The sequence below is a fragment of the Oncorhynchus keta genome, chromosome 12 (genome assembly GCF_023373465.1).
Source record: "Oncorhynchus keta strain PuntledgeMale-10-30-2019 chromosome 12, Oket_V2, whole genome shotgun sequence".
In the NCBI taxonomy this organism is placed as follows: domain Eukaryota; kingdom Metazoa; phylum Chordata; class Actinopteri; order Salmoniformes; family Salmonidae; genus Oncorhynchus; species Oncorhynchus keta.
The window spans coordinates 30,427,589-30,571,767 of NC_068432.1; the positions used below are offsets into that span (position 1 = coordinate 30,427,589).

At 42.5% G+C, this 144,179-nt stretch overlaps 3 protein-coding genes across 5 annotated transcripts; 1 reads left to right on the top strand and 2 right to left on the bottom strand.

Annotated features, from left to right (window-relative positions):
• Positions 1-22,085: 22,085 nt before the first annotated feature.
• LOC118391290 (nectin-3-like protein) lies at positions 22,086-112,286 on the top strand. Of its 2 annotated transcripts, XM_035782537.2 has the most exons (8): positions 22,086-22,299; positions 69,750-70,097; positions 70,976-71,275; positions 71,523-71,640; positions 71,777-71,928; positions 95,624-95,768; positions 103,490-103,592; positions 110,656-112,286. In XM_035782537.2, the coding sequence occupies exons 1-8, from the start codon at positions 22,218-22,220 to the stop codon at positions 110,821-110,823; spliced, it is 1,416 nt and encodes a 471-aa protein (XP_035638430.1). In that variant the 5' UTR covers positions 22,086-22,217; the 3' UTR covers positions 110,824-112,286. The 2 variants fall into 2 exon arrangements, with proteins under 2 accessions (XP_035638430.1, XP_035638429.1); XM_035782536.2 differs by lacking the exons at positions 95,624-95,768; positions 103,490-103,592; positions 110,656-112,286 and adding an exon at positions 75,434-78,025 and having other exon boundaries at positions 22,096-22,299.
• Positions 112,287-123,609: 11,323 nt separating this feature from the next.
• LOC118391292 (ras-related protein Rab-4B-like) lies at positions 123,610-134,733 on the bottom strand. 2 transcript variants are annotated; one of them, XM_035782539.2, is made up of 8 exons: positions 132,837-134,733; positions 132,433-132,513; positions 132,053-132,167; positions 131,530-131,592; positions 131,245-131,399; positions 128,466-128,561; positions 125,151-125,317; positions 123,610-124,946 (listed from the first exon to the last, which is right to left on the bottom strand). In XM_035782539.2, exons 1-7 carry the CDS (start codon positions 132,850-132,852, stop codon positions 125,199-125,201), a joined length of 645 nt encoding a protein of 214 aa, XP_035638432.1. In that variant the 5' UTR covers positions 132,853-134,733; the 3' UTR covers positions 123,610-124,946; positions 125,151-125,198. The 2 variants fall into 2 exon arrangements, with proteins under 2 accessions (XP_035638432.1, XP_035638431.1); XM_035782538.2 differs by having other exon boundaries at positions 123,610-124,982.
• A 7-nt stretch (positions 134,734-134,740) lies between these two features.
• On the bottom strand, positions 134,741-143,091 carry LOC118391293 (reticulon-1-A). Its single transcript, XM_035782540.2, has 7 exons — positions 142,930-143,091; positions 136,728-136,938; positions 136,391-136,529; positions 135,628-135,697; positions 135,375-135,421; positions 135,199-135,257; positions 134,741-134,957 (listed from the first exon to the last, which is right to left on the bottom strand). Exons 1-7 carry the CDS (start codon positions 142,940-142,942, stop codon positions 134,855-134,857), a joined length of 642 nt encoding a protein of 213 aa, XP_035638433.1. The 5' UTR covers positions 142,943-143,091; the 3' UTR covers positions 134,741-134,854.
• Between the last annotated feature and the right edge of the window lie 1,088 nt (positions 143,092-144,179).

The following is a 144,179-nucleotide window of genomic DNA, read 5'->3' on the forward strand; positions in this document are numbered from 1 at the left end:
CAACGGTAAAAAAAAAAAACATGCCCTGTTAAGAACTCTTTTTATTTTTTAAAATATTTTTTTATATATATTGACTTTCAAATACAAAAGTCACTTGTCACGAACCGGCTCAAAGCCCGTAACAAAGGGAGACAACGTGGAGATAAGGAGTAGCAAAATATATATTTATTAACTAAAGCAACTAAGTATAATATACAATGGTGTGTGTAATCAGTAATCAGTAGTGTAAGTGAGTGTTTTGCAAGCATGAATGTGATAATGCAGGGTGATGAAAGGTGCCAAAGCAAACAAACAAACAAACAAACAAACAAAAGGCCACCAAGAACAACAACACAATCTACAAAAGGTGTCTGCATGGATGGGGAAGTGGTGTATTTATCCTGGGAGACACCGGGCCCAGGTGTTTCCCATGTAGCTGACGACCCTCCCAACTCCGCCCACCAGCATCCTAATAAGGAAATAACAGAGAGAATACGGCAGACAGAGTGGGAGGGTCGTCACATCCCCCCCCCCCCATAAAACCGGGGACCAACAAGGACCCCGCAACAAAATTACCAGCCTCTAAGTTCCAAATTGACACAGCTTCTGCGCCACAAATTGATGAGGGTTTACGTGTTCACACTTACAATTTGCCCCAGTTAACCTCCTCCCCAGACCTCAGCGACCTTCGCACAGGAAGCAACATTTAAGAGGAAAGAAGAAAACAAGACCAGGAGGGAGCAGACAGGACAGAGAGAACATGACAATACGAAACAATGGTCAGTCACGTAAACATTAGGAACAGGGCGCACGAGAGAGCGCATCAGCAATCACGTTTTCAGTCCCCCGGATGTGCCTCACATCGAGATGGAATGATTGTAAAAATAAACACCATCGCATTATCCTCTGGTTTGGACACATCATGGACCTCAAAAAAGTGAGGGGTTATGGTCGGTTTCTGTTATTTCTTAGAAAACAATCACTCAAGGTACAAGTGACTGCAAAGCAAATACAGTACATACACAGATCTCTGTATCTTTGCAGTACATCATGATACAATCACCACTGGCTTTACTGAGTTTCCGAAGCCGAAGGCAAAATAATATTTGAAGATGTGTTTGAATGTTGGGTCTCTCAGGCCGTATATGAGGGGACTCAGACACCTGGGGAAGATTATGAGGCCTACAAACAGAACATACTGAATATGCATCACTACCACAGGGTCCATGTGCCAGTGAATGATGGTGTTAATAGTGTTAAAGAGGGTGGAGGAGAGACACAGGCCCAGCTGAATCAGGTGTAGGAGCACTGTTTTGTGGGCCTTACTGGCTGAAGTCTTGTCAGAGGAAACAGACCTAGCTGTGACCAGGATGGCGATGTACGTGTAAATAATGATGACACCTACTGTCACAAAATTCAACATGGTGAAAGCTATGTTTAACTCTATATACATCTGTTGTGTGTATAGATTGTACCTGCTACAGAAAATCTGCATAGTAAAAGGTGTAGACTCAATTGTAACAAACACAAAGACTTCAATGACAGAGTTTAAGGAGCCCAAGACCCAGGTCACAGCGATGGCCACATGTGTCCTCCTGCAGGTGGTAATCTGAGCGTGTCTCAGTGGGAAGCAGATGGCCACATACCTCTCCAGTGACATCACAGCCAGGTTGAAAGGGGAGATTATTGCAATGATTCCCGCAGAACAAGACATAACCATACAAACATAGCTAATCATCTTCAGTCTGGTCACAGCAAGCATATACATCACGATACTCATAGTAAGGTGGAGAGAATCAGCGAAAAGCAAATGGCCAAATAGAATATAGCGAGTGGTTTCCTGAAAGACAGGCTTACTCATCAAGGTGAACAGCATAACACCATTTACATAGAGGAAGAGAAGACATGGTGTCATGTACAGGACAGCCTTCACAGGTACCCCATACAGCCTCTGAAAGGTAGCTCCTGTTGTATTATACATGGTCTCAGAATGATGTCATATCTGTAAAGAAATAACACAGGTTAAGTGTAATATAAGTCCATAAATGCATTATCTAAATTTGCAAACATAAATGTAGCCATACTCTTGATAGGAAACAAAACAGATCAAATTTAAAGATATACTCAAGATGTAATCAACGCACATCATATTGTAAATTTATTATTTTAGGATAAGTCTATATTGAGAGAAGAAATCCTAACAATGAGTCAGAGGGTCCCTGTGTTGGTGTTTCTCTGTGTTGGTGTTTCTCTGTGTTTCTCTGAGTTTCTTGGAGTGAGTGGAGTGAATGGTGGATTTGCCTGTCCTTGTCTTCATATAAAGACACAAACACAACATTACACCATCACGTGTCCATCTAGTTACCAATCACAAGACTACAAGGTGATCTGGTCTCTTGGCAACTGCACGTGAGGGTTACAGCACATTGTTCATTGTCAATATTGGATGTGCCCATAAATGTTGTGTGTTTTCCTCCTCCTTTTTTTATCATTCCCTCATGCCGCAACAATTGGAAGAGCCTCCTCCAATTCATGTATCATTATCATGTACTTTTCATTTCGCCCAGCTTGACAAACTGGTAGCCTCCAAGTGAGATACCACTACAGCTCACATCCCTCTCTCTTTGAATGACCATAGTCTGTTCTAAGTGTTACCACTTACAGTATATGTTTCTCAAACTAGACACTCTAATGTACTTGTCCTCTTGCTCAGTTGTGCACCGGGGCCTCCCACTACTCCTTCTATTCTGGTTAGGGACCAGTTTGCGCTGTTCTGTGAAGGGAGTAGTATACAGAGTTGTAGGGGATCTTCAGTTTCTTGGCAATTTCTCGCATGGAATAGCCGTAATTTCTCAGAACAAGAATAGACTGACGAGTTTCAGAAGAAAGTACTTTGTTCCTGGCCATTTTGAGCCTGTAATCGAGCCCAAAATGCTGATGGTCCAGATACTCAACTAGTCTAAAGAAGGCCAGTTGTATTGTTTCTTTAATCAGCATAACAGTTTTCAGCTGTGCTAACATAATTGCAAAAGTGTTTTCTAATGATCTATTAGCCTTTTAAAATGATAAACTTGGATTAGCTATAACAACGTGCCATTGGAACACAGTAGTGATGGTTGCTGATAATGGGCCTCTGTATGCCTATGTAGATATTCCATTAAAAATCAGCTGTTTCCAGCTACAATAGTCATTTACAACATTAACAATGTCTACACTATATTTCTGATCAAATTGATGTTATTTTAATGGACTAAAAATTATTTTCTTTCAAAAACAAGGACATTTCTAAGTGACCCCAAACTTTTGAACAGTAGTGTACATACAGAATTATACAAATTGCTTTGAGAACCGGTTGTGCCTACTTACAACTCCTGCTGTAACACCCCTACCGCTCTGTGTAATGTCAACAACATGGCTTTAGGATTGTTTACAATTCTTTCCATTTGGTTGACAGTAAATTACATTTAAGGTCAGGTGGAAGACAGGATATGCTAGACAACTGTACCTTTCCCAGTGGGTTAAATTATAGCCTTTGGCCTTTGACCACTGATCCCTGACAAGCAAGCATGTTGAAAGATGACAAGAAACCCTTGTTCCTCCACAGAAATACAGGCGTGATGATACAACAATAGTACCACACTTCATTACACTTCCATTTACCAACCCAGGCCATTGATTATTAATGCAAGACTATTTGATTTCAGAAAACAAATGCTTTACCATTTTCTTTAACCTTTGACTCTTGTTTTCTCACATAAAGGCAATTAGGATATGTCATTACTGAAGTCATTACAGAAAGTTCATCAATAATTCACAACAGAAAATAAGATTGCAGCACATCCCAGGGACCACATTACTCCTAAGGGAAAGACAGAGCCCACAAACAACAGAAAGCAGACAAACAAGTCAGGGACATTGCACTACCCAAATTAACTCATGCTGATATCACTAACATTGACTCAACTTTAGCCAAAAGTATACACTTCGTGTACTGGACAGATAGATATACAGTGCATTCAGAAAGTATTCAGACCCCTTGGCCTTTTTACCACATTTTGTTACGTTACACCCTTATTCTAAAACAGATTAAATTACTTTTTTCCCTCATCAATCTACATACAACCCATAATGACAAAGCGAAAACAGTTTTATATATATTTTTTCTCCAAATGTATTAAAAATAATAAACAGAAATACCTTATTTACATAAGTATTCAGACACTTTGCTCTGAGACTAGAAATTGAGCTCAGGCCCATCTTGTTTCCATTGATCATCCTTGAGATGTTTCTACAACTTGATTGGAGTCCACCTTTGCTAAATTCAATTGATTGGAAGGCACAGACCTGTCTATATAAGGTCCCACAGTTGGGAAAAAAACAAGCTATGAGGTCGAAGGAATTGTTCATAGAGCTCCGAGACAGGATTGTGTTTGTCACGCCCTGGTCAAAGTATTTTGTGTTTTTCTTCATGTATTTGGTCAGGCCAGGGTGTGACATGGGTTTTGTATGTGGTGTGTAGCTTAGTGGGGTGTTCTAGGAAAGTCTATGGCTGTCTGAAGTGGTTCTCAATCAGAGGCAGGTGTTTATCGTTGTCTCTGATTGGGAACCATATTTAGGCAGCCATATTCTTTGGTTGTATTGTGGGTGATTGTCCTGAGTGTCTTGATGTCCTTGTTCGATGTTAGTTGACACATGTATAGGCTGTTTTCGGTTTTCGTTTCGTTTATTGTTTGTGTTTAGTCGTGTTTACGTTTGTTTAAATAAACATGGATCGCATTCGACACGCTGCAGTTTGGTCCGACTCTCCTTCACCATATGAAAACCGTGACAGTGTTGAGGCACAGACCAGGGGAAGGGTACCAAAAAGTCTCTGCAGCATTGAAGGTCCACAAGTACACAGTGGCCCCCATCATTTTTAAATGGAAGAAGTTTGACTCTTCCTAGAGCTGGCCGCCCAGCAAAACTGAGCAATCGGGGAAGAAGGGCCTTGGTCAGAGAGGATGGTAAGAACTCTGACAGAGCTCAAGATTTCTTCTATGGATATTGGAGAACCTTCCAGAAGGACAACGATCTCTGCAGCACTCCACCAATCAGGCTTTTATGGTAGAGTGGCCAGACGGAAGCCACTTGGAGTTTGCCAAAAGTCACCTAAAGACTCTCAGACCATGAAAAACAAGATTCTCTGGTCTGATGAAACCAAGATTGAACTCTTTGGCCTGAATGCCAAGCGTCACGTCTGGAGGAAACCTGGCACCATCCCTGCTGTGAAGCATAGTGGTGGCAGCATCATGCTTTGGGGATGTTTATCAGCGGCAGAGACTGGCATCGAGGGAAAGATAAGCGGAGCAACGTACAGAGAGATCCTTGATGAAAACCTGCTCAGGAGTGCTCAGGGCCTCAGACTGGGGTGAAGGTTCACCATCCAACAGGACAACGACCCTAAGCACACAGCCAAGACAATGCAGGAGTGGCTTCGGGACAAGTCTCTGAATGTCCTTGAGTGGCCCAGCCAGTGCCCAGACTTGAACCTGATTGAACATCTCTGGAGAGACCTGAAAATAGCTGTGCAGCAACGCTCCCCATCCAGCCTGACAGAGCTTGAGAGGATCTACAGAGAAGAATGGGATAAACTCTCCAAATACAGTTGTGCCGAGCTTGTAGCATCATACCCAGAAGACTTGAGGCTGTAATTGCTTCCAAAGGTGCATCAACAAAGTACTGAGTAAAGGCTCTGAACACTTTTGTAAATGTGATATTTCATTTTTTTTCTTTGCAATTATGGGGTATTGTGTGTAAATTGATGGGGGGGGGGGCTATTTAATCAATTTTCGAATAAGGCTGTAAGTTAACAAAATGTGGGAAAAGTCAAGGGGTCTGGATACTTTCCGAATGGACTGTTTACTCGGGCTCCCGAGTGGCGCAGTGGTCAAAGGCACTGCATTTCACTACCGACCCTAGTTCGATTCCAGGCTGTGATTTTGTACTAATGTAAGTAGTAATGAGTGATAAATTGGTGAACACTATATTTCCTATTAAAATCATTATATAATTCTCCCTTAATGACTACTGTGTAACTTCTGAGCCTTTGGGTATCTACTACATAAAACCTGCACATAACTACACAATTCCTACATGTTCATTATTGCATTTCTATGTAATGCCTACACATTATTGCTGAACAGTATGCCTACTCAATGCTTATTGAATTACTACTGACATTTGTGCATTTAGTGTTGTGTCACTACTGAATTGCTCCTGATCCTTAATTTCATACATAAACCATTTTGAATTACTGTTGAAAACTGACACATTTAGTAAATTTTGCCTATTCAAAATCACAATTGACATCTTCTTGTTTCACTACTGTGTCCCTACTACACTAGTGCACATGTTATTTCCTCAAGATTCTTAATTGTAGTTACATAATCAAACAATACATAATAAGCTTATACTTGTGTTAATCCCTTTGAGTTCATATTTGTATTTATTTTACCTTTATTTAACTAGGCAAGTCAGTTAAGAACAAATTCTTATGTTCAATGACGGCCTTGGAACAGTGGGTTAACTTAGCCTGTTCAGGGGCAGAACGACAGATTTGTACTTTGTCAGTTCGGGGGTTTGAACTTAACTTGAAACCTTCCGGTTACTAGTTACTAGTCCAGTTACTAGTCCTTCCGGTTACTAGTCCAACGCTCTAACCATATCTTAGTTAAGTCGAAGCTGAATGATCTTCAGATCCACTTTTTTGTTGCAGCCATTTTCTCCACCACGTAACCTTTTAGAAAATAAAGACAAACACAAGAGACAGCCAATTATAAGCCATTCTCAATCATCTGCTAACATAGGTCACATAAAACAACACAGAAAAACATTAGATAAACAAAGTTAACCTATTATTTCATTTTTTATAATTTTTTGTGTTTTAACCCCTTTTTCTCCCCATTTTCTTGATATCCGATTGCGATCCAATTACGATCTTGTCTAATTGCTGCAACTCACCAACAGGCTCGAGAGAAAGGCAAAGGTCGCCAAACCGCACTTCTTAACACCCGCCCGCTTAATCAGGAAGCCAGCTGCACCAGCGTGTCGGAGGAAACAACGCGATGATTAAAGTCACACTGCAGGCGCCCAGCCCACCACAAGGAGTTGCTAGAGCAGGATGAGTCAAGTAAAACCCCCAAGTACAGCGCCAAACCCTCCCCTAACCCGGATGACGCTGGGCCAATTGTGCGCCGCCCTATAGGACTCCCGGTCAAGCCCGGTTATGACACCGCCTGGGATCGAACGTAGGTCTGTAATGAAGCCTCAAGCTGCGATGCAGTGCCTTAGAACGCTGCGCCGCTAGGAAGCACCAAACAATGTTAATCTTACCAACAATTGCCTCCATTCTTCTTATGTCGAGGGCCTCCTTTGCAACCGGTCAAAAGAATGGGTAAGTATACCAATATGAATATATTGTACATTTGCACACAAACACAAAACGAAGGAGCTTTTCATGGACTTCAGGAAACAGCAGAGAGCGTACACCCCTATCCACATCGATGGGACCTCAGTGGAGACTACTGCAATGCTCTACCTTCCGGCTACCCGGATAAAGCACTAAATAAACTTCAGTTAGTGCTAAATACGGCTGCTAGAATCCTGACTAGAACCAAAAAATTTGATCATATTACTCCAGTGCTAGCCTCCCTACACTGGCTTCCTGTCAAGGCAAGGGCTGATTTCAAGGTTTTACTGCTAACCTACAAAGCATTACATGGGCTTGCTCCTACCTATCGCTCTGATTTGGTCCTGCCCTACATACCTAAACGTACGCTATAGTCACAAGATGCAGGCCTCCTAATTGTCCCTAGAATTTCTAAGCAAACAGCTTGAGGCAGGGCTTTCTCCTATAGAGCTCCATTTTTATGGAATGGTCTGCCTACCCATGTGAGAGACGCAAACTCGGTCTCAACCTTTAAGTCTTTAATGAAGACTCATCTCTTCAGTGGGTCATATGATTGAGTGTAGTCTGGCCCAGGAGTGTGAAGGTGAACGGAAAGGCTCTGGAGCAACGAACCGCCCTTGCTGTCTCTGCCTGGCCGGTTCCCCTCTTTTCACTGGGTTTCTCTGCCTCTAACCCTGAGTCACTGGCTTACTAGGGCTCTTTCATACCGTCCCTAGGAGGGGTGCGTCACTTGAGTGGGTTGAGTCACTGATGTGATCTTCCTGTCTGGGTTGGCGACCCCCCTTGGGTTGTGGCGTGGCGGAGATCTTTGTGGGCTATACTCGGGCTTGTCTCAGGATGGTAAGTTGGTGGTTGAAGATATCCTTCTAGTGGTGTGGGGGCTGTGCTTTGGCAAAGTGGGTGGGGTTATATCCTTCCTGTTTGGCCCTGTCCGCGGGTGTCATCGGATGGGACCACAATGTCTCCTGACCCCTCCTGTCTCAGCCTCCAGTATTTGCGGGGGCGGGGTCTAGGGTCAGTTTGTTATATCTGGAGTACTTCTCCTGTCCTATCCGGTGTGCTGTGTGAATTTATGTATGCTCTCTCTAATTCTCTCTTTCTTTCTCTCTCTCGGAGGACCTGAGCCCTAGGACCATGCCTCAGGACTACCGGGCATGATGACTCCTTGCTGTCCCCAGTCCACCTGGCCATGCTGCTGCTGCAGTTTCTACTGTTCTGCCTGTGATTATTATTATTTGACCATGCTGGTCATTTATGAACATTTGAACATCTTGGCCATGTTCTCTTATAATCTCCACCCGGCACAGCCAGAAGAGGACTGGCCACCCCACATAGCCTGGTTCCTCTCTAGGTTTCTTCCTAGGTTTTGGCCTTTCTAGTGAGTTTTTCCTAGCCACCGTGCTTCTACACCTGCATTGCTTGCTGTTTAGGGTTTTAGGCTGGGTTTCTGTACAGCACTTTGAGATATCAGCTGATGTACGAAGGGCTATATAAATATATTTGATTTGATTTGATTTACTCAACTCTGCACCTTAGAGGCTGCTGCCCAATATACAGTTGAAGTCGGGAGTTTACATACACCTTTGCCAAATACATTTAAACTCAGTTTTTCACAATTCCTGACATTTAATACTCATACAAATTCCCTGTCTTAGGTTAGTTAGGATCCCAACTTCATTTTAAGAATGTGAAATGGCAGAATAATCATAGAGAGAATTATTTATTTCAGCTATTATTTCTTTCATCACATTCCCAGTGGGTCAGAAGTTTACATAAGGTCAATTAGTATTTGGTAACATTGCCTTTAAATTGTTTGACTTGGGTCAGACGTTTCGGGTAGCCTTCCATAAGCATCCCACAATAAGTTGGGTGAATTTTGGCCCATTCCTCCTGACAGAGCTGCTGTAACTGAGTCAGGTTTGTAGGCCTCCTTGCTCACACATGCTTTTTCAGTTTTGCCCACAAATCTTCTATAGGATTGAGGTCAGGGCTTTGTGATGGCCACTCCAATACCCTGACTTTGTTGTCCTTAAGCCATTTTGCCACAAGTATGCTTGGGGTCATTGTCCGTTTGGAAAACCCATTTGCTTTAATTTCCTGACTGATGTCTTGAGATGTTGCTTCAATATATCCACATAATTTTCCGTCCTCATGCTGCCATCTATTTTGTGAAGTGCACCAGTCCCTCCTGCAGCAAAGCACCCCCACAACATGATGCTGCCGCCCCCGTGCTTCACAGTTGGGGGAGGCTTGTTCTTTGGCTTGCAAGCCTCCCCCTTTTTCCTCCAAACATAACGATGGTCATTATGAACAAACAGTTCTATTTTTGTTTCATCAGACCAGAGGACATTTCTCCAACAAGTATGATCTTTGTCCCCATGTGCAGTTGCAAATCATAGTCTGGCTTTTTTATGGCGGTTTTGGAGCAGTGACTTCTTCCTTGCTGAGCAGCCTTTCAGATTATGTCGATATAGGATTTGTTTTACTGTGGATATAGATACTTTTGTACCTGTTTCCTAAAGCATCTTCACAAGGTCCTTTGCTGTTCTGGGATTGATTTGCTCTTTTCCTATCAAAGTACGTTCATCTCTAGGAGACAGAACGTGTCTCCTTCCTGAGCCGTATGATGGCTGCGTGGTCCCATAGTGTTTATACTATTATATTATATTATAATTTTCCAAGCTGTTTAAAGGCACAGTCAATTTAGTGTATGTAAACTTTTGACCCACTGGAATTGTGATACAGTGAATTATAAGTGAAATAATCTGTCTGCAAACAATTGTTAGAAAAATGACTTGTGTCATGCACAAAGTAGATGTCCAAACTGACTTGCCAAAACTATAGTTTGTTAATGAACAAGAAATTTGTGGAGTGGTTGAAAAATGAGTTTGAATGACTCCAACCTAAGTGTTTGTAAACTTCTGACTTCAACTGTACATAGGCATGGAATCACTGGTCACTAATAATGGAACACTAGTCACTTTTATAATGTTTACATACTGCTTTACTCATTTCATATGTATATACTGTATTCTATTCTACTGTATTTTAGTCAATGCCACTCTGACATTTTTCGTCCTAAAATGTATATATTTCTTAACTCCATTCTTTTACTTTCGATTTGTGTGTATTGTTGTTGTCACGATCGTCGTAATGAGCGGACCAAGGCACAGCATGAGTATAGTTCCACATATTTTTAATCTCATGAAACAAACAAAACAATAAAGAAACATGACTAAACATAAGCAATATCCCACAATACACAGGTGGGGAAATGGCTACCTAAATATGATCCCCAATCAGAGGCAACGATAAACAGTTGACTCTAATTGGGAACCATATTAGCACCAACACAGAAATAGACATACTAGAACACCCCCTAGTCACACCCTGACCTACTTCACCATAGAGAACCAAGGGCTGGAACCAAGGGCTCTCTATGGGCAAGGCTGAAACCAAATGGGGAGGGTAGAGGGGGGGTGATTAGTGGCGGTGGCGGCTCCGGTGCAGGTCGTAGCCCCCACCCAGACCCCGGATCCGGCCATGGCACCGGGCTGAATGCTGTGCCTGGACTGAGCATCGGCAAAAATGAGGGCTCCGGCCATGGAGCTGGGTTGGACACCATGCCTGGACTGGGCACCCGGCACAGAGGAAGGCTCCTGCCCTGAAGCGGGACTGGACACCGTGCCTGGACTGGGCATCGGTGCAGAGGAAGGCTCCTGCCCTGGAGCGGGACTGGATGCCGTGTCTGGACTGGGCACCGGTGCAGAGGAGGGCTCCTGCCATGGAGCGGAACTGGATGCCGTGCTTAGACTGGACACTGGCGCAGAGGAAGGCTCCTGCCCTGGAGCGGGACTGGACACCGTGCCTGGACTGGGAATCGGTGCAGAGGAAGGCTCCTGCCCTGGAGCGGGACTGGATGCCGTGCTTAGACTGGACACTGGCGCAGAGGAAGGCTCCTGCCCTGGAGCGGGACTGGACACCGTGCCTGGACTGGGAATCGGTGCAGAGGAAGGCTCCTGCCCTGGAGCGGGACTGGACGCCTTGCCTGGAAGCTCCGGACCGTTGACCGTTGCTGGAGGTTCTGGACCGTTGAACGTAGCTGGAGGTTCCGGACCGTTGACCGTTGCTGGAGGTTCTGGACCGTTGAACGTAGCTGGAGGTTCCGGACCATTGACCGTTGCTGGAAGCTCTGGACTGTGAACCGCTGCAGGAAGCTCTGGACTGTGAATGCGCACTGGAGGCCTAGTGTGTGGAGCCGGTACAGGTGGCACCGGACTGGTGACACGCACTTCAGGGCGAGTGCGGGGAGCTGGCACAGGACGTACCGGACTGGGGAGACGCACTGGCCATATTTGGCCAGCTAATGTTAAATTTTACTTTATGTGTTGGTTATGTAGGCTTATTCTAACCCATAGCTTTCTACTACATATTGTAACAACTCTGGGTTCATAAGCGTGGATATCGACTCCGCTCGAGCATGTTTTTGGGGCACAGTTGACGGCACGCTGGACTTCGGGCTAGAAGGTCAAGGTCAAGACCTGTTCCCTGCCTGTTTCATTACAATATAATAACACCATTAAATTATATTTTTTTACATAAAAAACCAAGGTTTATCATATAATTCCACTCATTCCAATAAATGTTATACCTCTTGATCTTCAAGAATAGGACTTGGAAATATGGAAGTATAGATTAGCCAAATTGTTTTACCTGAGCATAACCCCAAAACGAAGGACTTATTAGCCAGCCCTACTCTGTTGTTTATGATTTTGTTGTCATGGAGGACTGATTGGGTGTCACACCCTGACCATAGTTTGCTTTGTATGTTTCTATGTTTTGGTTGGTCAGGGTGTGATCTGAGTGGGCATTCTATGTTGGATGTCTTGTTTGTCTATTTCTATGTCTGACCTGATATGGTTCTCAATCAGAGGCAGGTGTTAGTCATTGTCTCTGATTGGGAACCATATTTAGGTAGCCTGGGTTTCACTATGTGTTTGTGGGTGATTGTTCCTGTCTCTGTGTTTTGCACCAGATAGGGCTGTTTTGTAGTGTTCGTGTTTATCTTTTTGTTATTAAACATGAATCAAAGAAACCACGCTGCATTTTGGTCCGCCTCTACTTCACCTAAAGAAAACCGTTACATTGGGCTCATTGATTCGAGGTGAAAAATAAATGCTGCGCCCATGGAATGGCATGCTTTGAGCAATACTGAAAAGTGCTATTTACATGTGAAAGATGAATGTCATATGCTGCATTTGCTATAGGCCTTTTTTTACCGTTTTGTTGGTGACACTTTGATATCTTGATAATATTCAGCTGTTTAAGTAAGCCTGGGTATATCAGTATCAGTATGTTTTATCATAGAAAGAGATACATTCTATTATGGTTTTCTTGGTAGCCTATTGGTTTTTTCGTTCCTGTTAATGGAACTATGCGTATTGAAAACTTGTTTATGGTTAGCTGGAATTGCTTAATAGATTACGTGGGTCGAATTTGCAATGGGAATGGGGGCCTGCTCGGTCCTCCTTTTCCTGTAGTCCACAATCATCTCCTGTCTTGATCACGTTGAGGGAGAGGTTGTTGTCCTGGCACCACACGGCCAGGTCTCTCGTCGTTGTCGGTGATCAGGCCTACCACTGTTGTGTCATCAGCAAGCTTAATGATGGTGTTGGAGTCCTGGCTGGCCGTGCAGTCATCAGTGAACACAGAGAACAAGAGGGGAGGTTACCTTAGCATGCGCCCCTGACGGGCCCCTGTGTTGAGGATCAGTGTGGCGGATGTGTTGTTACCTACCCTTACCACCTGTGGGCGGCCTGTCAGAAAGTCCAGGATCCAGTTGCAGAGGGAGGTGTTTAGTCCCAAGGTCCTTTGTTTTTTGATGAGCTTTGAGGGCACTATGGTGTTGAACGCTGAGCTCTAGTCAATGAATAGCATTCTAACATAGATGTTCCTTTTGTCCAGGTGGGAAAGGGCAGTGTGGTGTGCAATAGAGATTGCATCATCTGTGGATCTGTTAGGGATGTACGCAAATTGGAGTGGGTCTAGGGTTTCTGGGATAATGGTGTTGATATGAGCCATGACCAGCCTTACAATGCACTTCATGGCTACAGACGTGAGTGCTACGGTTTGGTAGTCATTTAGGCAGGTTACCTTAGTGTTCTTTGGCACAGGGACTATGGTGGTCTGCTTAAAACATGTTGGTATTACCGACTTGGACAGGGAGAGGTTGAAAATGTCAGTGAAGACACTTGCCAGTTGGTCAGCGCATGCCCGCAGTACAGGTCCTAGTAATCTGTTTGGCCCTGCGGCCTTGTGAATATTGACCTGTTTAAAGGTCTTACTCATATCGGCTGCAGATGAATGGTTCCGATTACCAAGAGCTGTTTTCTTGGATCTCTGTGCAGTAGTAGGCCCAGCTTTACAGAAAAGCACCCGCAGAAACCAAGCCGTGCCTGTCCCACTTCAACTCCTTGGCAACCTCGTCAATAGCGTCGATGGTGTCTCTTTGCGTTTGCAGGACTGCATCTGTGAGGACATGGCTGCTGGAGGGTTGTGCAGTGGTGGGGCTGCTCAGCTGCAGCACCACCAACCCTGTGACTAAAAACAATAGAAAATGTAAATTGTTTGTGTAAATAACTGCTTATGCACAACTTGAATAGATTTGGTTTACTCTTTTCAAACGAGAGAATACAAATTACATACCTGGATCATCCGGTGCGTCTTGCTTGTCAGTGTCCCCCTCCACCTCAGTCACTACTCCACTCCAGAGGGATTCCCCTATAATGCGGCAAGTCGCTCATCAAGTAGTCAACCTGTAGGTTCATGCTCTACAACATCCGCAGAGTACGACCCTGCCTCACACAGGAAGCGGCGCAGGTCCTAATCCAGGCACTTGTCATCTCCCGTCTGGATTACTGCAACTCGCTGTTGGCTGGGCTCCCTGCCTGTGCCATTAAACCCCTACAACTCATCCAGAACGCCGCAGCCCGTCTGGTGTTCAACCTTCCCAAGTTCTCTCACGTCACCCCGCTCCTCCGCTCTCTCCACTGGCTTCCAGTTGAAGCTCGCATCCGCTACAAGACCATGGTGCTTGCCTACGGAGCTGTGAGGGGAACGGCACCTCAGTACCTCCAGGCTCTGATCAGGCCCTACACCCAAACAAGGGCACTGCGTTCATCCACCTCTGGCCTGCTCGCCTCCCTACCACTGAGGAAGTACAGTTCCCGCTCAGCCCAGTCAAAACTGTTCGCTGCTCTGGCTCCCCAATGGTGGAACACACTCCCTCACGACGCCAGGACAGCGGAGTCAATCACCACCTTCCGGAGACACCTGAAACCCCACCTCTTTAAGGAATACCTAGGATAGGATAAAGTAATCCTTCTCACCCCACCCCCCTTAAAAGATTTAGATGCACTATTGTAAAGTGGCTGTTCCACTGGATGTCATAAGGTGAATGCACCAATTTGTAAGTCGCTCTGGATAAGAGCGTCTGCTAAATGACTTAAATGTAAATGTAAATCAAGGGGGTTGAGCTCCGGTGTCCCCTTTCCCCCACATGTGGCACAAACACTTTGTCTGTGTAAGGCTATGCGCCTTTTGGCCTCCACTTTTATGTAGGACCATTTTTTTTTCTGAGAGGGTCCGACCGTCTGAGCCAGTAGCATTCACAGCGTCCACCACATGCTGCCACTCTAACGCCTTTTTGGCATTTGTAACGCCCACACTGTGTCCACCAAACAATATATTTTTTCTTGCTCCAACCTCCCCTACAAGAACTTCCATTTCACAGAAGGTGAAAAAAAATGTTTTTGCCTTTCTGTCGGGATTTGCTGTCATTGTCGTCATGCAGTCAGTGTCGATGAAAATTAATTAGGGGTGTTTCACTAACTATTTGTAGGCAACTATGGGCGTTAAAAGGGTGGGACAAGATGCTCGCTCACTCACGCCAAATTTCGAGTTGATTGTGATTTATAAAGGGAAACAGGGAACTGTGTTATAAATCAGAATAATTTTGTGCATAAGCACTTTATCCTCCGCACAGTTTATAAGTGAGGCCCCGGGTGTCTGTGACAGCACAGAGCAGCCTCCAGGTGGCGCAGTCGCATGTCGAGAAGATCAGACAGCTCTCTGGAGGCAGAGAAGAACCTAAAGGACAGCCAAAGGATCACGCTACCTGCTGCCATGGGGGAGAAAGTAGACATCCCATAGGCATATCTGCGAATGGATTCACTTTAGATTTTTACATCCATTCTCACACCTTTGAGGCATTTACACTGTTGTCCACATCATGCTGTTTATAATGGGACTCTGTACTGGGCAATATGGATTGATGCTGCCTGTATGGAAGCCTAGTGTGAAACAGACCTCTAATGGTGATCTGGTTATAGAGTGGATTTGATTTCCTTGGTATGACAATGATCAAAAGGTTGTTACTCAAATTCCTTGGAATCAAATCGTAGCACCTATACTGCTATTGTGAATATTGCTGTCATGAGCTTGTGTGCATTTAAGCAGAAAGTCCAATTTTAGATTACAGCTTCAACGCTGTCTTTTTTACATCCTGTATTACAATGCATGTACATACTTTTTACAAGGGGGTTGATACGTGCTGAAAATACAAGTATTGGTTATGACTCTAAAGGAGGCAAAAAAGTGCATGTGACATGTTTTATTGCAGTCTGAACTTGTTTGTTTATCTGTATCAGTTATGTTGTCACTTTAAATGTATACTGAACAAAAATATAAAAACAACAATTTCAAAGATTTTACTGAGTTACATTTCATACAAGGAAATCAGACAATTTAAATAAATAAATTAGACCCTGATCTATGGATTTCACATGACTGGGAATACAGATATGCATCTGTTGGTCACAGAAAACTAATAAAAAAAGGTATGGGAGTGGATCAGAAAACCTGTCAGTATCTGGTGTAACCACCATTTGCCTCATACAGCGCGACACATCTCCTTTGCATAGAGTTGATCAGGCTGCTGATTGTGGCCCCCACTCCTCTTCAATGACTGTCCGAAGTTGCTGGATATTGGCGGGAACTGGAACAGGCTGTTTTACACCTTTATCCAGTGCGTCCCAAACATGCTCAATGGGTGACATGTCTGGTGAGTATGCAGGCCATGGAAGAACTGGGACATTTTCAGCTTCCAAGAATTGTGTGACAGATCCTTGCGACATGCTGAATGAGGTCATGGTGGCGGATGAATGGCATGACAATGGGCTTCAGGATCTCGTCACAGAATCTCTGTGCATTCAAATTGCCATTGATAAAATGCAATTGTGTTCATTGTCTGTGGCTTATACCTGCCCACACCATAACCCCACCGCCACCATGGGGCATTCTGTTTACAATGTTGACATCAGCAAACGGCTCGCCCACATGATGCCATACACATTGTTTGCCATTTGCCCGTTACAGTTCAAACCGGGATTTATCCATGAAGAGCACACTTCTCCAGCGTGCTAGTTGCCATCGAAGGTGAGCATTTGCCCACCGAAGCCTGTTACAACCTCAAACTGCGTTCAGGTCAAGACACTGGTGAAGTCTAAGAGCACGCAGATGAGCTTCCCTGAGACGGTTGACTGCCAAATTCTCTATAACAACATCTCTGGTGGACATTCCTGCAGTTAAAACTTGATATATCTGTGGCATTGTGTTGTGTGACAAAACTGCACATTTTAGAGTGGCCTTTTATTGTCCCCAGCACAAGGTGCACCTGTGTGTAATGATAATGCTGTTTAACCCCCTAGAGTCGATTGACGCAACGGTGCGTCAATCTAAGCAAAAAAATCCCCATCAAATCTGTCAGTTCAAGCTAAAGATCAGTTTTTTTTTTGGATTGGATGCGACTCAATCCCCCGCAGCTGCCGATATCACACTTCCGCATCTGCGATGAAAGTGGCAGAGCTAGAGCGGTGTTTGTCAGACAATGAGAACATGAAAAAGTCTGTAGAGTCCGAACGGTTTGATCTACTCTAGTTTATTTCTTTCTTGAACTGCATTGTTGGTTAAGGGCTTGTAAGTAAGCATTTCACGGTAAGGACTACTACACCTGTTGTATTCGGCGCATGTGTCAAATACATTTTTATTTGATCTACAAACTCTCACGAACACGAGGGTGTTCCCCGTTTTGCTCTACAACCCCCAAAAGTGTCACGTGAGTTGTCTGAAGGTAACTGGTACTGGTTTTAAAAAATGAATGGAAGGATGAAGGTAGTTTTGTAAACACATTTTTGCACAACATTTGAGAGAAATAAGCTTCTTATATGTATGGAACATTTCTGGGATCTTTCATTTCAGCTCAGGAAACATGGGACCAACACTTACATGTTGCGTTTATATTTTTGTTCAGTGTAAATAAAAAAGGATTTCTGATTGAATGATTTTTGATTATATTTGTTACTAGTACGTAACATGCCAATAGAATAGCATAGGATTTGGTCTGGAGTGAAACTTGGTCTGGTATCAATTTCTTATGCAATCAGGGCATTGAGATAAAATGGGTGAATATTTCCTTTAAGTCAACAAATGATGTCTTAAGTCCATGATTTATTGACTTAAGTCCATGTTAAGTCTTTTCTCAAGTTTGAATCGGGCACCCAATAAAGAGCAGTATGCAAGATGTGTTACCAGTGTCATAGTTACCAGTGTGAATTCTCTATTATGGCCTGCAGATGTCGATGTAGGTTCAAATATGGTCCTAGCTGTGCAGCTCTCGACTATGAATCTACTCATGCATGATGAGGTGTAATCTTGGGAGGAATAAAGCAGAAATCCAGTTGAAGGCTAGGCCCTAGTGAAGGAATGCGCAACTTTATGGTGGTTTTATTAACATGTGCTCACCTTAAATAGTGGTCTTTCCCTCACTCAGTCAGAATGTATCTCTTTCAAATGGTGCCTATCTTTCCTATTCTTTGAAGCATACAACTTGATGCTCTGGGATGTGAGCTCATCTTGATATTAGAGTGCTGGTGAGGTTTGAAAAGCTCTGACAATTTGAATCGGGGGTAAACTAAATCCATGGTCTTTTCCCTGACTGTAATTGTGTAAGGCTTTAGCCACAATTAAAGTCCTAATTTAACACCTGATGTACATAACAAATGGCACGTCTCAATAGGTGGTCCAGATATGACATGACATAGCATACATGGGGGGGAGGCCAATGACATTACATCAGGCCAACTGGCATACATGGAGGAAGTCTTTAAATTCTCTTTGGTTTAGCCTTCATGGAAAAAGCAGAATTAAATGGTCTAGAACTCCAAAAGTAACCCGGTCCGAACAGAGTACTGTACAGAATATCCTTGTCCCTGGGAAAACATGTAGTCCATTGAAAGACCCTTAGCTATACAGACAGACTACAGACAAACATGCATGCATCCATCCATCCATCCACTGACCCTGGCCTGGGAAACTGGACGCTTGAGTGTAGTTCCCTCAATTTACATCATGACTTATTGTGCTCCATAGTCCCAGACCTGGCCACAACCCAGACAGACACTTGTGTATGAGACAGGACAGGAAAGAGAGAGAGATTCATGTGGGTAAACACAGAGGGGAGGAGGAGACCCACAGAATAAGAGGATAAAGAAGACAGAAAGAGGGGGACTTGTACTTATTTGATCTTCACTATGCCAGCAGCATTCACCAGCCCCACTCCAATCCCCCCTGGCCCTCACTGAAGAGCACTTGAGACTTACATAACATTCCTCAGAGAGACAAAGTACTCTGTGAAAGAGAACAATGTGAACACGAAGAGATGTTTGTTGTCCATGCCATAGGACAACAGCACAACACATTTTTAAACAGACTCCTCATATCCTACATCAAACATGTTGTCATCATGGTTATCGTTCAAAGTGAAAGTTCTGTTACACAGCTCCTTTTCCTCCTCTGTTGCCCTTGGCTTCAATTAACTGCTTCATTTAATTAATTATGTATTATAACAGATGTATTGTGTTTCCACATGAGAATTTGTCGAAAAAATGTGCCCTCTTGTCTGACAATGGAAGTGCTAATAGTTTTACTTCTCTACCTTTCTTTAAATAATTATGCTGCCTCTCTCAAAACAAACCATTAATTTCCTTGCTAAAGATATGCAGATGTATTTTAATGTGGAGCAGAGTGCAAAGCATTCATCTAAGATTAACAGGACAGGACCTTAACTGTGCAGGTTCTGTTGCCATTTGTGAGTGTGTATGTGTACAAGCGTGTGTGTGTATGCTGTATGACCTATTCAGGCTGTCCAGTGTAAAGTCTGTTGGGTGCGTGTGTTTGTGGTAATTAGGGGAAACACTTGTGAAATGGGAAGATCAGTAGGAGAGGACTGCAGTAACTGACAATATCCAATCTGGTTCCAGATTATTCAAAGGCCATAGATGTCTATGTCTCTATAATGATATAGAGGGTTACAGGCAAATAGAAATATGACACCCTACTGATTTTCAGTCACACATAAACAAGTTCTATAGACTTATAAATGGAGTTTATGTGGTAGATCATCTGAGATTGACAGTTACTGGCAAGGCCATCTTCTCTTTGGATATTGTCAGTTGGCGAAGAACTAAACACACTGCACTGTAAACACACAATAATGAAATACATTCTATTTGAGATATAGTGTACATGACTGCATTATGAAATCCTAATATCACATCATCACTGTGTGAATAAAGATATTGCATCATTGGGAAAAGTTATGTAGGAAAAAGTGAAGACACCTGAGGGATGATAGAGTAAAAAAGGAGTTTGAGACAGCTAAGAGACTATTTATGCTTGATCCGAAAATGTGGTCGGAGGTGCCGTAAGATGGTGTGACGCAATTGCGAAGTCTCCGGAGGCACACAGAGGCCAAACTGAGCTCTGTACCATATTGCCGTGCGCCTCTCAAATGTTCTGACAACGTGGAAGGCTACGTATACCTCTGCATTTACATGCTTGGTTGATAGGTAGGTGAGAGCAGAAGGTAAATCACCATAAATGCTGCATGGCCAATGCAGACGTTGAAATGACCATGCAGCACCTTTAAAAGATAAATAGATTGAAATACAATACAGTGTCGAGTTTCAGGTCTCAGTTGATCTAAACATTGGCAGATGACAAGGGCTTGTCCAGAGCTGAGTGAATGCCCCTGCTCTCAGGCACATCGATGCGAGGACTCCCAGGGCTCTGCTGCTGGGGCCACCGACAAACAGGACGCTCATGTTATGACAGCCACTCACTGCCCCGTGGTGAGGGGTTGTGGGAGAGTTTTGGAAAACTTTGAAGTCATTTTATTTTGATGAGGTCATGAGTGTGGTGTAACCAATGATGTATATATAAATCACTGGGTGTAACCATAGATCATACAATGATCATAAAATGAAACAAATTAAGCATGTACAGTATTTGTTCCACCCCCTCCACCATCAAAACTGTCCAAGACTCCCTAACAATAGGACTCTGTACCATCTGTAAGCCTGCCTCTGTGCAAGGTGTAATGAGTCTGGGTCTGGCTGACTGGTAATAGCCAAGTAGCCTGTTGCTAGATCATTGCTTGTTGTGAATGATCACATGCTCTCTTTTCTCATATACTAGGATATCAGTGTCTGAGCTCTTTGTAGCCCCAATATTAATGTAATTTCATCACCAATCTGACGAGGTATCTCTGAGATTCTAATACACAGACATTGTGATTTCTTTAAAAAGTCTCTATCAATGGTGTGCTCAGAAAAGTATTCATAGCATTCACAATGGCTAGGGCACTCCAATATATATTTTTCCCCCATCTCATCAGCCAGACGGAAAGACGTGCAGAACACATCCCAACACACACACCCTGGGTTGCCTCACACTGTGCCAGGGTGTGGATGAATAGGGTGGCATGAGAGTAATTGTGTCCCTGGTGGCTCTTGAGAAGACATAATATGAGACTCAAATTAAAGCACTGACCTGGTTAGCTTCCAGCCAACAGGAGGGGCACCCCCCATAATTGCTGTTTGCAAGGATTAGCTAGTTAATTTGTGAACGCCCCAATTAGACTTGGGATGGGGTGGTGGGGGTGCTCTAGTTGTTGAACAGCAGCAGGGGGTCGGATACACAGATTGGGTTTTTGGAGATAGGATATGGTGGGGGATTACCCGTGGGGTACATGGGGTTAAGGTTGATACTGGTTCTGTATTAACTTGCCTTTCAAAGAGAGGTGAAACATGCATAGAAGAGGAATTAATTCGTACATGGGGTGCAGCGATAGGCCTAAAGCAATGGATGATTGTGGACACAAACACACTGACACATGCACTATGCTCATTGTGCTGCATTCTCCATGCTGTACACAGCAATGTGTCTGAATAAAACCTCCACTTTGTGAGAATATGTGTCAAGGCCAGAGTGTTACTCAACACATGTCAATCATATTGATCTTAAGAAAAGCTTCATTCATTCTTCAGTGAATTTATTATAATCATGTGTTGTTTTTCACTTATCACGGGGAAATTAAACCCGGTTAAAACACATCACGCATGCTTTATTTCATACTCAGTAGCCTAAATATGTCATGTAGCAACACAATTTAAATCAATATTTGCAATAAGGATGACGTAATCTAACAACGTCTTTTTGGGGTGGTGTATTGGAAGATTGCCTCTCATTTGACTGTATCGCTGAAATCAGGTGAGCTCCCCTTATCGCTGCTCTAGTGGTACAGTCCAATCGCAGTTAGGAGTTGTTGCTGAGGAGGTTTCATGGTCCGGCGGACAGACAAACGTGTTCGGTGAAAGACGGATCTACTTTCAAAATGTTCCTGCCTTGCCTCAGGAATTACCCGCTTCATAAGAGACAGCATGCTGTATTTATTTTTCTTCTGTACAGCTTGACAGGTATGCTATCCATTATGCCCGCTCGCTCGGTAACATTAGCTAATGTAAAATATTTGGAGAAGTTCTGAGTGCAGCCAACGAGAGCGAGCCAGAAAGCCGAGTGTTTCGCGCGACTCTGACTGCTTGTATGGGGCTCCTCTACAGTCTGAACAACATTTGTTTTAGTAGTTCATTTTAGATGTGGACTGTATTGTTTCTATAAGAAAGGTTGACTTTACCATTAAGGACTGTGCAAGGGCAAGGCAGGCCTCCTTTTGTCGAGAAGTTTAGTGTTGGAATGGTGCCGCTACCGATGATTGTGTGATCCGCGGCTGCCATGGAAACATGATTCATGTAGAGGCATTATTCACAGGAAACCACTGAGGAGCAACAGTGAGGTGCTCTTTAGTGGTGAGACAACTTTGAAGAGCAACACGGTCGCACAGCAACTGCACTCACCTTTACTAACTCAACTGAAGACGTCTGATCCAAACAACCAATACTTGGTTGTTGTATTTAGTTGAAGTTCTGATTCACAATTTTATTTACATCGCCTCAAACCAGGCCTCTTTTGGAGAGTGGGGACTGTGGGCGCTACAGCAAGGAGACCCCTGGCTGCTCCTAAAATAAATTCCATAATAGGACATTTATGGTAGGAGACACTCACCTGTGGTGTTATGTGCTTTTAGCAACACAGGTGTTTCTACTGAACAAAAATATAAACGCAACGATTTCAGTCATTTTACTTAGTTACATTTTATATAAGGAAATCAGTCGATTGAAATAAATAAATTAGGGCCTAATCTATGGATTTCACATGACTGGGCAGGGGTGTAGGCATAGGCCCACCCACTGGGGAGCCAGGCGCAGCCAATCAGAATTAGTTTTTCCCCATAGAAGGGCGTTATTACAGACATAAATACTCCTTAGTTTCATTTGCTGTCCGGGTGGCTGGTCTCAATTCAATTCTCTGGCAACAGCTCTGGTGGACATTCCTGCGGTCAGCATGCCTTTTGCATGCTCCCTCAACTTGAGACATCTGTGGCATTGTGTTGTGTGACAAAATGGCACATTTTAGAGTGTTTTTTTTTTTAGTGACCCCCAACACAAGGATAATGCTGTTGAATCAGCTTCTTGATATGTAAACTAATTTGTGCACAACATTTGACAGAAATAAGCTTTTTGTTCATATGGAACATTTCTGGGATCTTTTATTTCAGCTCATGAAACATGGGACCAACACTTTACATGTTGCATTTATATTTTTGTTCAGTATACATAGCTACAGTAGCGTTGCTTTCAATTGTGTTGCGTTGCGCAAAAACAGTCTGTTGGAATCCAGAAGTTGAATACAATTCCATTCCAACTTCTGTGCCGGTGGGTGGAACTGTTGGTCAGTATTCCTCTCTGCTTACTTCATGGCAAAATAAAAGTCCCCCACAAGTTTTTCCTTTTTTGTCCACATATGGTGCACGTGCAGGACTTTTTATTTTTACATGCGATAAGCGGAGAGGAAGTGCGTCTACAACAGACCCACGTTTGGGAAGTCTGTATTATTAAACAATCTTTTAGATATTTTGTCTGAATTGCCCATCCTGCTTAATGACCAACCATCCTGTTGAAATGGAATTGTGTTTAAAGGTAGATTCCACTAAATCCCATTGCCACGAGCAGCACAGGTGATATTGAGATGAGCTAGATGCAACACTTAGCGCTCAGACAGTCGAAAATAGTATCTGCGTGGAAGCCACAGGCTTCAACGCTCTTAGTTGTTGTGTAAATTGACCCACTATGATGTTGTTTACTTTCTGCATATACGTCATCTCGCTGAGTCTACCTTTAACTTCTGGTTTCCACTGAATGTTTTTGTGCAACCAAATACAATTGAAAGCAATGCTAGTGTATGTAAGTACACCCGCATTGATAAAAGCACCTACCGTGGTGTCTATGTCCTAGAAATAGGAACGAGGGAATATCATTGTTCATTTTGGCATTATTTTTTATATTTAGTCTTGACAAAAAATGTCATTGTCTTTGTAACATTTTTGCCATTTTAATTATGATTTAGTCGAGTTATTGTCAAAATGACAGTGGGCCATTTTACTTAAGTAAATGCCATTTAATTTGAGTCATATCACATTTTTATTGCCTCATTAAACTATAGTAAAGATAAATCACAGATTTTCATGTGCACAAACATACATAGCCATGTTCTACCAACACATTTTTCTACATAACTTCCTATCACATGATTCTCTTCCCAACAGTCAAATTGGCAGAAGAACACATTACTCTGCAGCAGGTTAAAAATCACACCCCATGACAGGGCTCCAGAGAAAAATGTTCCCCTGGTGGCACTTGTACCACGTTTTCAGTTTGTGGCACCAGCCTATGATTTGGGCGCACCAATTTTTTTCTGTGGCAATGTAAGTGCTTGATTTGGACTGAAATAGTATGTGGACACCCCTTCAAATTAGTGGTTTCAGCCACACCCGTTGCTTACAGGTGTATTAAATCGAGCACACAGCCATGCAATCTCCATAAACAAACATTGGCTGTAGAATGGTTCGTTCTGAAGAGCTCAGTGACTTTCAACGTGGCAACATCAATAGATGCCACCTTTCCAACAAGTCAGTTTAAATTTCTGCCCTGCTGGAGTTGCCTGGGTCAACTGTAATTGCTGTTATTGTGAAGTGGAAATGTCCAGGAGCAACAACGGCTCAGCCACAAAATGGTAGGCCACACAAGCTCAAAGAACATGACCGCCGAGTGCTGAAGCGCGTAGTGTGTAATGTCTCTACAAGAACTGTTAGTCGGGAGCTTCATGAAATGGATTTCCATGGCCGAGCAGCCGCACACAAGCCTAAGATCAACATGCGTAATGCCAAGTGTCAGCAGGAGTGGTGTAATGCCCGCCATTGGACTGGAGCAGTGAAACGTGTGCTCTGGAGTAGAGGTCGACCGAGTATGATTTTTCAAATCCGATACCGATTATTGGAGGACCAAAAAAAAGCCGATACCAATTAATCGGCCAATTTTTATTTTATTTATTTGTAATAATGACAATTACAACTACTGAATGAACACTTATTTTAACTTAATATAATACACCAATAAAATAAATTTAGCCTCAAATAAATAATGAAACATATTCAATTTGGTTTAAATAATGCAAAAACAAAGTGTTGGAGAAGGAAGTAAAAGTGCAATATGTGCCATGTAAGAAAGCTAACGTTTCAGTTCCTTGCTCAGAACATGAGAACATATGAAAGCTGGTGGTTCCTTTTAACATGAGTCTTCAATATTCCCTGGTAAGAAGTTTTAGGTTGTAGTTATTATAGGAATTATAGGACTATTTCTCTCTATACGATTTGTATTTCATATACCTTTGACTATTGGATGTTCTTATAGGCACTTTAGTATTGCCAGTCTAACAGTATAGCTTCCATCCCTCTTCTCGCTGCTACCTGGGCTTGAACCAGGAACACATCGACAACAGCCACCCTCGAAGCAGCATTACCCATGCAGAGCAAGGGGAACAACTACTCCAAGTCTCAGAGCGAGTGACTTTTGAAACGCTATTAGCGCGCACCCCGCTAATTAGCTAGCCATTTAACATCGGTTATACCAGCATAATCTCGGGAGTTGATTAGGCTTGAAGTCATAAACAGCTGCTGGCAAATGCACGAAAGTACTGTTTGAATGAACGCTTACGAGCCTGCTGCTGCCTACTACCGCTCTGTCAGACTGCTCTATCAAATCACAGAGCCTTAGTTTCCGGATTCGACCATATCATCTCAAAAACAAAACGTTTATTCTTTCAGTGAAATACGTAACCGTTACGTGTTTTATCTTAACGGGTGGCATCCCTAAGTCTAAATATTCCTGTTACATTGCACAACCTTCAATGTTATGTCATAATTACGTAACATTCTGACAAATTAGTTCGCAATGAGCTAGGCGGACTAAACTGTTGCATTTACCCTGACTCTTGCGTGCAATGAACGCAAGAGAAGTGACCCAATTTCACCTGGTTAATATTGCCTGCTAACCTGGATTTCTTTTAGCTAAATATGCAGGTTTATAAATATATACTTCTGTGTATTGATTTTAAGAAAGGTGTTGGTGTTTATGGTTAGGTACACGTTGGAGCAACGAGTCCTTTTTTGCGAATGCGCACTGCATCGATTATATGCAGCGCAGGACACGCCAGATAAACTAGTAATATCATCAACCATGTGTAGTTATAACTAGTGATTATTATTGATTGATTGTTTTTTTACGAGATAAGTTTAATGCTAGTTAGCAATTTACCTTGGCTTCTTACTGCATTCACGAAACAGGCAGGCTCCTCGTGAGGCAGGTGGTTAGTGTTGGACTAGTTAACCGTAAGGTTGCAAGATCGAATCCCTGAGCTGACAAGGTAAAAAGCTGTCTTTCTGCCCCTGAACAAGGCAGTTAACCCACCGTTCCTAGGCCATCATTGAAAATAAGAATGTGTTCTTAACTGAATTGCCTAGTTAAATAAAGGTGAAATTATTTTTAAAAAGAAAGGGGGAAAAAAGAGCATGTACACTGATTTGTTTAAAGCAAAACTACCAAACCTATCGCTGATGGTGAACCTTAGCTATCGAAATAAAATATCTTCAGCAGATAGCCTATAGCCAGAATAGAGTTGTCTCTGGTAGCTTACTTTTATTCCAGTAAAATACAATTTTCAACAGCGCATAGTTCACAATAACCAATTAAATTGCAAGTTTGTCACTCAGCTAATAAAGCCTAATATCGCGCAAGCCATTTTAGCATTTGAATGTGCCATGCAGATGTGCAAGATCAGGAAGAGGCCGCCTAGCTCGTGTTGGTCAGCATGCGAACCTGGGTACAGTGCGCAGTTTGACTAGGCTACTGACATTCCCTCCGGTTGTTCGGCATGGAAAATGACTTCTAGATCAATGATTGTCAACAACATTACATGCAGTTTGACACTGAAGGAAAGGACGCATCATTTGTCACAAAATATGAGGAATTTTCGGGAAGGTAGAAAGAAAGTAATATATTATGTTAGTGAATTGGTGATTCATACCGTTTGATTCGATTTTCTGACTGATGCATGTTACATCTTGGATCAGTTTGGGGTCCAAAGCTTCCAAAGCTACTATATATATTTCCCGCAATTTGATTTTGAAATGTTATACACCCAGAAGCCTTTTTACTCTATCCCAGAGCAGCAGGCTCCAGCGAAACAGGCCCGGGCTGGGCAGACCCTTTCATTACAGCAATCATGAGGATAATGCACTTTGACCAAATCAAAGTTTGAGCTGCCAAAAAATAGGATGTTTTCTAACTTGTTAGTGAGGTGACCATGTAATAAATGTTTAGCTCACACTGACCAACAAAAAATGTAACTTGCACAGCCAAGTCAAAAATGCAACTAAATGGCCACATTCTGGATGTGGCCCTGCCCCTTGACATACTGTGGCTATATTGTACTCAAAGTTCTGTCATCCAATAACAGCATTGCAACATTACAAAGAGAAAGCCTTTACAATTCTACTAATCGTATGCATGCTTTTGATTGGACTAAACAAATAACACTGAAAAGCTATCAATCTCTCCAAAAACTCTTGTCCAGTCCATTTACTAGTCAGATTTTAGTCACAGAGATGATTTAGTTTCATCTCGTTTATCGTCAACCAAAATGAAAAAACATTTTAATTTAGGAAAAAAAAATATTCTGGGTCTAAATTTTGCTCAGTTATCGTCTCGTCAATTGACACTGGAAAAATAGCTGTTTGACAAATATTTTTGTTGACTGGGGATTATCTGATGTATGTAGTAGGAAGTGGTAGAATCTGCAGACCGGTCCAGAAGCATGGTCACCTTTTGCTGGTTACAGTCAATTGTGGGTAATACAGTGCTTGAAATTGAGTTTGTTTGTGGACATCTGTCTCCATTTACTAGACTGACGACGATCAAACAATAGTCTAAAGGTGGTCTCGCTAGCCATGACAGAAGATGAAATAAACGCATGGCAATTTGGTCCAATTGGTGTGCCATATGCAGTACCTGTCGCTAGCATTGAAACGTTTGCTGTCAGGCAAGTGAGCATTAGTTGATTGATTTGGGGTAGGTGTGTCTGTGCAGTTTAATCTGTTTCTCCTGTCCTGAAATGATTGAGATGCACTTTTTGTTGTCAGTTCTTTATTTTAGTTAATATTATTATGCTGTACAGCAGGTACTATAAAGATGGCTGTCGACTTCCCAGGAATTGGTGAATCCATAAAAGTCTCTTTAGGGAGATCAACGATGCTCCAATATAGACATGATGGTCGGTAGGCTAGTTCTGTGGTCATTTATCTCACGGCTCTTACATTAGAAATGGTGGGCCATGTTGTTATTGTTGCCTGGTTTAGCAGGGATTTTCATGAGACTCAAGCTGTTTCTGTTGTCTGTCTGGTTAAAAGTCAATTATTTATGTAGTGATGATTTAAAAAAAATAATGCAGTCGATCCTGTTTAGAGATCAATATGGTCTCTCTTTCTCGCTCTACACACACACACACACACACACAGAGAGAGAGGCGTCTCCAGCCAGTGTGAGACCTTGGGTCCGGTAAGGTGGAACAAAGCCCCCCAGGTGGCCCATGCATGGCCATTAGCTGCTGTGTTCAGACTGACTGATGGCAACAGGGGAAGAGGAGAAACAGTTAAAATACCACAGGGGAGCGGGGGATTACTGCCGGCATTCCTCTCACATCACTGGTGACTGCTGTGTCTCTGTTCCCTCTGTTCTACACTCTTAGAAAAAAGGAGCTATCTAGAATCCCCCCGCTGCCCCATAGGACAACCATTTGAAGAACCCCTTTTGGTTCCATGTAGGACCCTTTTTGGTTCCATGTAGGACCCTTTCCTCAGAAGGTTCTGCATGAAGCCAAAAGGGTTCCATGTGGAACCAAAAAGGGTTATTTCTAAGAGTGTAGGAGGATCCTCTCCTTCTCATTTCCTCCTCTACCCTTTATTCTGTAGTCAGCTTCTATCTATGTCTTGGTTCCTTCCTCTTCTGTCAGTATGTCTTCCTGCTTGTGGCCTTCGATCGATGCAAGCACTGATGTGACTTGGGAATTGAAAGTAGCTCAATGCTTTTACTGAATCCACACCCACCTTCTCAATGCATCACTGTTGTCTCTGCAAAATATTTGTACACTGCTCAAAAAAATAAAGGGAACACTTAAACAACACAATGTAACTCCAAGTCAATCACACTTCTGTGAAATCAAACTGGCCACTTAGGAAGCAACACTGATTGACAATACATTTCACATGCTGTTGTGCAAATGTAATAGACAACAGGTGGAAATGATAGGCAATGAGCAAGACACCCCCAATAAAGGAGTGGTTCTGCAGGTGATAACCACAGACCACTTCTCAGTTCCTATGCTTCCTGGCTGATGTTTTGGTCACTTTTGAATGCTGGCGGTGCTTTCACTCTAGTGGTAGCATGAGACGGAGTCTACAACCCACTAAAGTGGCTCAGGTAGTGCAGCTCATCCAGGATGGCACATCAATGCGAGCTGTGGCAAGAAGGTTTGCTGTGTCTGTCAGCGTAGTGTCCAGAGCATGGAGGCGCTACAAGGAGACAGGCCAGTACATCAGGAGATGTGGAGGAGGCCGTAGGAGGGCAACAACCCAGCAGCAGGACCGCTACCTCCACCTTTGTGCAAGGAGGAGCACTGCCAGAGCCTGGCAAAATTACCTCCAGCAGGCCACAAATGTGCATGTGTCTGCTCAAACGGATAGAAACAGACTCCATGAGGGTGGTATGAGGGCCTGACGTCCACAGGTGGGGGTTGTGCTTACAGCCCAACACCGTGCAGGACGTTTGGCATTTTCCAGAGAACACCAAGATTAGCAAATTCGCCACTGGTGCCCTGTGCTCTTCACAGATGAAAGCAGGTTCACACTGAGCACATGTGACAGACGTGACAGTCTGGAGGCGCCGTGGAGAACGTTCTGCTGCCTGCAACATCCTCCAGCATGACCGGTTTGGCGGTGGGTCAGTCATGGTGTGCGGTGGCATTTATTTGGGGGGCCGCACAGCCCTCCATGTGCTCGCCAGAGGTAGCCTGACTGCCATTAGGTACCGAGATGAGATCCTCAGACCCCTTGTGAGACCATATGCTGGTGCGGTTAGGCCCTGGGTTCCTCCTAATGCAAGACAATGCTAGACCTCATGTGGCTGGAGTGTGTCAGCAGTTCCTGCAAGAGGAAGGCATTGATGCTATGGACTGGCCCGCCCATTCCCCAGACCTGAATCCAATTGAGCACATCTGGGACATCATGTCTCGCTCCATCCACCAACGCCACGCTGCACCACAGACTGTCCAGGAGTTGGCGGATGCTTTAGTCCAGGTCTGGGAGGAGATCCCTCAGGAGACCATCCGCCACCTCATCAGGAGCATGCCCAGGCATTGTAGGGAGGTCATACAGGCACATGGAGGCCACACACACTTCTGAGCCTCATTTTGACTTGTTTTAAGGACATTACATCAAAGTTGGATCAGCCTGTAGTGTGGTTTTCCACTTTAATTTTGAGTGTGACTCCAAATCCAGACCTCCATGGGTTGATAAATTTGATTTCCATTGATAATTTTTGCGTGATTATTTTTTTTGTCAGCACGTTCAACTATGCAAAGAAAAAAGTATTTAATAAGAATATTTCATTCATTCAGATCTAGGATGTGTTATTTTAGTGTTCCCTTTATTTTTTTGAGCAGTGTATATTTGACAGCATTGGCATAATAAGACGGACACAATGTTAGATATAATTATATTGTTTGACCTGTAAGGTTGTGACTGTTATGGAATTTTGGGTAATGATTAATTGTCATGCAAATGGCCACAGTTATTGACATAATTGTAATTTTTGTTAAAATGTTTTGAGCTTGTAATGCGTCTTTGAAATGAGCTACAACATATGCCTACCTAATGAATACAAAACAGCTTTAGTGACACCCCTGTCTCAAAACTAATGTTTTTTGACCACCTGGAACTTTTGGAAAGGAAGCTTTTCCACCCAATCGTGCCATTTTGCTCTTAAAATGATTATGTATTAAGACGATTTTGCAGATTACTAATTTTAGTCAACGGTTATTTTACATAATTGTCGGTTACATGATTATACGATTATTGTGCCAGCCCTATTGACCTGTAATAATGCTATGAAAGCATTGTGTTGATGTTAGGCTGTGGAGGGCAGGCCAGGGGCTACAAAGGAGAAAGAAGGGATTCTGAATAAATCATGTTCTCTTCACATCAAATCAAACTTGTATTCGGCGCATGAGACAAATAAACAGGTGTAGGTAGACTTTACCGGGAAATGTTTACTTACAAGCCCTAACGAACAATGCAGTTTAAGCTACCCTGCCCAGTGGTTAGAGCGTTGTGCTACTAACCGAAAGGTTGCAAGTTTGAATCCCCCAGGTGACAAGATACAAATCTGTCGATCTGACCCTGAATTTTTCAAATTAATTCAAATTCAAATTAAATTTATTTATATAGCCCTTCGTACATCAGCTGATATCTCAAAGTGCTGTACAGAAACCCAGCCTAAAACCCCAAACAGCAAGCAATGCAGGTGTAGAAGCACGGTGGCTAGGAAAAACTCCCTGGAAAGGCCAAAACCTAGGAAGAAACCTAGAGAGGAACCAGGCTATGTGGGGTGGCCAGTCCTCTTCTGGCTGTGCCGGGTGGAGATTATAAGAGAACATGGCCAAGATGTTCAAATGTTCATAAATGACCAGCATGGTCGAATAATAACAAGGCAGAACAGTTGAAACTGGAGCAGCAGCATGGCCAGGTGGACTGGGGACAGCAAGGAGTCATCATGTCAGGTAGGCCTGAACAAGGCAGTTAACCCACTGTTCCTAGGCCGTCGTTGTAAATAAGAATTTGTTCGTAACTGACTTGCAAACTAATTTGCCAGAATTTTACGTACGTAATTATGACATAACATTGAAGGTTGTGCAATGTAACAGGAATATTTAGACTGATGGATGCCACCAGTTAGATAAAATATGGAATGGTTCCGTATTTCACTGAAAGAATAAACGTCTTGTTTTCGAGATGATAGTTTCCGGATTCAACCATATTAATGACCTAAGGCTCACATTTCTGTGTGTTATTATGTTATAATTAATGATGGAGCAGTCTGACTGAGCGATGGTAGGCACCAGCAGGCTCATAAGCATTCATTCAAACAGCACTTCTGTGCGTTTTGCCAGCAGCTCTGCTGTTTCTGACTTCAAGCCTATCAACTCCCGAGATTAGGCTGGTGTAACCGATGTGAAATGGCTAGCTAGTTAGCGAGGTGCGCGCTAATAGCGTTTCATACGTCACTCGCTCTGAGACTTGGAGTGGTTGTTCCCCTTGCTCTGCATGGGTAACGCTGCTTCGAGGGTGGCTGTTGTAGACGTGTTCCTGGTTCGAACCCAGACAAACAAGCAAGATTTCTGGCTCTCACAGACCTGTAACTTCTTCTGTAAGAGGCTCCTCTGTCCTCCACTCATTACCTGTATTAATGGCAACTGTTTTGAACTTGTTATCAGTATACAGGACACCTGTCCACAACCTCAAACAGTCACACTCCAAACTCCACTATGGCCAAGACCAAAGAGCTGTCAAAGGACACCAGAAACAAAATTGTAGACCTGCACCAGGCTGGGAAGACTGAATCTGCAATTGGTAAGCAGCTTGGTTTGAAGAAATCAACTGTGCGAGCAATTATTAGGAAATGGAAGACATACAAGACCACTGATAATCTCCCTCGATCTGGGGCTCCACGCAAGATCTCACCCCGTGGGGTCAAAATGATCACAAGAACGGTGAGCAAAAATCCCAGAACCACACGGGGGGACCTAATGAATGACCTGCAGAGCTGGGACCAAAGTAACAAAGCCTACCATCAGTAACACACTACGCCGCCAGGGACTCAAATCCTGCAGAGCCAGACGTGTCCCCCTGCTTAAGCCAGTACATGTCCAGGCCTGTCTGAGGTTTGCTAGAGAGCATTTGGATGATCCAGAAGAAGATTGGGAGAATGTTATATGGTCAGATCAAACCAAAACCAAACCAAAAACTCAACTCGTCGTGTTTGGAGGACAAAGAATGCTGAATTGCATCCAAAGAACCCCATACCTACTGTGAAGCATAGGGGTGGAAACGTCATGCTTCAGGGCTGTTTTTCTGCAAAGGGACAGGACGACTGATCCGTGTAAAGGAAAGAATGAATGGGGCCATGTATCGTGAGCTTTTGAGTGAAAACCTCCTTCCATCAGCAAGGGCATTGAAGATGAAACGTGGCTGGGTCTTTCAGCATGACAATGATCCCCAACACACCACCCGGGCAACGAAGGAGTGGCTTCGTAAGAAGCATTTCAAGGTCCTGGAGTGGCCTAGCCAGTCTCCAGATCTCAACCCCATAGGAAATCTTTGGAGGGAGTTGAAAGTCCATGTTGCCCAGCAACAGCCCCAAAACATCACTGCTCTAGAGATGATCTGCATGGAGGAATGGGCCAAAATACCAGCAACAGTGTGTGAAAACCTTGTGAAGACTTACAGAAAACATTTGACCTCTTGTCATTGCCAACAAAGGGTATATAACAAAGTATTGAGATAAACTTTTGTTATTGACCAAATACTTATTTTCCACCATAATTTGCAAATAAATTAATTAAAACTCCTACAATGTGATTTTCTGTATTTTTTTTCTTCTCATTTTGTCTGTCATAGTTGAAGTGTACCTATGATGAAAATTACAGGCCTCATCTTTTTAAGTGGGAGAACTTGCACAATTGGTGGCTGACTAAATACCTTTTTGCCCCACTGCATTGCACTTTTACTTTCTTCTCCAACACTTTTTGTTTTTGCATTAAACCAAATTGAACATGTTTCATTATTTATTTGAGGCTAAATTGATTTTATTGATGTGTTATGTTAAGTTAAAATTAGTGTTCATTCAGTATTGTTGTAATTGTCATTATTACAAATAATTTAAAAAAATCGTCCGATTTAATCGTTATCGGCTTTTTTTGTCCTCCAATAATCGGTATCGGCGTTAAATTCATAATCGGTCGACCTCTACTTGACAGTACTCTAATGGTTGGATCATGGGATCGGGGTGGTCCTCATGAAGAGGGTGGGATTGTATCAATCCAAAACCCAGAGCCTCACTTTGATCAGGTAAAGGCCCCCACACACCCACTCTCCCACTGCTCTACTCCTGCTGCCTCTCTACATCAAAGCCATCAAACATGGGACTGTGGTCGACTCTGACTGAAAGAGAGAGCGGGAAACGCAGAGGCAGGGCTGCCTGTGTTGAACTCATTATGCTCCACTTCTTACCTGTGTTAAACCTATCCAACTCCCACTGTGCTGCTGCTGCCTCCGCTGTGGCTCAAATGGGACGATACCACATTCCTTCATTCAATAATGAGAAACTGGCCAGACATTCTGAGAGATTTGAGATTTGCGTCAGGCCTGACTTGTGCATTTTGTTAGAATCTGCTGCTTTTGTGTTATCCATTTGACACTATGTGTAGGCCTACTGTATGTGTCTGTGATTTCCTGCCTCATGTCAGATGTGTGTTCAGAAACCGCTCTTCTCTGGGTTTTATGTAAAGCACGTACACAAACACACAGGGACACCTGGCTAACACATTGGTATTCTCTGGTGATCCCCAGGTCTTCGCTCAATGCCACTACAATGTCGTGTCAAGATTGACTAAAGTGTAAACTCAGCAAGCCTGCTTCTCCTCATCCTCCTCTTCAGCCTCACTCACTCGCCTCTGCTTTTTACTCTGCGCTGTTGCATCTGACCCGACCTTCACCCTGACAGAGAGGAGGAGAGGGGCAATGGGAGGGAGGGAAGCAGCTTAAGCATGCTCGTTCTTTCTCTGGGGAGGGCCGACCTTCACGACAGTTAAACACACACACTCAACCTGGCTCAGTATAATAATATTGTGTGTGTGTGTGTGTGTGTGTGTGTGTGTGGTAAGCATTTTTAGCTGGAATCAGAAGTTCCATTGTAGAAACATTGCAGGATTGAGGTAATTTCAGTATATTGATTTGTTTACATGTCCTAATAATAATTTGAAAGATAGCTGACCTTATGCCGATTTTAAGATAAGCAGAGTAAGGTGTTTACATGACTGTTGCATAATCTGCCTACTGTTATAATCAGTTTAATATAGAATTATTAGCGTGCATGTAAACATACTCATTAAATATGAATGCACAAAGCCATCGATCGGGCGATGCCTTTTAATTCCTATGTGAAGATTTAGTCTGCAGTGTGGAAGTTCAGCTTTACAGCGTGATTGAAATTTAAAGGTAAAGTTGTACTCATGCTAAACGCTGCATATGTCTGCTCATTCAGAAATACCCTTTAAACTTATATTGCGGTATCTGTAACACTTTAGTTTTACAGATTGAGTAGAGCCCTATATAGCGCATTTGAAGCCAAGGAATTTGGTTAAGATGTTGTCTTATGGAGACAACATGCACAGTTTGAGTTACTCCAGGAAGTGATGTTGCAGGCTACCTGAGTGCTGCCCCCTCTCATTGAGTATCACAAGTTGAATTCCGCCTTTGAAACTGCAGGCTGCCATTAGCAACTAAATTATCCTGATAACTTATTCTGTGTGCGATTTGTAAAATAATCAGTTCAAGGTCATACATCCGGTGTAATAGAAGCAATTATTGGTACCATGATTGTCTTCTATTAATTGTGTTTTTTACATGATGGGGGACCTGTTTTCTGAAAGCAATGCCTGCAGTACTACCGCGGTCGGCCTTGAACGTCTGTGGCTTCAATGAGAGGGGGCAGTCGTTCTTCCAGTGTGTGTGTGTGTGCGCACATGCTTGTGCATTAGGGAGGGGGTGTGGGAGTTCACTGGGCAGGCTGTCTAAAGCAGTGACCCAGCACAAGCTTTGTAGGATCTGTCTTTTGTTAGCTCTTTAGAGGATTAGATTGATGCTAGGTTTAAATGCTTGTGTTTTGTGGCTGAATGAAGAGAATATGATGGGTCATGTTGATGTCTGTTTTTGTTTGAGTGATGAGACCCTGACCTCCCAGCCGGACATAGCCTATGTTTTTCTAATGTGTCCCCTCCCTCTCTTGAAAGGAGTTTATTATCAGACTACAGAGTACTACCAGATGCAGTTTTTAACTCGAAAGACTGAAACTGAGAAATGTACCCCTCCCACTCTGTATTTGACCTTGTACAGGGGCATTATACAGTACCTTCAGAAAGTATTGATACCGCTTGACTTTTTCCACATTTTGTTGTTACAGCCTGAATTTAAAATGGATTCAATTGAGATGTCACTGTCCTACATACAATACCCCATAATGTGAAACTGTAATTGTTTTTAGTCATTTTTACATGTTTTATTAAAATTAAAACAAAAAATGTTGAATGCTGAGCTGTAGTCAATGAATAGCATTCTCATGTAGGTGTTCCTTTTGTCCACGCGGGAAAGGGCAGTGTGGAGAGGAATATAGATTGCATCATCTGTTGAGGCAGTATGCAAATTGGAGTGGGTCCAGAGTTTCTGGGAAAATGGTGTTGAGCTGAGCCATGACCAGCCTTTCAAAGCACTTTATGGCTACAGACGTGAGTGCTAGGGGTCTTTAGTCATTTAGGCAGGTTTACCTTAGTGTTCTTGGGCAGAGGTATTATGGTCGTCTGCTTGAAACATGTTATTATTACAGACAACAGAAGCGTACCATCAGTAACACACTACGCCGCCAGGGACTCAAATCCTGCAGTGCCAGACGTGTCCCCCTGCTTAAGCCAGTACATGTCCAGGTCCGTCTGAAGTTTGCTAGAGAGCATTTGGATGATCCAGAAGAAGATTGGGAGAATGTCATATGGTCAGATGAAACCAAAATATAACTTTTTGGTAAAAACTCAACTCGTCGTGTTTGGAGGACAAAGAATGCTGAGTTGCATCCAAAGAACACCATACCTACTGTGAAGCATGAGGGTGGAAACATCATGCTTTGGGGCTGTTTTTCTGAAAAGGGACCAGGACGACTGATCCGTGTAAAGGAAAGAATGAATGGGGCCATGTATCGTGAGATTTTGAGTGAAAACCTCCTTCCATCAGCAAGGGCATTGAAGATTAAACGTGGCTGGGTCTTTCAGCATGCCAATGATCCCAAACACACCACCTGGGCAACGAAGGAGTGGCTTCGTAAGAAGCATTTCAAGGTCCTGGAGTGGCCTAGCCAGTCTCCAGATCTCAACCCCATAGAAAATCTTTGGAGGGAGTTGAAAGTCTGTGTTACATTCTCAAAACATCACTGCTCTAGAGGAGATCTGCATGGAGGAATGGGCCAAAATACCAGCAACAGTGTGTGAAAACCTTGTGAAAACGTTTGACCTCTGTCATTGGCAACAAAGGGTATATAACAAAGTATTGAGAAACGTTTGTTATTGACCAAATACTTATTTTCCACCATAATTTGCAAATAAATTCATAAAAAATCCTACAGTGTGATTTTCTGGATATTTTTTTCTTCTCATTTTGTCTGTCATGATTGAAGTGTACCTATGATGAAAATTACAGGCCTCATCTTTTTAAGTGGAGAACTTGCACAATTGGTGGCTGACTAAATACTTTTTTGCCCCACTGTATGTACTGTTTGTTTATGCATTTCTGTGATTATTTAGTTTAGTTAGTAAATAAATTATTTAAGACAATTGGTGTAAAGACTGGGTTCGTGCAGAAAACCAACAATTTACGACGTTTGAAATGAGACTAACGTAAGGTAAAGAATAATTCATTAATTAGAAGACTAATTGATCAGATATTAAAATATCTGAAGAGTTATATTAGGAAAATTAACTTTGTAATCTGAAGATTTTCCTTGGTGCCCCAACTTCTTAATGAATTACATTTACATGATTAGTTTAATCACGTAATAATAAGTACAGAGAATTGTTATTTTATCAAATCAATCTCAATTTAATGATGCCAAAGACACAACATCTGTGTTGTAATATTATTATTTTTTTTATCTCAGAGCCATTTACTTTGCTAGTTATAGCCTACCTGCAAATTCATGCGGGGTAGTAACGTCATGAGTTGGGATTATGGTTAATTGTTTAGCTACCTAGGTCAGAGTGAGCGGTTCTCTCATTTGTGTCTGGATGTAGCTAGCCAAAGTTAGCCAGTTAGCTTGGGCGCTTGACTGCTGTTAGGACAGAGAGCTCCTTAAAGAGATGGGTGGGGATAAAGCCTAAGATGATGTGAACGATGCTGAATGGGTGTAGACAAAGAGCTCCTCGGTATGTGTGCCAAAACATTAAAGGGACATCTTCTCAAAAATTAGGTTACAAGTTTGTCAACTTTCAAAGCGGAATTACGTTCCCATTGTTCCTCAGCTGTAGTTTATGATATACCATTTTCTAACTAGTGAGTCTCTATTTTATCCAATGTAAAAATAAATTATAATTGTGCTACATAAGACCGAATCAAGCCGGTTGGTCACATATACACTGGAGTTGCTTTCAAAGACGACATTGAATGTTCCTGAGTGGCCTAGAAAATGTCTATCTAGCAATGATCAACAACGAACTTGACAGAGCTTGAAGAATTTAAAAAATAATAATGTCCAAATATTGTACAATCCAGGTGTGCAAAGCTCTTAGTGACTTACCCAGAACGACTTACAGCTGTAGTCACTGCCAAAGGTGCTTCTACACATCATTGACTTGGGTGGGAATACTTGTGTAAATGAGATGGATATTTCTGTATTTAGTTTTCAATAAATTTGCAAAAACATATTAAAAAATAGTTTTCACTTTGTTATTATGGGGTGTTGTGTGTGTACATGGATGAGGAAAAAAATTGTTTTAATCCATTTTGAATTTAGTCTGTAACACAACAAAATATGGAATAAGTCAAGGGGTATGAATTCTTTCTGAAGACTCCTTTATATGCTCTCATTTCAGCTCTTATACTATTTTGTAGTTATGGAAAGTGATATTTGCCGATGTGCTTTAAGATGAAGGGAGAGACTGCAGGAGCGGTAAAGATACTCTGATGATCGGCTATGAAAAGCCAACTGACATTTACTCCTGAGGTGCTGACCTGTTGCACCCTCGACAACTACTGTGATTAATATTATTTGACCCTGCTGGTCATCTATGAACATTTGAACATCTTGGCCATGTTCTGTTATAATCACCACCCGGCACAGCCAGAAGAGGACTGGCCACCCCACATAGCCTGGTTTCTCTCTAGGCTTCTTCCTAGATTTTGGTCTTTCTAGGGAGTTTTTCCCTTCGGCTGGGTTTCTGTACAGGACTTTGAGATATCAGCTGATGTAAGAAGGGCTTTATAAATACATTTGATTGAGAGAAAAAGCAGCATTTTAAGTGGGCCTAGACTATTCTCATTGTTGATCACATCAACCCGCAAAGGCATTTTAATAGGAAAAGCAGCCTTGGAAAATGACATCTTTAACCTCTGCCAGAAAATGTGCAGCCAGTTGAGGAAATCTAGGACTGGGAGATGTTTTAATGCAAATGTAATTATACCATAAAAACCAGTCCTGTGCGAAAGAGCTCACTCCTCTACTGACTCTTCTTCTGTCCCATCTCTAACCCGTTCCCCTCCTTCTCTCTTCCTCCCTCCTTTTTTTGTACATGACCTGCAATGCTGATGGCAGATAGCAGCACTTGTCATCTGTTATTCATCATTTGTGGTTGGTTAGGTCTGATGATGCAGAGCTGGAGGTAGTGACTTCTTCACCCTGGTCTCCAGCCACAGTCCTGCTAAAGAGGAGAGTTTACACTGACTGCTCTCTCCTCTTTATTCAACTCCTAGTCAGCACAACAGGCCAGGAGGGTGGATAAACCTGACATCTACCTTCCTCTTCTTTTCCTTTTAGTCCACCCACCTACTCTGTCGTTTCCTGAGATCTTATTTCATCTATCTCACTGTAGACTTACATTAAATTATACTTTTTGTTGTTGAATTATTTATATTTCTGGAAACAGGAAAGGCATCTCTAAGGGTTAAAATTTACCACCAGTGTTTTCAGGTAGAGCTGAAGTTGACTGTATGAGACACGACTGTACTTTTCGTGGGTTTGTGGGCAGACTTGTGAATGACGTCTCCACATAATTATCTAGCTGGTGCATCACTCTGGCTTGAGGTAGGTTACTTTTTCAGATCCCCTTGTCTATGAGCTGTCTATGTGTGGGCATGGATTTACACTGCTAAGGGAATGTGGGGATGGCAGGGAATTGGTAACCAGACGGTTGTGGAGTCCCTCTGGGGGATGTTGTAGGCCTATCCATTCTGCTCCAGAGCTGAATCACTTAACCTCAGCTAGTGAGACTGTTTTAAAGTTACTCTTACTGTAACCCCCACCCACACGCAGTGCAGAAAAGAGTGGCGCAATGAGAAAGGGCACTTCTCATTGTGTCCAAAGGGATGGGTGGGTTCATGCACAGCATGTGTGCCTGTGGAGCTGTGTTTCCTCTTCCTCCCTGCACTATGAGCCTGTGAAGGTGTGTTTCATTATTATAAGCCAGCCTATTTCTCTGTGCAACTAGAAGGCTAGAACACATGTTGGATGACTAGTGTATTGCTGATGGGCTGAGCACAGTGTGCTGATGTGTGTAGCCTAGCTTGTGCAGAGTGGTGAACACACCGTTCCATAACAGCAGCCCTTCAATTATGAATGCACAGCACTTGGTAACATTTGTTACCCTTATACAAAGTGTTTTTAATGCCATTATGACCCAGTGTAATCTCCCACTGCTCGGCTATTGTTTCCTGTTGGGGAACTCTGATTGGGATTGCATGGGGCTTCTTTCTCTGTGATGTCATATTCTGCCCAGTGCTAGTGGAGGTTGTTCCCGCCCAGTGTGGTTTCTCTGCACTCAGTCAGTGACTGAGTCTCTGACAGGGACCAACCACCAGGCCACTGTGCGGTGGGTCTGTGGCGTTTCACTGTCAGCCCTCACCCTGTCTTTGTTTCTGCCCATTGCCCTGGAAGGCTTTAATGAAATCTTGGCACCGGAGGACCAGCCTAAACCCTACTGTTTATCTGTGTACACAGCATGTTTGTGTTTTACCACTTAGCCTGAACAGAGTTATAGATGGGTAGTCTGTCTCAAGTTAGTTGGTGTCTTTGCTAGAGGATTTTCAACCTCTACTTTGAGGTGGTTGAGCGAGGACATTCCAGGCTGTGTGAGCACCTTAGCCTACATTGAGGGCTTATTGCAGATCATGGGGTACGTTCTATGAGCTCCATATACACTTTAACACAAGGCCTGTTGGTTGCCAGAGAGGGAAGGCTTCTGGAGATACTCTGTATACTCACAACGACCAGAGTAAACAACACTTTATAACAATTCAGTCTAGGCTGCAAGGACAGGGAGGGTCATACTGTGTTTGAGCCCTCTGTTTTCAAACTACTCAAACAATAACTTTGTTCAGAGACAAAACTGAAACTTAGAATGAGGAGGGAAATGTTTATTGGGTGGTATGTCTCAGGACTAACCACAGTTCAAAACAACTTGTTTTCACCAAACCGAGATGCACATCAGAGACGGTTAAAGCCGAGATGCACATCAGAGACGGTTAAAGCCGAGATGCTCATCAGAGACGGTTAAAGCCGAGATGCACATCAGAGACGGTTAAAGCCGAGATGCACATCAGAGACGGTTAAAGCCGAGATGCACATCAGAGACGGTTAAAGCCGAGATGCACATCAGAGACGGTTAAAGCCGAGATGCACATCAGAGACGGTTAAAGCCGAGATGCACATCAGAGACGGTTAAAGCCGAGATGCACATCAGAGACGGTTAAAGCCGAGATGCACATCAGAGACGGTTAAAGCCGAGATGCACATCAGAGACGGTTAAAGCCGAGATGCACATCAGAGACCGTTAGGCTATTATTACTATTTCAATTATTTTGCTTTGCCGACATTGACTCACTCTTGTCTTGTCACTTTGTGGCATTGCCAACAAAGCTTGTTTTAGTTAGGATTTGCTGTTAAGTAAAGGAGCCAGAAGAGCCAGAATGAGAGAGGGAGGGTTGTGGAAGTGGAAAGCTCTGTGACTCTCAGAATGCTGCCTGGTGTTGTGCCACATCTCTTCAAACTACATTTAGCTTTGGGACAGGATTCACTCTCTCCCTCTGCTCTCTCTCTCTCTCTTTCTTTCTTTCTTACACACACACACACACACACACACACACACACACACACACACACACACACACACACACACACACACACACACACACACACACACACACACACACACACACTTGTAATTACTGTGGCTCTCCTGGCGACAGGCGTCTGTCCGCTGCTCTATAAACAAGCTCGAACCACAGCCAATCAGACCAGCTCATTCACCCCCAGACCCACCAATCAACCACTCTCAAGGCCTGAGGGTCATAGAATTATTATTTTTTCTTAGGGGGTAGATCAGCTTTAATATAGCACATTGTAGCTTCCATCAATGTAATTGTCACTTCCAATCCCCCATATATTTTTTTGCAAATATATACACTACCGTTCAAAAGTTTGGGGTCACTTAGAACTGTCCTTACTTTTTAAAGAAAATCAAAAAACAATTGTCCACTAAAATAACATCAAGTTAATCAGAAATACAGTGTAGACTTTAATGTTGTAAATGACTATTGTAGCTGGAAATGGCAGATTATTTTAACATATTTTTTTAATCCATTAAAAATCAGCTGTTTCCAGCTACAATCGTCATTTACAACATTAAGAATATCTACACTGTATTTCTGATCAATTTGATGTTATTTTAATGGACAAAAAAATGTTTATTTTTTAGTGACCCCAAACTTTTGAACGGTAGTGTACGTACGTATAAATACATATACATACATGTGTATATATACATATATTTTTTAAATTATATTTTCCTTTATTACTTTCTAACCCTACCACCCCTCCCCTAATTGGATTAAACTAGTGAACAACAATGCTTAGGCCTTTACTTCCAGCTTATACATACTATATACATTTTATGGGCAAAGTCTGTTTTGCAATAGTTGTTTGTTTTTGCTCCTGTTCTTCCTCAACCTCTCACATCTATTCCTGATGTCCATCCAGAATGTTTTCTATTTGCCATATCTTTCATACTGTGCTCTTTCGCAAAAGTTCTTAACTTTTATATACATACAAAACTTTGGAAAACTATTTTCCCTCTTGCCTTGCTGTTGTAGAAACAAAACTTAAGAACGGGAAGCATAAAAAAATAGCACACAGAACAGATCCACTGCTTCTTAGACTTGCTTTCAATGAGAATGAAAGATATATAACTTACATTTCTATGTGAATTTGATCAGGTCGCCTAAAAGTTACATATTGCAGGTTTAGAAAGCTACTCCTTTGGTGCCGAATGACCAATCTGCACGAAAACTTGATATGTGGTGTCTATAGACAAAGGTCTCCCTACTCAATATATTCCAAACTAGTGCCTAAAACAACATGGTAGCTATTGACCAAGACAAATTCATGTGGGTGTGGTCTGACACACAAACCCTTTGCCTGGGAGTGCGTCACCGTCAAGTCCCTGTTTTCATCCCCTACGGATAGACAGAGCCTCAGCATCCCTCTTCTTTCTCTATCTTTAAACCAGAGCTATTCAATTCTGGTCCAGGAGGGCCGAAACACTGGTTTTTATTTCCAACTGGTAGTTAATTGCACTCACCTGGTGTCCCAGGTCTGAATTAGTCCCTTATTAGAAGGAGAGGATAAAAGCCAAAAGTGTTTCGGCCCTCCAGAACCAACATTGAACAGCCATGCTTTAAACTCTTTACTGAGCAAGCATATGTCTCTTATCTGATGATTTGGCGCTCGATTTTTCCACAGATAAGTTCAATGTTCGTGTCTGACAGAGAGTTTATGGGAACTGGGAATGGTGTTTTGAAGGGGATTTTCCCTCCATGCTAGACAGTTGTGTGTCCTTGGAGTCCATTGTCTTATAGGAGCTTAGCATTGTGTGTTTTTAGGCAAGCAGGCCATGTTGGCTTGGTGCGGTCCTGACATTTCCTCCGTGAGAGGACTGTGTGAATTTTTCACTGCTTCACACGCTGGGTGTGTCCCCTACCTCCTTAGCATGGGACTGTTTATGTAGGACTGTGTACTATCCACAACTGCTTTCCTGGCTTTCCTAGTGCTCCAACCCAGTAGTAGTACATGTCTGTCTCTAGCTATCCTGCTGATCCTCTATCAACACGGAGCCGTCCTCCTGTCTGCCCTGTGGTTTAGCAACCTTGTATTCTCTCTCACTCCAATGTCTGATGTGGAAGAGACAGGGAATGTGATAAATACAGTGCCTTGCGAAGGTATTCGGCCCCCTTGAACTTTGCGACCTTTTGCCACATTTCAGGCCTCAAACATAAAGATATAAAACTGTATTTTTTTGTGAAGAATCAACAACAAGTGGGACACAATCATGAAGTGGAACAACATTTATTGGATATTTCAAACTTTTTTAACAAATCAAAAACAGAAAAATTGGGCGTGCAAAATTATTCAGCCCCTTTACTTTCAGTGCAGCAAACTCTCTCCAGAAGTTCAGTGAGGATCTCTGAATGATCCAATGTTGACCTAAATGACTAATGACGATAAATACAATCCACCTGTGTGTAATCAAGTCTCCGTATAAATGCACCTGCACTGTGATAGTCTCAGAGGTCCGTTAAAAGCGCAGAGAGCATCATGAAGAACAAGGAACACACCAGGCAGGTCCGAGATACTGTTGTGAAGTTTAAAGCCGGATTTGGATACAAAAATATTTCCCAAGCTTTAAACATCCCAAGGAGCACTGTGCAAGCGATAATATTGAAATGGAAGGAGTATCAGACCACTGCAAATCTACCAAGACCTGGCCGTCTCTCTAAACTTTCAGCTCATACAAGGAGAAGACTGATCAGAGGCCCATGATCACTCTGGATGAACTGCAGAGATCTACAGCTGAGGTGGGAGACTCTGTCCATAGGACAACAATCAGTCGTATATTGCACAAATCTGGCCTTTATGGAAGAGTGGCAAGAAGAAAGCCATTTCTTAAAGATATCCATAAAAAGTGTCATTTAAAGTTTGCCACAAGCCACCTGGGAGACACACCAAACATGTGGAAGAAGGTGCTCTGGTCAGATGAAACCAAAATTGAACTTTTTGGCAACAATGCAAAACGTTATGTTTGGCGTAAAAGCAACACAGCTCATCACCCTGAACACACCATCCCCACTGTCAAACATGGTGGTGGCAGCATCATGGTTTGGGCCTGCTTTTCTTCAGCAGGGACAGGGAAGATGGTTAAAATTGATGGGAAGATGGATGGAGCCAAATACAGGACCATTCTGGAAGAAAACCTGATGGAGTCTGCAAAAGACCTGAGACTGGGACGGAGATTTGTCTTCCAACAAGACAATGATCCAAAACATAAAGCAAAATCTACAATGGAATGTTTCAAAAATAAACATATCCATGTGTTAGAATGGCCAAGTCAAAGTCCAGACCTGAATCCAATTGAGAATCTGTGGAAAGAACTGAAAACTGCTGTTCACAAATGCTCTCCATCCAACCTCACTGAGCTCGAGCTGTTTTGCAAGGAGGAATGGGAAAAAATGTCAGTCTCTCGATGTGCAAAACTGATAGAGACATACCCCAAGCGACTTACAGCTGTAATTGCAGCAAAAGGTGGCGCTACAAAGGGGGCTGAAAAATTTTGCACGCCCAATTTTTCAGTTTTTGATTTGTTAAAAAAGTTTGAAATATCCAATAAATGTTGTTCCACTTCATGATTGTGTCCCACTTGTTGTTGATTCTTCACAAAAAAATACAGTTTTATATCTTTATGTTTGAAGCCTGAAATGTGGCAAAAGGTCGCAAAGTTCAAGGGGGCCGAATACTTTCGCAAGGCACTGTATTAGGCCTATACTGAGTGACAGGAAACAACCTATTAGCAACAGCCTGCTCTTCAAGGTCCATTCAGGCTCTACCACATGTTGTTCATTCAATACAGAATAAGGGTCTGTGAATGCCATGGCGATATGCTAATGTGAATGTTGGGGGAGTGAATTGAAAGGGAGGAAAGAGATACATAGTCTTCTTTATAGGTGTTATAGGCGCGCTTCGATCTGTGGTTTATTGTGATGATAACTCCATGAGTCGTTCTCCCGACGCCACTCTTCCTCCGTGTGACCAACCTTTTATATAAACACTATGGAATGGTTTTCCCAGTGTTACCTCAACGTTATTACGGCATAAGAAAGACATTATGACTACATTAGCAGAGTGCTGGTTACCACAGCCTGAGCGCTGAGTTATCATGGCCATGGCAAAACCTCAGCATTAGCAGGTCTGGTTTCTCCATCACCCAGCAGAGACCGACATACTCCCCTGTCTGGTACCGGAGGCCTGTGGGGAATGACCCCTCAACCAGACACAGTTAACCACCTCTGGAGAGTTAAGGATTCTGCATTAGAGGTCGACCGACTATGATTTTTCAACACCGATACCGATTATTGGAGGACCAAAAAAAGCCGATACCGATTAATCGGACAATTATTTTTTTATTTGTAATAATGACAATTACAACAATACTGAATTAACACTTATTGTAACCTAATGTAAAACATAAATAAAATCAATTTAGCCTCAAATAAATAATGAAACATGTTCAATTTGGTTTAAATAATGCAAAAACAATGTGTTGGAGAAGAAAGTAATATGAGCCATGTAAAAATGTGTGCCATGTACAAAAGCTAACGTTTAAGTTCTTTGCTCAGAACATGAGAACATATGAAAGTTGGTGGTTCCTTTTAACATGAGACTTCAATATTCCAAGGTATGAGGTTTTAGGTTGTAGTTAATATAGTATTTATAGGACTATTTCCCTCTCTACCATTTGTATTTCATATCCCTTTGACTATTGGATGTTCTTATGGGCACTATAGTATTGCCAGTGTAACAGTATAGCTTCCGTCCACCTCCTCGCCCCTACCTTGGCTCGAACCAGGAACACATCGACAACCGCCACACTCGAAGCATCGTTACCCATCGCTCCACAAAAGTCACGGCCCTTGCAGCGCAAGGGGAATAACTACTCCAAATCTAAAAGCAAGTGACGTTTGAAACCGTATTAGCGCACACCCAGCTAACTAGCTATCCATTTCACATTGGTTACAGCAGCCATTAGGCTGATAGGCTTGAAGTCATAAACAGCGCAGTGCTTGCGAAGAGCTGCTGGCAAAATGCACGAAAGTGCTGTTTGAATGAATGATTACGGGCCTGCTGCTGCTCAGTCAGACTGCTCTATCAAATCAGACTTAATTATAACATAATAACACAAAGAAATATGAGCCTTTGGTCATTAATATGATCGAATCCGTAAACTATCATTTCGAAAACGAAACGTTTATTTCAGTGAAATACGGAACCGTTCGTTATTTTATCTAACGGGTGGCATCCCTAAGTCTAAATATTCTTGTTACATTGCACAACCTTCAATGTATGTCAGAATTATGTAAAATTCTGGCAAATTAGTTCGCAATGAGCCAGGTAGCCCAAACTGTTGCATATACCCTGATTCTGCGTGCAATGAACACAAGAGAAATGACACAATTTCACCTGGTTAATATTGCCTGCTAAACTGGATTATTAGTTCTAACTAGTGATTATGATTGTTTTTTTATAAGATAAGTTTAATGCTAGCTAGCAATTTACCTTTGCTTCTACTGCATTCGTGTAACAGGCAGGCTACTCGTGGAGTGCAATTGTTAGTGTTGGACTAGTTAACTGTGCGGTTGCGAGATTGAAACCCCTGAGCTGACAAAGTGAAAATCTGTCGTTCTACCCCTGAACAAGGCAGTTAACCCACAGTTCCTTGGCAGTCATTGAAAATAAGAATGTGTTCTTAACTGACTTGCCTAGTTAAATAAAAGGTATAAAAAAAGTACTTAACCTCTTGCTCCTACCTGACACGCAGGCGTCCCATCTAGACATCTGGAAATGCAAATGCACTACGCTAAATGCTAATAGTACTAGTTAAAACTCAAACGTTCATTAAAATACACATGCAGCGTATTGAATTAAAGCTACACTCGTTGTGAATCCAGTCAACAAGTCAGATTTTTAAAATGCTTTTCGGCGAAAGCATGAGAAGCTATTATCTGATAGCATGTAACACCCCAAAAGACCCGCAGGGGACGTAAACAAAATAATTAGCATAGTCGGCGCTACACAAACCGCACAAATAAAATATAAAACATTCATTACCTTTGACCATCTTCTTTGTTGGCACTCCTAGATGTCCCATAATCACTATTGGGTCTTTTTTTTTCGATTAAATCGGTCCATATATAGCCTAGATATCGATCTATGAAGACTGTGTGATAAACGAAAAAAATAGCGTCTTTATAACGTAACGTCTTTTTTTTTAATTAAAAAAGTTGCCGATAAACTTTCACAAAACACTTCGAAATACTTTTGTAATGCAACTTTAGGTATTAGTAAATGTTAATAAGCGATCAAATTGATCACGAGGCGATGTATATTCTATAGGGGTACGTCTGGAAATAATGTCCGGGTAAATCTCAACCAAAATATCCGGTCCGAGACCTGAAGAAATGGGCTGTCTCTTCTTTGTTTGACCAAGAAACAAAGCCTAGGCAAATGACAAGACTGTTGACATTGTGTGGAAGCTGTAGGAATTGCAATCTCGGCTCCAGGTAATTTGCTTTCCCATAGACAATACATGCAAGTGGCGCATTGATATATTTTCAAATTTTCAGTGATCAGATTTTCCTGCACTTTTCGATGAAACGCACGTTCTGTTATAGTCACAGCCGTGATTTAACCAGTTTTATAAACGTCTGAGTGTTTTCTATCCACACATATGTTGCGCGATTTTTAACAGAATGTTCGAAAAAGTAGAGGGTCGACTTAAGAGGTATATAAAATAAAAAAAACGCTGCCCAAAAATACAGATTTCCGATTGTTATGAAAACTTGAAATCGACCCTAATTATTCGGCCATTCCGATTAAGCGGTCGACCTCTAGTCTGCATACTAGGTCCGGTTTGCTCCTGGTATAACTCAGCTAGGTTAAGTCCACATCTGTGCCTCGCATACTCCCTTAAAAGACTTTTGCTTGATAAAGGGCAAAAGAAATGTCAATAGGACTGTTTGTCCCTCTTGAGATGCCTTAGCCAGTATACACTTCCTCAAAATAGTCAGACTTAATCTAAGATAACTCATTAATTTACGTTTTTCCAATGAGGTGTCAGTCACAGAATTTTACATCTAATAAAGATGCTTGGTACAGTATTTCTCAAGTGAAATTTGCACAACCCCTACTGTTGACCAATCATTGACAAAGGATGTAGACTTCGGCTACCGAACTTAAATTGCCTCAAGAAAAAAATGGTGTGTACGAACAGTCAAAAGAAAAAAACTTGCAGGAGACAAAAACAAAAACTTTACAAAATGTTGTCATAATATATGCACAAACAATTTTGAACTGTATCGGATGGAAAGCATGCAGACGCCTTTAGAGATCGCTGGGCCATTTTTATTTTTATTTTTGAAACTTATTTTAAGACCCATGTGCTTTCCAGTGCTAAGAATTCAGGCAGCTGAGAGGTGTCTCTGTGAAAAGGGGGATTTGTGAAACCTGATGCCTTTGGAGCTGCTACTGTGCACAAAGTAATGATCTGACCTTGTGTGTTATTGTATGTAAAAGTACACGCGGACACAAAACACATTAATGACTAAACCGTGTGTGTGTGTGTGTGTGTGTGTGTGTGTGTGTGTGTGTGTGTGTGTGTAAATCCCCAGTCTTTTCACTCTGCCTAGAACACCTGCTCTCTGCACTAACTGAAGTGGCTCTCCAACCATGTCACACCACACAAAATAGTAGTTATTTTTAGGTTTTTAAACAACTAATTGACCAGCATCCATTCAATTATTTAAATTCCATTTCATAAATTGTTTTCAGTGGGTTCAATGAGAAATTTCTCTAGAGATAAATCAGATCAATCCCAAACTGTGCGATGTAGTAGGGAATTGGAGTTTCCAATGTCCAATATTCTACATAGTTTAGTGCAAAAAACATGGTACTTCACTAAAATGACCATAATCCATTGTGCCCTACTTGTCCAGTCTGTGCAGACATGAAGACTGAGAGAAGAGACAGAAGAACGCACGATCGAGCGCGATAGAGAGCAGCAGTTTCGTGTGTTATCTCAACCTGGAAATACATAGTTGGTATTCAGCAGTCGTAAAAGTATTTACTTTTAAGAACTACTAAAATAGTGATTTTGTCAGACAGCATAGGCAGTAACTCTATAGAGCTGATGCCTATAGAGCTGCAAATAGGCCTTAAACAAATGTAATATTCACAACTTAAATATTTTATTAAAGTAATGTGAATAAATGTTGGATAACAAGTGATAAGCAGTAATGGGTAGTCACTACCATCGTGGGACTTTTATTAATTGTTTTATTCTGTGTTACAGCATTCAACCCATATAGTGCATTTAATGTATAAAATAAAAAAAATCAATCAAACTGAGATTGTTTTTCATAATTGAACTGAAACCAAACCGACCTCAAAAAGCACTAATCGCTCAGCACTAACACAAAGACAGCCACTCTACTCAATCGCCCAATTTATCCACGATGGAGAGGGAGTTGAGTTAAATTATAACACTTATTAACATATTATCCATTTTATACCTGTACTAATGATTATGTCCTTATGTTCATCAATAATCAAATAATATTTACAGTTGAAGTTGGAAATTTACATACACCTTAGCCAAATACATTTTAAACTAATTTTTTCACAATTCCTGACATTTAATCCTAGTAAGTAGTCCCTGTCTCAGGTCAGTTAGGATCACCACTTTATTATAAGACTGAAATGTCAGAATAATAGTAGAGAATTATTTAAACTTATTTCTTTCATCACATTCCCAGTGGGTCAGAAGTTTACATACACTCAATTACTATTTGGTAGCATTGCCTTTATTAACCTTTGACCCAGGTTAAACAATTTTTCCGGGTAGCCTTCCAATAGATTCCCACAATAAGTTGGGTAAATTTAGACCCATTCCTCCTAACAGAGCTGCTGTAACTGAGTCAGGTTTGTAGGCCACCTTCCTCGTACACGGTTTTTCAGTTCTGCCCACATATTTTCTATAGGATTGAGGTTAGGGCTTTGCGATGGCCACTCCAATACCTTGACATTTTTGTCCTTAAGCCATTTTGCCACAACTTTGGAAGTACGGTTGGGGTCATTGTCCATTTTGGAAGACAATTTGCGACCAAGCTTTAACTTCCTGACTGATGTCTTGAGATGTTGCTTCAATATATCCACAAACTTTCCCTGCCTCATGTTGCCATCTATTTTGTGAAGTGCACCAGTCCCTCCTGCAGCAAAGCACCCCCACAACATGATGCTGCCACCCCCGTGCATCACAGTTGGGATTGTGTTCTTCGGCTTGCAAGCCTCCCCCTTTTTCCTCCAAACATAACGATGGTCATTATGGCCAAACAGTTCTATATTTGTTTCATCAGAACAGAGGACATTTCTCCAAAAAGTATGATCTTTGTCCACATGTGCAGTTGCGAATCATAGTCTGGCTATTTTTATGATGGTTTTGGAGCAGTGGCTTCTTCCTTGCTGAGCGGCCTTTCAGGTTATGTGGATATAGATAATTTTGTACCTGTTTCCTCCAGTATCTTCACGCGGTTGCTCTGGAATTGATTTAGACTTTTTGCACCAAAGTACATTTGGAAATTGCTCCCAAGGATGAACCAGACCTGTGGAGGTCTACCATTTTTTTCTGAGGTCTTGGCTGATTTCTTTTGATTTTCCCATGATGTCAAGCAAAGAGGCACTGAGTTTGAAGGTAGGCCTTGAAATACATCCACAGGTACACCTCCAATTTACTCAAATTGTGTTAATTAGCCAATCAGAAGCTTCTAAAGCTATGACATTTTCTGGAATTTTCTACGCTGTTTAAAGGCACAGTCAACTTGGTGTATGTTGAGTTCTGACCCACTGGAATTGTGATACAGTGAAATCATCTGTAAACATTTGTTGGAAAAATTACTTGTGTCATGCACAAAGTAGATGTCCTAACAGACTTTCCAAAACTATAGTTTGTTAACAAGACATTTGGGGAGTGATTGAAAAACTAGTTTTAATGACTCAACTGTATTTGTCACATGCTTTGTAAACAACAGATGTAGACTAAGAGTGAAATGCTTACTTTCGGGCCCATCCAAACAATGCAGAGAGAAAGAAAATAGAGAAATATTTGATATTACAGTATTCTCAAAATGTGCCTGTATTCTCCTCCAAGAGACCTCTCGTGATGTCTGAGTTCACCCAAGGTTTGTTGTAGTAACTCTGAGTCTCACCTCCTGTCTGCTGAGTGCTGAGACACACATCGGATAGCACAACCTCGAAGGACACCTAACAGTTGATGGCCCTAATATATATATATATATATATATATATATATATATATATATATATATATATATATTTTTTTTTAATGTTTTAAGTGGGCGATAGGCTTTGGTCTGAAGCCGAAAATAAAGGAAATTCACATGAGCACCACAATGCCTACTCCACCCATGATCTACCAAGGTTTTTCAGTACACAGCTTTGACCAACTACATTAGCCTTGTGTTCTATTCAATAGCCAACTAGGGCTGTCGTGCAAATAGGGCTGTGGTGGTCATGACATTTTGTCAGCCGGTTATTGTCATGCAAAAAGCTGTCAGTCTCACAACCGTAGCTAATATAAACACGTTTTCCAGGCCTCCAAGCTGCTGATGCAAGCCTTTGGAACATATACATTTAAAGAAGTTTAATACATCAATTTAACTTACACCATCACAATAAATCAAGTGATCATATTTTCACCTATCAGATTATTCTCAATTTAATCTTGTCTTTACTAATATGTCAAATATGTTTCGGTTTAGAATGGCCCATTATCAAACGGGCAAGGGGGAAAAATACAAATCTGTATGCACTCAAATAGCGAATGGAGGCCATACGCTTTCCCGCCAGTCAGTTTTGTAGGCTAGTTTGGTTTAAAGTGGAGAATGTGTTTGATATGAACAGCTGAAAAATAAATACAAGAACACTTTTTTTCACTCCAAGCATCAGCCACCGTTTGAGGAGTATGCTCTCGCTGCCCGACAGGTATATTCTGCCCAAACTCTGTATGCCATGGGCTCTCAAACCTTGTTCATGCAGCTACCCAGTGCTTCATTTGGGAAATCTGTTTGGGAACATCAAAAGTAACATGTTTTCACAATTAAATATTTCACTAAACTGTTGACAGCCAGTCTGTGCGCTGAAGAAAGGAATAAATGAGTGAGGAGGAGATGGAACTGCATGGTGGTGAGATATTCTGTATAACTGAAGGTAATGTCACAATTAATTATGAAATTATTTTTTTCAAATCCTTATTACTAAACTATTCAAAATCAAATACTAATTGTAGGCTAACTGTAAGCCACCCTGCGCAATCAATGAACTAATAGCATTGCCTACAACTATTCGTTCTTTCCCAAACTCATGGATAGAAATGTTGGAGCGTAGCATAAGGAAACCAGTCCATCCAGTATGCATAATAATACAGTCCACACTAAAAGGCGATTACTCACATTTGTTTTGTACCAAAGACATCTTAAATCAGTCTAGTTTAGTTTTTTTTCTGCCATGCATAATATGCGGTAGGCTATGTATTGTATAACGGCACAGTCATCATTTTTATTCCGCTTTTTCTTTCGAGCTTGGGCTCAAAAGTCTATGCATCCGGTCTAATACAGTGGGGCAAAAAAGTATTTAGTCAGCCACCAGTTGTGCAAGTTCTCCCACTTAAAAAGATGAGAGAGGCCTGAAATTTTCATCATAGGTACACATCAACTATGACTGACAAAATTTGAAAAAAAATCCAGAAAATCACATTGTAGGATTTTTAATGAATTTATTTGAAAATTATGGTGGAAAATAAGTATTTGGTCAATAACAAAAGTTTATTTCAATACTTTGTTTAATACCCTTTGTTGGCAATGACAGAGGTCAAACGTTTTCTGTAAGTCTTCACAAGGTTTTCACACACTTGCTGGTATTTTGGCCCATTCCTCCATGCAGATCTCCTCTAGAGCAGTGACGTTTTGGGGCTGTTGCTGGGCAACACGGACTTTCAACTCCCTCCAAAGATTTTCTATGGGGATGAGATCTGGAGACTAACTAGGCCACTCCAGGACCTTGAAATGCTTCTTACGAAGCCACTCCTTCGTTGCCCGGGCGGTGTGTTTGGGATCACTGTCATGCTGAAAGACCCAGCCACGTTTCATCTTCATTGCCCTTGCTGATGGAAGGAGGTTTTCACTCAAAATCTCACGATACATGGCCCCATTCATTCTTTCCTTTACACGGATCAGTCGTCCTGGTCCCTTTTCAGAAAAACAGCCCTAAAGCATGATGTTTCCACGCCCATGCTTCACAGTAGGTATGGGGTTCTTTGGATGCAACTCAGCATTCTTTGTCCTCCAAACACGACGAGTTGAGTTCTTACCAAAAAGTTATATTTTGGTTTCATCTGACCATATGACATTCTCCCAATCTTCTTCTGGATCATCCAAATGCTCTCTAGCAAACTTCAGACGGGCCTGGACATGTACTGGCTTAAGCAGGGGGATACGTCTGGCACTGCAGTATTTGAGTCCCTGGTGGCGTAGTGTGTTACTGATGGTAGGCTTTGTTACTTTGGTCCCAGCTCTCTACAGGTCATTCACTAGGTCCCCCCGTGTGGTTCTGGGATTTTTGCTCACCATTCTTGTGATAATTTTGACCCCACGGGGTGAGATCTTGCGTGGAGCCCCAGATCGAGGGAGATTATCAGTGGTCTTGTATGTCTTCCATTTCCTAATAATTGCTCTCACAGTTGATTTCTTCAAACCAAGCTGCTTACCTATTGCAGATTCAGTCTTCCCAGCCTGGTGCAGGTCTACAATTTTGATTCTGGTGTCCTTTTCCAGCTCTTTGGTCTTGGCCATAGTGGAGTTTGGAGTGTGACTGTTTGAGGTTGTGGACAGGTGTCTTTTATACTGATAACAAGTTCAAACAGGTGCCATTAATACAGGTATCGAGTGGAGGACAGAGGAGCCTCTTAAAGAAGAAGTTACATGTCTGTGAGAACCAGAAATCTTGCATGTTTGTAGGTGACCAAATACTTATTTTCCACCATAATTTGTAAATAAATTCATTAAAAATCCTACAATGTGATTTAAAAAAATAAAAAAAATCTAATTTTGTCTGTCATAGTTGAAGTGTACCTATGATGAAAATTACAGGCCTCTCATATTTTTGTGTGGGAGAACTTGCACAATTGGTGGCTGACTAAATACTTTTTTGCCCCACTGTATTCATTTTTTGAATGAATCATCACCATGGAAAGCACTGTCTGGTGATTATACAGTCACGACAACAGCCCAATGTGCAACTCAATATTAGGAAGGTATTCCTAATGTTTGTTATACTCAATGTAGAACTGTAACTACTGCAAGTACTGTAATTGTAGTTTTTTTGAGTAGCCTGCCCTACAATTCGCGGGCAGTCCGTCATATTTAGTTTGGGGGAAAAGTCGATATAAAACATTGTTGAATTCAAACGTTCTGCTGACAGGTACACAACAGTTTTCCATTGTTTCCTCATTCAGAAACTGACAGTCCTTTTCCACACAGAGCGTAAATTACTGCTAAAGATTTAAACATTCTGCCAACACCGTAAATAGACCAGTAGTTTATGTAGGCCACAGTATTGCTGTGTGATAAGAGTGCCACATCATTCCCTAAGGCAGGACATATAAACCCAATCTATTGATGAACAGAATATTGAACAATAATTTGTATTTTTCATTCCATGGCCTAATGCCAAGAGTTCTAAATTATACTGCAAATAAAAGGGTGTTATTGTCACATGAGTATGTATGGGGTGGCCAAGTATATAAATCTCAATGTTTTGTATGCGCACCAACTTCAGAAATGGTGCATGCAGAAATGTAGTGTGAAATGTATGCAACGGTTATACATGAGACAACAGGTGGTGTGCTTTCTTAACTGCAAGGGTTGCTGGCGTGAACGCTGGTCTGCTGGCTTTTGCCCTCTACTTGCCCAAAACAGTTTAACTATAAACGTTTGTTTAGAATTTACCATGGATCGTCAAAAGTAGTTGTTTGTCGTTTTCAGAAGGTGAATAGCTCAATTGATTGTGACAGTCTTACATTGTAAAATAATGCTAAATTCCCATTGAAAGCAAAGGAAAATGGTTTAAAGTCATTGACTTTTGAAGGTTGTATAACTCACCCATAGAGACTAAACAAAAATATCCCCATGTACACTAGAGCCATGTCTTTTTCTTGTGCCTTTTACAGCTTGTTTCTAGCCTAAAGCAGAGTTATGCATCCTATACATTTATATAATCTGGGTATGGGGGGGCGCGCGCGCATTAGCCCACTCCCCCACCACCTAGCGGCGCGCCACTGGAATGGCCGTGCACTGCAGTTGTTGTCTACAAATGTCAAACACGGACTAGTCCAGCATCCAGATCCGAGCTGTAAATACAATCAAGACGGTGGCGGAGTTGTTAGTTTGGCACTGTTGATCAGCATTGATTTGGATTCAAATGTAAAGACAGGAGAAGGAGCGTGCTGGAATCTATTCTGGATGTTAAAAAATTGTGTGTTTCTGATGCTAGCAAGCATGAATTTGCACACCGCAGTGCACACGGCACTGTTTACGTACATTTGTTTTCTCAGCTACAGTTTTGAGTTGTGTCCTGACTGACAGTGATATGGCTAGACCTTACCGTAATTTGGACTATGGAGTAGCTAGTAGCTAGAGGTATGTGGCAGGGTCTACAGTCAATCACGAACTACAAGAAGAAAACCAGCCCAGTCACGGACCAGGATGTCTTGCTCCGAGGCAGACTAAATAACTTTTTGCCCGCTTTGAGGACAATACAGTGCCACTGACACGGCCTGCAACGAAAACATGCGGACTCTCCTTCACTGCAGCCGAGATGAGTAAAACATTTAAACGTGTTAACCCTCGCAAGGTTTCAGGCCCAGACGGCATCCCCAGCCGCGCCCTCAGAGCATGCGCAGACCAGCTGGCCGGTGTGTTTACGGACATATTCAATCAATCCCTATACCAGTCTGCTGTTCCCACATGCTTCAAGAGGGCCACCATTGTTCCTGTTCCCAAGAAAGCTAAGGTAACTGAGCTAAACGACTACCGCCCCGTAGCACTCACTTCCGTCATCATGAAGTGCTTTGAGAGACTAGTCAAGAACCATATCACCTCCACCCTACCTGACACCCTAGACCCACTCCAATTTGCTTACCGCCCAAATAGGTCCACAGACAATGCAATCTCAACCACACTGCACACTGCCCTAACCCATCTGGACAAGAGGAATACCTATGTGAGAATGCTGTTCATCGACTACAGCTCGGCATTCAACACCATAGTACCCTCCAAGCTCGTCATCAAGCTCGAGACCCTGGGTCTCGACCCCGCCCTGTGCAACTGGGTACTGGACTTCCTGACGGGCCGCCCCCAGGTGGTGAGGGTAGGCAACAACATCTCCACCCCGCTGATCCTCAACACTGGGGCCCCACAAGGGAGTGTTCTGAGCCCTCTCCTGTACTCCCTGTTCACCCACGACTGCGTGGCCACGCACGCCTCCAACTCAATCATCAAGTTTGTGGACGACACAACAGTGGTAGACTTGATTACCAACAACGACGAGACGGCCTACAGGGAGGACGGTGAGGGCCCTCGGAGTGTGGTGTCAGGAAAATAACCTCACACTCAACGTCAACAAAACTAAGGAGATTGTGGACTTCAGGAAACAGCAGAGGGAACACCCCCCCTATCCACATCGATGGAACAGTAGTGGAGAGGGTAGTAAGTTTTAAGTTCCTCGGCATACACATCACAGACAAACTGAATTGGTCCACTCACACAGACAGCATCATGAAGAAGGCGCAGCAGCGCTTCTTCAGCCTCAGGAGGCTGAAGAAATTCGGCTTGTCACCAAAAGCACTCACAAACTTCTACAGATGCACAATCGAGAGCATCCTGGTGGGCTGTATCACCGCCTGGTACGGCAACTGCTCCACCCACAACTGTAAGGCTCTCCAGAGGGTAGTGAGGTCTGCACAACGCATCACCGGGGGCAAACTACCTGCCCTCCAGGACACCTACACCACCTGATGTTACAGGAAGGCCATAAAGATCATCAAGGACAACAACCACCCGAGCCACTGCCTGTTCACCCCGCTATCATCCAGAAGGCCATCAGACTGTTAACCTGTTAGTCCACGAGGGGCATTATTTCATTTTTGGATAAAAAGATGTGCCCATTTTAAGCGCAATATTTTGTCACGAAAAGATGCTCGACTATGCTTGGAATTTATAGTTTTGGAAAGAAGACACTCTTACGTTTCCAGAACTGCACAGATTTTCACTGTGAGTGCCTTATAACAAAAGCTTCAGGCAAAACCAAGATGTTTGAGCGACCAGGAAATGAACAGGATTTCTGAAGGTACGTTTTCCATGATCGCCTTATATGGCTGTGAATGCGACAGGAATGACGGACACTTTCTAGCGTTTCCCCAAGGTGTCTGCAGCATTGTGACGTATTTGTAGGCACATCATTGGAAGATTGACCATAAGAGACTACAATTGCCAAGTGTCCCGCACGGTGTCTGCGTGGAAATTGGTGCGCAAAAGTCAGCTACCAGTATTTTTCCAAAAGTCAGCTACCAGAGAACAAAGAAGGCTTCTAGGACTGCCATTTCAATGAAGAGATATATGACAAAACACCTTGAGGATTGATTCAAACAACGTTTTCCATGTTTCAGTCGATATTATGGAGTTAATTCTGAAAAAAGTTCGACGTGTAGGTGACTGAATTTTCGGTTAGTTTCGGTAGCCAAATGCATAGTAACAAAACGGAACGATGTGTCCTACACAAGAATCTTTCAGGAAAAACTGGACATCTGTTATGTAACTGAGAGTCTCCTCATTGAAACATCTGAAATTCTTCAAAGGTAAATTATTTTATTTGATCCCTTTGCTGGTTTTTGTGAATATGTTGCGTGCTAAATGCTAACGCTAAATGCTAAGCTAGCTATCCCCACTCTTACACAAATTATTGATTTTCTCTGGTTCTAAAGCATATTTTGAAAATCTGAGACGACAGGATTGTTAAGAAAAGGATAAGCTTGAGAGCAGGCATATTTATTTCATTTCATTTGCGATTTTTAGAAATCGCTAACGTTGCGTTATGGTAATGAGCTTGAGGCTGTAGTAACGCGACCGCATGCGGGATGGGGTGGACTATGAGGTTAAACAGCCACCACTAACATTGAGTGGCTGCTGCCAACACACTGACACTGACTCAACTCCAGCCACTTTAATAATGGGAATTGATGGGAAATGATATCAAATATATCACTAGCCACTTTAAACAATGCTACCTAATATAATGTTACATACCCTACATTATTCATCTCAGATGCATACGTATATACTGTACTCTATATCATATCATCTACTGCATCTTTATGTAATACATGTATCACTAGCCACTTTAACTATTCCACTTTGTTTACATACTCGTCTCATATGTATATACTGTACTCGATACCATCTACTGTATCTTGCCTATGCTGCTCTGTACCATCACTCATTCATATATCTTTATGTACATATTCTTTATCCCCTTACACTGTGTATAAGACAGTAGTTTTGGAATTGTTAGTTAGATTACTTGTTGGTTATTACTGCATTGTCGGAACTAGAAGCACAAGCATTTCGCTACACTCGCATTAACATCTGCTAACCATGTGTATGTGACAAATAACATTTTATTTTAGTTTTGCAAAAACCCATTTCATTGTAAGCATGACAATTTGCCCAAAGTTTGGTGTTGGTTTTGAACTGGTGTGGGTAGCAAGCTATGTTTTGTGGAAAAATTTAGGATTGGCATTTGGATATGAGCTAGCTATCTGTAGCCAGCTTCTGTGTTGATGTCTGCAGTTGTTGTCTGGCTTTAGTTAGCTATTTGTGATTTGTGTATCAAACCTTCCATAAACAAGTATAGTTAGCTACCTTTGCCTGTTCGTTAGTTAAGCTAGCTATCTTTCAGCTGACTGGTGTTAGCTAGCTAGCTACAGAGGCTGGTTGCTGGACTTTGTGAATAATACATGCATATCCCCTTCAAGCTTGTGATGTTGGGTGAGTCCCCTATCCTATGCAAAAAAAATAATAACTGAGTTTCAGTGTACTAACATGCAATGCAACGCAATCTATTTGACGCAGGCATTTATTTTACAACATGTATTGTCATTGACTAGAACAAAATATAATTGTATGAGCTATGCATCTGTGTACCAGCATTTTTGTACCCCTCTACTACTAACTAACTAGCTAGATGGGGCAGTTCAGTCCCAGAGGCAGTCTGTTCAGCATGCCTTCTTGACTTGATTCAATGTGTCATCATGCATTTGTGCATGCACACTGGTAACTGGCATAGCTCAAATCAAATTGTAATAGTCACATGCTCCAAATACAACAGGTGTAGACCGTACAATGAAATGCTTACTTACGAGCCCCTAACTAAAAATGCAGTTTTAAAAAATGCCAATAAGAATAAAGTAACATGTAATTAAGAGCAGCAGTAAAATAACAATAGCGAGACTATATACAAGGGGGTACCGGTACAGAGTCAATGTTCGTGGGCACCAGTTAGTTGAGGTAGTATGTACATGTAGGTAGAGTTATAAAAGTCACTATGCATAGACGATAACAATCGGGGGGTGCACAATGCAAATAGTCTGGATAGCTATTTGATTAGATGATCAGCAGTCTTATGGTTTGGGGGTAGAAGCTGTTTAGAAGCATCTTGGACCTAGACTTGGCGCTCCGGTACCGCTTGCCGTGCGGTAGCAGAGACAACAGGCTATGACTAGGGTGGCTAGAGTCTTTGACAATTTTTAGGGCCTTCGTCTGACACTGCCTGGTATATAGGTCCTGGATGGCAGGAAGCTTGGCCCCAGTGATATACTGGGCCGTACGCACTACCCTCTGTAGTGCCTTGTGGGTCGGTCGGATGCCGAGCAGTTGCCATACCAGACAGTGATGCAACCAGTCAGGATGCTCTCGATGGTGCAGCTGTAGAACCTTGAGAGTCTGAGGACCCTGAGAGGGAATAGGTTTTGTCGTGCCCTCTTCATGACAGTCCTGGTGTGCTTGGACCATGTTAGTTTTTTGGTGATGTGGACACTTGAAGCATGTGAACTTGAAGCTCTCAACCTGCTCTACTGCAACCCTGTCAATGAGAATGGGGGCGTGCTCTGTCTTCTTTTTCCTGTAGTCCACAATCATCTCCTTTGTCTTTATCACAGGAAGAGGTTGTTATCCTGGCACTACACGACCAGGTTTCCCAATAGGCTGTCTCGTTGTTGTCAGTGATCAGGCCTACCACTTATGTCATCTAAATGTAATGATGGTGTTGGAGATGTGCAGTCATGAGTGAACAGGGAGTACAGGAGGGGACTGAGCACGCATCCCTGAGGGGCCCCTGTGTTGAGGATCAGCATGGCGGATGTGTTGTCATCTACCCTTACCACCTGGGGGCGGCCCGTCAGGAAGTCCAGGATCCAGTTGCATAGGGAGGTGTTTAGTCCCAGGGTCCTTAACTTATTGATTAGCTTTGACTGCACTATGGTGTTGAACGCTGAGCTGTGGTCAATGAATAGCATTCTCACATAGGTGTTCCTTTTGTCCAGGTGGGAAAGGGCAGTGTGGAGAACAATAGCGATTGCATCAACAGTGGATCTGTTGGGGCAGTATGCAAGTTGGAGTGCGTCTAGGGTTTCTGGGATAATGGTGTTGATGTGAGCCTTGACCAGCCTTTCAAAGCACTTCATGGCTACAGATGTGAGTGCTATGGGTTGGTAGTCATTTAGGCAGATTACCTTAGTGTTCTTGGGCAGAGGAACTATGGTGGTCTGCTTAAAACATGTTGTTATTTCATACTCGGACAGGGAGAGGATGAAAATGTCAGTGAAGACACTTGCCAGTTGGTCAGCGCATGCTTGTAGTACACGTCCTGGTAATCCGTCTGGCCCTTCAGCCTTGTGAATGCTGACGTGTTTAAAGGTCTTCCTCACATCAGCTGCGGAGAGCGTGATCACACAGTCTCCTGGAACAGCTGGTGCCCCCATGCATGTTTTGTGTTATTTGCCTCGAAGCGAGCATAGAGGTAGTTTAGCTCGTCCGGTAGGCTTGTGTCACTGGGAAGCTTGCGGCTGTGGTTCCCTTTGTAGTCTAATGGTTTGCAAGCCCTGCCACATTCGACGAACGTCAGAGCCGGTATAGTACGATTCGATCTTAGTCTGATATTGACGCCTGTTTGATGGTTCGTCGGAGGGCATAGCAGGATTTCTTGTAAGCTTCTGGGTTAGAGTCTCGCTCCTTGAAAGCGGCAGTTCTAACCTTTAGCTCCGTGCGGATGCTGCCTGTAATCAATGGCTTCTGGTTGGGGTATGTACGCACGGTCACTGTGGGGCAACGTCATTGATGCACTTATTGATTAAGCCAATGACTGATGTGGTGTACTCCTCAATGCCTTCGGAGGAATTCCGAAACGTATTCCAGTCTCTGCTAGCAAAACAGTCCTGTAACTTAGCATCTTCATCTTACTGGTGCTTCCTGCTTACATTTGAGCTTGTAAGCAGGGATCAGGAGGTTGGAATTATGGTGAGATTTGCCAAATGGAGGGCTAGGGAGGCTGTGTGTGGAGTAAAGGCGGTCCATCATTTTTTCCCCTCTGGTTGCACATTTAACATGTTGATAAAAATTTGGTTAAACGGATATAAGTTTCCCTGCATTAAAGATCCCGGCTACTAGGAGCGCCGCCTCTGGCTGAGCGTTTTCTTGTTTGCTTATGGCAGAATACAGCTCATTCAATGCTGTCTTAGTGCCAGCCTCTGACTGTGGGGGTATGTAAACAGCTACGAAAAATACAGATAAACTCTTTAGGTAGGTAGTGTGGTCTACAGCTTATCATGAGATTCTCTACCTCAGGCGAGCAATAGCTCGAGACTTCCTTAGATATCGTGCACCAGCTGTTATTTACAAAAATACATATATATGACTGAAGTCCCAAATTCCCATTAGTTACTGTGAGACTTTGCACGCTCACAGATACGAAGCCTCAGAAATAAAGATCCGATCACAGAATAGGAGCCACTCCCTTAATAAAAATTGTTACATCTACAAACTTGGTCAATCCTAAAATTAAGTCCAATGGTCACTTTTTGGACTCTAAAGTCTAATTTTTATCCAATATCTAGAATTTGGACTGTCGCTGCAGAAATAACTCTGAATACTCCAATGCTAAAGACTCTGTCAAAAATCCGGTATGTGGTTCTCTGTAACGTTTGGACGGCTCATGATGAGGCGGGATGTGTGTTGTGTATCAACATTCAAGTTGATTTGTGAGTTTTCATCGATATTAGCATTGAACTTCAACCAATCCCATACTATAGTTGCGCCATCCGGCGCTGACTGAGGGAGAATGATCACCTGAGTCTCCTCTGGGAACAATGTCTCCTTGCTGCCAGGACAGCCAGACTCGCTGTGTGTGTGTGACAGAGGCGCTACAGTAGGTTCTTCTCTGTAATGAGGATGTACAGTTGAAGTCAGAAGTTTACATAAACTTAGGATGGAGTCATTAAAACTCATTTTGCAACCACTCCACAAATGTCTTGTTCACAAACTATAGTTTTGGCAAGTCGGTTAGGACATCTACTTTGTGCATGACACAAGTCATTTTTCCAACAATTGTTTACAGACAGATTATTTCACTTATTATTCACTGTATCACAATTCCAGTGGGTCAGAAGTTTACATACACTAAGTTGACTGTGCCTTTAAACGGCTTGGAAAATTCCAGTAAATGATGTCATGACTTTAGAAGCTTCTGCTAGGCTAATTGATATAATTTGAGTCAATTGGAGGTGTACCTGTGGATGTATTTCAAGGCCTACCTTCAAACTAAGTGGGAAAATCAAAATAAATCAGTCAAGACCTCAGAAAAAAAATCGGAGACCTCCACAAGTCTGGTATATCCTTGGGAGCAATTTCCAACCGCCTGAAGGTACAATGTTCATCTGTACAAACAATAGTATGCAAGTATAAACACCATGGGACCACGCAGCCGTCATACCACTCAGGAAGGAGACGTTTTCTGTCTCCTAGATATGAACGTACTTTGGTACAAAAAGTTCAAATCAATCCCAGAACAACAGCAAAGGACATTGTGAAGATGCTGGAGGAAAAGGATACAAATGTATCTATATCCATAGTCCCATATCGACATAACCTGAAAGGCCGCTCAGCAAGGAAGAAGCCACTGCTTCAAAACTGTCATAAAAAAGCCAGACTACGGTTTGCAACTGCACATGGGGACAAAGATCATACTTTTTGGAGAAATGTCCTCTGGTCTGATGAAACAATTTTTTTGACCATAATGACCATCGTTATGTTTGGAGGAAAAAGGGGGAGGCTTGCAAGCCGAAGAACACCATCCCAACCGTGAAGCACGGGGGTGGCAGCATCATGTTGTGGGGGTGCTTTGCTGCAGGAGGGACTGGTGCAAAACAGGAGGGACTTCACAAAATAGATGGCATCGTGAGGAAGGATAAATATGTGGATATATTGAAGCAACATCTCAAGACATCAGTCAGGAAGTTAAAGCTTGGTCGCAAATGGGTCTTCCAAATGGACAATGGCCCCAAGCATACTTCCAAAGTTGTGGCAAAATGGCTTAAGGACAACAATGTCAAGGTATTGGAGTGGCCATCACAATGCCCTGTCCTCAATCCCATAGAGTCTATGGCATAGACAATTTGTGAGCAGAACTGAAGAAGTGTGTGCAAGCAAGTAGGCCTGCAAACCTGACTCAGTTTACCAGCTCTGTCAGGAGGAATGCAACTTATTGTGGAAGGCTACCCAAAACGTTTGACCCAAATTAAACAATTTAATGGCAATGCTACCAAATAGTAATTGAGTGTATGTAAACATATGACCCACTGGGAATGTGATGAAAGCAATCAAAGCTGAAATAAATCATTCTCTCTTCTATTATTCTGACATTTCACAATCTTAAAATAGTGGTGATCCTAAATGATCTAAGACAGGGAATTCTTACTATAATTAAATGTCATGAACTGAGTTTAAATGTATTTGGCTTAGGTGTATGTAAACTTCCGACTTCAACTGTATGCTTGTTGCTGGTCTTAAAGGCTGATTCATTTTGATACAATAGAAGGAGTAGCTTTCACAAACGGTTATGTTAAGCATTTCTTTGCCTTCCTCTTTCCCCTGATGGTTAGGTGATTACATTAGAGGGCCTATTTCACTATGATCTGTCTTTTCTTTCTGTATACCTCTCTCTGCTTTTGAGGGGAGCCTAAAAATAACAACAGATCTCTAGGGCTCAAGCAGTTCTCTAGTGGTCTGGTTATTAACATCTACCAATATATGGCTATTTAAATCCCCTGCTTCCCATTTAGAAAAATCTCCATCTTAAAGTTCCAGTTGTGAGCGCCCATACAGCCACTCTTCTCCTGGACAATATGCTCATCAGAAACCACATCCTGTAGATTGGTCTCAGTGGATGAAACTCTGTATCTGTATCTGCTGGGTTGCACTGTGATCTTTCAAGCATCACCTGTTTGGAGTGAGTGAATGCCCTTTTGTGGAATGCAGTCGCTATGTGTAACTAGCTAAATACCTCCATCACTGTCAGCTCACTAACTAGCCTTATTGAGCCACCCAGAAGTGACACAGCTGCCACTGATATTTGACATGCCTAACAAGAGTCAACAGCTGTCCAACAGTAAACGTAATGCTGTGGTTCCACCCTGTAGACCTAGGAGCCAAGGTTGCAAAGTCAACTGTGGTCAATGCAGGGCACTTCAGCAATGGGAAAATTCACATACCTAGTCGTTGCGTTACGTGCTATTCAAACATCCGAGAATTCAGGGAAGGATTACAAAGAGTGTTTCCCATCCTTTATTTGCTTGAGATCCCACCCCTATAAAATGGCACAACTCCACTGTTAATCTCTAGGGCGCGGCAGGGCGGTCAGCAAATATATTTTCCAATAAAACCCTATAGGGCTGTCCCCGAACATACGTATAACTAAAGAGGGAGCCAGAGATCAATATAGACTAACCAGAAGAAAAAACCTCTTCTGGTCGGTCAGAACCTTTTTCCTTTTGGAGTTCCAAGTTATCCTACCATTTCTGCTGATGTGGGTGCCACAACCTAACTTAATGAAAATCGGTGGTCAGCTAGCTAGAAGAGTGTCTTTAGTTGCAAAACGTAAAGTTATATTTGTTCATTTAAATGTTGAGCTTGAGGTGATTTAATCCTCTAACCGCTAGAGTGTCTGACGTTAGGGAATGTCTGATGTTGGGGGGGAAATTAGCTACAATGCTTGTTTGGTTAAGGGCAGCAGGTAGCCTAGTGGTTAGAGCAAATGGACCAGTAACCAAAAGGTTGCTGGATTGAATCCCTGAGTTGACAAGGTAAACATCTGTCATTCTGCCCCTGAGCAAGGCAGTTCCCCGGGCGCTGAAGACGTGGATGTCGATTAAGGCACCCCCCCCCCCCCCCTTTTCATTAAGTTAGGTTTTGAGATTTTTCAAAAAAGTAACAAATGTACATTTTGTGAGACGCTGTGTATTGTAAAAATTTGACTGCGCGACAGACCACACGTAATTTAATATCCAACATTTTACTTCTGATATATAGCTAACGGATTTCAGGCACGTAATTATTTATTTTTTTACCGGAAGGTTAGCCAACGAGTCAACTTCGCATATGAGGTTGTTGTCTCTTTGTTTTTACAAAATGAAATGGATATACCTTGTAATTGAACAAAATAGTAAGGTGGCCAATAACTGTTTAATATGGGATGTTTTTTTTTTGCTAAACCACTTATCAAAAATAAATGTCAAACATGCTAATTGCTAAACCGGTAGCTAACATTTTTACGACACCAATAATCACAAAACATTGATGGCTTGATCACAAGAACACTTGAAGGTAATATGTTTTTTAAACTCTTTTGAATATGCTGATAATACGTGGTGCTACACTATATGAGAGATAATGGGAATTAACAGTAAATGTGCTACTGTTGTGCCAACCCTGCCGCGTCCGCACTTGATTAAGTCCACTCAGACAGGCGCGAATCAGAGGTCTTGTGTGCCACATTTAAAAAATGATTTGCCACTGCTCTACTAAAATAATATTGATTGACCAAACAATCGACAAGTCGACTAAATGGGGTCAGCCCTCAAACCCTGTCTTTTAACGAATGGTCCTCTTGTTGATTTCCTCTCCTCTCTCCCTCTGGCATTCTAATGTCATTTTCACCCTCTCTGTGCTCAGGTCTCAGGCTTCCAGGTTGGGGGGACACTCAGGAAAATACTTCTGTTGGGTTGGCTGAGAGATTGGGCTGGGGTTGTTGTTGGCTCGGCAACAACAGGCAGAATGTTTTGAGTCAGTTGCCAAGCAATGCAGAGGGTTTTGATTTACGATGACGTCTTCCCACTGGCAGCTTGTTGCAATTAGTGATGTGGTGTGGTGAGTGCAGCATGGTGGTATTATTATGATGTTCGTGTTTATTTATCTTTCTGGGACTCGTTCCTTCCACAGTTTTTTTTCTCTCTTGGACAGCAGAATCTCTTAGTGATAGATTTGTTTCCTCATCTGTTTCATATGACCCTTTACTTACTTTAGACTGTTCCTTCTCCCACTAGCACTTTCATCATATTGCCATATCTTCTCCCTGTCTTCCTTTCTCTTTCTCCCACCTTTCTCTCTACCTCGCCCTTTCCCGTAACTCTCTCCCTCTGTCTGTGTCTGTGGAGTACTGCAGTTTCTGTCTCTGTCTGCCTGTCTCCATATCTCTCTCTCTTTCTCTTTCTCTTTCTCTTTCTCTCTTTCTCTCTCTGCCTGTGTCTCTGGAGTACTGCTGATCTTAATGCTGTGAGTGTGGACAGGCCATGTTAATAACTAGAGGGGATGATGGAGCTTTAGAGGCTAGTTCTGATTGGATACAGGGACAGAGCGAGTGATTTGTTTCACAAAGGGCTGCTTTTAATTCCTGGATTCAGGTCAGGAGTAGGGCAGGCAGGCTGCTATTGTACAAGAATAAACTGATCTTTGGAACAACATACACAAACGCTGGCCTGTGTATTATGTTGATGGAAAACCAAATGTTGGTTGCTGTGGATTCATGATCAGATCAGCACAGATGTCTGTGAATGCTTAGTTTGATGGAACTGACTAAGCTTGTGTTTTGGTTTGGGAATGTCTTAGCGGAGCTGACGTCAGTGCTCTTTCAAGTAAATGTTGTTCACAAAACCATCTCGCTCTCCCGACCACACACACACACACACACACACACACACACACACACACACACACACACACACACACACACACACACACACACACACACACACACACACACACACACACACACACACACACACACACTATTACACCCAACATGATAAATGTTTATTGATAGTGCCTCGAGAGGAGACTATGATTATGTTCAGATGACACACGCATGAAACGAAGAGATCAAGTTGGTGAGGTCACCCTTGAACACTGGTTTATGTCATGGGCTTAAATATGGTTTGAGGACTTTATAAAAGAGAGTCCAGCTGTAATGAATGGTGCTCGAGTTTCATCCATGATTATATGACTAGGTGTATGCGTGTGTGTGTGTGTGTGTGTGTGTGTGTGTGTGTGTGTGTGTGTGTGTGTGTGTGTGTGTGTGTGGTACTCCTGTGTGTTTGTAATACCGCACCTGCTGCTGTTGTTGTAGTATTGGCAGGTTGTCCCCACATGTCCTCCTTACCTATTCACAAACTTTAACACACACATATTCACAAGCTGTGCATGTGTTTCAGTTTTATTGTTATTATGGTAAATGATGTGATTCTGAGAGACCGATGGAGGTCCTTTATTGCCATCATCAGTGGGCATATTGAATGTACAGCCATACACATTACACACCCACTTACAGGCTTATGTTTCACTGCCCAAGTACAACTGTTAGGATTATACTTAATAACTTAACATATTCCCCACTGCTTTTCTCTCAATGTTACTGCTAACAGTAGTTCTTTAGAAATAATTGGAATGAACTGATCTTTGATGGTGAAACTATTCATTCTTTGTTTCTCTCCCTGGCTCCAGGTGTGGGGGGCAGTCAGGTGTTGGTGCCCCAGAAGGTGAGTGCTGTATTGGGGAAGAACGTGACGTTGGGCTGTAGTGTGGAGGTGGAGGCCAACCTGAGTTTTACCCAGAGTTCCTGGGAGCGTCGGCTGCCCACAGGCTCGGTGACGGTGGCGGTGTACAATCCCGTGTTCGGTATCTCCATCCCCCCGGACTACGTTCGCCGCCTGTCCTTCCGCTCACCCTCCTCCCATGACGCCACCATCGTACTGGAGGACGTGGGCTTCACAGACATTGGAGTGTACACCTGCAAGGTGGCCACCTTCCCCCTGGGCAACACACAGGCCTCCACCACTGTCAGTGTGCTTGGTAAGAATGTGCATGTGTTTGCTTGTGTGTGTGTGTCTGTGTGCAACACACCTTTTGTAAATGTATCTGTGTGTTTGTCTGGCTAATAGTGTGCTTGTAAGATTCTGAAATGTAATTCTGTATCTTAGTAAAGTGCCTCTTGTAAATTTAATGAATAATGCATACCAATATTCTGGGGGAGAGACATCCTACTCACATCACTGAGCCGGAGGGAAAGTGGTAAGACAAAGTGGAAGAGGAAAAAAGAGAAGGGGGAGAGTGAGGAAGGAAAGTGGTGAGAACGAGAGATTGGAATAAGGGTTGGTCGATGAAGTGGCGTTGCAGTAAGAAGAGTCATGGAGATTTGCTGTGGGGTAAACAGTATGACAGTTGGGTACAGTTGTGAGAATGAGTGGAGGGGTGGAGGAATGGGAACGAGGGAGCAAGGGAGGGGTGTAGAAGAACAGGGTGCTATAATTAGAGCTAGAGAAATGCGGTGGGCCATAAGGCGTGCGGTGTGTGTATGTGTGTTGCACAGTTGAAACATCCCTCTATTTTAAGGGATCTCCTGGGAGGGGCTGGGGTTGGATAGATGGATAGATCTATCATTCCAGGCAAAGCCATGGCTTTATATATACACACACACACACACTTTTGGAAAGGTTACAGGAAGTCCCTGAGCTGCTACTGCATAGTAGGAAAGGGGGGAATCTAGGGAGATGGAGAGAGTGGCAGAGGTGGACAGAAATTAACAAGAGCTTGGTGAATGACTGAAAGAGGGTGTGTGTTTGGAAGCTCTCCCAGACTCAGGAACTCAACTCTACTTCCCTAGAGGCTACTGGAACTCTGACTAAACAGTACAGCTCTTTCTCTCCATTTCTCTCTCTCCTCTCTCTCAGTGGAGCCCAAGGTGTATGTGTCGGCTGGCTCGGTGGCTCTGATCGATGAGGGCAATGAGACGGTGGTGGCTACCTGCATCGCTGAGCGGGCCCTCCCCCCTGCCGAAGTCTCCTGGGAGACGGACCTGTTTGGCCATTCAGAGGTGACGATGCAGGACGAGGCCAACGGCACCACCAGCACCCAAGTGCACTACCTGTGGCAGCCCACCCGCCACGTCCAGGGTCAAGCCCTCACCTGTGTGGTGCGCCATCCTGCCCTGCACACGGACTTTAGGATCCCCTACCAGCTCAATGTGGAGTGTGAGTCTCTCTCTGTCTGTGTGTGTGCGTGCGTGATTGAACACGAGTCCCACAAGAATGCCTTTTTTGTTCACAATCATTCACAGATTAGTCATGTCTATCATGATGGAATTTAGACAGATTTGATTGATTTAACTGATTCACATGTCATTTCACACCATTTTTCTCTTTTTGTGGGGAGGGGGGGGTGGGTTTATGCTTTTCCTGTTGCTATATATGTTAATCCTCCTGTGTCTTGTCTCTGCAGATGCCCCAGACATTGTGGTGGTAGGTTATGATGGTGACTGGCACGTGGGCCGCGAGAGCGTCCTGCTGACCTGCAAAGCCAAGGCAAACCCACCAGCCCACCACTTCAGATGGATCAGGTTTGTGAGCGTGTGTGATCACATTTTTAAGTGAGCACAAATTTGTTCACACTGCAGATTGAACATTGAACCAGTGTTTGTGTATAATTGTGTCCGTCTTTCATTTTGTGTTCTTGTATGTGTGTGTGCATCCCAGACTGGACGGGGACATGCCAGAGGGGGTGGAGATACTGAACAGCACGTTGCTGTTTCTGAGGCCCCTCCAAAGAAATGACTCTGGAGTCTACAGGTGTGAGGTTGCCAATGCCATCAACCTACGCAGCAGGGACCTGCGGATACGCATACAAGGTGAGAGGGGAAACGCTGCTGAATATGCACACAGCTTGCTATTGCACACATTCTCCCTGTTTCTCTTGGGGAGAACTTGAAGCTTTCAGTGTAGAGATAATACCATGGAGATGAGTCTTGATTTATCTCTATGGACAATACTATCTCTGTGTCTCTATGGCTCTCACTACTAAACACTTCACTTATAACTTTTTTATGGTTTTGAAACAATGGTATACTTTTCTGAGGATGAATCACATTTAAACACACACAGAAACACACATGGTCCATCCAGCATTTCGTCATTCTAAACCCTAATCCATCTAAGCTTGAGGGTGTGTCAGTGTTTGAATTGAAGCGAGCTGCCACGCTGTATTAGTGCAGATTATTTCTGGTCCTCAGATGTAAGAGTCTTAATTGGAGCCTGATTAGTCTTGATTAGGTCTCCAGATGTTCAACAGGAGAGGAGAGCTCCCTAGTTCTCTGGCCAAACCCATCTGTCTGTCTGCTCATCCCTAATCATCATCTCAGACCACTAACTCACTCCAGGCTTTGTAGCCTGTCCCCTGTTGTTCCCCTGGCCTGGCATGTGTCTGTCTCTTCTGTGCAATATGAGCACCATGTCCCTGAGGTTTTGTTAACCCCCTCACCTCCCTCGGCTCATAAACCTTTCTTCTCTTCCTGAATTAAGCTTTCAGTATGACTACTGTACATCTCTCTCTCCATCCCTCTTGTTTGTTACTATTTTGCTCTCTCTCTCTTTTCCTCTCTGTGTGTGTGTGTGTGTGTGTGTGTGTGTGTGTGTGTGTGTGTGTGTGTGTGTGTGTGTGTGTGTGTGTGTGTGTGTGTGTGTGTGTGTGTGTGTGTGTGTGTGTGTGTGTGACGCAGTGAAAGGCAGAGGCGTGCAGCCTTGACTGAGATGTCCCAGATTCATAAAATATTCACCAGCTCTTTTCAACTCTTATTTATTAAACATATATATATATTTTTGCTTTTCCCTTTGAGGGGAGCTCTGTGGTTTTGTGCGTGGTGTGTGTTCTCTGTGTGCGCGCTTCTGGGTACTGTGTTTCACTCTTGTGTGTGTGCTCGCCCACACGTTCGTGCAGTTTCTCCGCATGGCGTCGGGACGACGTCATTCTGTTGGATCTGAGAGTCTGATATCTCTACAGATATCGGACCTGGAACCAGGACTAGTGTTATTTTATGTTGCTGTTTTAAGAACTTCACAACATCACTGAACACTTTTAGGGGAAACCTTTCACACATGTGCAGTCCTAATCCAATCACAACCACAGCTAGGGTTGCAAAGGGAGGGTATATATCACTGGAACATTTCTAAGTTTAACAGGAAACTACCAGAATGTTGGTATCTTTCATGGATTTGATGTCATCTCTCACAAGACATCTAGTGGCCCTTTTGGGTACTTCAGGTTATCACAGGCATCTAATTATCTCTGGCCTTCTGCATGGCCTTATCACATGTAAAATTATATTAAATCATTGAATAAGATTATTTCAAAATACAAAAATGAATGACAAAGCTGTAAAACATTATGCTAAATAAAAAACATCAATTTAGTGAATACATTTGATGTTTAATATGAGGGTTTCAGCATTATGTATTAGTTTTACTATGTAAGGATGTATTAGTTTTAATATGTAAGTATGTATTTGGGGGCAGTTGTGAAAAAGTAAATAGTTCAAAGTAATGCCATTGTTGATCAGATGCTTTTTTTCATTAAGCTATTTTCTCTTGAACCATATGGTTTAAGAGAAAATATCTACTTTATCTACTCATGGACAATATGGACACAGATATAATAAATGAATACTATACATGTTTAATTAATAAAGTTATTCCAAGTATAAATCACCAAAGTTATGATAGTGCCATATATTGTCTGTTAATTGCCAAAATTACTGAAGATTCCGGTAACTTTGGTAAATTACCGGTAGCTTTGCAACCCTGACCACAGCAGTTAAATACAGACTCAACAAGTCCGGACAGAAATACCAGCATGTCTCTTCTGCTGATGTAAGGTGCTTGATCATGGTTCATCTGGCCTAAAGAACATAATAGGGAGCATGTGAAGATCTGGATCAAGTCAACACAGGGAGTGTCCAAATCACTTTTTCAAACTGACTGAACTGTAAAGGAATAATATTATTATTATTATTATTATTATTATTATTATTATTATTATTATATTATTATTTGCCATTTTGCCCATTTCTTTTCCCTGAACCACTCCCTGACATTTTAGTAGTCCTTCCCATCTCTCCAAGTCCCCTAACGTCTTGGTAGTCCTTCCCATCTCTCCAAGTCCCCTAACGTCTTGGTAGTCCTTCCCATCTCTCCAAGTCCCCTAACGTCTTGGTAGTCCTTCCCATCTCTCCAAGTCCCCTAACGTCTTGGTAGTCCTTCCCATCTCTCCAAGTCCCCTAACGTCTTGGTAGTCCTTCCCATCTCTCCAAGTCCCCTAACGTCTTGGTAGTCCTTCCCATCTCTCCAAGTCCCCTAACATTAGTGCTGATTCTATTCTAGACATCCCTTCCCTCCTACATATCAGTGCCTTACGACATTCTCAATGACAAAGACATGTTCCTCTTTATTTGAAATGCTCAGCATAAGCTCTCCATAAAGTCTTTATAAGCACCCATAACAGGCACATAATAATCATAAAAGTGTTCATCAGTTCATTCGACTTGATTTTAATGGCGGTAGCTACAGAATGTCGTGATTGATTGTCCCTCTAAAGCTGATCTGTGCAATACGGAATAAATCTTCTCTTCCTTCTTGCAAAGATTTACATGGCAAGGAAAATAGTGTTGAGTGTCCATGACTTACAGTTGACAGTGTGTATGTCATGCAGTGCCTAAAGTTGTCAGCGTAAGTTATATGTGGGCATTATGAACAGCTTATACTACTTCAAATAAGGTGTTACTGACAAAAGCTAGTCAGCATTAAGTTCAATTCATGATTGTTTTAAGAATTTGTTTGTGCTTTGTAGAGGTCTTAGTTCTTAATCACCCATCTCTGGTTCCTAAACTAGTAACATCTACATCCCTCTGCCTTACCTTGCCTTTCCATTCTTTTGTGATTAGTGTAATGCTCACTCTCACAGTCTCTGGTTTTCTACCGATCAGGCTACCGCCCATTTGGATGCTCTAAACTGCATGATTTTTTTAGTCTTTATTGCCAATTTGTATACATTTACCTCAATCCCGAAACATCAAAACTTAATTTACCACATCTATACGTTTTAAAGGTTACTTCTAACCTCAAGTGGTCTGTCAAGAGATCTAACAACAACAACATACTTTGTTCAGATAACATGTCAATGCAAACCTGAGGCTGTTATGAGCACGTTGTTTTAGATGTAGAACTGTTTTGTAGTTTTCTCATGTCTACCTATCCCCTTTCAGTAATATGCTGATGTAGTTGGCATTGACATTCTCTACTTTTCTGTCTGTCCATCCCTCCCTCCCTGACTCTACTTCCCTCCTCCCTGCCTCCCTCCATTAGATCCTCCCACCACCTCCATGCCCTCCACCACCCCTGCGCCTGTCCTAACTGGCTCTGCCTCCTCCTCCACCTCTGTGGGAGACAAGCAACGGGTCCTCTTCACCTCCCCCACCCTGGCAGCCCTGCCCCCTGCCAACCAACTGGGCACCATCGTGGGCGGAGCTGTGGGCGGAGCCTTGTTCCTCCTGCTGCTGCTAGTGCTGGGCGGGGTCTGTTACCTCCGACAACGACAGACCTTCCGCGGGGACTACTACACCAAGCAGTACCTAGGGCCTTCAGACATGCAGAAGGCTCCTCCACAGCACGAGCTCCACCCCTCCAAGCCTGCCAATAACGTTTTTGTAGACAAGGACCGCGAGGAGTGGGGCGACCGCGAACGCAACCACGAGCGGGACCGTGAGCGCCTCCATCTGCATCCAACATCAACAACCATCATGAACAGCCACAACCACAGAGAGCCAGAGCGCCAGTCCAATGGCCGCACGAAAGCGACGAGACATGGAGAACACCATGACCACGACCACCTGCGTAGCTACCCCAGCCCCCACCAGATTAGCCATGCCAGATACACTGCCCCACCACACCCGCTGAGCAACGGTTCCCCTTACTTGTCGGATGACTGCTATGACAGTGGGGCCGAGGGGGACTATGTCTCTCATATGGATGGCTCCGTGATCTCACGCAGGGAGTGGTACGTCTGACCCCACCACCACCACCAGGCACGCTACCCTGCCAACAGACTCTGCCACCAGAGAGAAGAGCGACAACGCTGCAGAAATCACAGGAGGATTTCATACATTATTCAACAAAAGAGAATACTCACACGTTCTGCCTCTCTCTCTCAAGCTGTCATACATTTTGGCATCATCCTTAGTTCCCTCTTTTTTTCAACATGGTTTGTCATTTCTCAGTTATTTTCCCTTGATTTTGATCGTCATCATGGAAGGTGTGTGGATTGCCTAGCCACACTGTGGACATGCCTTCATTCTGCACTAGAGGGCAAATCTGTGTTTACTAGCTAATGTGGGGAGGGGAGGCTTTCCCCAAAGAAAGATTAAGTAGGAAGGGGAGAGAGAAATCAAAAAGGGGAGAGTATTTCTGGCACATACAATATTATTTGGTACAGTACGTGGATAGCATGGCTACAAATCACACATACCCATCGTGTGCTGTCCCACGTGCGTGTGTTAGTTATGAGTACCAGTTCCAACTTTGTCAGTAGATGCTGTCATTGCAACAGGATGTCATAGGCTAGAACTAAGTCTGCAATGTTATGTATCAGTGTGGTGGTCTGTCTCACTGTCTCAGATAGCGGTACCATAATGATAACTAATGAGTTAGAACTGAGCTTTAGTTAACCTTTCTCATTTTTTCATGCAGTGATTTTCAGCCCTATATAGAATATTTTAAAAAATATGACAGATGAGGGGATGGCTGTATATTGTAAGAGGAGTTGCATGCATTCTGTGAGCACCCTCTCCTCTTTAATTATTTGTGCTTTAGTATGCATTAATTTATAATCTGAAATGCCCTTAGTAATAGAATACGATTAGTAGACTGCAGGGTCCCGTGTAGCTCAGTTGGTAGAGCATGGTGCTTACAATGCCAGTGTTGTGGGTTCTATTCCCACTGGGGACCCGTATGAAAGTATATGCACTCACTACTATAAGTCACTCTGTATAAGATCGTCTGCAAAATGACAAAAAAATGTCAAATGTAGACTTTATATTTATGGCTGTCTAGGAAACAGTGAATGGGGCATAATTGTTGCTTCAGTTTTGTTATTTCCTCTGTAATACAGTGAAGTAAATGGAGATTATTCATGGTTCTCTGTTGTCTAGTGAAATTTCCTCTGTTACTCACTGCTCTGGGTTCAGTTATGTGACCGGTGCCTTATCCCAGAAGAGTAGTAAAGTAATTAAAAAAACAATGATAATGTTATTTTTACAGACAAGTGCAAGGTCTGTTTGGTCCTCTGAGAGATTTGTTTGTTGCCTTTGTTTTCTACTTTTTTTCACTGTTTTGATTGAGGGATTCTTGTTGTGCCATATCCTCTTCTGTTTTCTGTCTCTAAGCCATGGAGTTTGACAATAGCATTATTTTTGCTCACATAATGAATGACATTTGCAACATCTTCAAGTTGCAAAACACCTGAACAAAGCTGATGTAAGCTAAAAGGGCGATAATGTAATTATTGCACAGTTCCTATATGTCCGTTTTCGGTTAGGGCAGCATCGTTAAGTGTGCTTGGTATATAAGAAAATAACAGTGGGGATTTCCAGATTCCAGAATGTTTTGTTTAGTTCAAAAAGTCTGTTTGTACAAAGTGAGAGAACGGAGAGTGAAGCGCACTAGTGCACCTCGCCAGGGTCGATCTCCAACCGTATTTCACATTCTCCTTGCAAGCACCTTCATGTTATTCATGTTTGTTTTGTATACAAGAGAAGAGCTAATGTAAGAAAAGGAAGAAAAAAAATAATGCAAGAAAAAATTGAAAATAATCACATGCTGTATCATCTACGACAACAAGCATTATTTTGTAAATCTTTTTTGAGATATTTTTGTTTTCAATAAAGCACCTTTTTTTCTGTGTCTCATTTCCTGATTGATCTGATCTCCTAGACTGAAGCTGCCCGCATCACAAGCTCCCTCAGGCTGCTACTTTACTCTCAAACTGATCATTCTCTCTGTGCTCTTCAAAGTGACGTCATCTCTAGCTCAGTCACTCATTGTACAGCCTGAGCTCCTGTGAATCACTGGCCGCTTTCGCCATTTCAGCCGACTTTAAAGGCTTGTAGAGACTGACGGATCTACAAATCACCTTTCATTATAGATGACTACTCAATATTATTTTTAGATCAGTCAGTCACAGTACAGCTGTGATCCAGCATGTTGTTGATGCTTTCGAACACAGTCATTGTGCACACACACTCCATATCGTGTCACTGTCGCTAGCCAGCGTTTCAATATGAGATTTTAATTGATTTTTTTTGTTGCTCTATTTGACTGCTGCCCATCTCTTTCTCTCCTCCCCTGTCTTCCTCAGCCTCTCTCCACCTGCTTTTTGTAGAAGTTAGCAGAGATCAAGAAGCCCTCTCTTGTCTTGTCTCTCTCCCCTCTCTGGTTCTCGTTGACCTCTCTCATCTGACTTTGTGACAGAACATAAATTGCCCCCTGCTCCCATCTATAGCTTGTCTCCTTTGTGAATTCCCCCTGTGCATCTCTCCCAGTGTCTCACAGCTGGTGAAATCAAACAGTGTTTATGTCTGCCCCCGAGTCTCCCCTCTCTGAACCATTGACTGTCCCCATGGCAACAGTCTTATCTGGAGCTGGTGACAGAGGCAGGCTCCCTCAGGGCTCCACCGCTTATACCTGCACACCGAGAGAAAAAGAGTGGAAGGGAGTGAGGGGAGAGCAAGGTTAAAGGGGCTGTTGAAGCACATTAGAGAATTGGCCATCAGACATGAAATTGCCAATTATGATAAACTGTCTGTTGTATAGGAGGGTGGAGAAATCGCGTCATTGTGACCTTGGAATTGTGTACAGTGCCTTCAGAAAGTATTCATACCACTTGACTTATTCCACATTTTGTTGTGTTACGGCCTGAATTCTAAATGGAAGAAATGAAATGCATTCTCACCAACCTACACACAATACCCCATAATGACAAAGTGAAAACTTGTGCAAATGTATTGAAAATGAAACAAAGAAATACCTCATTAACATAAGGATTCAAATCCTTGAGTCAATAGATGTTAGAATCATCATTGGCAGCGATTACATCTGTGAGTCTTTCTGGGTAAGTCTCTAAGGGACAGATCGAAATGTACAGGGTTGATCCAACTCAAGGTGTCCTAAAAGAAAAAATGCACCCCCACTCCTCAAAGTTGCAAATATTTTCACATGACCCTCTTGTACTGTTAAATACATTGAACACCGTCCCCCCTCATATAATTAACTAAACATGTTTACGACCACAAATGACAACTGTAGGGACCCTGTGTTTGTAAACGTGGATATCAACTTTGCCACTTCAGCATGCTTTTGTGACACAGTCGATGCTACGCAGGACTATGGGCCTGAAGGTTCTCTGACCACAGAAGAACTCACTTTCCCTGCCTGTAAACATTGCACTACAAACAGAGCTGTTGCAGATAATGATCAGCTAGGGGGAAATCAGGTTTTCAACATTTTGATGCATATTTATAATTACATAACATTTATGCAACAAATTTTCCACCAATGTCTTTCTGTGCCAGTGCACCACACAACCAATAAACAAAGCATACCGACTTCGGGCACTTCAAATTCATAGTTTGCGTTTTCATATTCTAAAATCTTCATAAAACAAAGTTTTCTTTAGGAAAATTTGGCACTGGAAAACACAAATTTCAATTTACCTGACATTCGAGAAATGTAATGGACATCCATATGCATTCAGATCCAACCAGATCAATAAACGAGGGATGTTTGCCAAATGAGCCACATTTACGTGTCCTTAAAAATATTTTGTAAACAAAAAACAAAAACACTTTTCATAGTTTTGATGTGTAGCATATGCAAAACTTTATAGCCTATTTTTTCTTTTTTTGGGGGGGGGGGGTTGTATTTGTATATATTATGGATCCCCATTAGCTACTCTTTCTGGGATCCAGCTAAATTAAGGCAGTTTATACAATTTTAAAACATTTTACAGATTTCACAACACACTGTGTGCTCTCAGACCCCTACTCCACCACTACCACATATCTACTTTACTAAATCCATAGTGCGTATGTTATCGTGTGTGTGTGTATGCATGGGTCTGTGCCAATGTTTGTGTTGCTTCACAGTCCCCGCTGTTCCATAAGGTGTTTTTTAAATCGATCGAATTTTACTGCTTGCGTCAGTTACTTGATGTGGAATAGAGTTCCATGTAGTCATGGCTCTATGTAGTACTGTGTGCCTCCCATAGTCTGTTCTGGACTTGGGGACTGTGAAGAGACCTCTTGTGGCATGTCTTGTCAAAGCAAATCAAATGTTATTTGTCACATACACATGGTTAGCATATGTTAATGCGAGTGTAGCAAAATGCTTGTGCTTCTAGTTCTGACAATACAATGATAACCAACAAGTAATCTAACTAACAATTCCAAAACGACTGTCTTACACACACAAGTGTAAGGGGATAAAGATATATGAATGAGTAATGGTACAGAGCGGCATAGGCAAGATACAGTAGATGGTATCGAGTACAGTATATACATATGAGATGAGTATGGAAACAAAGTGGCTAGTGATGCATGTATTAAATAAAGATGCAGTAGATGATATAGAGTACAGTATATACGTATACATATGAGATGAATAATGTAGGGTATGGAAACATTATATTAGGTAGCATTGTTTAAAGTGGCTAGTGATATATTTTACATAATTTCCCATCAATTCCCATTATTAAAGTGGCTGGAGTTGAGTCAGTGTATTGGCAGCAGCCACTCAATGTTAGTGGTGGCTGTTTAACAGTCTGATGGCCTTGAGATAGAAGCTGTTTTTCAGTCTCTCAGTCCCAGCTTTGATGCACCTGTACTGATCTCGCCTTCTGGATGATAGCGGGGTGAACAGGCAGTGGCTCGGGTGGTTGTTGTCCTTGATGATCTTTATGGCCTTCCTGTGACATCGGGTGGTGTAGGTGTCCTGGAGGGCAGGTAGTTTGCCCCCGGTGATGCGTTGTGCAGACCTCACTACCCTCTGGAGAGCCTTGCGGTTGTGGGCGGAGCAGTTGCCGTACCAGGCGGTGATACAGCCTGCCAGGATTCTCTCGATTGTGCATCTGTAGAAGTTTGTGAGTGCTTTTGGTGACAAGCCGAATTTCTTCAGCCTCCTGAGGTTGAAGAGGCGCTGCTGCACCTTCTTCACGATGCTGTCCGTGTGGGTGGACCAATTCAGTTTGTCTGTGATGTGTATGCCAAGGAACTTAAAACTTGCTACCCTCTCCACTACTGTTCCATCGATGTGGATAGGGGGGTGTTCCCTCTGCTGTTTCCTGAAGTCCACAATCATCTCCTTAGTTTTGTTGACGTTGAGTGTGAGGTTATTTTCCTGACACCACACTCCGAGGGCCCTCACCGTCCTCCCTGTAGGCCGTCTCGTCGTTGTTGGTAATCAAGCCTACCACTGTTGTGTCGTCTGCAAACTTGATGTTTGAGTTGGAGGCGTGCGTGGCCACGCAGTCGTGGGTGAACAGGGAGTACAGGAGAGGGCTCAGAACGCACCCTTGTGGGGCCCCAGTGTTGAGGATTAGCGGGGTGGAAATTTTGTTGCCTACCCTCACCACCTGGGGGCGGCCCGTCAGGAAGTCCAGTACCCAGTTGCACAGGGCGGGGTCGAGACCCAGGGTCTCGAGCTTGATGACGAGCTTGGAGGGTACTATGGTGTTAAATGCCGAGCTGTAGTCGATGAACAGCATTCTCACATAGGTATTCCTCTTGTCCAGGTGGGTTAGGGCAGTGTGCAGTGTGGTTGAGATTGCATCGTCTGTGGACCTATTTGGGCGGTAAGCAAATTGGAGTGGGTCTAGGGTGTCAGGTAGGGTGGAGGTGATATGGGCCTTGACTAGTCTCTCAAAGCACTTCATGATGATGGAAGTGAGTGCTACGGGGCGGTAGTCGTTTAGCTCAGTTACCTTAGCTTTCTTGGGAACAGGAACAATGGTGGCCCTCTTGAAGCATGTGGGAACAGCAGACTGGGATAGGGATTGATTGAATATGGATTGAGGGGTATGCATGGGTGTCCGAGCTGTGTGGCAGTAGTTTAGACAGACAGCTCGGTGAATTCAACATGTCAATGAATTCATAAGTAAAAGTAGTGATGAAGTCAATCTCTCCTCCACTTTCAGCCAGGACAGATTGACATGCATATTATTAATATTAGCTCTCTGTGTACATCCAAGGGCCAGCCGTGCTGCCCTGTTCTGAGCCAATTGCAATTTTCCTAAGTCACTTTTTGTGGCACCTGACCACATGACTGAACAGTAGTCAAGGTGTGACAAAACTTGGGCCTGTAGGACCTGCCTTGTTGATAGTGTTGTTAAGACAGACTTCTCATCTTAGCTACTACTGCATCAATATGTTTTGACCATGACAGTTTACAATCTAGTGTTACTCCAAGCAGTTTAGTCATCTCAACTTGCTCAATTTCCACATGATTTATTACAAGATTTAGTTGAGGTTTGGGTAGTGTTTTGTTCCAAATAACATGCTTTTAGTTTTAGAAATATTTAGGGCTAACTTATTCCTTGCCACCCACTCTGAAACTAAATGCAGCTCTTTGTTGAGTGTTGCAGTTATTTCAGTCGCTGTAGTAGGTGACGTGTATAGTGTTGAGTCATCCGCATACATAGAAACTCAGGCTTTACTCAAAGTCAGTGGCATGTAGATAGTAAAAAAAAATTAAGCAAGGAGCCTGAACAGCAACCTGGGGAATTCCTGATTCTAACAGGATTATATTTGAGAGGCTTCCATTAAATAACACCCTCTGTGTTCTGTTAGACAAGTAACTCTTTATCCACATTATAGAAGGGGGTGTAAAGCCATAACACATAAGTTCTTCCAGCAGCAGACTATGATCAATAATTTCAAAAGCTGCAATGAAGTCTAACAAGACAGCCCCCACAATCATTTTATCATCAATATCTCTCAGCCAATCATCAGTCATTTGTGTAAGTGCTGTGCTTGTTGAGTGTCCTTCCCTAGAAGCATGCTGAAATTGTCAATTTGTTGTTGTCAATTTGTTTACGGTAAAATAGCATTGTATCTGGTCAAACACAATGTTTTCCAGAAGTTGACTAAGGGTTGGTAACAGGCTGATTGGTTGGCTATTTGAGCCAGTAAAGGGGGCTTTACTATTCTTGGGTAACTGAATGACATTAGCTTCCCTCCAGGCTTGCGGGCACACGCTCCCTAGTAGGCTTAAATTGAAGATATGGCAAATTGGAGTGGCAATATCGTCTGCTATTATCCTCAGTCATTTTTCATCTAGATTGTCAGACCCTGGTGGCTTGTCGCTGTTGATAGACAATAATTTTTTTTTCACCTCTTCCACACTGACTTTACGGAATTCAAAGTACAATTCTTGTCTTTCATATTTTGGTCCGATATACTTGGATGTGTAGTGTCAGCGTTTGCAGCTGGCATGTCATCCCTAAGTTTGCGTATCTTGCCAATGAAAAAGTAATTAAAGTAGTTTGCAATATCAGTGGGTTTTGTGATGAATGAGACATCTGATTCAATAAATGAAGGAGCAGAGTTTTTTTTCCCAAAATTTCATTTAAGGTGCCCCAAGGTTTTTTACGATCATTATTTATATAATTTATCTTTGTTTCATAGTGTAGTTTCTTTTTCTTTAGTTTAGTCACATGATTTCTTAATTTGCAGTATGTTTACCAATCATTTGGGCTGCCAGACTTAATTGCCATAACTTTTGCCTCATCCCTTTCAACCATACATTTTTTAAATTCCTCATCAATCCAAGGGGTTTTAACAGTTTTTACAGTCATTTTCTTAATGGGTGCGTGCTTATTAGTAACTGAGTAAGTAGTTTCATAAATGCATCAAGTGCATCGTCTGGTTGCTCCTCATTATACACCACAGACCAGCAAATATTCTTTACATCAACATATGAACCACTACAAAACATCTTGTATGACCTCTTAAACACTGTATTAGGCCCAGCCTTTGGAAATGTTGTTTTCCTAGATATGGCTATTACTAAAACTGAAAAATTGGGCGTGCAAAATTATTCAGCCCCCTTAAGTTAATACTTATGTCTCTATCAGTTTTGCACATCGAGAGACTGACATTTTTTCCCATTCCTCCTTGCAAAACAGCTCGAGCTCAGTGAGGTTGGATGGAGAGCATTTGTGAACAGCAGTTTTCAGTTCTTTCCACAGATTCTCAATTGGATTCTGGTCTGGACTTTGACTTGGCCATTCTAACATCTGGATATGTTTATTTTTGAAACATTCCATTGTAGATTTTGCTTTATGTTTTGGATCATTGTCTTGTTGGAAGAAAAATCTCCGTCCCAGTCTCAGGTCTTTTGCAGACTCCATCAGGTTTTCTTCCAGAATGGTCCTGTATTTGGCTCCATCCATCTTTCCATCAATTTTAACCATCTTCCCTGTCCCTGCAGAAGAAAAGCAGGCCCAAACCATGATGCTGCCACCACCAGGTCCTGTATTTGGCTCCATCCATCTTCCCATTAGTTTGACAGTGGGGATGGTGTGTTCAGGGTGATGAGCTGTGTTGCTTTTACGCCAAACATAACGTTTTTCATTGTTGCCAAAAAGTTCAATTTTGGTTTCATCTGACCAGAGCACCTTCTTCCACATGTTTGGTGTGTCTCCCAGGTGGCTTGTGGCAAACTTTAAACAACACTTTTTATGGATATCTTTAAGAAATTGCTTTCTTCTTGCCACTCTTCCATAAAGGCCTGATTTGTGCAATATACAACTGATTGTTGTCCTATGGACAGAGTCTCCCACCTCAGCTGTAGATCTCTGCAGTTCATCCAGAGTGATCATGGGCCTCTTGGCTGCATCTCTGATCAGTCTTCTCCTTGTATGAGCTGAAAGTTTAGAGGGACGGCCAGGTCTTGGTAGATTTGCAGTGGTCTGATACTCCTTCCATTTCAATATTATCGCTTGCACAGTGCTCCTTGGGATGTTTAAAGCTTGGGAAATATTTTTGTATCCAAATCCGGCTTTAAACTTCTTCACAACAGTATCTCGGACCTGCCTGGTGTGTTCCTTGTTCTTCATGATGCTCTCTGCGCTTTTAACGGACCTCTGAGACTATCACACTGCAGGTGCATTTATACGGAGACTTGATTACACACAGGTGGATTGTATTTATCATCATTAGTCATTTAGGTCAACATTGGATCATTCAGAGATCCTCACTGAACTTCTGGAGAGAGTTTGCTGCACTGAAAGTAAAGGGGCTGAATAATTTTGCATGCCCAATTTTTCAGTTTTTGATTTGTTAAAAAAGTTTGAAATATCCAATAAATGTTGTTCCACTTCATGATTGTGTCCCACTTGTTGTTGATTCTTCACAAAAAAATACAGTTTTATATCTTTCTGTTTGAAGCCTGAAATGTGGCAAAAGGTCGCAAAGTTCAAGGGGGGCGAATACTTTCGCAAGGCACTGTATATTGTAATCACTACTATGGATTTGGATACTGCTTTAAAGCAAATTTCTGCAGCGTTAGTAAAAATGTGATCAATACATGTTGATGATTTAATTCCTGTGCTGTTTGTAACTACCATGATAGGTTGACTGACAACCTGATCCAGGTTGCAGGCACTGGTTACAGTTTGACATTTTTTCCTGAGTGGGCAGCTTGATGATAGCCAGTCAATATTTAAATCAACAACAAAATACAGTTTAATTCAGAAATGTACATGCACCTTAGCCAAATACATTTAAACTCAGTTTTTCACAATTCCTGACATTAAATCCAAGTAAAGATTTCCTGTCTAAGGTCAGTTAGGATCACCACTTTGTTTTTAAGAATGTGAAATTTCAGAATAATAGTAGAGAATTATTTCAACTTTTATTTCTTTCATCACATTCCCAGTGGGTCAAAAGTTTACATCACTCAATTAGTATTTGGTAACATTGCCCTTAAATCGTTTAACCTGGGTCAAACGTTTTGGGCAGCCTTCCAATAGCTTCCCACAATAAGTTTGGTGAATTTTGGCCCATTCCTCCTGACAGAGCTGCTGTAACTGAGTAAGGTTTGTAGGCCTCCTTGCTCGTATACGCTTTTTGAGTTCTGCCCACAAAATTTCAGGAATTTGTGATGCCACTCCAACACCTTGACTTTGTTGTCTTAAGCCATTTTGCCACAACTTTGGAAGTATGCTTGGGGTCATTGTCCATTTGGAAGACCCATTTGCGACCAAGCTTTAACTGATGTCTTGAGATGTTGCTTCAATATATCCACATAATTTTCCTGCCTCATGATGCCATGTATTTTGTAAAGTGCTGCAGTCCCTCCTGCAGTAAAGCACCCCTACAACATGATGCCCCCCGTACCTCCAAACATAACGATGGTCATTATGGCCAAACAGTTCTATTTTTGTTTCATCAGACCAGAGGACATTTCTCCAAAAAGTATGATCTTTGTCCTCATGTGCAGTTGCAAACCGTAGTCTGACTTTTTTATGATGGTTTTGGAGCAGTGGCTTCTTCCTTGCTGGTCGACCTTTCAGATTATGTCGATATAGGACTCGTTGCACTGTGGATATAGATACTTTTGAACCTGTTTCCTCCAGCATCTTCACTAGGTCATTTGCTGTTGTTCTGGGATTGATTTGCACTTTTCGCACCAAAGTACGTTCATCTCTCGGAAACAATGCGTCTCCTTGCTGAGCGGTATGGCGGCTGCGTGGTCCCATGGTGTTTATACTTGCGTACTATTGTTTGTACAGATGAACGTGGTACCTTTAGGCGTTTGGAAATTGCTTCCAAGGATGAACCAGACTTGTGGAGGTCTACAATTTTTTTTCTGAGGTCTTGGCTGATTTCTTTTGATTTTACAATTTTCCCACTGAGTTTGAAGGTAGGCCTTGAAATACATCCACAGGGACACCTCCAATTGACTCAAATGATGTCAATTAGCCTATCATAAGCTTCTAAAGCCATGAAATCATTTTCTGGAATTTTCCAAGCTGTTTAAAGGCACAGTCAACTTAGTTTATGTAAACTTCTGATCGACTGGAATTATGATACAGTGAATTATAAGTGAAATAAACAATTGTCTGTAAACAATTGTTGGAAAAATTACTTGTGTCATGCACAAAGTAGATGTCCTAACCGACTTGCCAAAACTATAGTTTGTTAACAAGAAATTTGTGAAGTGGTTGAAAAACGAGTTTTAATGAATCCAACCTAAGTGTAAACTGTATACTTCTCTGTTGATATCACATACATTATCAAGCAATTCACACATATTATCCAGATACTGACTGTTAGCACTTTGTTGTCTATAGCAGCTTCCCACAAGAATGGGCTTTATGTGAGGCAGATGAACCTGTAGCCATATTACTTCAACAGTATTAAACATTAGATCGTCTCTAAGCTTTATAGGAATGTGATTCTGAATATAGACCGCAAAACCGCCTCCGTTGGAATTTCTGTCTTTTTGGTAGATGTTATAACCATGTATTGCTACCACTGTATCAGCGAAGTTATTATCTCAGTGAGTTTCAGAATATGAATGTCATCTGTTACAAGCAAGTTATTGACTTCATGGATTTTGTTTCTTAGGCTACATATAGTGGGGCAAAAAAGTATTTACTCAGCCACCAATTGTGCAAGTTCTCCCACTTAAAAGAGAGAGGCCTGTAATTTTCATCATAGGTACACTTCAACTATGACAGACAAAATGAGGAAAAAAATCCAGAAAATCACATTGTAGGATTTTTAATGAATTTATTTGAAAATTATGGTGGAAAATAAGTATTTGGTCAATAACAAAAGTTTATCTCAATACTTTGTTATATACCCTTTGTTGGCAATGACAGAGGTCAAACGTTTTCTGTAAGTCTTCACAAGGTTTTCACACACTGTTGCTGGTATTTTGGCCCATTCCTCCATGCAGATCTCCTCTAGTGCAGTGATGTTTTGGGGCTGTTGCTGGGCAACTCCCTCTGTCTAGGCCACTCCAGGACCTTGAAATGCTTCTTACGAAGCCACTCCTTTGTTGCCCGGGCGGTGTGTTTGGGATCATTGTCATGCTGAAAGACCCAGCCACATTTAATCTTCAATGCCTTTGCTGAAGGAAGGAGGTTTTCACTCAAAATCTCACGATACATGGCCCCATTCATTCTTTCCTTTACACGGATCAGTCGTCCTGGTCCCTTTGCAGAAAAACAGCCCCAAAGCATGATGTTTCCACCCCCATGCTTCACAGTAGGTATGGTGTTCTTTGGGTGCAACTCAGCATTCTTTGTCCTCCAAACACGACGAGTTAAGTTTTTACCAAAAAGTTATATTTTGGTTTGATCTGACCATATGCCATTCTCCCAATCTTCTTCTGGATCATCCAAATGCTCTCTAGCAAACTTCAGACGGGCCTGGACATGTACTGGCTTAAGCAGGGGGACACGTCTGGCTCTGTAGGATTTGAGTCCCTGGCGGCGTAGTGTGTTACTGATGGTAGGCTTTGTTACTTTGGTCCCAGCTCTCTGCAGGTCATTCACTAGGTCCCCCCGTGTGCTCACCGTTCTTGTGATCATTTTGACCCCACGGGGTGAGATCTTGCGTGGAGCCCCAGATCGAGGGAGATTATCAGTGGTCTTGTATGTCTTCCATTTCCTAATAATTGCTGTAGGATCAACAGATGTATTCGGTGCAAGTAGGGGTACATAAATTAAATTACTTACATTGTGTTTGCCAATGCCCCTAGGATCATGTAGATTTGATGCAGCATTGTGACGACTCATTGTCACAATGGTAGGGATTAACTGAGCTGGTCTCGGATCCTTTACCAGTCATTGTTTCAACACAGCCTTGAAATGCAAGGACAGTGTCCAGGAGCCAAGATGATTTGGATGGACTATCTTCTGTTTCCAATAGGTGTCAAAGTTATCAATACAAGTGCCTACAGCAGAGCTACAGTAGTCTGTAGCTACTGTAAGGGTTTAGGCTCCTTTCCTAAAACAATACTTGTCCACCTCACAGTTCAGCTGTCAAATATTTGAACACTGAATGTATCAGGGCATTGCATGCACGGTTTAGGTGCAAGACTTAGATGTCAACTGTATGTTATTCATATTTTAATAAATATATACAGCACCAGTCAAAAGTTTGGCCACACCAACTCATTCAATTGTTTTTCTTTATTTTATTTTTTTCTTACTGAAAATACAGCTGTCCCGGTTGATATATTATCGAATAGATATTTGAAAAACACCTTGAGGGTTCATTATAAACGTTTGCCATGTTTCTGTCGATATTATGGAGCTAATTTGGAATATTTTTCGGCGTTGTCGTGACCGCAATTTCCAGTCGATTTCTCAGCCAAACGTGAAGAACTTACAGACCTATTTCGGCTACAAAAATAATCTTTATGGAAAAAAGGAACATTTGCTATCTAACTGGGAGTGTCGTGAGTGAAAACATCCGAAGCTCATCAAAGGTAAATTATTTAATTTGATTGCTTTTCTGATATTCGTGACCAGGTTGCCTGCTGCTAGCTAGGCATAACGCTATGCTAGGCTATCGATAAACTTGAACAAATGCTTGTCTTGCTTTGGCTGTAAAGCATAATTTCAAAATCTGAGATGACAGGGTGATTAACAAAAGGCTAAGCTGTGTTTCAATATATTTCACTTGTGATTTCATGAATAAGGATATTTTCTAGTAATATTTTTGACCGTTGCGTTATGCTAATTAGTGTCAGTTGATGACAATTCTCCCGGATCCGGGAGCGCTAGTTCCAAGAAACAAATCCCAATATATTTTAGATTTTAGATTCTTCAAAGTAGCCACCCTTTGCCTTGATGACAGCATTGCACACTCTTGTCACTCTCTCAACCAGCTTCACCTGGAATACTTTTCTAACAGTCTTGAAGGAGTTGTTGGCTGCGTTTCCTTCACTCTGCAGTCCAACTCATCCCAAACCATCTCAATTGGGTTGAGGTCGGGTGATTGTGGGGGCCAGGTCATCTGATGCAGCACTAAATCACTCTCCTTCTTGGTCAAATAGCCCTTACAGAGTCTGGAGTTGTGTTGGGTCATTGTCCCGTGGAAAAACAAATGATAGCCCCAATAAGCGCAAACCAGATGGGATGGCGTATCGCTGCAGAATGCTGTGGTAGCCATGCTGGTTAAGTGTGCCTTAAATTCTAAATAAATCACTGACAGCAAAGCACCCCCACACCATCACACCTCCTCCTCCATGCTTTACGGTGGGAACCACACATGCGGAGTTCATCCCCTCACAAAGACAAGGCGGTTGGAAACAGAAATCTCAAATTTGGTCTCATCAGACCAAAGGACAGATTCCCACCGGTCTAATGTCCATTGGTCGTGTTTCTTGGCCCAGCAAGTCTCTTCTTCTTATTGGTGTCCTTTAGTAGTGGTTTCTTTGTAGCAATTCGACCATGAAGGCCTGATTCACGCAGTCTCCCCTGAACAGTTGATGTTGAGATGTGTCTGTTACTTGAACTCTATGAAACATTTATTTGGGGTACAGTCTGAGGTGCAGTTAACTTTGTTGAACTTATCCTCTTCATTAGAGGTAACTCTGGGTTTTCCTTTCCTGTGGCGGTCCTCATGACAGCCAGTTTCACAATAGCACTTGATGGTTTTTGCGACTGCACTTGAAGAAACTTTTAAAGTTCTTGACGTTTTCCGGAATGACTGACCTTCATGTATTAAAGTAATGATAGACTGTGATTTCTCTTTGCTTATTTTGAGCTGTTCTGGCCATAATATGAACTTGGTATTTTACTAAATAGGGCTGTCTTCTGTATACCACCCCTACCTTGTCACAACACAACTAATTGGCTCAAACGCATTTAAAAAGGGAAGAAATTCCAAGGCACACCTGTTAATTGAAATCCAGCTGACTACCTCATGAAGCTGTCTGAGAGAATACTAAGAGTGTGCAAATCTGTCATAAAGGCAAAGGGTGGCTACTTTGAAGAATCTCAAATATAAAATATATTTAGATTTGTTTAACACTTTTTTGGTTACTACATGATTCCATATGTGTTATTTCATAGTTGTGATGTCATCACTATTATTGTACAATGTAGAAAATAGTAAAAACAAAGAACAACCCTGAAATGAGTAGGTGTGTCCAAACTTTTGACTGGTACTGTAAATATATCGCCTATGTAAAGGAAGAGAAGCTTCAGCCTATCCCCAGTGAGATAGAGATATGCCGTTGGCATGCTACAACACCAACATGCATTTATTTTGTCAGGTGACTACTGAATCTGCTATAGAGATATAGACGTACAGAAGGAGGGTCATTTGTACATTTTCGATCCAAATATTTTGTAGAAAGATAAGCATTATATTGTTTGACTATAGTAGTAACTGGTAGGCCAGGGAGCCTCCCGAGTGGCGCAGTATTCTAAGGCACTGCATCGCAGTTGCTAGCTGTGCCACTAGAGATCCTGGTTCAAGTCCAGGCTTTGTTGCAGCAGGCCGTGTATGGGAGTCCCCGAGGAGGGTTTGGCTGGCAAGGATGTCCTCGTCCCATCGGGCTCTAGTGACTTCTGTGGTGGGCCGGGCGCATGCAAGCTGACACAGTCGCCAGGTGTACGGTGTTTCCTCTCAAAGAGTCCATTCGGGAGTTGCAGCGATGAGACAAGACTCTAACTACCAATTGGATACTACGAAATTGCGGAGAAAAAAATGTGTAAAAGTAAAAAATTATTCAACTCTGGTAAACCTGAAACAGTCTTCACCTCTACTTCAACTGTCGGAATCAGTTGGAACGCCGGGGCACACTGCCTTCATTTCATAGGCCTGCGGTAGCTAAAGCTTAATAATAGCCACACCATACCAAACTTTCAGAAACGTTTCTTAACTTTAATAGGCTAGTATCAAAAGTAAGTCAAGACATTTTTATAGGGAAAATAAGAGCAGAAGAGCACATGTAAACCAGGGGGCAGTTGTCTTGGGGGGCAGAGCCTTGTGCCCCCCAAAACAAACACACAACCCTCCCCAAAGCAAAAAAAAATGTGACAAGTCTACTCTATTTTGGACCACCACTCACCTCAGTCAATTTCGATCTGTCCTTAATATCTTTGCACACCTGGATTGTACAATATTTGCACATAATTCTTTTTACCGTTCTTCAAGTTCTGTCAAGTTGGCTGTTGATCATTGCTAAACAGTCATTTTCAAGTCTTGCCGTAGATTTTCAAGACAATTTAAGTCAAAACCACCTTGGTAACTAATTCCAGTGTATATTTGGCCTTGTCTTTTAGGTTATTGTCCTGCCGAAAGGTGAATTTATCTCCCAGTGTCTGTTGGAAAGGAGACTGAACCAGGTTTTCCTATAGGATTTTACCTGTGCTTAGCTCTATTCTGTTTATTTTTATCCCGAAAAAACTCCCTTGTCCTTTCCGATAACAAGCATGCCCATAACATGATGTAGCCACCACCATGCTTGAAAATATGAAGACTGGTACTCAGTGATGTATTGTGCTGGATTTGCCACAAACATAACGCTTTGTATTCAGAACATGAAGTTAATTACTTTGCCACATTTGTTGCAGTTTTACTTTAGTGCCTTATTGCAAACAGGAATATTTTTATTCTGTGCAGTCTTCCTTCTTTTCACTCCGTCAATTAGGTTAGTATTGTGGAATAACTACAATGTTGTTGATCCACCCTCAGTTTTCTCCTGTCACAGCCATTCAACTCTGTAACTGTTTTAAAGTAACTTTTGGCCTCATGGTGAAATCCCTGAGCAGTTTCCTTCCTCTCTGGCAGCTGAGTTAGGAAGGACGCCTTTGTCTTTGTAGTGACTGGGTGTACTGATACACCATCCAAAGTGCAATTTATAACTTCACCATGCTCAAAGGGATATTCAATGTCTTCAATAGGTGCCCTTCTTTGTGAGGCGTTGGAAAAACTCCCTGATCTATGTGGTTGAATCTGTGTTTGAAATTCACTGTTCGACTGAGGGACCTTAGAGATAATTGTATGTGTGGGGTACAGAGATGAGATAGTCATTCAAAAATCATGCTAACCACTATTATTGCACACAGAGTTTATGCAACTTATTACATACAGTATGTGACTTGTTAAGCACATGTATACTTCTGAACTTATGTAGGCTTGCCATAACAAAGGGGTTGAATACTTACTTATTGACTAAAGACATTTCAGCTTTTCGTTTTTATTAATTAGTCAAAAATTCTAAAAGTATAATTCCACTTATGGGGTATTGTGTATAGGCCAGTGACAAATAAAATCTCAATAAATTCCAGCTGTAACCCAACTAAATGCAGAAAAAGTCAAGGGGTGTGAATACTTTCTGAAGGCACTGTATGTCATCAGGACACAGCTTTTCCAGAATTTCTTATTCTTTTTTATCTTGTCATGTGTGCTCCCTCTCCGGCCTCTAGGTCACCAGGCTGCTCGTTATAGCGCACACTGTTACCATCGTTACACGCATTATGACACTCACCTGGACTCCATCACCTCCTTGATTACCTGCCTTATATATGTCACTCCCTTTGGTTCCTTCCCCAGGCGTCATTGTTTCTGTTTCATGTCTGTGTGCTGTACGTGTTTCTTATTTTGTATTATGTCGTGTTTATTTATTAATACACTCAATCCCTGAACTTGCTTCCTGGCTCTCAGCATGCAACGTTATAGATCTGCTCTTCTTTCAGTAGTTAGTCTATGAAAGTTGTTCAAGGTCTCTTTCACCTTGGCCTAATACTATAGTACTGACCGGAATGTTAATTTAACACCAGCTCTCCAACAGTAATGAGTTTCAGTCTGTTATGCTTGAATTGCATTGAAACCCCCAATTAACACATATATTCAATGATTTGTCTTATCTATCACCTTCAGCAGATATGAAGAGATTCTAGTGATACTTTACGAACCAGATTCGACAACCCGCAGTGCAGACAGCAGGGTAGGGCACATTCTAAATGAATGTGAAAAGATTTAATTTATCAATCAGTTAGTTCTTAAATAAAGATTGAGCTCGACTGTAACAAACAGAGTAGTGGGGACCACCCCACTGTGCTGCTAGCTGGTGTCTGATAGGGACAGATGCTTGAGAGGGTGACAGACCACGACCACCCACACTCTTCCTGTCCCACCTCCTCGTTCCATCTGACCCGCCCTCTACATGAGCATCTGCTCCCTCATGGCTAGCTGTTGTCCCAGTAACCATGTGACCCTTGACCTTACTTGTGGTGATTTTAGGGTGGGTGACTGTCTCAGGGGGCATCCTCTGACCCCTCCCAAATCAAATCAAATGTTATTTATATAGCCCTTTGTACATCAATTGATATCTCAAAGTGCTGTACAGAAACCCAGCCTAAAACCCCAAACAGCAAGCAATGCAGGTGTAGAAGCACAGTGGCTAGGAAAAACTCCCTAGAAAGGCCAAAACCTAGGAAGAAACCTAGAGAGGAACCAGGCTATGTGGGGTGGCCAGTCCTCTTCTGGCTGTGCCCTCAGTTTGATCTCTATAGGTCAGTGAGGTGTGTTCAGTCACCTCTGAGGGTCGCCCTGACCTAAACTGGGTTAGGAGCGGGATTCGGTCGTAAACTTCTGCTTCCTTCTGGCCTTTCAGGGGGATTGGGATTGGCTCTCTGTCAGCATTTACCACTCTTCTGAAACCAGTGGATTAGGAGATTGAGTGAAACATTGAAACCCTGAGAGGTTTAACCCTCTGCCTGGGTCAGTTTGTAGTTTTGGAATGCATTGCCAGGATGGAGTTTTATAACCTTGGCGGTTCTTGTCTCTTTTACTATCTGATCCTCTTAAAGGTGTTGGTCATGGAAAAGTTAAACATGGACATCCACACACCCTGCAACACTCTCCTCTCACCTACAGACCTCACGCCTGTCTCCGACATCACCACCCCACTCAACTCATAGGATCTCTCTCTCTCCCTAACAGCCCTCTTTCATGCCACTAACTAATAAGCAACCACACTGTTAGGTTCTGTGAATTTAATTCATCTTAATTAACCATAATTATTGCTAATCCCCCTCTCTGGACCCCCAACATGGATAACGAGCATGTAATCTAACAGAGTTAACAGAGAGAGGTTGCCAAGCCACCTTACATTCACAGGATCAGGGAGAAAGACTGATAGAGAAAGATGGAGGTTGAGGTGAAATGTGAATGAGGCCCAGTTAAGCATTGGCGACCTGCAGGGGAGAGCCTTCAGCAGGAGCAGCACGGAGCCCCTAATTACACTGTTACTGTAGTTAGTACTGCTGGGAGACAACAACACAACAAACTCTCTCGCTCTCACACACATCACACACAGACATCACACATAGCCTCTTAAACCTACAGTTACACTCTTAGAATGTTCCTGGATTTGTATATTCTCACTTATTTCTGCATGATATCCACACTGCTCTATTACGTGGTGTTGTGTCTGTGCTGTTTCATATCATCCGTCTGTGTTCTTTTCCAGACCAGTCTCAGGAACAGAGGTACAACTCCATTGCCGTGGCGGGGGCAGTGATGGGGGCGGTCCTCGCCCTCTTCCTCATTGCCGTCTTCACCATCATCATCCTCACCGCACGGAAGACCTCGCCCCCAGTGTACACAGACAAAGTGTGAGTTAAAGTGATGTCACCATATTCTACGGCAGTAGCTAATCAATTAAGCCATGAGTTATATCATCAACTGATATGTTTTGTGACTGTATCATATCAGCATACAGTCTAACTCAAATCCAAAGGGATTTCCTACACATACTGCGTTTTGTGTCATTCCACTGCAGTGTACCATAAAATGGAGTCTGGTGCAGGGAAGTAAAGAGGTGGTGGTATAAAGTTGAGGTGTGACAGGTAATTGCAGTCTTGGCAGGAGTTCCTTGTCTTGTTTAGCTGAGTAAGTTTATATTGCTAGACCTGCGCTCGTGTTAACGTTGGGGCAAGGAGAAGGAAGGAACCTTTAGATTCAATTATTTACAGTACATGAGAGTTGGGTCACTCCCTGCCCAAGAGGTCTGTCACTGGCATCTGACCATGTGCGTGTAGGTGGATTCTAGTGATTAAGTTGATTCTAGTGATTTGGAAGCCGCAAAATAAGTATAATAATATTTAAACTCATATCTGTGTGTATCTGTGTGTCGTCCTGTCCTTCTTTTAGGATGAGGTTTTATGTCAGACACACACAAATACACACATTTCCCAATACAGGATGTGAAGCAAAACAATAGCATGTTTTTCTCATTGGTTTATCCTCCTATTACAGCATAGATATGGAGATCCACCCGGCATCTCTATCCCCACGGGGATTACATAATTTCTGTTTCCCTTTTGTTCATGAAAGGCCTCCTCAATCCCACACCTCCCCTGTCTGTCTGCATTTCCTCACCGTCCATTCACAGATTCAGTTTCTGACACCCGGGACGAGCTGGCCAATCAGCCACTCCCGTTCCATAGAAGTGCCCGGATCCTAGCAGAGCATCACTCCCAGATGATGTTCTTCATGTTGGAGACAGAGATGAACACAGTGAGCTGAGGAGGATGTGTCTAATGTGGGAACAATCAGCCTGTGGTTCTACAGCAGTGGTCACCAAACTACGGCCCGCGGGCCGGATACGGCCCGTCAGCACATTTGGCCCGGCCCTCTGAACAATACCAGAGACGCTATCGAATTTTTTTCCTATTTGGCCTCCAGAAAAAAAATCCTAGGCCCGGCCCTGTCAAAGAGAGAACGGAATAATGGCGAAAAGGTTAGGTAAGAGAAAAATTGATTCAGAATGCAGGGTATTTAACCTGCAGTGGACAAACGATTATTTTTTTGTTCAATGCAAAGAAAAGGCTGTTTGTCTCATCTGTCAAGAGACGGTGGCGGTATTCAAAGAATACAATCTTCGCCGACACTATGAATCCCGTCACAAAGACAAGTACGATAGCTTGCAAGGCCAAATACGAGCAGACAAACTCTCAAAGCTAAAAAGTGGACTACTATCTCAGCAGAATACATTTGTACGCCAAGCTCAGCTGAACCAGGCATCCGTTCGGGCCAGCTTTCGGGTTGCTAAACTGATAGCAAGAAGCGGTAAGCCTTTCACTGACGGAGAGTTTGTTAAGAAATGTATGGATGCTGTCGCGGAGGAGGTGTGTCCCGAGAAGAAAGATGCATTTAATGCCGTAAGTCTGTCGGCGAGTACAATCACCAGACGCGTTGAAGAAATCGAGAGTAATGTATATGCCCAGCTGCAGCAGAAGACGAAAGAATTTGACTTGTTTTCATTAGCACTGGATGAGAGCACGGACGTGCAAGACACAGCGCAACTGCTCATTTTTATTCGTGGAGTTAGCGCAAACTTTGAGATATGCGAGGAGCTGGCAGGCCTCCAGTGAAAAAGCGCAACTTCGTCCATCTTCCTGCTACCCAAAACCTGTCGACAGAGAACCCAGCGGTCCCGTTCCCAGCTGAAAAGTGCGTGGAAGCACTGGAAATGCTGAAGGCGGAGTTCGGTGTGCGATTCAGTGAACTACATGTTCATGCAAAAGAAATCCGTATTTTTCAGAACCCCTTTGTTGCAGACATTGATGAAGCCCAGCCTTCATATCAGTTTGAGTTGGCTGAGTTACAGAACTGTGATGTTCTGAAAGACGCATTCAAGCCCAACAGTCTCATTGACTTCTATGCCGCCCTCCCAAACGACACATATTCAAACATCAAAAAACACGCAATGAAAATGTCCACAGTTTTTGGCAGCACGTATATCTGCGAGAAAACCTTTTCTCGCATGAAACTGCTGAAAACCCCGATGAGATCAAGATTGACAGATGAACATTTGCATCACTGCTTGAGACTGGCTGTAACTAGAATGGAACCTGAAATTCAACTTCTCACCAGCCAGATGCAGGCCCACAGTTCACACTGATGAACATACATAGATAGGTAAGTTCACTTTTCTGACTTGAATGAGTCATTCTGAGCATAAACAAATATAATCATAATCAAATCTACTGGGATAAAATCCATCTTTACAACCATACTGGTAGTGAAATGTATTGTGCTGTGTAGGTGCTGTATCACTTAGTTCAGTTTCTCAACCTGCTTCTTTTGTGGTTTTCACAGGGAAGTTGATGAGAGAGAGCTGCAAACAGCTGTGTCTACAAGCCTACTGGAACCTACAAAAGGATTATAAGGAAGGAACACAAGCACTTTAAGAGACTGCTCATATGTGTCAGAGAGATTCTGCTCTGACAACTGAGCTGAACTTTTATCTGTTCAAATCAAATCAAATCAAATTTATTTATATAGCCCTTCGTACATCAGCTGATATCTCAAAGTGCTGTACAGAAACCCAGCCTAAAACCCCAAACAGCAAACAATGCAGGTGTAAAAGCACGGTGGCTAGGATAAACTCCCTAGAAAGGCCAAAACCTAGGAAGAAACCTAGAGAGGAACCGGGCTATGTGGGGTGGCCAGTCCTCTTCTGGCTGTGCCGGGTAGAGATTATAACAGAACATGACCAAGATGTTCAAATGTTCATAAATGACCAGCATGGTCGAATAATAGTAAGGCAGAACAGTTGAAACTGGAGCAGCAGCACAGTCAGGTGGACTGGGGACAGCAAGGAGCCATCATGTCAGGTAGTCCTGGGGCACGGTCCTAGGGCTCAGGTCCTCCGAGAGAGAGAAAGAAAGAGAGAATTAGAGAGAGCATATGTGGGGTGGCCAGTCCTCTTCTGGCTGTGCCGGGTGGAGATTATAACAGAACGTGGCCAAGATGTTCAAATGTTCATAAATGACCAGCATGGTTGAATAATAGTAAGGCAGAACAGTTGAAACTGGAGCAGGAGCATGGCCAGGTGGACTGGGGACAGCAAGGAGTCCTCATGTCAGGTAGTCCTGGGACATGGTCCTAGGGCCCAGGCCAGTTGAAACAGGAGCAGCAGCATGGCCAGGTGGACTGGGGACAGCAAGGAGTCATCATGTCAGGTAGTCCTGGGGCATGGTCCTAGGGCTCAGGTCCTCCGAGAGAGAGAAAGAGAGAAGGAGAGAATTAGAGAACGCACACTTAGATTCACACAGGACACCGAATAGGACAGGAGAAGTACTCCAGATATAACAAACTGACCCTAGCCCCCGACACATAAACTACTGCAGCATAAATACTGGAGGCTGAGACAGGAGGGGTCAGGAGACACTGTGGCCCCATCTGTTAAGATTGTGCATGGCACGACAGAAAGTTAATGTTCCATGGCTTTTTTTTCTATGAAGAACCCAGAGAGAGTTATTTAGTTATTATTTATTTCCTGTTTTTTTCTGTGAAGAACTCAGAGAGGGTTATTTATTATTTATTTCATTAATAGTGTTATTATTTGTTTCCTGACTTTTTTCTGTAAAGAACCTGGAAAGGGTTATTTGGTTATGTGTGGCTTTCTGGAAAACAATACATTTTTTAAGCTCCCTACGATCGTCACACTTTTTCTGTTACAAACTGACACCGCCCCCATCAGAGAAGGGAAAAGTTATGTGGCCCTCACAGGAAAACGTTTGGGGACCCCTGTTCTACAGCCTTTATTAACGTACATTGCACACTGTTAAACACTGCATGCAGGGGAGGGTTCAACTACAATACAGAATAATGTACATTAATTAATACATGAATGTACAATACAGTACATTGATGTACATTACAATAGAGAGAATGGGAGTTGTTGGGCTGTAGGCAGTCCTGCTAAAAGGCTTTCATTAATCTGTCATGGTAGCAGTTTAGGATAAAGCCTTTGGAGACCCTCTCAGCTTGCGGGAGGTGGGGTTGTTTGGATCTTTCTGTGTGTGTGCGTGTGTGCGTGTGTGTGTGTGTGTGTTTGATTATACAGTTGAAGTTGGAAGTTTACATAAATTTTAGCACATACTGTGACAATACAGAGGCGGAGGCAAGATGCAAGCAACGATGGTTTAATGAATACAGTTTACAACAGCAACAGGACAGACAGACTGTACTCAGACGGAATCCGACCCAGGGACTAGGCGCATCTTCCAATGATAGCGTGCTGAGAAATCCAGGGAGTGTGTCCGGATGGGTAGGAAGGAGCACAGCAGATAATCCACACAAGGGCGGCGAGAGAAGAGCACAGACACACGACACAACCTCAGGGAAGTAACAACGATCTGACAACAAGAAACACTGGTTGCAGAACATATAAAGGGAAGATAAGTGGTTCCAGCTGGCGCAGACAATCAGGCCGAGATTGGGAACCACGCCCACACAAACACGAGAGAGAGAGAGAGAGAGAGAAAGAGAAAGAGAAATACATACACCTTATGCACATTTAAACTCTGTTTTTCACAATTCCTGACATTTAATCCTAGGAAACATTCCCTGTCTTAGGTCAGTTAGGATCACCACTTTATTTAAGAATGTGAAATGTCAGAATAATAGTAGAGAGAATTATTTATTTCAGCTTTTATTTCTTTCATCACATTCCCAGTGGGTCAGAAGTTTACATCAACTCAATTAGTATTTGGTAGCATTGCCTTGAAATCGCTTAACTTGGGTCAAACGTTTCAGGTAGTCTTCCACAAGCTTCACACAATAAGTTGCGACCAAGCTTTAAATTCCTGACTGATGTCTTGAGATGTTGCTTCAATATATCCACATACTTTTCCTCCCTCAATGATGCCATCTATTTTGTGAAGTGCACCAGTCCCTCCTGCAGAGAAGCACCCCCACAACATGATGCTGCCACCCCCACAACATGATGCTGCCACCCCCGTGCTTCACTGTTGGGATAGTGTTCTTCGGCTTGCAAGCCTCCACCTTTTTCCTCCAAACATAACGATGGTCATTATGGCCAAACAGTTATATTTTTGTTTCATCAGACCAGAGGACATTTCTCCAAAAAGTAGTTTGTGCAGTTGCAAACCGTAGTCTGGCTTTTTTATGGCGGTTTTGGAGCAGTGGCTTCTTCCTTGCTGAGCGGCCTTTCAGGTTATGTCGATATAGGATTCGTTGCACTGTGGATATAGATACTTTTGTACCTGTTTCCTCCAGCATCTTCACAAGGTCCATTGGTGTTGTTCTGGGATTGATTTTCCCCATTCGCACCAAAGTACGTTCATCTCTAGACGCCAGAAAGCGTCTCCTTGCTGAGCGGTATGGCGGCTGCGTGGTCCCATGGTGTTTATACTTGCGTACTATTGTTTGTACAGATGAACGTGGTATATTCAGACGTTTGGAAATTGCTTCCAAGGATGAACCAGACCTGTGGAGGTCTACAATTTTTTTTCTGAGGTCTTGGTTGATTTCTTTTAATTTTACAATTTTCCCACTGAGTTTGAAGGTAGGCCTTAAAATACATCCACAGGTACATCTCCAATTAACTCAAATGATGTCAATTAGCCTATCATAAGCTTCTAAAGCCATGACATAATTTTCTGGAATTTTGCAAGCTGTTTAAAGGCACAGTCAACTTAGTTTATGTAAACTTCTGACCCACTGGAATTGTGATACAGTGAATTATAAGTGAAATCATCTGTCTGTAAACAATTGTTGGAAAAATTACTTGTGTCATGCACAAAGTAGATGTCCTAACCGACTTGCCAAAACTATAGTTTGTTAACAAGACATTTTTGGAGGGGTTCTTGGAGGGACTCTAAACTAAGTGTATGTAAACTTCCGACTTCAACTGAATGTATGCTTGACTCTTACTCAACCTATCCTTACATTCTAGCGGTTTCTGATTAAGAGCACTAGTTTAATCCTGATAATAATGGTGATAATAAGCCTAGATTGTTTCATTAGTTTCGCCATTGATCCAAGGTGTTTTTTAACCATTATGATAGTAGTCTGATCGCTTTGTTAAATCTCGACTCTGGCTCTTTCACTGGAGTTTCACATTTGGATTCTACAGCCGTTTGTCCCCACGGCCTTGGAGCTGGTGAGTGTGAGAGCAGATTCTCAGTCTGACTGTTGGAGAAGACTCTAATACATCCAGTCTGGCCAAAAGAAACATGACCCTGATCTGAAACCCAGTATTGAACAGCTGTGTGCGAATGGAAAGAAATACTTTCTGTCCCTGCATGAGTGTGTGTGTGCCACATTACTCGACTACTCAAACACACCACACAAACGCGCGCGCACACACACACACACACACACACACACACACACACACACACACACACACACACACACACACACACACACACACACACACACACACACACACACACACACACACACACAGGTCCAGACGGGTGTGTCTACTCTACTCTGGGCCTTCTTGGTGTGTGTCTGATGCCAAAAAAAAGGCTGAGTGTAACCCCGGCTGTCCCTATAGGGCGTCCCTATTGACCCTGTGGGCCCGGCTGAGTGGTTCCAGGCCTCATCCCTCTCTGTCATCACACACACATTAAAGCCCAGTTCTTCTCCTAATGGATCCGGTGCAGTCTACTGTCACACAGGCTACTGTGGGAAACACACGCAAGTTCATTAACTATACATCAACCATGTCTTCTCTCCAGGTGTCATCCAAGTAGGAGAGAAGGAGCTGGAGTCCTAGGAGTAAGGCAGTTAGTTATAAGGGATGCACTTTAGGGTGATCAATCTTTTTAGAAATCAATGATTATGACTAGAGGTAATAAATGACCACAGGTCCAAGTATATATGTTTTTGATCAGTGGGGGAAGGTTGCAAAAATTAACTATGAACTCAAGCTGCTTTCCAATTCTCTGGAGTGTGAGGGTCATCACTACAATAATAGGTACATCCACAGCCTAACATTACATGTCCCTGTTTGTATGACCTGGGTGAAGGACAACAATTTGGAGTTAGAGCAAGAGCGATGATACTACATCTCTCCAAAACAGGAGTAAAGTGTAGAGGAACGAGCTGACAGTGTAGTGGAGTGAAGATGCTGTGATGGTTGTGTGAGGCGAAGTAGGAGGATGGTTTTTACGACTAGTGTTTAGAATAGGATCCATTGGAGGGGAGTTGGTCAGTGTTTTGTTGGTGGAGGGGGATTGATGTTGAGGGGAACTTGAGTGGGGTTTGAAGGATGTGGGAGGAGATTAGGTTGATTGGTAAGCCAAGCGTGAGGTGAGTCTTGATTAGGGATGGATGTTAACCTAATGATTCTATTCAACCCGGCTTAGTACCTGTCAATTCTAGTCTGCAATTGATTTAATTCACAGTGGAAACCGTTCCTAACAATTGAATTAATCTGGTCCAACCACTTTGCAATTACCTGGTTTGCCATCTCACAATAATATGTCTTACGGTGTGAGTTTTAGTCACTGTCTGCTTACATTTTAAGAGTGACATCAAATGTTTTTTATTTTCTCCTGTCTCCCTGCAGGATTGATCTACCTCCAACACACAAGCCACCTCCTCCATACACAGAGAGACCCCCAGCCATCCCTCTGGCTGTCCATGCACCACAGGTGGCCTCCCTGTCGCAGGTAAACACTGCACTGCTACACTGATATTATTGAACACCGCCCTCTGCAACTAGATCCTGGATTTCCTGAAGGGCCAACCCCAGGTGGTGAGGGTAGGCAACATCACCTCCGCCACGCTGACCCTCAACACAGGGGCCCCACAGGGGTGTGGGCTTAATCCCCTCCTGTACTCCCTCTTCACCCACAACTGCGTGGCCAAACACGACTCCAATCATCATCAATATTGCTGATGAAAGGTATTAGGCCTGATCACTGGCAACAACCTGTCAAGACGACAACCTCTCCCTCAACCTCAGTAAGACCAAGGAGCTGATCGTGGACTACAGGAAACGGAGTGGCGAGCATACCCCATCCACATCGACAGGGCTGCAATGCAGAGGGTCGAGAGCTTCATGTTCCTCAGGGTCTAAATCAATAAGGACTTAAATTGGTCCACTCACACGCGCACAGTTGTGTAGAAGGCGAGACAGCTCCTCTTCCCTTTCAGGAAGTGGTAAAGGTTTGGTATGGGCCCACAAATTCTTAAAAAGTTATGCAGCTGCACCATTAAGAGCATCTTGACTGGCTGCATCACTGCTTGGAATGACAACTGCACCGCCCTCAATTGCATGGCACTACAGAGGGTGGTGCAGACAGCCCAGTACATCACTGGGGTCATGCTCCCTGCCATCAAGGACCTCTATATCAGGCGGTGTGAAAGGAAGGCCCGTACAATTGTTAAATACTCCAGCCACCCAAGCTTCTGCGTGACAATCGGTACCGGTGCATCAAATCTGACACCAACGGGCTTCTGAACCATTTCTATCCCCAAACCATAAGACTGCCAAATAGCTAAAATAATGGCTACACAGACTATCTGAGTTGACCCTTGTATTTTTTTTTTTTTTTTTTTTTTTTTTGCACTGTCTCTGCACACTCACAGGACTCTACACACTCACGCACACTGACACTCCAACACACTGTCATGACGTTGGCCTCTTTGGCTATAGCAAGCCCCATCCCCCTCTCCCTGCCTCCCCCTTTGCCTCCTTCAACTAAGTTGCTGTGGTCAGAGAGGTCGTAAATTCCTGAGAAGACCCTGCCACATGGCCACACAGTTTAGAGAGAGTAGATTTTCATGGAGAACAAAGGAAATCCTTCCACCTTCCACCACCAGGTATGAACAAATTTTATCTTCCGGAGAAAGTATAAAAAATTAAGAATCCAGCTACGAACTGGTCCATTTGTTACAACTTGGGGAAGCTCATGGGAGACGGTGTGGCCACATGACCATAACGCTGTTTATATAATAGCCTCAGATATGAGGTTTACATCTAATTGTTGTATAAGATGAATGAGTGAGTATGATACTGTTTGTATAATTGTGTAGTATGATTTTGGACTGTTTAATGAAGAAAAATACAATTCCCTTTTGATTTGAACTAAATCAGAGGACCGCCCCTGAGCCCAGTTAGGGTCAGGCCTCCTGGGACAGCCTTCTGAATAAAACCCCCACTCGGGTTTTCGATCAGCAGACCGAGCTTACCTCAATTACGAGATGGCTAAAGGTTGCAGACCATGTTTCTCTCAATCACCGGAGCACAAAGGTTGTAGACCATTGCTGAATCTTTTAACCATACCACGTGTTTAAACTCTTAGACTGTCGATGCCGACAGAATAAGAACAAGTCTTTGATATTAATTACTAGTCTGCAGCTAGGAATTCGGTATCATTGAACGCGAAGAAAGACAACCGCCGAAACACAAATGAATGAATGTCACTCTGAACTATCCCCTCTAACCACAACCGAGAGAGAAAGGGAGAGAGACGGACAATTCTACAAAATAAACTAACTTTTCACCAGAGATCAAGACGACACACTGAGCATAAATATATATATATTGATTGCAATTGTTCCCGAATGAATGAGCGTTCATGTGCAAAGGATTAGCATTTCAATTGTTATAATTATCACTGTAGTGACTTCTTCGTCGACCCCCACTTCCCCTTTTGTCTAACAAGCCACCATGCCGGTTTAGCCCACTAGGGCACATTCTCCTATCATTTCATTTAACCACATTTACCTTTTTTGTTTGTTTATGCATTTCTGTGAATTACTTAGTTAGTAATAAATAAGCGCGAACCACTGCTTTTAATCAGGGCAAGGTGTCTGGTAACATGTCCGAATATAAACAATGCAGCTATTCCCTCTGCAAGGCTATTAAACAAGCTAAGCGTCAGTACAGAGACAAAGTGGAATCTCAATTCAATGGCTCAGACACAAGAGGCATGTGGCAGGGTTTACAGTCAATCACGGACTACAAGAAGAAACCCAGCCCAGTCACGGACCAGGATGTCTTGCTCCCAGGCAGACTAAATAACTTTTTTTGCCCGCTTTGAGGACAATACAGTGCCACTGACACGGCCTGCAACGAAAACATGCGGTCTCTCCTTCACTGCAGCCGAGGTGAGTAAGACATTTAAATGTGTTAACCCTCGCAAGGCTGCAGGCCCAGACGGCATCCCCAGCCGCGCCCTCAGAGCATGCGCAGACCAGCTGGCCGGTGTGTTTACGGACATATTCAATCAATCCCTATACCAGTCTGCTGTTCCCACATGCTTCAAGAGGGCCACCATTGTTCCTGTTCCCAAGAAAGCTAAGGTAACTGAGCTAAACGACTACCGCCCCGTAGCACTCACTTCCGTCATCATGAAGTGCTTTGAGAGACTAGTCAAGGACCATATCACCTCCACCCTACCTGACACCCTAGACCCACTCCAATTTGCTTACCGCCCAAATAGGTCCACAGACGATGCAATCTCAACCACACTGCACACTGCCCTAACCCACCTGGACAAGAGGAATACCTATGTGAGAATGCTGTTCATCGACTACAGCTCGGCATTCAACACCATAGTACCCTCCAAGCTCGTCATCAAGCTCGAGACCCTGGGTCTCGACCCCGCCCTGTGCAACTGGGTACTGGACTTCCTGACGGGCCGCCCCCAGGTGGTGAGGGTAGGCAACAACATCTCCTCCCCGCTGATCCTCAACACAGGGGCCCCACAAGGGTGCGTTCTGAGCCCTCTCCTGTACTCCCTGTTCACCCACGACTGCGTGGCCACGCACGCCTCCAACTCAATCATCAAGTGTGTGTTTATTATGTGTAGGGTTGCAGGTGGTGCTAGGGTTAGGGCTACATCTGGGGTTAGGGTTGTGGTTAAGGTTTAAGGTTGAACAGTGATGTAGACATGAAGCTAGGGTTAGGTTAGGGTTGTTGTACTACACCACACTGCTCCTAACATGCCACATGAAAAAATACTACAGTTTACTATAATATTATAGTACTTAGAATTCTGTAGTAAACTGTAGAGAAATGTAGTATACTGGATAGTACTATACTATACACTTTAGTATCCCTTAATCATGTGTAATTAGTACTTAAAGAACTATATCATTTTTTAGTATACTGTAGAATACTAGCTATACTACTCGTAAAGAATGATCAACGATGGGCTATGTATTCTATGGAAAATAATGAACAACGTACTGGTCCTTCTGTGGCACAGTTGGTAGAGCATGGCGCTTGTAACGCCAGGGTAGTGGGTTCGATTCCCGGGACCACCCATACGTAGAATGTATGCACACATGACTGTAAGTCGCTTTGGATAAAAGCGTCTGCTAAATGGCATATATAAGTATATAAGTAAGGTGTATTCCAAGATGTGCAAGCGTTGAAATGTGTTCAACATCCACTGAAGTAGCTAGCAAGTTTACTAGATAGCAACAGTAGTTGCCATGGTAACCAAACAAACATAATTGCTAGTTTAGCCTACCAAACCATCAATCCTAGCTTGCTATTATGAAAACAGAATTCAACAATACCAATACTGTTTTCAATTCGACTTTTGCTTTCAAAAGTAGGTCAAACAAAACTTGTAAAAATGATCTATAGCCATTGAATTATACCGTGCAAATATACTGTATGTTATTGGGAAATAATGCACACACTAGAATTCCCTTCAAGTCAATCCGAAAGGAGTATTCAACAATTCCATGGGATAAACTGTATTATAAACTGGGTGGTTCGAGTCCTGAATGTTGATAAAATCAAATCAAATGTATTTATATAGCCCTTCGTACATCAGCTGATATCTCAAAGTGCTGTACAGAAACCCAGCCTAAAACCCCAAACAGCAAGCAATGCAGGTGTTGAAGCACGTTGGCTAGGAAAAACTCCCTAGAAAGGCCAAAACCTAGGAAGAAACCTAGAGAGGAACCAGGCTAAGAGGGGTGGCCAGTCCTCTTCTGGCTGTGCCGGGTGGAGATTATAACAGAACATGGCCAAGATGTTCAAATGTTCATAAATGACCAGCATGGTCAAATAATAGGTCTGGGACAGGTAGCACGTCCGGTGAACAGGTCAGGATTCCATAGCCGCAGGCAGAACAGTTGAAACTGGAGCAGCAGCACGGCCAGGTGGACTGGGGACAGCAAGGAGTCATCATGCCAGGTAGTCCTGAGGCATGGTCCTACGGCTCAGGTCCTCCGAGAGAGAGAAAGAAAGAGAGAAAGAGAGAATTAGAGAGAGCATACTTAAATTCACACAGGACACCGGATAAGACATGAGAAGTACTCCAGATATAACAAACTGACCCTAACCCCCCGACACATAAACTACTGCAGCATAAATACTGGAGGCTGAGACAGGAGGGGTCAGGAGACACTGTGGCCCCATCCGATGATACCCCCGGACAGGGCCAAACAGGAAGGATATAACATTTACATTTACATTTAAGTAATTTAGCAGACGCTCTTATCCAGAGCGACTTACAAATTGCCGCCCTACCCCAACCCACATGAAATAGCCTATTTGAGGCTGTTGAGGAGAGGGCAGGACCACATCAATGGCCAAAGTGAAATGGAGACAGTAGATACAGCTGTTCTGTTGAAATATAGAGACAGTAGTTCTAGCTGAAATGTCATAATATAAAAGAGACAGTAGATCTAGCAGGTAATAATAATAATAATAATAATATATTCAACCTTCAACTCTATATATACACCTCACCCACTTTGTCAAAGCACAGCCCCCACACCACTAGAGGGATATCTTCAACCACTAACTTACCATCCTGAGACAAGGCAGAGTATAGCCCACAAAGATCTCCGCCACGGCACAACCCAAGGGGGGCGACCCAGACTCAAGTGACCGCACCCCTCCTAGGGACGGCATGAAAGACCACCAGTAAGCCAGTGACTCAGCCCCTGTAATCGGGTTAGAGGCAGAGAATCCCAGTGGAAAGAGAGGAACCGGCCAGGCAGAGACAGCAAGGGCGGTTCATTGCTCCAGAGCCTTTCCGTTCACCTTCACACTCCTGGGCCAGACTACACTCAATCATATGACCCACTGAAGAGATGAGTCTTCATTAAAGACTTAAAGGTTGAGACCGAGTTTGCGTCTCTCACAGGGGTAGGCAGACCATTCCATAAAAATGGAGCTCTATAGGAGAAAGCCCTGCCTCAAGCTGTTTGCTTAAAAATTCTAGGCACAATTAGGAGGCCTGCGTCTTGTGACCGTAGCGTACGTGTAGGTATGTACGGCAGGACCAAATCAGAGAGATATGTAGGAGCAAGCCCATGTAATGCTTTGTAGGTTAGCAGTAAAACCTTGAAATCAGCCCTTGCCTTGACAGGAAACCAGTGTAGGGAGGCTAGCACTGGAGTAATATGATTTAAAAAATTTGGTTCTAGTCAGGATTCTAGCAGCTGTATTTAGCACTAACTGAAGTTTATTTAGTGCTTTATCCGGGTAGCCGGAAAGTAGACCATTGCAGTAGTCTAACCTAGAAGTAACAAAAGCATGGATTAATTTTTCTGCATAATTTTTGGACAGAAAGTTTCTGATTTTTGCAATGTTATGTAGATGGAAAAAAGCTGTCCTTGAAACAGTCTTGATATGTTCGTCAAAAGAGAGGTCAGGTTCCAGAGTAACGCCGAGGTCCTTCACAATTTTATTTGAGACGACTGTACAACCATTAAGATTAATTGTCAGATTCAACAAATTATCTCTTTGTTTCTTGAGACCTTGAACAAGAATCTCTGTTTTGTCCGAGTTTAAAAGTAGAAAGTTTGCAGACATCCACTTCGTTATGTCTGAAGCACAGGCTTCTAGTGAGGGCAATTTTGGGGCTTCACCATGTTTCCTTGAAATGTACAGCTGTGTGTCATCTGCATAGTAGTGAAAGTTAACATTATGTTTTCGAATGACATCCCCAAGAGGTAAAATATATAGTGAAAACAATAGTGGTCCTAAAACAGAACCTTGAGGAACACCGAAATGTACAGGTGATTTGTCAGAGGACAAACCATTCACAGAGACAAACTGATATCTTTCTGGCAGATAAGATCTAAACCAGGCCAGAACTTGTCTGTGTAGACCAATTTGGGTTTCCAATCTCTCCAAAAGAATGTGGTGATTGATGGTATTAAAAACAGCACTAAGGTCTAGGAGCACGAGGACAGATGCAGAGCCTCGGTCTGATGCCATTAAAAGGTTATTTACCACCTTCACAAGTGCAGTCTCAGTGCTATGATGGGGTCTAAAACCAGACTGAAGAATTTCGTATACATTGTTTGTCTTCAGTGAGTTGCTGCGCAACAGCCTTTTCTATATCACTACAAGAATATATACATTTTAGTAATTTATCAGATGCACACACAGACAAGAATACTATTGAAACCACACACTAGTAAGGTTTCTTTTCTCCCTGTTATTAAATTAATATCTGTGTATGTAGAGCTTGGGTCTAGTATTTCTAACAATGGCTGCTGTCTGTTTGGACTACTGGGAGAACAGTCCTTTCCATCCAATTAGCATCTCTCCTTTGTGAGCCCCTCTCTACTGATTCAGTGCCAACCTAAACAACATCCTTTTCAACTCACACATCTTGATATTCTTTTTTAGCTGCATATATTTAGGATTGAAATGGAAATGTTTGTACATTTCTGGACTATGATATGTTTATTGTATATCAACAGCGACTGAGAGTGTCATCCCGTCCTCTTTGTTGTGTGTTGCAGGCTCGCAGGGCTGATAGACAGTTTGAGATGGCAGAGAGAACACCCACCAGGCTCGCGCACCAGGAACCCCAAAGCCCCTCCCATCAGCCACTGTCTTATCAGGAATGGGTGTGTCACCAGCATGGGACGGACCGCATCTTCATCAACCACCGGGAAAACTATGTGTGACAGACACATCTTGAGCCCTTCTATGGACCTGTCACTCACCCCGCCCACACCCAACGCCATGCCATGTATGCTCACAGAGGACATCCTTTACAATGTGAAGAACACAGGCAAAGAAACAGCTCATGATTTGACCAAGCCTTCACAGATGTGTCTACTCCACATTTAAACTGATTTGAGAGCAGCAGTTATCAGCTGTAAGAAACAATACTAATGAGGCCGAAGCATAAACTGCTGAGTTTCACGAAGGAACACATCCATACACCCCCTCCACTCCACTACCATAAACCACCACACACCCTTTCTGTTCCCAACCACATTAATAAACAGAGCATAACAGTAGGGGGAATGGGAGGAAACCGACTTGGTACAGTACGACAAAATATATATTTAAAACAACGCACTAATCTCTGTTGTGTACTATATATATATAGGAGTGGAATAATATGAAAACACCATACTAATATTTAACATGTATAGGAATTAAATAAGTTACTATGTCACTGTAGCTATAGGGATATTGTAATTATGTGATAATCCTGTGTTCAGTTATGCTTTTTGAATTAGATTTAAACCTAATTAAAACATCTTATATAATCCCACAGCACCCCCTAACACTAGTACTTGACTTGTTCCCCCCTAATAGCACTGACTTTGCTGATAGATACTTTATTGAGGAAAAATGTACTGACTATGACTGAGATATGTGGTAGCTATCTTAAGATGAAAGTCACTTGATAAGAGCGTCTGCTAAACTACTAAAATAAATGTAATCATTATTTATATAATTGTGGTAATAAATATCAGACATATCTCAAAATGATTCTGGTAAACACGCAGCCAATTTAGTAGGATTACTACTAAAGATGGCAACATTGTCTGAAGCAGGGTTTCCTGAACTCGGTCCTGGCACGCCCCCCGGGTGCACGTTTCTTCTTCTGCCCTATCGCTACACAGGTGATTTAGTTAAATCAACTTGTCATCAAGCTCTGATGATTTGAATCAGCTGTATAGTGTAAGGGGAAAATAACTAAAAGTACACCCAGGGCGGGCCCCAGTACCGAGTTTGGAAAATCCTGGTCTGAAGGACCAGGCACCAGTGTTACATCAGGATCAAGTACTGTATTTCATTGAGTAGGCTATATCAGATAGTAACATATAATGTAAATTCGCTGTATACAAATGTTCAGAACTAAAATGTTCAGAAAAGATAAATGTGGTGTAGTTCTAGTGTTTTGAGAAGTCAACATGAATCGTTCTTTCGTCAGTGAGAAAATCATATATTTTTTTTTTCATTGCAAGTTTGTAGTTTTTGAAATTTTCTTGTGCCATGTTAATATTTGAAGGGGGATTTTTTTCCCACTATATATATGATCCGTTTTTAAAATTGTAATTCTTCCATTGTGACTAGTTAAATATATGCAGTGTTTTCTTTTTTATATATATATTAAACATTATGTTTATTACACAGTAGTTTTTTTTTTACCATCATATTTATACAATATAAGTAGTCTGTTTATATATGGTCAAATGATAGGAAGGGCAGTATCAGCCCTAGACAGGATTCTGCTAAGGACCTGAGCCCCACAACAGAGTGCTGATGATCTAGGCCTCTGTGCTTCTCCTCTCCTGGCCAGGCTGGTTCTCCTCTCCTGGCCAGGCTGGTAGGGACCAGGGCTCTAGCTGAGCTCCAACCCACAATAAGGCCATTGTTTGTTTCCCTGTCACTGGTGAATAAGCTCTCAGGAATGCAATAACTATTAAAATATACAAATGTGTCAATTCCTGGGCAAACCTTGCTCAGTTTCCATCAGCTAACAAACTGCCCTGCTGATGCACGAGTAGAACGGCATAAGTGTGTGAGGGGCTAGTTTCACTTTTGTAGTTCTACTATACAACTTAAGTATCGTTATGATCGAATGTGTAGGATAGCATTGGTGGTTTGGGAACTGATCTCAGCACATTCCTAAAGAGGCTACCTCATCCTGCATAAGGCTGTCAGCTCATAAATAGTTAAAAGTAATGTTTAATTTAGACTCGTCTAAAAGGAAAACAAGACATTTTAGAAATGAAATATGAGTTTATGAATGGATTTTCAGTTTGTTCACATGTTCACAGAGGGATTTCTTCTTTTGGCCAGTAGCTGTCCTGTGTACTGGCCTCTTCCAGACATACATTCTCCCTGTTAGTTTAATGAATAGTGCTCCCCTGTTAATGTGCTGGTGTACAGGCCAGATAGAGAATGAGGAACGTCTCGCACGCAGGTACAGCCAAGAAATATATCTATAATAATCGTATGCCTGCAGAGACACCTGAGGGAGACCTGTGTGAAGAGCGCAGCCAGCTCTCTGTCCAATTGACAGATACAGTGGGGAGAACAAGTATTTGATACACTGCCAATTTTGCAGGTTTTCCTACTTACAAAGCATGTAGAGGTCTGTAATTGTCATCATAGGTACACTTCAACTGTGAGAGACGGAATCTAAAACAAAAATCCAGAAAATCACATTGTATGATTTTTAAGTAATTAATTGGCATTTTATTGCATGACATATTGCATGAGTAAAACGGTGACGTGAGAGTGATTATATGTGACCCATAACAGTGGTTAAAACCTTTTGAGGTGTTGTTAAACTAGTGCAGCCACACACACACACACTCTCTCTCCTCTCTCTCTCTCTCTCTCTCTCTCTCTCTCTCTCTCTCTCTCTCTCATAGGGGGCCAGACTCGGGGGATAGGGGGCCAGACTCGTGCAATTTACTGCCCTTAAGAGGAGGGGCTTGGCCTTTCTTCTTCCTATGAGCTGTTTGTCACATTATTTATTTTACTGCTGGAAAATGTGGATGAAGAAATACAGTGACATGGAGACGGGTATGGAATAATTGATGGCTTTGTGGCGAAGCAGTGAAAAAAGAAGGGATGAAGGATGAGGGAGGGGAGATTAGAGGGGCGAGTCTTTAATAGCATTCAGGGGTGATCACGGGCACCATACTTGGTGAAGTGCCATCTGTTGAAATCGGCTGCATGTGTGTGTCTCTCACCATGCCTGCATGTGCGTGAGTGTGTGCGTGTTTGCCTCGTTCAATGCATTGTAGTATTTCTGTTCCTACTCACCTCACAGTACAGACCGAGCCCTCTGAATGACTCAATCAGTGGAGCACAGAGCCAGTTCTGCTCGTTATAGCACTGTGAAACACCTATAAATCAGACTAAGAAGAACACAGAAGTGATATAAATGAATTCCTCTTTCTCAGTATTGATCTGTGACCGTTTATAGAACAGTGGTTTATCACCGAACAATAGCCAGCAGGTTGTTTACAGAGCAGTCCACAGCATGGAGACAAACACTATTAGCCAAGTCCAGCTCATGACATCTAAATGGGGGAGGAACATATTGTTTCTGAAAGCTTATCTATAAAACCTAGTCTAACACAGAGGCACAAGAAAACCAGAGCAGCTCTTGCTCATAAAGTCGATAAAAGTATTTCTCGACAAACCCATATTTGCATGTACAGTTGAAGTCGGAAGTTTGCATACACCTTGGCCAAGTACATTTAATCTCCGTTTTTCACAATTCCTGACATTTATTAAAGAGTAAATATTCCCTGTCTTAGGTCAGTTAGGATCACCACTTTATTTTAAGAATGTGAAACGTTATCACATTCCCAGTGGCTCAGAAGTTTACATACACTCAACTATTATTTGGTAGCATTGCCTTTAAATTGTTTAATTTGGGTCAAACGTTTTGGGTAGCCTTCCACAAGCTTCCCACAATAAGTTGGGGGAATTTTGGTCCATTCCTCCTGACAGATCTGGTGTAACTGAGTCAGGTTTATAAGCCTCCTTGCTCGCACACGCTTTTTCAGTTCAGTGTTTTATAGGATTGAGTTCAGCGCTTTGTGATGGCCACTCCAATACCTTGACTTTGTTGTCCTTATGCCATTTTGCCACAACTTTGAAAGTATGCTTGGGGTCATTGTTCATTTGGAAGACCCATTTGTGACCAGGCTTTAACTTCCTGACTGATGTCTTGAGATGTTGCTTCAATATATCCACATAATTGTCAACTTGGCACCGTCATAGGATGCCACCTTTCCAACAAGTCTGTTTGTCAAATTTCTGTCCTGCTAGATCTGCCCCAGTCAACTGTAAGTGCTGTCCTCAGGTTGCAAAACTCACTACCGAGTTCCAAACTGCCTCTGGATGCAAAGTCAACACAATAACTGTTCGTCGGGAGCTTCATGAAATGGTTTTCCATGGCCAAGCAGCTGCACACAAGCCTAAGATTGGCCTGAGTGGTGTAAAGCTCACCGCCATTGGACTCTGGAACAATGGAAACGGGTTCTCTGGAGTGATAAATCACACTTCACCATCTGGCAGTCAGATGAACGAATCTGGGTTTGACGGATGCTAGGAGAACGCCACCTGCTCGAATGCATAGTGCCAATTGTAAAGTTTGGTGGAGGATGAATAATGATCTGGGGCTGTTTTTTATGGTTCGGTCTAGCCCTTTAGTTCCAGTGAAGGGAAATCTTAACGCTACAGCATACATGACATTCTAGACAATTCTGTGCTTCCAACTTTGTGGCAACAGTTTGGGGAAGGCCCTTTCCTGTTTAGCATGACAATGCCCCATGCACAAAGCGAGGTCAATACAGAAATGGTTTGTCGAGATCGGTGTGGAAGAACTTTACTAGCCTGTACAGAGCCCTGACCTTAACTCCATCGAACACCTTTGGAATGCTGACTGCGAGCCATGCCTAATCGCCTGACATCAGTGCCCAACCTCACAAAGCTCTTGTGGCTGAAAGGAAATTCCCACAGCAATGTTCTAACATCTAGTGGACAGCATTCCCAGAAGAGTGGAGGCTGTTATAGCAACAAAGGGGGGACCAAGTCCATATTAATGTCCATGGTTTTGCAATGAGATTTTTGTAGAGCAGGTGTCCACATACTTTTCATAATGTAGAGTACTTTAGTGCTTTTGATGGGAATAATATTGTATGTTTTTGTGCGTTATACTCCACCTGTAAACATGAAAGGTCATGCTGGTTGTTTAAGGACATGCAGCCTCTCTCCCTCTAGAATGCTTCCAGTATGAATGTGAATGCACAGAGACATGTTTCAGACCCTCCCTGTGTTGGAATGAAACGTTTTGCCCAGCCTTTCCCCCAAATCATTAATTCTGAGTTTCAGCCCAGTCTCAGTCTGTACAGTGAGAAAAATGTGCCTTTTCGCAGGAGTACAAAAATAGCAGCCATTATTCTTTGTTAGTGTGTGTCTAGACATTTGCACAATCTGAGCTACACCCTTTTGAGGCCCTGTGATTGCGTGTGTGTGTGTGTGTGTGTGTGTGTGTGTGTGTGTGTGTGTGTGTGTGTGTGTGTGTGTGTGTGTGTGTGTGTGTGTGTGTGTGTGTGTGTGTGTGTGTGTGTGTGTGTGTGTGTGTGTGTGTGTGTGTGTGTGTGTGTGTGTGTGTGTGTGTCTATGCATGCTTGCATGCATGTGTGCTTGTGTGTGTGTCAGGGTGTGTTGTTGTGACGAGATGGCCTCTATATACTGTAGGATTGATCCTGTCTACTTGTCCTCCCATCGATCACCCTCATCTAATCTCTATCTCTGCCTCCCTTTAACCCCTTTTTCTTCCCGTTCCTTCTTTTCTCCCCTTCTGTCTCTTTCTCGTTCTGCCCTATTCCCCAGTCCTCTTACTCTAACCCACACACTGTTCTTCAGAAAGGACCACTTTGTTGATACTCCAAGTATACTCTAAAACATTGAATATCTGCTTAAAACAAGGCCCCAATTGCTGTTCTTTTGCATCTACTATCATTGTCAGTTCTTGTGGCCTATGTATTATGGCCATTTCTGTTGTTGGCTGTGCAGTGCTCCTGTATTTGCCTTGTACTATACTGTTCCTACTCCGTGCACTCAGACTCAGTAACTCATTCACAGATCCCAGAGAAAATAGAGATGTGTGACTCCTGGCCTCCTTAACCCATTTGGTCTTCCTTGAGGGCATATTATGTATTTATGGCTGTTAAGCTGAGGCCAGGGTGGATGTCCACACTCCAAGGCCTGCACTCCATTGCGCCGGCCAGAATGTTGACATTTTCCCTCCCCTGTGTCATGGCAGGGGTGGTGTGGCGAATAAAGCAGGATTGGGGGGGCTCTGTCCATACATCACAATGAAGGAGTGGGGTTTCCCTCTGTCTGTCTGTCTGCCAGACCTCCATCTGACAATGACACTGGAGCGCGCGTGTGTGTGTGTGTGTGTGTGTGTGTGTGTGTGTGTGTGTGTGTGTGTGTGTGTGTGTGTGTGTGTGTGTGTGTGTGTGTGTGTGTGTGTGTGTGTGTGTGTGTGTGTGTGTGTGTGTGTGTGTGTGTGTGTGTGTGTGTGTGTGTGTGTGTGTGTGTGTGTGTGCGTGTGCGTATCTGCAGAGAAGAATTGGAGATACTCCCCAAATACAGTTGTAGCGTCATGCCCAAGAAGATTCGAGGCTGTAATCACTGCCAAAGATGCTTCAACAAAGTACTGAGTAAAGGGTCTGAATACTTATGTAAATGTGATATTTCAGTTGTTATTTTTCTAAAAACCTTTTTTTGCTTTGTCATTCTGGGGTATTGTGCGTAGATTGATGAGGGAAAAAACAATTGAATCCAATTTAGAATAAAATTGAATAATTCAAGGAGTTTGAATACTTTCTGAATGCACTGTATACAAACACAGGGACTTAAGATGTGTGCATGTGCACTCAGCTGGTGTATACATTTTCCTTTCAACCAGAGAAAGATTTAGTTTCAACAAGGAGTTAGAAAGTCATAAAGACAGAAGGCATCCATGTAATTGAATATGATGATGATGATGATGATGATGATGATGATGATGATGATGATGATGATGATGATGATGATGATGAAAACTTAAGGCCTTCCAGGGGGCTTGTGTCTTAGTAAGCGTCCCCTTTCCATCTGTGGCCCCAGCTGTCGTCTAGTCACACGCCGAGCCCGATCAGCTATAACAATAGAGGTCAGAGGTCATAATATCAGCACTGGGCTCTCCCATTGTGCCCCCAGCAGCCTGGTGTTCATTGTTTGGCTTGACACTGCACTAGTGTGCATTAGTGTGATGTAACTACTGACTGTATTATCTACTTATACATTGTAATATGTATTGGATTGTTTTGCAGTGATTTCTACATCCAATTGGATATGGCAGTGCTCTAAAAAAAACATTTAAATCAGATACAAATAACTTTAAAATAACATACAAATGTAAGCCCCAATGTCATCTGAATACAAGTTAGTTTACCTGTTGCATGTTTACTGAAGGGAGCTTAACATTTGTTGTTCCAAAGCACCTCCTTGTGGTGATAGAGGTGTGACATGTGATTCTGAAAGGACTAGTGCAGTCAAAAACGTTGTTTTATTTATATTTCCACACTACGAGGTTGGAATAATACTGTGAAATTGTAAAAATGATGTAATGCCCTTTTAGTGTAAGAGCTGTTTTGGAAGGATGGAGATTTGGTCTTCCATGGTGACATCACCATGCGTAAAATTAGTTAATAGACCAACAAGAAAGCGATTTCCAAACCTCTCTGCCAAGATCAGCTCATTTTCCTTCCTCACTTAAACCACTCCCAGGTCAGGACTCTGACTGGGCGACTCCGGAAGGCGTATTTTCTTCTGTTGAAGCCATTCTGTTGTTGATTTACTTCTGTGATTTGGGTCATTGTCCCGTTGCATCACCCAACTTCTGTTGAGCTTCAATTGGCAGACAGATAGCCTTACATTCTCCTGCAAAATGTTTTGATAAACTGGAATTAATTTTTCCATTGATGATAGCAAACTGTCCAGGCCCTGAGGCAGCTAAGCAGCTCCAAACCATGATGCTCTCTCCACCATACTTTACAGTTGGGATGAGGTTTTGATGTTGGTGTGCTGTGCCTTTTTTTCTCCACACATAGTGTTGTGTGTTCCTCCAAACAACTCAACTTTAGTTTTATCTGTCCACAGAATATTTGGCCAGTAGCGCTGCAGAACATCCAGATGCTCTTTTGCGAACTTCAGACGTGCAGCAATGTTTGTTTTGGACAACAGTGGCTTCTTTCGTGGTGCCCTCCCATGAACACCATTCTTGTTTAGTGTTTTACGTATCGTAGACTCGTCAACCGAGATGTTAGCACGTTCCAGTCTTGAGCTGACACTCTAAGATTCGACTTAATCTCATTGAGTATTCTGCGCTGTGCTCTTGCAGTCATCTTTGCAGGACGGCCACTCCTCGGGAGCGTAGCTACAGTGCTGAAATTTCTCCATTTATAGACAATTTGTTTTACCATGGATTGATGAACACCAAGGCTTTGAGAGATACTTTTGTAGCCCTTTCCAGCTTTATGCAAGTCAACAATTCTTAATCATGGGTCTTCTGAGATCTCTTTTGTTTGAGGCATGGTTCACATCAGGCAATGCTTCTTGTGAATAGCAAACTCAAATTTTGTGAGTGATTTGTATAGGGCTAGGCAGCTCTAACCAACATCTCCAATCTCGTTTCAATGATTGGAGTCCAGGTTAGCTGACTCCTGATTCTAATTAGCTTTTGGAGAAATCATCTGCCAGCAGCATACTACCCTGCATACCACTGCTGGCTTGCTTCTGAAGCTACGCAGGGTTGGTCCTGGTCAGTTCCTGGATGGGAGACCAGATGCTGCTGGAAGTGGTGTTGGAGGGCCAGTAGAAGGCACTCTTTCCTCTGGTCTAAAAAAAATATCCCAATGTCCCAGGGCAGTGCCCTGTGTAGGGTGCTGTCTTTCGGATGGGACGTTAAAATGGGTGTCCTGACTCTCTGAGGTCATTAAAGAGCCCATGGCACTTATCGTAGGGGTGTTAACCCTGGTGTCCTTGCTAAATTCCCAATCTGGCCCTCAAACCATCATGGTCACCTAATAATTTACAATTGGCTCATTCATCCCCCTCCTCACCCCTGTAACTATTCCCCAGGTCCTTGCTGGAAATGAGAATGTGTTCTCAGTCAACTTACTTGGTAAAATAACAGATAAATAAAACAATTTGCCTAGAGGTTCACATACTTTTCCAACCTACACTGTGAATGTTTAAATTATGTATTCAATATAAACAAGAAAAATACAAAATGTGTGTGTTATTTGTTTAAGCAGACTGTGTTTGTCTATTGTTGTGAAGATGAAGATCAGATAAAATCTTACGACCAATTTATGCAGAAATCCAGGTAATTCCAAAGGGTTCACATACTTTTTCTTGCCACTATATATACAGTTGAAGTCGGAAGTTAACATACACCTTAGCCAAATACATTTAAACTCTGTTTTTCACAATTCCTGACATTTAATACTCGTAAAAATTCCCTGTCTTAGGTCAGTTAGGATCACCACTTTATTTTAAGAATGTGAAATGTCAGAATAATAGTAGAGAGAATTATTTATTTAAGCTTTTATTCCTTTCATCACATTCCCAGTGGGTGAGAAGTTTACATACACTCAATAAGTATTTGGTAGCATTGCCTTTAAAATTGTTTAATTTGGGTCAAACGTTTCGGGTAGCCTTCCACAAGCTTCCCTCAATAAGTTGGGTGAATTTTGGCCCATTCCTCCTGACAGAGCTGCTGTAACTGAGTCAGGTTTGTAGGTATCCTTAATTGCAATCACTTTTTCAGTTCTGCCCACAAATTTTCTGTGCGATTGAGGTCAGAGCTTTGTGATGGCCACTCCAATACCTTGACTTTGTTGTCCTTATGCCATTTTGCCACAACATTGGAAGTATGCTTGGGGTCATTGTCCATTTGGAAGATTCAAGCTTTAACTTCCTGACTGATGTCTTGAGATGTTGCTTCAATATATCCACATACTTTTCCTGCCTCATGATGCCATCTATTTTGTGAAGTGCACCAGTCCCTACTGCAGTAAAGTACCCCCACAACATGATGCTGCCACCCCCATGCTTCACGGTTGGGATGGGGTTCTTTGGCATGCAAGACTCCATCTTTTTCCTCTAAACATAACGATGGTCATTATGGCCAAACAGTTCTATTTTTGTTTCATCAGACCAGAGGACATTTCTCCAAAAAGTACGATCTTTGTCCCGATGTGCAGTTGCAAACCGTAGTCTGGCTTTTTCATGGCGGGTTTGGAGCAGTGGCTTCTTCCTTGCTGAGCGACCTTTCAGGTTATGTCGATATAGGACTCGTTTTACTGTGGATATAGATACTTTTGTACCTGTTTCCTCCAGCATCTTCATAAGGTTATTTGCTGTTGTTCTGGGATTGATTTGAACTTTTCGCACCAAAGTACGCTCATCTCTAGGAGACAGGTCTCCTTCCTGAGCGGTATGATGACTACTATTGTTTGTACAGATGAACGTGGTACCTTCAGGCGTTTGGAAATGGCTCCCAATGATGAACCAGACTTGTGGGGGTCTACAAAAAAATTCTGAGGTCTTGGCTGATTTCTTTTGAATTTCCCATGATGTCAAGCAAAGAGGCACTGAGTTAGAAGGTAGGCCTTGAAATACATCCACAGGTACACCTCCAATTTCCTCAAATTATGTCAATTAGCCTATCAATTAGCCTCTAAAGCCATGACGTAATTTTCTGGAATTCTCCAAGCTGTTTAAATGCACAGTCAACTTAGTGTATGTAAACTTCTGACCCACTGGAATTGTGATACGGTGAAATAATTTGACACACAAGTGTCACGGGACTGAAAGTAACCGGTACCAATAAAATAAATGAATGGAAGTATGAAGGTAGATTTGTGCCTACCCAAAATAGGGGTTAAATGCAGTGCCTTCAGAAAGTATTCAGACCCCTTGACTTTTTCCACATTTTGTTAAGTTACAGCCTTATTCTAAAATTGACCAAGTATTTTTTTCCCCCTCATCAGTTTACACTCAAGATCCCATAATGACAAAACAAAAACAGGTTTTTAGAAATGTTTGCTAATTTATATTTTAAAAAACTGAAGTATAACATTTAAATAACTATTCATACCTTTTACTCTGTACATTGTTGATGTACCTTTGGCAGCGATTACAGCCTTGAGTCTTCTTGGGTATGAAGCTACAAGCTTGGCACACCTGTATTTGGGGAGTTTCTCCCATTCTTCTCTGCAGATCCTCCCAAGCTCTGTCAGGTTGGATGGGGAGCATTGCTGCACAGCTATTTTCAGATCTTTCCAGGTTCTGGCTGAGCCAGTCCTGCGTTGTCTTCGCTGTGTGCTTAGGGTCGTTGTTCTGTTGGAAGGTGAACCTTCGCCCCAGTCTGAGGTCCTGAGCGCTCTGGAGTAGGTTTTCATCAAGGATCTTGTCGTACTTTGCTCCGTTCATCTTTGCCTCGATCCTGACTAGTCTCCCAGTTCCTACCGGTCCCTGACTAGTCTCCCATGCTTCACTGTATAGATGGTGCAAGGTTTCCTCCAGACATGATGCTTGACATTCAGGCCAAAGCGTTCAATCTTGGTTTCATCAGACCAGAGAATCTTGTTTCTCATGGTCTGAGAAACTTTAGGTGCCTTTTGGCAAACTCCAAACGGGCTGTTTTGTGCCTTTTACTGAGGAGTGGCTTCCGTCTGGCCGCTCTACCATAAAGGCCTGGTTGGGGGAGTGCTGCAGAGATGGTTGTCCTTCTGGAAGGTTCTCCCATCTCCACAGAGGAACTCTGGAGCTCTGTCAGAGTGTCCATCGGGGTCTTGGTCACCTCCCTGACCAATGCCCTTCTCCCCCGATTGCTCAGTTTGGCTGGGCGGCCAGCTCTAGGAAGAGTCTTGGTGGTTCCAAACTTCTTCCATTTAAGAATGATGGAGGCCACTGTGTTCTTGGGGACTTTCAATGCTGAAAAAATGTTTTGTTACCCTTCCCCAGATCTGTGCCTCGACACAATCATGTCTTGGAGCTCTACGGACAATTTCTTCGACTTTATGGCTTGGTTTTTGCTCAGACATGGATTGTCAACTGTGGGACCTTATATAGACAGGTGTGTGCCTTTCCAAATCATGTCAAATGAATTGCATTTACCACAGGTGAACTTCAATGAAGTTGTAGAAACATCTCAAGGATGCTCAATGGAAACTGGATGCACCTGAGCTTAATTTCGTGTCGCATATAGCAAAGGGTCTGAATACTTATGCAAATTAGGTATTTCTGTTTTTATATTTAACAAATGTGCAAACATTTCTAATGTTTCGCTTTTCCATCATGGGGTATTGTATGTAGATTGCTGACAATTTTGTTTAATTTATTATTTAATCTATTTTAGAAATAAGGCTGTAACCTAACAACATGTGGAAAATTAAAGGGGTCTGAATACTTTCCAAAGGGACTCTGTGTAAATTATATATATATTTATATATTTCATGAGCTTTCTTATATCTCCTAGATAAACGACAAACACTTAAAAACCTTGTTTCTAATTATAAAATGTTTTGTCTTTTTTTTCATTTATGAATGTGTTATTTAACGTGTTTCTCTGGGCTATAGCTGTAAGCCAAATTCAATATTTTATCAAATTACTTATTTTTATACCTACATTTAAAATCAAATAGCTAAATGATCCATAGTATGACCGTCTTAAAGAAATTTAGAACACCACAACCACAACCCTAACCTTGGTTTACGCTACTTTTCTCTTTGGCTCCTCCCTTTGACCCAAGGTGCAGGAGTCCGGCTCAATTTAACACTGAATATGCTCATCCTATGTTGATGGATTGTGTTTATGTTTCTTAGCCACACTCATAGAAATAGAAAGTCATAGCAGTAGAAAGTTTAATGAACATTTGGTTAAATAATTTATTAATTCAAGATCATACAGGCTTTGCAAAGAGGGGCAATTCTTCCGTTCAACAGTTACATCTAGCACACATAGTGATACATTTTATAGATAGACAGGTCATACGTAAGATCATAGTCCAGATATATGCAAAAATTGTAGATTTTCACATTTGTGCTTTACATCAAGTAAATACACCAATTATCACTCAATCTATCAATGACATTCTGGTTAGAATGGATTTAGATATGGTCTTAACCCTTTCATAATCATTGCACAACACCTTACACATTTAAAATACATATTTGTTTGCCCCAAACTTGGAGATTATGATAGTCAGTCAAAGATATTAAAGCTGAGATCTGCGAAAGGTGAAACAGTGCAATGTTTTTGGCGCATTTGTTGTTGTTTTGATTTTGAAACAGAGGATATGAGCATCCAGCATTGTGGTAAAAAAAAAAAAAAACCTGCCGTTCCATCATGATTGCATTACAGAGGAGACTGGTGGGAGGAGCTGTAAGAGGATGGGCTCATTGTAATGGCTGAAATTGAATAAATGGAACAGTATCAAACATGGAAACCATATCCTTGACTATGTTCCATTGACTCCATTCCAGCCATTACAATGAGCTCATCCTCTTACAGCTCCTCCCACCAGCCTCCTCTGCCATGCAATGATGTCTGAGGGGAAAAAAACAGTGTTCATTGTTTGAAGTAACTTCTTTGTTGTTGTAATAGAGCAAACAAGACGTTTCACCGATAAGGATTCCAGCTTTAACGTTGTAACAATTTTCACACACACATTCACACATTACAGTATGTGTACACGGTGACTACCACAAGTCCCCAGCTTTTTTTCAGTCTCTTAAAACATTGTACACAAATATCACATAAATGTTATATTTCCTTTTGATATATTTACAATATCTTACAGCTTTCAACACAACCAATAAATAGGCTTAACTTTTATAGAGATTGGACACAAATTAACGTCTGATGTTCTCCTTACACCATGTCGGTCTAATCAGAGTTTGAACAGTGAGAGGTTTGTGAGCTGCTGTGGCTGCTTCTGAGTAAAGACATTGAAAACAAATGTCCTGTGTGTGTCCATTGGCCTGGCTCTGTGACTGATCAGTCCTCTCTGCTGATGTCACTTGTATTCCCTGGCGACACGGACTGGAGCAGTAGTCAGAGAGAGAAAGGCCTGGAGGAGAGTAGCTCCGTGACAACCCAGATAGCTCCGTGACAACCCAGCCCACATTTTTACACAGGGTCTCTCCAGAAGTAGTCCAAGTGCAGGGGTCAAGAGTCACAGGGCAGTCCTCCAAAGGCCTGAGTGTGCAGATACTGTTAGATTTACATCGGGGCCTAGAGAGAGATGTAACTGTTAACCTATCTTTAAGTGCTCTAAAAATCATAAATCAAGGAAATCACAGCAGATGATCAATTGAAGGAACACTCAACACTTGAAATACACATGTAATTGCAAACAGCCACACTGCTTTCAGTACAGGCTTAACGAAATTAACTACTTACCTGGAGACATGGGTTCTGTGTGTCTTAGAGCTAGGTTAGCATTAGCCTTTAACAGTTGCACTGATCTCTGCCCTGTGCTGAGCCAGCCTGTGGCGACTGGCGAAGCTGCCTCACCGTTGTGTCACCATACTGGATCCCTGAGCCCATCCGTTCCGGGTCTAACTCACCTACAGACGAGACACATCCACATATTAAACACATGAGAAAATCAATGAATAGATATACAGTACACAGTTCCAAAGTTCAGTACAGTTCACACACAGTTGTCACTTTAGGTCATGTGAATGCATTTTTTTATTTTTTATTTCACCTTTATTTAACCAGGTAAGCTAGTTGAGAACAAGTTCTCATTTGCAACTGCGGCCTGGCAAAGATAAAGCATAGCAGTTTGACACATACAACCACACAGAGTTACACATGGAATGAACAAAATATACAGTCAATAATACAGTATAAAAAAAAGAAAACAAAGTCTATTTACAGTGAGTACAAATGAGGTAGGATAAGGGAGTTAAGGCAATAAATAGGCCATGGTGGCGAAGTAATTACAATATAGCAATTAAACACTGGAATGGTAGATGTGCAAAAGATGGATGTGCAAGTAGAGATACTGTGGTGCAAAAGGAGCAAAATAAATAAATACAGTATGGGAATGAGGTAGATAGATGGGCTGTATATAGATGGGCTATGAACAGGTGCAGTGATCTGTGAGCTGCTCTGACAGCTGGTTCTTAAAGCTGGTGAGGGAGATGGGAATCTCCAGCTTCAGTGATTTTTGCAGTTCGTTCCAGTCAGTGGCAGCAGAGAACTGGAAGGAAAGGCGACCAAAGGAAGAATTGGCTTTGGGTGTGACCAGTGAGATATACCTGCTGGAGCGTGTGCTACGAGTGGGTGCTGCTATGGTGACCAGCGAGCTGAGATAGGGAGGTGCTTTACCTAGCAGAGACTTGTAGATAACCTGTAGCCAGTGGGTTTGGTGACGAGTATGAAGCGAGGGCCAGCCAACGAGAGCGGTGGTGGGTAGTATATGGGGCTTTGGTGACAAAACGGATGGCACTGTGATAGACTACATCCAGTTTGCTGAGTAGAGTGTTGGAAGCTATTTTATAGATGACATCGCCGAAGTCAAGGATCGGTAGGATCGTCAGTTTTACGAGGGTATGTTTGGCAGCATGAGTGAAGGAACCTTTGTTGCGAAATAGGAAGCCGATTCTAGATTACATTTTTGATTGGAGATGCTTAATGTGAGTCTGGAAGGAGAGTTTACAGTCTAGCCAGACACCTAGGTATTTGTAGTTATCCACGTATTTTAAGTCAGAGCCGTCCAGAGTAGTGATGCTGGATGTGCGAGCAGGTGCGGGCAATGATTGGTTTAATAGCATGCATTTAGTTTTATTTGAGTTAAAGAGCAGTTGGAGGCCACGGAAGGAGAGTTGTATGGCATTGAAGCTCGTCTGGAGGTTAGTTAACACAGTGTCCAAAGAAGGGAAAGAAGTATACAGAATGGTGTCATCTGCGTAGAGGTGGATTAGAGAATCACCAGCAGCAAGAGCGACATCATTGATGTATACAGAGAAGAGAGTCGCCCCGAGAATTGAACCCTGTAGCACCCCCATAGAGACTGCCAGAGGTCTGGACAACAGGCCCTCCGATTTGACACACTGAGCTCTATCAGAGAAGTAGTTGGTGAACCAGGCAAGGCAATCATTTGAGAAACCAAGGCTGTTGAGTCTGCCAATAAGAATGTGGTGATTGACAGAGTCGAAAGCCTTGGCCAGGTCGATGAATACAGCTGCACAGTACTGTCTCTTATCGATGGCAGTTATGATATCGTTAAGGACCTTGAGCGTGGCTGAGGCGCACCCATGACCAGCTCGGAAACCAGATTGCGTAGCGGAGAAGGTAAGATGTGATTCAAAATGGTCAGTAATCTGTTTGTTAACTTGGCTTTCGAAGACCTTAGAGATGCAGGGTAGGATAGATATAGGTCTGTAGCAGTTTGGGTCTAGAGTGTCTCCCCCTTTGAAGAGGGGGATGACCGCGGCAGCTTTCCAATCTTTGGGAATCTCAGACGATACAAAAGAGAGGTTGAACAGGCTAGTAATAGGGGTTGCAACAATTTCGGCAGATAATTTAAGAAAGAGAGGGTCCAGATTGTCTAGCCCGGCTGATTTGTAGGGGTCCAGATTTTGCAGCTCTTTCAGAACATCAGCTATCTGACCTCGCCAGAAGGCGAGGTCAGTACAGGTGCATCAAAGCTGGGACCGAGAGACTGAAAAACAGCTTCTATCTCAAGGCCATCAGACTGTTAAACAGCCACCACTAACATTGAGTGGCTGCTGGCAACACACTGTCATTGACACTGACCCAACTCCAGCCACTTTAATAATGGGAATTGATGGGAAATTATGTAAATATATCACTAGCCACTTTAAACAATGCTACCTTATATAATGTTACTTACCCTACATTATTCATCTCATATGCATACGTATATACTGTACTCTACATCATCGACTGCATCCTTATGTAACACATGTATCACTAGCCACTTTAACTATGCCACTTTGTTTACTTTGTCTACATACTCATCTCATATGTATATACTGTACTCGATACCATCTACTGTATGCTGCTCTGTACCATCACTCATTCATATATCCTTATGTACATATTCCTTATCCCCTTACACTGTGTATAAGACAGTAGTTTTGGAATTGTTAGTTAGATTACTTGTTGGTTATCACTGCATTGTCGGAACTAGAAGCACAAGCATTTCGCTACACTCGCATTAACATCTGCTAACCATGGGTATGTGACAAATAAATTTAGATTTGATTTGATTTGATTTTATGGGTGAAGGAGAAATGGTGGGGTCTTGGGCGGATTGCTGTGGAGGGTGCTGGGCAGTTGACTGGGGTAGGGGAAGCCAGGTGGAAAGCATGGCAAGCCATAGAGAAATGCTTATTGAAATTCTCAATTATAGTGGATTTGTCGGTTGTAACAGTGTTTCCTAGCCTCAGAGCAGTGGGCAGCTGGGAGAAGGTGCTCTTATTCTCCATGGACTTTAGTGTCCCAGAACTTTTTTGAGTTTGTACTGCAGGATGCAAATTTCTGTTTAAAAAAGCTAGCCTTAGCTTTCCTAACTGCCTGTGTATATTGATTCCTAACTTCCCTGAAAAGTTGCATATCACGGGGGCTATTCAATGCTAATGCAGAACGCCACAGGATGTTTTGCATGCAATTCCCTAGTGCAAAACATGGCTCCTCGTGCAGCTATTAGTAAGAAGTGAGTATAAGTGTGTGTGTTATTACCTGAATCTATCTTGTTGAGGATGGTGCGACCACATTTAAGGAAGGCCTCCTCCACATTCTCTCCGGTGAGGGCACTCGTCTCCAGGAACATCAGTTCTGTTTTTATAACAACAAAGAGAGACAACATGGATAAAAGGACCAATCTCCTTTATCTATAGTCACAAACATCACCCGTCTTTAAAGTCGCAAACATCACTCGTCTTTAAAGTCGCAAACATCACCTGTCTCTATAGTCACAAACATTACCCGTCTTTATAGTCACAAACATCACCCGTCTTTATAGTCACAAACATCACCCGTCTTTATAGTCACAAACATCACCCGTCTTTAAAGTCGCAAACATCACTCGTCTTTAAAGTCGCAAACATCACCCGTCTTTATAGTCGCAAACATCACCCGTCTTTATAGTCGCAAACATCACCCGTCTTTATAGTCACAAACATTACCCGTCTTTATAGTCACAAACATCACCCGTCTTTATAGTCACAAACATTACCCGTCTTTATAGTCACAAACATCACCCGTCTTTATAGTCACAAACATTACCCGTCTTTATAGTCACAAACATCACCCGTGTTTATAGTCGCAAACATCACCCGTCTTTATAGTCACAAACATCACCCGTCTTTATAGTCACAAACATCACCCGTCTTTATAGTCGCAAACATCACCCGTCTTTATAGTCACAAACATTACCCGTCTTTATAGTCACAAACATCACCCATCTTTATAGTCACAAACATCACCTGTCTTTATAGTCACAAACATTACCCGTCTTTATAGTCGCAAACATCACCCATCTTTATAGTCACAAACATCACCCGTCTTTATAGTCACAAACATCACCCGTCTTTATAGTCAAACATCACCCGTCTTTATAGTCAAACATCACCCGTCTTTATAGTCACAAACATTACCCGTCTTTAAAGTCGCAAACATCACCCGTCTTTATAGTCGCAAACATCACCCGTCTTTATAGTCACAAACATCACCCATCTTTATAGTCACAAACATCACCTGTCTTTATAGTCACAAACATTACCCGTCTTTATAGTCACAAACATCACCCATCTTTATAGTCACAAACATCACCCGTCTTTATAGTCACAAACATCACCCGTCTTTATAGTCAAACATCACCCGTCTTTATAGTCAAACATCACCCGTCTTTATAGTCACAAACATTACCCGTCTTTAAAGTCGCAAACATCACTCGTCTTTAAAGTCGCAAACATCACCTGTCTCTATAGTCACAAACATTACCGTCTTTATAGTCGCAAACATCACCTGTCTTTATAGTCACAAACATTACCCGTCTTTATAGTCGCAAACATCACCCATCTTTATAGTCACAAACATCACCCGTCTTTATAGTCACAAACATCACCCGTCTTTATAGTCAAACATCACCCGTCTTTATAGTCAAACATCACCCGTCTTTATAGTCACAAACATTACCCGTCTTTAAAGTCGCAAACATCACTCGTCTTTAAAGTCGCAAACATCACCTGTCTCTATAGTCACAAACATTACCGTCTTTATAGTCGCAAACATCACCCGTCTTTATAGTCACAAACATCACCCGTCTTTATAGTCGCAAACATCACCCGTCTTTATAGTCACAAACATCACCCGTCTTTATAGTCACAAACATTACCCGTCTTTATAGTCACAAACATCACCCATCTTTATAGTCACAAACATCACCCGTCTTTATAGTCACAAACATCACCCGTCTTTATAGTTGCAAACATCACCCGTCTTTAAAGACGCAAACATCACCTGTCTTTAAAGACGCAAACATCACCCGTCTTTAAAGACGCAAACATCACCCGTCTTTATAGTCACAAACATCACCTGTCTTTATAGTCACAAACATCACCTGTCTTTATAGTCACAAACATCACCTGTCTTTATAGTCACAAACATCACCTGTCTTTATAGTAACAAACATCACTTGTCTTTATAGTCACAATGGGGCGGCAGGGTAACCTAGTGGCTAGAGCGTTGGACTAGTAACCGAAAGGTTGCAAGTTCGAATCCCCGAGCTGACAAGGTACAAATCTCTCGTTCTGCCCCTGAACAGGCAGTTAACCCACTGTTCCTAGGCCGTCATTGAAAATAAGAATTTGTTCTTAACTGACTTGCCTAGTAAAATAAAGCTAAAATAAATAAAAAGTTGCAAACATCAACTGTCTTTCGATCACTACGCAGGGTCATGTCAAATCAAATTATATTTGTCACATGCACCAAACACAACAGGTGTAGACTTTACCGTGAAGTGCTTACTTACGAGCCCTTTCCCAACATTGCAAACTTAAAAACGAAGAAAATTTACTAATAAAAATTGAAAATAGTAACACAATAAATAACAATAACGTGGCTATATAGAAGGAGTACTGGTACCGGGTCAATGTACAGGGGTACGAAGTAATTGAGGTCATGTAGGTAGGGATAAAAGTGACTATGCAATCAGGATAGATAATAAACAGATTAGCAGCATCGTATGTGGAGTAAGTGAAAGTGTGTGTGGCGTCAATATGCATGTGTGTGTTTTGTGTGAGTTATTGTGTGCAGTGAGTCCAGTGAGTGTGCATTGACTCAGTGTAAGAGAGTCAGTGCAAAAAAAGAGTCAATGCATTAGTCCGGTTAGCCATTTGATTAACTATTCAGCAGTCTTATGGCTTGGGGGTAGAAGCTGTTCAGATGCCTTTTGGTCCCAGACTTATATAGTCATCAGGCTACATTATCACAATGCATGGTCATTAGGCTACATTACCGTTCTCCTGGGCGAAGCGGGCCGCCTCAAGGAAGGTGACCTCTCTGTCAGCCTCCAGGTCTTTCTTGTTCCCACACAGGATGATGACGATGTTTGGACTGGCCAGCGTTCGAGCGTCTGTTAACCAGTTGGTCAGGGCATTATACGTTTCCCGACTTGGTTACACAGACAGATAGACACAGAGGTATAATTATGTTTAAAATTCACTGACATGGCTGCAACGGAATAAAGTGATATTATGAACTGTGACTGTTGACTTGGAATTGGTCTAAATCAGGGTCTTACCTGGTGATGTCATAAACCAGGAGAGCCCCTGCTGCCCCTCTGTAATAACTGCGAGTCACTGACCTGAAAGTATGGGGGGAAAGAGTCAGAGCAGACTCTTAGAACATCCACAAATACTATCTCATGATCTAATCCAATCTATCTAATGATCTCATCCCAGTCATTTGAATGTCTCTCAAATGACCCCAGTAACAACCTCTCTCCGATCAAATGAACATCCTGCTGAGATAACATTAGACAGTCATGCACAGATAAAATGCTTCCTGTTAATGTGCACTATTTAACTTATTTTAAATAAAAAATAATATTTAACTAGGCAAGTCAGTTAAGATCAAATTATTATTTACAATGACGGCCTACCCCGGCCAAACCCTAACCACGACAACGCTGGGCCAATTGTGCCCCACCCTATGGGACTCCCAATCACAGCAGCTTGTGATACAGCCTGAAATTGACGCCTCTAGTATTGAGATGCAGTGCCTTAGACCACTGCCCCACTCAGGAGCCCAGTAAAGCTACCTACCGGAATCGTTCCTGTCCAGCTGTGTCCCAGATCTGCAGCTTGATCGTCTTACCGGCGACCATCACCACCCGGGAGCCAAACTCCACCCCAATGGTGTGGCTGGAGTCCTGCTTGACTACATGGTACAGAACAGAAAACACAGTACAGTACAGACACCATAGTTAATTACACTCTCTGTTACATTTGGTAGAGGAGCATTGCTGTCATCTTTCATGTAGTGTGATACAGCTTAATGTAAAAGTAGAGTAAACTTGGTAGTGAATACCATTACAGTACCCTACGTTAACATTACAGTACCATGTCCGTGGGGGCAGTGATCTTTAAGACATGACCTCTTTCTGGAAGTTCAACATAATCACTATAATAACAATTTGACTTACACTTGTTTTCTATAAATTGATGGAGAAGACAGGATTTCCCTGATCCTGCACTTCCAATCACCAAGAATTTAAAAAGGAAATCTGGAAAAGAATAATGGGGGAAAAAAATCAATAATACATTTACTACATCACACGACGACAGACTGACCACAAGGCGGAAGCCAAGAGCAGGGTGTTGTTGAAAGCCACGAGCAATGTAATTTTCTCACAATTTAAACAGAAGCAGTGGTTAGGGTTCCTGGCGACGACTGATAAAGATTTAGAAAACTAGATGTTGTAAGTAATGGTTGACAACTTGCTATAGGCGGCTGTCTAGCTTGCAAGCTTCATCTTGTTTCTTGTCCCAGACGAAAGAACGGACATTAAGGTTAGGAGACAGTGAAGCCAGATATTGCTTTGCTTACCATACGTTTCTGTCATTTCCTTTGATGTCTTCAAGCTCTTCAAGTGCCGCAATGTCAATTACAAACTATTTTCTTATCAAATATGAAGACTATATTTCACAAATTGGCATAAATCCCATTTAATCAGAAGAGTTCATCTAATTTACCATCCAAGATAGAGGAATAGGGTTGACAGGACGTGATGACGAAAATTGCAACGCTCTAGCTACGTAAAATGATTTGTTTACCGAGGTTGTAACAAGTTACCACAGTCACAAAGTCAGAATTGTATATCGTTAAAATTCATAAAAACAAAGTAGCTTTTTGGTATTAATTTAAGGTTACGGTTTGGCATAAGGTTAGAAATGTGGTTAAGGTTAGATTTAAAATCAGATTTTAAGAACATTCATTGTAAAATAGGCGGGGTTTATGACTGTGGCTGTGCTAAATAGTGACGACCGTTTTCAGAGAGGTGTCAAGATAACTGTGGTGCATAATCTTGGACATAGCCTCTGTTGCCTGTAGCTGTTTGATCTATATTTTACGCTGACTCAACCTGTCAGTTGCAATACTTTTGATGATAACATGTATTCAGCTATTATTTGTGGATCATTCAGTTATATTAATTGCTACATTGTAATTACTTCGTCACTCCGGCCTATTTATTGCCTTACCTCCCTAATCTTACCTCATTTGCACACACTGTATATAGACTTTTCTATTGGGTTATTGACTGTACGTTTGTTTATTCCATGTGTAGCTCTGTGTTGTTTGTGTCGCACTACTTTGCTTTATCTTGGTCAGGTCGCAGTTGTAAATGAGAACTTGTTCTCAACTGGCCTACCTGCTTAAATAAAGGTGAAATAAAATAACAAAAAATATTTTTGATAATTATTTAGGCCTACATAATCATCAAATGTTGTAGAATTATTTATTTTTATGAATAATTAAACTATATAGCCTAATGTGCGTGTGTGTTTGTCTGTCTATCTGCCTGTCTGTCTGTCGTCTTTCTGTCTGTCCTCATCCTTTGACAGTGACATTCTGAGATGCCAAAAAATATAAATTAATAGGAGCCGTTTAGAAATTGTGAAACATTTATTCAACAATTTAAACAAAAATCCCCCCAAAAGTTTGCCACTTTTGAGTTAAGTACCCATTCACCGATTCTCACACTTACTTTGAGAAGTACCCATTCTCACACTTACTTTGAGTAAGTACCCATTCTCACACTTACTTTGAGAAGTACCCATTCTCACACTTACTTTGAGTAAGTACCCATTCTCACACTTACTTTGAGAAGTACCCATTCTCACACTTACTTTGAGAAGTACCCATTCTCACACATACTTTGAGTAAGTACCCATTCTCACACTTTGAGTGTACTTTCAAAGTCAATTACAGTTTTGGGCATGTGGTTAGATAGCCAGTATTCACCCTGTGTTGTCTTACGATGGCATGTGTTATGTGGTATAAAAACAAATATTTGACTCATGACAAGGCAAGCTTGTTGTCTTTTAGATTTAAATTTTAAAAATCCTCCTGTCTTGACCTGGAGGCATAAGTGAGCGATTTCCTCTTAGATAGGCCAGCTGTAAAGTCGTAATTGGCTATAATTTATTTAAAAAATGAACGAAAACAAAAATGTACTTTTTGGTCTTAATTTAAGGTTAGTGTTAGGCATTAGGGTTAGCAGTGTGGTTAAGGTTAGGTTTAAAATCTGATTTAATGACTTTGTGTCTGTCAGCTAGTGCCTCAAGAACAAGACGTGTGACGAAGAATGATGCATTTGTCTGTAAACATCTTCAGTAGGCCTATATGTACCAAGACCAAACATTGGATTTGAAATCTTGCTTCCATTCACAGACACCACAAAAAAAGGAAATGTGGAAATATAAAAGCACCAGTAGCCTCCCAACCCCCCTGTACCCCAACTCCCCTTGTCAGAGTTGCCTAGCCCCTGATCCCAGGTGGCATGATAAGATAAGAAGTATGAGTGACCCCCCTCTTTTCCCATAGATCCCCCTCTCTCTGTCTCATCACTTTGACTTGAGTTTGTGTTTTGGGGCCGGGGTGGGAGTGGGGGTTGTGGCAGATGTAGTCGCAGGAGAGGGTCTCAGTTTACTGTACAACATCTTAAACCTGCAAAGACAAAAGGGATCCTTTCAAAATGGGGAAGTCAGTGTTTTTTGAATGGCGTCAAAAAATGACATACATTAAGAGATATTTGTAATGTGGCTAGCAAAGGTTTGTTGGGTTATTATGACATGAATGTTCTAGAACAGGATATTAAATGTCCCTGTAGGGTTTAGTGATAAAATTTGCCATATAAAAAATGAGAACAGTTATATCAGTCATTTGAACAGGCTTGTGCAGCACTTACAAGTTTTTGATTTTCCTCAGGAGGCCTCTGACCGCTTTGCTAATCCTTTTCATTCGCCCCTGTCATCCAAACACGTGTAGATTAGACACAGTCCTTTGTTTGCGGCTGTTATGTGGATTACATTATAATAATCTCTCAACAAATAGTCTATGAACAATAGGAGCTCACTGCCTCACCTGCATTTGTTTGTAGAACAGAGGAAGAGAGAAAACACAGATGACACCTGCGAAAGAGACAGAGAAGGAAATCAGATCAACAAACTATGTTCACGTTATTATTTACAGATCAGAGCAGTGAGGGGAGTTTCAAGTATGAATGAAACAGGACTTATTAGGAGATAATTATCAGATGTATGAGGATGGTTCTGTAGGACCGTGTGGTGTAAGACAGTCAGATAGACAGGTGTTGAGTGGATTAGTAGGGTCTCACCAACTATCACCAGGGTCAGACCATTGGTCGTGATGCCCATATAGGTCAACACGTACAGCAGCACCACAAACTGAAAACAGAGCAACAGCTTTTTAGATTGGCATTGTTTGGCAACAGAAGCGATAGCATGTGAGCTTATGAAGCAATGATTATGTTTTGTTGATGTATTGTTTAATGTTACTGATGTAAGAGCTCAGGAGAACCAGTTATGTTGTCTGATTCAAGTGCTGGTGATTATGTGACTTTGACTTCTACCTTCCTCCCTAGTCCCCACACACATTTGTATTTGTATTATTTATGGTAAAAGGCAGCAGCTACTCTTCCTGGGTTCCAGCTAAATTAAGGCAGTTATACCATCTTTAAAACATTACAATACATTCACAACAGATTTCAGAACACATTAAGTGTGTTCCCTCAGGCCACTACACGACTACCACATATCTACAACACAAAATCCATGTGTAGGTGTGTGTATGTTATTGTTTCTGTGTATGCATGAGTCTGTGCCTATGTTTGTGTTGCTTCACAGTCTCCGCTGTTCCATAAGGTGTTTTTTTATCTGTTTTTTAAATATAATTTTACTGCTTGCATGAGTTACTTGATGTGGAATAGAGTTCCATGTAGTCATGGCTCTATATAGTACTGTGCGCCTTCCATAGTCTGTTTTGGACTAAGGGACCGAAGAGACCTCATTACGGTATAGTACAGTAATACACTGAATTTTCTCTTAGTTTTCTGAGGGACATTGGTAATGGCCCCTGACCTTGATGGAGTTCATGATGCTGTCGATGAAGAGCAGGCGTTTGATCTCTGTGATGGCGAAGGCCATCATTAGCACGACCTCCTCCACCACCAACACAGTCTCCTCATCTGTCAGAGAGCTGTCGTCTCCTATATAAGACCTAGTACCACACACACACAGACACATGCACAAACACATCATCAAACAAATACCTAGTTTCAAGAAGAATGTTCTACCAACAGATGCACAGAGCCATTCACAGATGAATGTTGGTTTTTCATGCTCCAATGATTACATTTTGAGGTTGAATCATGTTTCTCTAAACTACAGCATCATAACTGCTGTAAACTGTGCTTACTGAAAGGGGTGCACTCCTTCAGGGATCTTCCGTATCAGCTCTAGGAGTTTGTAGTAGAGGCGTAGGGGGAAGGTGAGACACATGATGGAGATACACAGGTAGGACAGCATGGTGACGGAACTGAGCTGGAACAGGCTAGCCAGGCCTATCACCAGCCCTGTGACCACCAGCCCTGTCTTCCCCACATCCCGCCAGTAGATCAGGTCCATTACTGCAAAGAGACAGTGAGAGGATGGAGCGGGTATAGATCATTAAGACCATTATTTATTCATTCATTAATAAGTGGTGGAAGACAATAAGTGAATGAGATGGAGAGATAGATGAGTCATAGAGATTAATAAGTGACTTCCATTCTGTGAGGATTTTTATTTGTAGTTTTTTGCAGCCACCATTTCAAACATCAGAGTCTGTTGTTCCTCATAGGATGATCTTAGAACAGACTCTGAGCAGCCAAAGAGAGAATGTTCTGGGTCAAGTTCAATGGCCCTCTCATTTACCTTTGAATACCAAAGATGTTTCTCCAAAAATTATTGAGTAGGGGCAGAGCCAAAAGAGATGAGTTAAAATGAACCCTCTGAGGCTTTGCATTTGTCACACAGCGGGGAGACCTGGGGGTAGTCTATGCAATTTGGTTTTGGAGTAGTGAAGTCTATGCATGACTTTGTATTGTATCAATTGATATCTGGTATTGATGGAACAGGAGTGAATTCTAGAAAGGGCTTCTCCCCATAGATCATCTGAGATCTCAATATTTAACTATTTACTCCATGTCTCCTTGAAATGACTAGTAAAAGCCTCTGTACAGTTGGAAAAAGGGAGACTAACTGAGATGAGGTGTTTTGAGTTGGGAGGACGCTGTAGCAAATCATACAAAATAATGTTGCACAGGGAGGGTGTCAACATTTTGAATTTTCCCTTTGATATAGTGTCTGACTTGTAAATAACGGGAAAAAAAGTGAATGGAAGAGTTTGAATGTATTATTTAATTCAAATCTAATTTTATTAGTCACATGCGCCGAATACAACAGGTGAACAGTGAAATGCTTACTTACGAGACCCTAGCCAACAATGCAGTTTAAACAATATATGAATAAGAATAATAGATAAAAGTAACAAGTAATTAAAGAGCAGCAGTAAAATAACAATAGCGAGACTATATACAGGGGGGTATCAATACAGAGTCAATGTGCAGGGGCACCGGTTAGTTGAGGTAGTATGTACATGTAGGTATTAAAGTACATGTAGTTATTAAAGTGACTATGCATAGATGACAACACAGAGTAGCAGTGGTGTAAAGAGGGGAAGGGGGGGGCACTGCAAATAGTCTGGGTAGCTATTTGACTAGATGTTCAGGAGTCTTATGGCTTGGGGGTAGAAGCTGTTTAAAAGCCTCTTGGACCTAGACTTGGCACTCCAGTACCGCTTGCCACGCAGTAGCAGAGAGAACAGTCTTTGACTCGGGTGGTTGAAGTCTTTGACAATTTTTAGGTCCTTCCTCTGACACCACCTGGTACAGAGGTCCTGGATGGCTGGTTGGCCCCAGTGATGTACTGGGCCATTCGCACTACCCTCTGTAGTGCCTTGTGGTCGGAGGCTGAGCAGTTGCCATACCAACCAGTCAGGATGCTCTTGATGGTGTAGCTGTAGAACCTTTTGAGGATCTGAGGACCCATGCCAAATCTTTTCAGTGTCCTATGGGGGAATAGGTTTTGTAATGCTCTCTTCAAGACTGTCTTGGTGTGCTTGGACCATGTTAGTTTGTTAGTGATTGGACACCAAGGAACTTGAAGCTCTCAACCTGCTCCACTACGGCCCCGACGATGAGAATGGGGGCGTGCTCTGTCCTCCTTTTCCTGTAGTCCACAATCATCTCCTTTGTCTTGATCACGTTGACAGAGATGTTGTTGTCCTGGCACCACACGGCCGGGTCTTTGACCTCCTCCCATTAGGCTGTCTCGTTGTTGTCGGTGATCAAGCCTACCACTGTTGTGTCATCGGCAAACTTAATGATGGTGTTGGAGTTGTGCCGGGACCTGCAGTCATGAGTGAACATGGAGTACAGGAGGGGGCTGAGCACGCACCCCTGAGGGGCCCCTGTGTTGAGGATCAGCGTGGCAGATATGTTGTTATCTACCCTTACCACCTGGGGGCGGCCCGTAAGGAAGTCCAGGATCCAGTTGCAGAAGGGAGGTGTTTAGTCCCAGGGTCCTTAGCTTAGTGATGAGCTTTGAGGGCACTATGATGTTGAACGCTTAGCCTTAGTCAATGAATAGCATTCTCACACAGGTGTTCCTTTTGTCCAGGTGGGAAAGGGCAGTGTGGAGTGCAATAGAGATGGCATCATCTGTGGATATGTTATATTCAAATTGGAGTGGGTCTAGGGTTTCTGGGATGATGTGAGCCATGACCAGCCTTTGAAAGCACTTCATGGCTACAGACATGAGTGCTACGGGTCGGTAGTCATTTAGACAGGTTACGTTAGTGTTCTCGGGCACAGAGACTATGGTGGTCTGCTTGAAACATGTTGATGAATGATACTAATTGCTTATTTATGTATAACTATTCAATTGTGGTCAGACCCTTCTCCCTCCATTCAACAAACACCTTATCAGACCGAGATGGAACAAAATAATTATTAAAGAATATCAGGGTGTATACAGAGGTATCAGGCACCTTATAAACATGCTTAATCTGGTTTAGAATTCTTCTGGTTAATCTGGTTTAGACTTTCTCAAAACAAAGTTGTTGCCTGTCAGTTTGTTTGGGCACTCTGCTTTAGAGAAATGCAAGGCTGGAAGAGAGGAATGTTACAGACTTGACTTCCATATGTAGCCACAGGGGGACGGACATCCATGTCCAACTTATCAGGAAAACACAGTTCCCAGTAAGTTCATGTTTAAAGATGGGTAGGCTAGTTTCCTTGGGCTTTTCCAAGTGAGCATTACAAATACGATGTTTTTTGTAACCCCAGACAAATGGCAAGATTGGCGAGTCTAATGTCTTAAAATATGAAGAGGTAAGAAACATTTGAAGATTCTGGCAAAGCTAAAGGTACCTGGGAAGAGAAAAACATGTTATGGCATTAATGTGCGCCGTCATAGAAAGAGGAAATATTATCCAGCTCTCTATTTTTTTTAGCTTTGCAACCTGCTCACTTTAGTTAAGCTTGAAGATGAGCTGTGGATTTCTAGGTATTTTTGGTACCAGGTAAGTTAAGTGGTCATGCACCACTTTAAATGGTATCCTCTCTAGCTCACTTGCTGTAATATCATCTGAGATACACGTGAGATGCTTTCCCACACTTTATTGAATAGCAAGATAGTTTGCCAAATGAATTGATTAAGTCTAGTAGGTTAGAGACGGATGCTACTGGGCCCGAGAGGTAAGGGAACACACCGTCTGCGCATAACGAAATGAGGCTTTCTATGTTTCCTACTTGAACTTTAAGATCTTGGATATTAGGATGATCCCTTATTTGTATCGCTAGGGGTTCAAGGGCGACAGCGAAGAGCAGAGGACTGAGTGGGTAGCCCAAAGGGACTTGATTTGTCTCTGTTGGTCAGAATAGAGGTTGTTGGACAGACATAAAGCATTTTGACCCAGACGATAAATGAGTCGCCAAATCCGAACCTACTGATTGCTTGAACTTGTATGACCATTCTATTTGGTCAAACGCCTTTTGAGCATCTAGCGATATAATAGCCGCCTTGAAGCCTTTCCCATGATTTGCATATAGACTGTTAAGCAGCCTACGCACATTAGAAAAATAGAACCTGCCAGAGATAAACCCTGTCTGATCCGGAGGAATAATGGCCGTTACATGTTTGTTCAACATATTAGCAAGCACTTTGGTCGAAATTAAGCAATGCTATAGGTCTATATTTAGCAGGATCTGTTACCTCTCTGCCTTTATTTAAATCTCTCTGCCTTTATTTAACATAAGGCAAATATTGGCTTCATACAATGATTTAGTCAAAAACTTAGTATCAAGATTTGTTCTGTCTGTATCGATAGTCTAAGAGTTTAACCACGTGTGGAGGCAAACTGGTCTGGTCTCAAACCTTGGCCCCCTCGTGGTGAGGTAAACTGGTCTCAAACTTAGTCCTCTCTGTAATTGAGAGATACATGGTCTCTTGATAGTAAACCCGGGTGGGAATTTTATTTGGAAGAGCAGAAAAGGGCCTATCCCAGGATGCAAGACCATAACTGTGCTCATGGCCGGTCCTCTGATTTAGTTAATTTAGTCCTCTTTTTTTATATATTTTTTTACCTTTATTTAACCAGGCAAGTCAGTTAAGAACACATTCTTATTTTCAATGACGGCCTGGGAACAGTGGGTTAACTGCCTGTTCAGGGGCAGAACGACAGATTTGTACCTTGTCAGCTCGGGGGTTTGAACTCGCAACCTTCCGGTTACTAGTTAGTTAAACTAAGGGAATTGGAGTTTCCTTCATTAAACAGTCCAAAATCACATTACAAAATTTCACAAACAGTATCATCCTCCCTCATTCATCTTATACAACAATTAGATGTAAGCCTCATATCTGAGGCTATTGTATAAACAACGTTATGGTAATGTGGCCATATTGTCTCCCATGAGTTTCACAAAATTGTACCAAATGGACCAGTTCGTAGCTGGATTCTTCGCCGATCTTTTATACCTTCTCCAGAACATAAATGTTGTTCGGACCTCAAGTTTTGTGAGGTGGAAGAAATTCCTTTGTTCTCTATATGAAAACTCACTATCTCTCTATACTGTGGCCATGGGGAGATCATCTCCTCCAGGAATGTACGACCTCTCTGACCACAGCAGCCTGGGTGTAAGAGACAGAGAGAGGGGGATGATGCTCATTGTACCCAAAGAGGGCAACATCATGACAGTGCTCTCAAGCGGCTAGATGTTCTTTACCTTTCAGCCATCATATTTACCACCAATGCTCCTTATAGGACACATCACTGCACTCTATACTCCTCTGTAAACTGGTCATCTCTGTATACCTGTTGCAAGACCCACTGGTTGAAGCTTTTTTATAAAATCCTCTTAGGCCTCACTCCCCCCTACCTGAGATATCTACTGCAGCCCTCATCCTCCACATACAACACCCATTCTACCAGTCACATTCTGTTAAAGGTCCCCAAAGCACACACATCCCTGGGTCGCTCCTCTTTTCAGTTCGCTGCAGCTAGCAACTTGAACGAGCTGCAACAAACACTCAAACTGGACAGTTTTATCTCAATCGCTTCATTCAAAGACTCAATCATGGACACTCTTTACTGACCCGTTGTGGTTGATTTGCGTGATATATTGTTGTCTCTACCTACTTGCCCTTTGTGCTGTCGTCTGTGCCCAATAATGTTTGCACCATGTTTTGTGCTGCAAACATGTTGTGTTGCTACCATTTTGTTGTCATGTTTGTGTTGCTACCATGCTGTGTTGTCATGTGTTGCTGCCTTGCTATATTGTTGTCTTAGGTCTCTCTTTATGTAGTGTTACAGAAACCCATGTACTGTCTTTATGGTTCTGTTCACAACACATCAGTTTTCATAGGGTGGTGAGGCGACACACACACACACACACACACACACACACACACACACACACACACACACACACACACACACACACACACACACACACACACACACACACACACACACACACACACACAAAATACATTAGACAGTAGAGAGTTCAAATGCACAGCAGATCTGCAGTGAAACTGACATGTTGTTTCGGTGACAGCTGAAACTTCCAGTGAGCTCACTAACACCAGTGTAAATTTAGAAGGCAATTATCTGATTACAACTAACATCCAGGAATGTTTCATAGATAGAGCCGAGTTCCCTCCTATCCCCAACCATTGACCCTAAATACCCAACAGCTGTGCCCATAATGATTCACCAACATTCGCCAAAACAGATTATATCTCTGAGTCATCACTCCTCACAGGTATATAAGAAGAAAGAGGCTTGCTAAACACCATTCTGTCAGCAACTCATTTTGTTTTTGTTGTCTATCCCTATCTCCACCAACTGTAGCTCTCTATCAGAGAACTGATCAGAATTAATCTTCCTGCCCTGTAATTCTCCACCTGCCCAGTAGTAGAGCCCCTCTCACTGGTCCCAAACCAGCTGGAGACCTCAGCCCATACACAAAAGTCAAGTCTACCTAAGACCAAGTCACATATTTACACCACCTTACCTTTGATGGCCATTATAGCAGCTGATTGCTGTGCAAACAACCCACCCCACTCGCTTCCTCTTGCTGCTCGCTGCTCTCCTAGAACCCCCTGCACTCCTATGGTCCTCGCTAGGATCTTTTTTTGGCCCTACCAGCCCCGTCAGCAGTATAGGGCCTTGCTGGCCTAATTTTATCCTGCCAATTGGATACCCCCTCTTTAAGGGCACACAGGCACACACACAGCCACACACTTGCACATTCACATAACGTGGGGAACCTAAGACGTCTGCATGTTTTTAAGTGTAGACAGTTCCTTAGTCTCCAGAGAGACCCTTGGTTCCTTGGCCTGTCTGTTATACAAAACAAGATCCCTAAGCCAATCATAGGAACAGGTTTTCAACATAGGCCTATCACTCTACCAGAGGTCAGTATTTATGTATAGGCATTTAATCCTTATAGGAGTTACGGGTTGATTGATTTTAGAATACATAACCCATATAAAACAAAGCCCTTATGGTCGTTCGTCTTTTCAGTTTGATGCAGCTAGCAACTGGAACAAGCTGCAAACACTCAAACTGGACAGTTTTATCTCAATCTCTTCATTCAAAAACTCAATCATGGACACTCTTACTGACAGTTGTGGCTGCTTTGTGTGATGTATTGCTGTCTCTACCTTCTTGCCCTTTGTTCTGTTGTCTGTGCCCAATAATATTTGTACCTTGTTTTGTGCTGCAACTATGTTGTGCTGCTGCCATATTGTGTTGCTACCATGCTGTGTTGTCTTGTGTTAATGCCAAGTTGTCTTATAGGTCTCTATGTAGTGTTGTGTTCTCTCATGACGTGTGTTTTGTCCTATATTTTTATTTATTAAATAATCCCCTGTCCCTGCAGGAGGCCTTTTGGTAGGCCGTCATTGTAAATAAGAATTGGTTCGTAACAGACTTGCCTAGTTAAATAAAATGAAATGTTACATTCATTCACAAAAGCACTCTCGTGAAGACAAAATAAGATTCCCCTTCATTGTGTATTTTTCTATTACAAAATTACAAATGAAATAAATGATATATCATGTGTTTGCAAAAGTATTCAGACCCCTTTGATTTCTACACATTTTGTGTTTATTATATATTTATTGATAAATAAAACATTAATAACTAAAATATAGTAGTTGCATAAGTATTCAGACCCTTTGTTTAGGCAAGCCTAAATTAGTTTAGGAGTAAAATTCAGCTTAACAAATCACAAGTTACTTGGACTCACTCTGTATGAAA

Coding starts and splice junctions, on each gene's coding strand:
- LOC118391290 (XM_035782536.2), top strand. CDS start 22,218: ATGTTCCTGCCTTGCCTCAGGAATTACCCGCTTCATAAGAGACAGCAT. Junction 22,300..69,749: donor TCTTCTGTACAGCTTGACAG/GTATGCTATCCA, acceptor CCCTGGCTCCAG/GTGTGGGGGGCAGTCAGGTG. Junction 71,276..71,522: donor CTACCAGCTCAATGTGGAGT/GTGAGTCTCTCT, acceptor TTGTCTCTGCAG/ATGCCCCAGACATTGTGGTG.
- LOC118391292 (XM_035782539.2), bottom strand. Junction 131,593..132,052: donor GCTGGACAGGAACGATTCCG/GTAGGTAGCTTT, acceptor CCATACTTTCAG/GTCAGTGACTCGCAGTTATT. Junction 128,562..131,244: donor CCGCTTCGCCCAGGAGAACG/GTAATGTAGCCT, acceptor TTATAAAAACAG/AACTGATGTTCCTGGAGACG.
- LOC118391293 (XM_035782540.2), bottom strand. Junction 135,422..135,627: donor TCTGACCCTGGTGATAGTTG/GTGAGACCCTAC, acceptor TCTCTTTCGCAG/GTGTCATCTGTGTTTTCTCT. Junction 134,958..135,198: donor CTGAGGAAAATCAAAAACTT/GTAAGTGCTGCA, acceptor TTGTCTTTGCAG/GTTTAAGATGTTGTACAGTA.